Source organism: Vanacampus margaritifer, chromosome 9, assembly GCF_051991255.1.
Source record: "Vanacampus margaritifer isolate UIUO_Vmar chromosome 9, RoL_Vmar_1.0, whole genome shotgun sequence".
NCBI lineage: Eukaryota > Metazoa > Chordata > Actinopteri > Syngnathiformes > Syngnathidae > Vanacampus > Vanacampus margaritifer.
Window position 1 is genome coordinate 9,294,270 of NC_135440.1, and position 144,179 is coordinate 9,438,448.

Sequence of the window (144,179 nt, forward strand, 5' to 3'; positions counted from 1 at the left end):
CGTCAATAGTTTTTTTGGGGGGGTTCTCCCCCTTTAAATCCGAACAGTATGTCCATGGTCTAATGTAAAAATAACGACAGGTCAAAAATGTTCTTGTTTTTTTTTTTCTTAGTGCGAATAATTACCATTTTATTGCAACAAAATCTGAAAATGAGTAAAAAAATAACATAAAAAATTGCATCAGTTCCTGAGTAGCAGCCATATTTCAGAATGTCATTTAAGTGGTTGTCAGTGCACCCTACAGTGGACAAAATTAGCAACAATAGTTCATTCTAGTGCAGTTTGTGTTTTGTCCTCATGGGCCAAATTGAACCCCATGACGGGCCGGTTCTGGTCCGCGTGACGTATTTTTGACACCACTGATTTAGCGCAAACCTTCTTGCAGAACGGCACTGGCAACCATAACATCTTGTGTGTATTTTGCCATAGTTTGAGCTGCAGTTGTCAACCCGAATCATCAGAATGAGGTTCCTGGTCCTCACTCTCCTCTGCCTACTGTGCTGTAATGCAGCTCTGCTGGACAGCAGGCATCCCAGACCTTTTGCTGCCACATGGCAAAACGCGACACAACAATCTGGTATGTGCTTTCTAAACAACACAACTTTTTTTTTTTTAACCTCATGTCTTGTTTTTTTTTTTTTTTTATGATCCCAGAGAACCCATGCAAAAGCTGGCCAATGGATTTCATCTTTGTGATCGACAGCTCCCGAAGCATCCGACCTGATGACTATGACAAGGTCAAGACATTCATCCACAACCTTCTTCAGTTTTTAGAGATCGGTCCTGATGCCACACGCGTTGGCCTACTCCAGTATGGCAGTGTGGTTCAGAATGAGTTCTCCCTCAATCAATACAGCAACAAGACTGAGGTAGAGCAGGCAGTGAGGACCATGCGGCATCTGGCCACAGGTACCATGACAGGTCTGGCTATCCAGTACGCCATGGAGACAGCCTTCACCGAGGCTGAAGGCGCGCGGCGAGCTCAGCTCGGCGTCCCTAGGATCGCAATGATTGTGACTGATGGGAGGCCGCAGGACTCGGTGGAGGAGGTTGCGGCTCAAGCGAGACGGGCCGGCATCCAGATATTTGTCATCGGTATCGGAAGGGTGGACGTGAGCACCCTGAGGGCCATGGGGAGTCAGCCACACTCGGAGCATGTGCATTTGGTGGCTAACTTTAGCCAAATGGAAACCCTGCTGTCAGTGTTCCAGACCAAATTTTGTCAAGGTGATGAGAGACATTTCGATCATATATACTCAACCTCCATTTACTGTGCCATGAAAAAGTGTTTGCCCCCTTCTAAAATTCCCCCCCCCACCCCAATTTTAACTCATCCACTGCCATTGACAGCTATAGACGGCAAAAATTAATTTTAACTATTTCTATTAGTTTAAAATTGTTTCCACTTTTGTTAACAAGAGTATGAAAAAAATATTGTACATTTACACCAGATATAAAATGTGTGATTAACCATAAGTTAACTATTGAAGTCATGCGATTAATTACAATTAAACATTTTAATCGTCTGACACTCTAATTTTAATAATCTTTTATTTTTGGGAAAAAAATATTATTTTAAAAATGAAAAGAAAAGATGATCAAAAATTAGGTTTTTGAAAAAAGATTATTTTAAAAAGGGAAAGAAAATATTATTATAAATTAGGTTGTCAGGCCATTATTATTATTATTTTTTAAATTAATCACATTACTTCAATAGTTAACTCACGATTAATCACAAATTTTATATCTGTTCTAAATGTACAATATTTTTTTTACAATAACAACTTTTTTCTAGGTTTTCATACTCTTGTTAAAAGTGGAAAAAAATGTTTAACTAACAGAAATAGTTACAATTAATCTTTGACGTCTAAAGCTGTCAATGGCAGTCAATGAGTTAATGTTTAAAGGGGAAGTCAACCGCCCCCCAAAAATTATTGACAAAAATATGTTCTATGTAGCCCCACTGGTTTAAATACAGTATTCTGGTTAATATTGCGTTAGTAAGATATGAGCCCCTTATTGGAGAAAAATCCAGCTATTTTTATCCATCTCAGGTGGCGGCCATCTTTCCACTCGCTGTCGAGTGAAAATAACATCACAGTCGCTCAGGTTTCAGGTAACAACCAATGACAGCGCAGCTTCAGAAAACAGGTGAGCTGTGATTGGTCGTTGCCTGAGCCCTGAAGAACTGTGATGTCATCTTATGTCGACAGCAAGTGGCAAAATGGCCGCCCCCCGAGATAGATAAAAACAGCTGGATTTTGTTGCATTACTCACATTCTACAAATGTAATATTAATCAGAATGTCATGTTTAGACAAGTGAGGTCACATATAAAATTTGTGTCAAGAAATGTTTACTTCCCTTTAAGATAATCAAACAAATGTATATATTACACAAAGATAGTGAAAGTAAAATGCCGTTTTCAAATGGGGATTTGATAAAGCTACCCAACCCTGTGTGAAAATGTACTTGGGCCATCCTTTGTTAAATCATGAATTTAATCTGGTTAAAAACATATTTCAGTTCATTTTTACTGACCACACCCAACCCTGATTATCTCCAAACCTGTGGTGGTAGTGTGATGGTCTGGGGCTGCTAACCTACCAGGACATGGATGACATGCTGTGATTTGTGTCAACATGAATTTTGCTCTTTACCAGAAAATCCTGAAGGATCATATTTGGCCATCAGTTTGTGACCCCAACCCTAAAGCAACAACAATTGAAAACACACAGCAAGTCAACATCTGAATGTCTTCAACAAAATGAAGCTTTTGGAGTGGCCGAGTTGAAGCCCAAACTTGAATCTGATTGAAACACAGTCACATGACCTTTAAAAGGACCTCCAGTGTTGCTGAATGAAAGTAATTCTGCAAGGAAGAGTGGGCCAAAATGTCTCCACAGACTCATTGCCAGTTATCGAAAATCGAAAATTCTTAAGTTCAGTTATTCTTGCTGAGGGTGACTCATGCCAGTTGATTTTTTTTATTTTATTTTTTAAAATGGGAAACATACAATGGCGTATTAGGGCCACGTATAAATATATATTTTTTAGAGGGCGGGAGCAATATTCAGAGAAAAACACACTTCTGAAAAAAACACAATCTTGTAAATTTGCGAGTTTATAAAGTGGCAGATTTGTGAGGAAAAAAAACCCTCAGAAACTTACGATAAATACACGTAGCGTAGCTATAGTCTAATGTGAGGATTCGTTGGTGATTAATGGGACAATGTTTATAAAATGAAAAGGCAGGATGGAGACGGATTCATTCTTAATTCAAACTTTACTCGTCAAACACGGCAGCTAGAGCGACAACACTTCCTGATTTCCTATCAGCTGACTAACACTAACCAATCAGAAGCTAGCATACTTTAGGTAAATACTAATGAATGATGGAGTGCAGCTGATTCGACACATCAATTTAGATACTTGTACAAAAAAATACCAAAATGTATGAATGTGTAAATAATAATTCTGGAAACATAAATGTACAAGTAAATATTAATTTTAACAAATTAACTTAAATGCTTGATCCTCAGGGTGTGGACCGGACCATCGCAAAGCGAGGCGTCTTTGTCGCTGGCCGTACTCAACGCTTCAAAGTGCGAATGCTTAACATGATATGGTTAAAGCCATTACTGTCTCCTTTTTTGAAAACCCGACCAAAAAGTATTGGCACAAACATCCAAGTAGTACGCTAGGTTTTTGTCTCACAAATCTGCCACTTAATAAAGAGTTTTTTTCTCGGAATATTGCCCCCACCATCTAAAAATATATATATTTTTTGTGGACCCAATACACCGTCATAGAAACTTTTAAGTGTGACAAACAACAACAACAAAAAATCAGGAAGTGGGCACCAGTGTATAGTGGGGTATACATTTTCCAGACGCAAATGTAACAGTTGAATATATGGAATGTAGAGAAACTACTTTAAATAGTTTTATTCCTCCTATGAACTTTGATCCACAAAATTTAACTAAATTCAATTGCAACTGTTCAGTTGAATACACTACAAATACAAGATATTTATTGCTCAAACTGATGAATGTTATTTTGTTATTGTTGTTTTTGTCAGTCTACTCATTTGAATCTAACACCTGCAACACATTCTAAAAAAGCTGGGACAATGCAAAATAATAATAAAAAATTACGAGGAAAGTTGAATGTTCAAAAATCACCTGTTTAGAACATTCCACAGGTCAACAGGTTAATTTGAAAGTGGTGAGTGTCATGGATGGGTATAAAAGGAGCACATCTGAAAGGCTGTTGTCCCCAAGCAATTACAGTTGCACTCATAAGTTTACATACCTTTATGGTATGTAAACTTATGAGCACTATTGTGCATGTAAAAAAGCTAAATTTTGCTTCATGACTCAAAAATGCTATGAATCGTCACCAAAATGATCATGCACATCTCTACTTACTGTATGTAAAAATACAAAACAATGGCCACAGTTTTTTGGATTCTGAAGGCAGTAGGCTTTTTTTTCTCACCATACGGTTGTGCTCATAAGTTTACAATTTTGTGTGTGTGTGTGTGTGTGTGCACACAGGCACAGCAGTGTGTGACACGGTAGACCATCAGTGCCAGCATGCGTGTGTGAGCAGTCCTGCGTCTTACAGGTGTAAGTGTAGGAATGGATTTACCCTCAATGCTGATGGCAGGACATGTAAAGGTAAAGGACCTCCTTTTCCCCCGATATTATATATATATATAATTAATGATGTCAGGTTACTTGGCCCATGTGTGATATGCTAATATTTGATATATGTTGCGTGGTCAACGAAACTCACAGCGTAATCCCTCACTAGAGTGTGTTCAAATATTGCAGTTACTGTTTATTACTGTAATGATTTCTGGAATAACCGGATATTGAATCCCAGAAAGGCAGAGACACAAAGGGTGTGAATTGACAAATTTAATAGTACACAACGGAATTCTACAAAAAGCGTTGGACGAAGCCAGGAAGACACGCCCCTCTACTCAATCAGAGACTGAAAAAACCCACAACTCAATGAAATGAAAGCACAATCATAACAATTCCAGTGTTTACATGTTACATCATTCTAAATACATTTTGAACTGATGGTGAGGTCAGCGGTAATCCTAGTATCCATCCACACAGTTTAAGAGGAGTTTTGTTCAATCTAAAAAAACATTTTTGTCCAAACTACTTTTGAACAAAAATAGATAAAAAATGAAATCAATCCATATGAATGGCTAGGTGTGGACCCGTGCCAGACAGTGGACCATCGTTGTGAGCATCAATGTATCAGCGGCACTGACTCCTACATATGCAAGTGTATGGAAGGATTTATGCTGGCTGAGGATGGGCGGAGTTGCAAAAGTATGTAACCCCAATAAATGGTCTATTGGTTTTGAATGTGAAATATGATTTTGATAGTAATTTTGTGTTTCCAACAGAACCAGAATGTGGCGAAGGAGTCATGGATTTAGTGTTTGTGATTGACGGCTCCAAGAGTCTGGGCTCCGACAACTTTGAGCTTGTCAAACAATTTGTAAATGGAATAGTGGACGCTTTGGACATTTCCCAGACAGGCACACATGTCGGACTTGTTCAGTACTCCACTAAGGTGCGTACAGAATTCACATTGGGGCAGTACAGCGCAGCCCGAGATATCAAGGAAGCCGTCAGTGGGATGCGGTACATGGGGAGAGGCTCTATGACCGGCTCAGCATTGCGTCACATGTATGAGCTGAGCTTCTCAGCCAAAGAAGGCGCCAGGACCAACATTTCACATGTCGGTATTGTCTTCACCGATGGAAGGTCTCAAAATGATGTTTCCGAATGGGCTAGCAAAGCAAAGAACTCAGGTACTCTCTTTTTACCAAGTTCCTTTCAACTCAAAACATCTTTAAAAAAAAAAAAAGCTGACTGTTTTTTGTACTTTTAGGAGTCACCATTTATGCTTTAGGTGTGGGTAAAGCAGTGGAACAAGAGCTGAGAGAAATAGCAACCGGACCTTCTGAGAAATATGTTTATTACACTAAAGATTTTGAGAAAATTGAAGAAGCGACAAAGAAGCTCAAGTCCAGGATATGTAATGGTAGACTTGACTTTACCTTTCTCTTTGCCCTTTTTATGTCGTGTCATCATCTTAGGGTGGGGCTGTGAAATTAATTTTAATTCAATTACAATTTCAATTATTACACTCCACAATTACAAAATTGTCACACTCATAAACAAAAATAAAATATTATTAATACTAATTTTGAGTTGTTTAAATTTATAATAGAGTTTTTTTTGTAAAAGAACACAAATATTGTGTGTTTTTACAGTTATAGTGATTTCATGTTATTTTACATTTGACATGTAAAATCAGAGTTTATTTTATAAATTCAATTATATTTTTAAATACAGAAAGAAAAGTAAAATAAAAAGTAAAAATCTGTTATATTACAGTTTTTGTTTTGTTTTGTTTTTTTACAGTGTAGGGGGTTGAATACATGAACGAGCCTATTTTGACAACGTACAGATATCTGTTTTGAAATACTATATAGGGAATAAAAGTAAAAAGTCGTACAGTACAGTGTGTACTATTAAGTGCCATTTAGTCGTGAACTAACAGAATGCGTTAGTCCAAATAAATTCCAAATAAATTATTAGCTCACCACTATATGGCGCTAAACAATAAACACTGTCCTTTTAAAGTACAGATACCTGAAAAATCTACTTACGTGTATGTACAGTAACAAAGTTCAGTATTTTAAACTCACACACACGCTCACAGAGGGACAGCTTGCAAGGCGGGACTTCAGGTAAGACAAATGAGCAAGATTCCAATTTTCTTCATTTGTCCTCCACAGTCAAACCAGGGGACGAAAACACATGTCAGTGTGAAGACCTACTAATGTTTCAAAAGCAAGTCACTGAGAAGCTGAGGAGCCTGGGACGGAACAATATCCTTTTCTTCAACAACCACTTTGATATTAATGCAATCGTAGCAATGGTGGGTGATGCTTTTCACTTGCACCTCAGCTCCCCTCCAAATTAATACAGATGAAAAATAAAACAAATACATCCAAACTATGGCCCTGCACTGAGCCAGTAACATCGCAAGCCAGCTGACATACAGCCTACCCAAAATGTGTGATTGTGATGAGCGGCTTGCGCATTGATGAAGGAGGCAGCTAGTGGCTGTGAGAACTAATAGGAATTGCACAACACATTGACCAATCGACACTTAATATGTACGTCGTGGTAATATGCTTCAGTTTGGTGCACTGAGAAGCTCACACACGAGGGGGGCTCATTCCGATCGTGGCTTGCTGGGGTTACGTGTCCGCGCGGAAAGTAATGGTTTGAACAAAAAATAAAAAAATAAATACATTAAAAAAAAAGGGTGCAACATAAATCAACCAGAAATGCATTCTGGTAAACAATCTTTTTTTTCTTCCATACCATCATTATATACACTAAATGACAGCATCTTAACTCATTCACTGCCATTGACGGTTATAGACATCAAAATTCATTTTAACCATTTCCATTAGTTTAACATTTTTTTCCCACTCCTGTTAACAAGAGTATGAAAACCTTGAAATTTTTTTGTGTACATTTAGAACAGATATAAAATTTGTGATTAATTGTGAGTTAAGTAGTGAAATCATGCAATTAATTACGATTACAAATTTTAATTGCCTGACGCCCCTAATTTTTAAATAATCTTTTCCATTTAATTTTTTTTAAATTTATTAATTTTTATTTTTAATAATCTTTCCTATTTAAAAAAAAATACATTAATTATTTTTTCAAATTTTTAGCAATCTTTAAAAAAAAAAAATTAAATAGTCTTTTCTTTAAAAAAAATTATTGTATTAAATTATTTTTTGATTATAATATTTTTCCATTTATTTAAATTATTTTTAATAATCTTTTCTTTAAAAAAAAATTACATTTTTTTTTTAATTTTCAATAATCTTTTCTATTTAAATATCTATCCATCTATCCATATATATATATATATATATTATTTTTTTTAAAATAATCTTTTCTTAAAAAAATATTTAAATTAGGGGCGTCCGGCGATTAAACTCTTTAATCATGATGTCATCACGGATGACTTCTCTAGTTAACTCACGATTAATCACAAATTTTATATCTGTTCTAAATGTACAAACAATTTTTTTTCTAGGTTTTCATACTTATGTTAACAAAAGTGTTAAACTAAAAAATGTTAAACTTGTAGAAATAAAGTGAATTTTTGACATCTACAGCCGTCAATGGCAGTGAATGAGTTAATAGGACATTCTCATCTTCGTAAAGGCATAATAATTGGTAGTTGGCCTTTTTATTATAGTATATTAAAATTAGTGCTGTCAAAGTTAAAGCATTAACTCATTGATTAATCACAAAAAAATGATCACATGTATTAGCGCAGATTAATCACACTGTTAATTTTAACCGCAAATGATCCTTTATCTTGACAGCGGATGGCTACGTTAAAGGTAGCACAGGTTGTGTTTGAGCAATAAACATACATGCATTAAAGTAAAGTATTAAATGTTTGCGTATGACATTCAGAATATTTGTTCATGTCAAAATATTGGGATCATTTTTTTTCATTTTAAATTATGCAAGTAATTAACTGATTAGGAAAAGAGGAGTATGAGTGTGTGTGTTTGTGAGTTTTTTTAAGACGTCCTCATAACATTAAATGTCGAAAGAATTAACACATAACAGGTGTTAGTCAAATTTGGCAGGCAAAAAAAAAATTGGATAAAAAAGGCTTTATACTTAAGTGATTAATCATTGATTAATCATTGATTAATCATTGATTAATCAAAATTCTAAAATGTGAATAATCTGATTCAAAAAGCAATCATTTGATAGCTCTCATTCTAATAAATAGTTTTACATATTAGATGTTTAACATCAGTTTTTTTTTGGGTGGCATATATTTGCAGCTTTTTCTTTAACGTGCCCACTTGAAGCTATGTCCACCAGGCTGCAGCTGCTGGAGAATCAACTTGTGAAAAAATGAAAGACTTCATTTAAATGAAACATGTAGCATTCATCACTGCACATCCCGTGAACTCATCAGATGCAATGCTTTCTTTTGGAGCTACATATTTTTACGCTTTGCCGTCCCATGCCTATGATACACTATGTTTGTTGTGTAATGTAAACAGAAGTCTTTGTACAGTTAATCGACAATTAAACTCTCCACATGATGTGGTTGTGTAATTGCAGATGTGGAATATTTACAGACAATTTCACAACTTTACTAAGTGGCATCGTTTGCTCACATGCTACCATACATATTACCACAAGGTGGTGGATCCTTTCTGTAGGAAGGGGAGGAAATATGCTGGTGAGGTGGGGAATGGGACGCCCCCCCCCCCTCCATCCTCCATCCTCCAGTGTGAACAATGTGAGCGTGTGCATGAGGTAGAGACGGAAGAGTGAACAACAGATGTTCGGGAGACAGCAGGTCACGCATGATCACACAGGCACACAAGGAGTGTACAGTAGCTGTGCATGCGTTCACAGCTACCAACTCTCAATATTTGTCAAGTGGCATTACTCGATTGCCAGGTACGGCTACTTGTTGTTTTAGTTAAAAGTTTCCCCCTCCGCAAACATGGGCTGCTCTTCATCCAGTGCACAGACTGTAGATCAAGAAAAGAAACCAGGTACAAAGCCTGAAGAGAGCAATGGAGGTACATTGGGTAAGTTGTCAGTTACTTTTCATTTTAATATCAACAATAAATGTAATGTGTGGGAAATGACTTTCATTCAGTAAAGATTTGCTGAAGGGGGCGTGTCTGATATACCCACTGCTCCGGTACACTGTGTGCTTTTTGCTTGACTTGGTGGTACAGTAAATGTTAAATTCTTTATGGTTCATAAATAGACATTCTTTTGATTGCTTTTTTTTTTTGTACTGGTGGTAACAGAAATTTAACATTCGTTAATTGTTACAAATTAAATCAAAATTATCAACACTCCCAATGAATGTATGCTTGTGACCAAAACATTGGCTACCTATGCATTGTGCGCAAGCTAACAATGTAATATAAATGAACTCATTCACTGCCATTGACGACTATAAACGTCAAAAATTAATTTGAACTATTTCTATTAGTTTAGCTCCCCCCCCCCACTTTTGTTAACAAGAGTATGAAAACCTAGATTTTTTTTATTGTACATATAGGACAGATATGAAATTTGTGATGAATCGTGAGTTAACTAGTGAAGTCAATGCGATTGATTACGATTAAAAAATGTAATTGCTTGACGCCCCAAATTTTTAATAATCTTAATTTTTTACTTTTCATTCACTGCGATTGACGGCTATAAACGTCAACAATTCATTTGAACTATTTCTATTAGTTCAACATTTTTTCCCCACTTTTGTTAACAAGAGTATGAAAACCTAGAAATTTTTATTTTACATTTAGAACAGACATAAAATTTGTGATTAATCGTGAATTAACTAGTGAAGTCATGCGATTAATTACGATTAAAAAATGTAATCGCGTGTCACCCCTAATTTTTAATAATCTTTTTTTTTTTTTTTTTATGAATTTTGGGCAGTGAATGAGTTAATTGATCAAATTGTTAATTACTGTGGTTTAGAATGCCAATGTGTCAACAAAAGATGTTTTTAATTGGCATCTAGAAATTGATGTTGGCAACAAAAAAGAAAGAATGTGCACCTATGCTTGGAATAGCTTTAAATTTTATATTTGAACTTTTAAGTATGCCTGAACAAAAATCATGCAGCTTCTGCCTCAGTTTGTCAAGTTTTTCACATGCACAAGGCTATGGCCATGTAGCCTGGAAATCCAGACTGTCTTGCCCTATCAGTTGCATTTCTGAGACGGGGCATACCTGCGCTAACAGACAGTAGAATGAACAAATGAGCGAAGAGCGGACGTGACGTCAGAAAAGTGACTCATTGAAGTCTATATTTATTTTTTATTTTTTATTTTTTGCGGTGACGGAGTAAAAATCCAACATGGCTACTAGCCGAAGAGAGACAGAAGTGAGTGACTTATGTCGTAGTTGCGGGAAAAACTTGAAGATTCATGCAGGTGTCATGAGTCACTCTGTTAGCAAGCGTTAGCGAAGACGACGTCACGCAAATAGACGGATTTGATTGGCCGGCCTGTTTTCGGCCGGTGGCGAATCGCTATTGTCTATGGACGCCTGTCCAGACCCATTTTCTTTTTCAAGAAAGTGGGTGTGGCTTGCCAGGCTAGTGGCCATGCCCATCAAAAGACTCACCACAAATCATGATTGTCCATTCATGAGCCCAACCTACAGGCACATGGCTGTGTCATACTAGGCACAGCTTTGCACTCACACATGCATGCATGACAGATGAGGTGGCTTAATTGGGCATCTTGTTATTTAAATACCTACAGTATCATAATTTAACCAGGAAATTAATTAGTCCAATCGGTGTGTTTTTCAGGCACTTCTTCAGTAGATTTACACAATACAAATGAGTAATGTCAGCATTTGGCATGCTCTTTTTCCTAGTTGAGCTTGTTTCGTGTGACTTGTGCAAACACATTGTGTGCTATCCCAGTCACCAGCGGTTCCATCTACTCACCGGAATCCCTGTCTGCCCCCTCCCAACCATGTCACTGTTTTGACTACCACCTCAGTCATCATTGGCAGACAAATCGTGTTGACAGACGAGTCATCCATGTATGCAGGCACTCAGTTTCAATACATATCTACACAGTACATTCTGTAGAGTAAATTTTACTCAATTTAGAGTGGGACCAAATCGACTCAGTTTTAGAGTAGGCTTATATTTACACTTGGAAGAGAGTAAAATAAAGAATTGAAAATAAAAAAATAAAAGTCACTCAAAGGTTGAGGAACGAACTCTCAACCTTCAGCTCCGGAGACTGCCACATTATCACCTGAGCTATGCCCCTCCTGCTGTTTGTTGTGTCCAATAGGAGACAAAAAACATTGTTTTGGTCTTAGAGTTAGGAAGATTCGAGCTGACACGAGCAATATACTAACATACGCTGGGTGTCTTAGGGAGTAGATCGCCCGTCTCCCAAACTGAAGCTTGTGAGTTTGTTCCTCAACCATTGGGTTACTTTTATTTTTTTCAATTCTTTATTTTACTCTCTTCCAAGTGTAAATTTTACCCTAAAACTGAGTCTATTTGGTCCCACTATAAATAAAGTCAAATTTACTCTACAGAATTTACTGTGTAGGTTCTGTTCAGACTCTTGGGGTACCCAGCAATTTACATTAAGATCGTATATATTCAAAATAATCTAACTCATCAATGGCTTAACCTTGGTCATGGTCATGGTAGCTGTATTCCCTTACCAAAAATAAGCATATTTAAGTATGCTTGAAGTATACTCAAAATTAGGAGCGTATACTTCAAGTTTCCTTTTCTTGTACTTTTTGGAAGTATACTACACCAAGTAAATGTTAAGTATACTTGTAAGTATACTAAAACATATACTAAAAGTTTACATACTGTAGTACAGTGGTGCCCAAGTCCGGTTCTTGAGAGCCCCTATCCGGTCTGTTTTCCATGTTTCCCTCCCGCATTGCAGCTGAATCTAATGATCAGCTAATCAGAAAGCTTTGCAGAATCCTGATAACAATCCTGATCATGAATCTGGTGTGTTAATGGAGAGAAACATGGAAAACAGGCTGGATAGAACTTGGGCACACCTGCTGTACTATATACTTAGAAGGCACTCGCTAAGGAACCAAAATTATAGGTTACATTTATTTATAAAGACCCAAAGTTCATTTGGCTGGATAGCCTAGAGGTTAAGGTCGCTACCATTAGTACCAGTGTTTGCTGGTTTGATCCCTGTCAATTCAACACTGTTTTTTTTGCTGTATACTAAACTGTGGACATAAGTGAACCACAAAGTATACTTTCAAGTACTGTATACTTAATAGTGTACTTAAAAACACTATAAAGTATACTTCTTAATATACTTAAGTATACTTTTAAGTGTACTAAAATATTCCAATTTAGTCCCAAGGAGTTTACTTAAAGTTTACTTTTAGTACAAGCATAAGTACTCTCGAAAAATAAACTTAGGTATACTTAGGTTTACTCTATATTATCTACTTAAAGTATACTACTTTTTGGTAAACGTTTGTAAGTGAGCCTAGCCTCCCTTTGAGTGGCTCTTTTGGTGACTTATGCTGTTTGACTTACAATCTGGCTATGGTAGCTGGTCTGTTTCTCTATCATCATACTAAGAAGGCTATGATTGTGTCAGCTTGGATTTACTGTCGTTCAGCTTAATGGCACAGACCCGCTTGTTTCACGGGGGAAATGGATTGAATGGATTAGCCCTGCCCATACAGAGCAGGCTAGCCATTATATGTTACATCTTGCTAAACTGTTCAGACAACCCAGCCAAACATTTTATTCTCGTCTGTGAGAAAATGCCTTACACAAACCCGATGATGGAGGTTTGGTAGCCTGTGTGTTCCTCTTGCTAACAGGCAGTCCTGCTAGCTTCTCTGTAGAGATGTTTACAATGTCCACTTGCCTTATCCTGCTCAATCACAGGTAGATTTATTTTGATGTTGTTTTATTTAAGAAAAAAACAAACTAAAATCTTTTGTGGTATATTGGTTGCCGCAACCACAAACACAACACGTTTTTGTTATCATTTTAGTTCAGGTCAGGGTTATTTACTTGCATTTGAAATATGAATTATAGAAATCCAGACCACTTGAGAATGTTTTAGCTCATTTGTTTTAGTTGATTTACAGAAAAGGCACAAACCCCCCCCCACACACACACACAGACCATGCAAATTTTCACACCCAAACACAATTGGTCAGGACAGAGTTTCCAAATTTATAACACATTTATTTTCATCGGCCTAACTTTTTTTTTATGTGGGTGGTCAAAACGTCACAATGCATGGAAATATAAACATTTATGAAAACGTCTGTGTTCGAGTGAAGGTGGCCTAGTTTGAGAAACCAGGCCATCGCATTCCTTTCCACCTATCAGCTCTTGGCTCTTTACACCATTTCAGACAAATAAAACCAGGCAGATGCTGAGTCAAAACTTTTCAGCCATTCAGTGAGCAGATCCATTCTGATTTGTCCTGTTTGTGGGCAATCTGAAATAATCACACAGGCCAGGCTATTCTAAAATTTAGCTGTATGGATTTACTTTAGGTTATTGCTCATTTGGTTTGAAAAACACATGCGCTCTTGTACTGTCCTTTTACCCTGAGGCTAAGATTTTGTTGACACAATTAATGTCAGTAAATTTGAGTTGAGGTGGGGTGTGTCTGACAAAAGTTATCATCACATGTGATTTATTTCCTCTGAGTGTGCCTCGCCGAGCCTCAGGGATTCAACTGAGAATTCAATAAAACTCACTTTAAACTAAGGAAATGAAAGCTCTTTCGGACATTCTTTCTGCCTTTTTATGTTCCTGTTGTCAATTTAGCAGTTTAACTAGAATCCTGCTGTGACTGAGTTTGGATCCTTGATGTTGTCAGTTACTATTGTCTTGTCACACAAGGTTGGGCATGGCCTTCAGCATTTAAGCTTTAATTACTGAGTGACACGTCAGAAGAAGGTGTAGTTTCTTCCATGCCCTGCTATGTTAAGTCTTGCTCTCTGTTGTTACTTTTTATATTTGTGTATAAAGACATATACTTTCTCCACTTCCATGTCCTGTCTACATTCTGGGTATAAATTCTGCTCCTTACGTCACGTTCTGACCAGTCATGGACCCAGCAGACTCAGTCACCTTTCGTGGAGCACTGCTTGACAGACACGAGCACATCCTGAGGGTGGTTATGAACTCTAATCAGAAAATTTCCATCACCAAGTCAATGGCCACACGGCTGTTGGCCAGCGCTTCCCTGCAGACGTCATCACCTGCTCCAACCCACCCCCCCAACCTCCAATGAGGGATTGTCTCACCTTCGCCTTTTCACCGTGAACCCAACATTCCGTCAGCCAAACATTATTCCATGGATGTAGGAGCTTGTGGCGGATTCCTGCTGAACTGTTTCATGGTTTCGAGCATCTACCTAGTGCAAATTAGGCTTTACAAACAAAACTAAACTAAACTAAACGTCTCTGGAAGTGCAGGGAAGTGAGCCTATTCCTTGTAGAAATCAAAGTCGGACTATGCAATCAAGTTCAGAATTTTGGCCTCTGAGAGTGGATGGAATGAGGCGGCATTAAAGACAACTTTTGTTTGTGGTCTCTCCAACGAGCTTTAAGTTCCAAGGAGCTTCAATTCAAGATCAGCTGACCACTCGGGATGAGTCCAAGTCTCTCGAAGAGTTAATTTCCTGACTGATTTGCAGTAACAATCGCATAAGAGAACACCGCGAGACACCTCGACTGTTTGCCAAGCCTTCTACAAGCCCAGAAATGCCTGCTGCCACCGGGCAACTAAATTAAATAACCCATTGGTGGAAATGTGAGTTTGACTGATTGTCTACAGCAGGGTTCACTAATTCCGGTCCTCGAGGTCTGGAGTCTTGCAGGTTTTAAATGTTTCTGACTACCAACACACCTGACACTAAAGATCAGGATCCTTATCAGGCATGCTGATGAGCTGATTATATGAATCATGTGTGCTAGTGGGCGGAACCATCTAAAACCTGCAGGACTCTGGACCTCGAGGACCAGAGTTGGTGAACCTTGGTCTACAGGATGTGCCCCAATTAACTAGTCCCAGGTGAACTCTCCACCACACCACCTTGCCAGAAGTCAGTTGGGATAGACCATAGCTCACCGATGACTCAAAAAACACAGATAGTCTCACATCATTAGTAGATTCCAGGATTTAGTTTCTAGTTGCTAAATAGTTTTACACCTTTAAACCTCACATCTCCCTTCAGCAATGTTTCTATGAGATGCTGTGTGACAAATGGATTGATTTGACAAAATCACATTAGACTTGTATTATCAATTCACATCAGCCATAACTTATCATGCCTTTGCTTGTCTTTTGGCAGCTGTTCGGAACGGCATCATTGCAGAGACCATCGATGACAAAACACAATTGCCTGCAAGTGCCTTAGCTGATGATCTTCAGCAGGCAGCTGATGATGGGGCAGGAGCAGTATTAATGGTAATGGAAGCCCAGGAGGATCTTGGCTCTGGGGAAGACCTCTTGACTGATCTTGAACCACAAGCAGATCCTGTCAGCGTGGAAGAGACTGGTTCAGCTGCTGCACCAGCAGAAGCCTCCAGTGACTCTGGATTTGCTGATGTTGCTGTAGAAGCCGTGGAACCGCTGATGGCCAAAACTCTTTCAAAGGAGGAGATCCATATCATGGGAGATCTTGAAATAGAACAAGCAGAGGCCCCTTCTATGGAAAATGCAGAGACTTTTAAGACTGAGGTTTCTGTCCTGGAAGATGATGACGTGATTAAGGGTGATGTAGAAGAAATGACGGTTGAGAGACCTATTTTAGACATTGAACCTGTGCAGGCTGAGGTGCATGTAGTTGCAGAACAGGCATCTCCTGAAGCTGCCAACAATGTTGTTGAGCCTGTGGTAGCAGATACGCAGGAAGCAGTAGCTGAGGTCTCTGATGAAGAGGCACCTTTGTTAGAGACCACGACCAAAAATTCTCCACCACTTCCAGCTTTAGAAATACCTGAATCTCCTGCTTCAATTGAGGCTGCATCAAATGAAGTTGAACCAGCAGCTGGAGGTACAGCAGTTGATGGGACAGTAGAAGATTCAACCTCTGAGGTAAAAGAGGCTATCATAGACACCGGGATTGCAGTGGCGACCATTCCAGAGATGCCTCTTAAAGTGCCGGTTACAGATGAGACACAAGCTGAACAACAACCTGTTGCTGAAGAGTCCAATGAATCTGTTGTGGTGTCTTCAAAAACTGCTCAACAAGCAGAAACATCATGTCCTGCAGAATCAACCTCTCTTCAAGAGCCCTCCTTGGTAGAAAAAGAACAAGTCCTGGAGGTTGCAGTATCTTCAACATTACTTTTAGAAAACTCTTCAAAGGAAGCCTCAGAAGTTTCGTCGAGTGATTGTGCCTTGGAAGTTTCTGCAGCTGAGCCTACACAAACAGAAATTGAGGCCAATTCACCAGTCACTGTTGCTGATCAAGCCTCTGAACCCTCAACTGAAGGTACAAACTAACACAAGACCTTGCTGGCACCCTTTAATTCAATCCTGTCGACACAAAGTCAAGAAATATTGTTTAGATTACCGTTTTGTTGATTTGTTTGTTTGAGAAACCAATATTGATGAAACTGAGGGTTGGCATTGCCATTGTCATAAACCAGAAAGTAGCCTGCTAACTAATAAATGGCTATTATAGCATACATTTGATTATTTAAAGTGATTTTTGGGGGAATGGAATTATTATTGTTATATAGTATTCCCCTAGACAACAGTTTGGCCATCATTAAGTGAAGCGTGTGACAGCTGAACTAAAACTTTTAGTTGATGATAACAGCCATTGGGCTAGAGTTGTTATTTGTCAAACCTACCATGCTAACGTGGTTGTCAGGCTGTCATACCACGTATCAACCTGTTAAATAATGATTGCCTGACAAATTCTGACAGTCTTTTGGGGAAGAGGTCCAAGCAGTGCAACGCTATCATTACCTGGAATAAGTGACTAATCTACGCAAAGTTGGTCACTGGACATGTTCAAACACATTTAGAGCCAACATCTTGTTTACATCTAGATAAGATGGGAAAAGACACTTATCGAAGCATGTCAACATTGAGTAAGATTAACATTCACTATGGCAAACGTTTTGTAATTGTTACCATGCAGAAAACTAACACACAGTTGGCTAGCAACCAAAACACACAATGAATTGTTCCACTGTCTTTGAAATGAACAATCCAACAATCCATTGCGCACGCTCCTGTCTGAACTCCATTGTTTGCAGCAGACAAGACATTGTTAATGTGTGAGCACGCGCACGCACATGCGCGCAAACACACACACACTGCTTGTCTTGAGTGAGATTTCGGTGGCAGCATTTTGTCAACACAACAGACTCAGTCACGCAACTCTCACTGTGCACTATTTAGTCCCTGCTGCTTCACGTTATGTAAGACAAAAAAATGCTCAGCAAGTCTAACCAGATCCCATTCAGCCAGCCATGCGCATTATTAGACTATTAGAGTAATGGAGAAAGAAATTGTATTCAGCTGATTTTACTGCCTGGTACTTAAAGTTTTAGCGTACCAATAACTACCGTAGATAAAATAACTTTTTTCACAGCTTGGTTTGAAAGAAGAACTATTCTACTCTACGTATTAGGGCCTCGTATAAATGTATGTTGTTTTTTTTAGGGGGGGGGGGGGGGGGTTTATATTCAGAGAAAAAAAACTCACAAATTCACGAGAAATAAACTCGCAGATTTTGCAAGAAAAAAACTTGCGAGAAAAACACGTAGTATACTTGGATGTTTGTGCCAGTTCTTTTCGGTCGGGTTTTCAATTAAAGAGATAGTTTAACAGAGATTAACCATATCATATTAAGCATTCACACTTTGAAGCGCCTCGCTTTGCAAAGGTCCACACCCTGAGGATCAATCATTTAAGTTAATTAATTTGTTTCCAGAATTATTATTTACACATTCATACTTTTTTTTTTTGTACAAGTTGCTAAATTGATGTGTCGACTCTGCTGCTCTCAGTCATTCGCTAGCATTTACCAAAATTTTGCTAGGTTCTGATTGGTTGTCAGTTGATAGGGAGTCAGGAAGTGTTGTCGCTCTAGCTGCCGTGTATGGCAAGTAAAGGTTAAGAAAAAAATCTGTCTCCATCCTGCCTTTTCATTTTGTAAAGACTAAAGAGTGTTCCATTAACCACCAGCAAATCCTCACGTTTGCTCCTAGTGAACAAAAGTCAGCACCTTGTCTAGACTATAACGTTTCAGGTTTTTCTCTCCCAAATCTGCAAGTTTATTTCCCGTAAATTTACGAGTTTTTTTCTTGCCAATTTGCCACTTGATAATGTCGCAAATATACAAGTTTTTTTCTTGTAAAAAGTTTTTTTTCTCTCGGAATATTATATTTTCAGATTGGATTCAGGTTTGAATTTCCGGCCTTCTGTCTGCGGATGTGACGCCATGTGCGCAGTGTGCACGTGAGAAAGGGTGTGTGCTGTTTCATTTTTCGGCCACATGTGGGAGTAGCGATTCAAAATAAAATTTCCTGCATTGACTACAGCGACTTCAAGAGATTATAATGAAAAATATTTTTACATTTTGAAAATGAATGATGCTTTGAGACAATTTTGAGGAGAGATCATCTTTTGTGCCATACAATCCTGATAACTTCATTCAAATTTTGCAGTATTGTTTTAAATGATTATGTTCTGCTTAGGCTTCTCTTTATATCTTTGAATTTAAAACTTTTCTCAAAAGTTTAATGAAAATCTGTCATATCAGTATAGTCCAACAGTGATCTAGTTGGCATAAGCAAACTATAAATCAAATAAATGTAAAAGAAAATAAATAGTGGACATAATCAAGCGTCCACATGAACCCTTTCTATGAGTATCAAGTGGTCTGTTGCCTGGTGTGAGTGAGACCAGAGTAGACATCACACTGCTGCCTCTGTCTCCGTTGCTGGGAACATGCTGTACTCTCACATGTACACATACTCGCATACAAAAAAAAAAAGAAGAAAAAAGGTAGCAACTTCCTTTTTTGTAAATGAAAACATCAACTGACATGTGTTTGTTTGTGTGTGTATGCGTGTGTGGTAGTGTCAGCGGCAGAGTGTCACCAGGGTCCGGAGAACGACAGAGTCAAAAAGGAAGACTGAATTGGTAAGAAAAAACTAAACTGCCGAATAGTAGTAGCCATAAGTGTTCTTTAACTGTTTTTATTATCTTTCAGACAGAGGAAATCTGCTAAAACACAAAACAAAACACCCAAAGCAACAAATGCAAAGGAAACTGAAGGAAAAAGGTAGTGGCAGCAACAAAACCAACCTATCTTTGTCAGTGTTGTCTTACCAGGCATTATCTTAGGTATGTCTGATAGATTAATGCACATTGTTGCTTTATTTGTCAACATATTTTGGATTGTTTGTTTTATTGTACTTTGTAGTGGAGGCGGTGTGAAAACTAATAAGACAGTTAACATGGTCCAAATGTAGCCAAGTGACAGCTGTGACGAATACTAATGACTCTTTTACAGACAAAAACATAGTCCCATTAACATAAGATTGTCAGTTACAACAAAAACAAAGGCAATGTTATTCTAAAAATGTTTAGTTAGGTCACTTTCAGAAGTATGTTCATCATTTGGTGTGTATGCTATATTTTAGGCATCTACCTACTAATTTTATTGGTGTTTTTAATAGGATAGTGTAATTTTTTTTATTTTTTTTATTTTTAAAGAATACTGTAGAGGATTATTATTCAATGCAGTTAACAGGTTGAAATGTATTGTATATAACTGTGCTTTCATCATGCAGTATATAATAGGAAGTCGGGACCATAGCAGCAGAACACTAGGCAAGGCACTGGTGCCTATTTCAGTTGCATTACCTCAAATTCTGACTGACATATGTTAAACTCATACACATGTAACAAAACTAACTTCAAATGTGATCAATCTGCAGAAACATTCCTTATTTCCATTGTATTTTGTTATCATTTCTTTCTGTAATACAGAACATTCTTAATATGTGATTCTGCTAACAGTGTACAGAATAAAGTCTCACTCACTAATCCTATGTGTGTGTGTGTGTTTTTTAAGGTAACAGTGCAAACACAGGAGGGATATTTTTAAATCTATAAAAATAATGTAAGGCCAGGCAGCCATTAAAATCAGTTTTAATGGCTGCCTGGCCTTACATTATTTCAACCATTAGTCAACCAAAAAATTATCTTTACAATAATAAGTTCCAAGCAGCCTCACTAGTCTAAACATGGTTATTGCATTAGTGTTAAGCAGCAAAACACACCTGTTTTTATCTATCAACGGTGGCGGCCATTTTGCCACTTGCTGTCGAACGAAAATGACATCACAGTTGCTGAAGGCTCTGGTAACAACCAATCATAGCTCACTTTTTTTCTGAAGCCGAGCAGGCCTTGTTAAAAAAATAAAATAAAATCCATTGCTCAAAGTGTGTCATGGGCCAGTGCATATGGCACTGAAGGCCCTGGGCAGATTACAATGACATGGCACAAGATAGATGTTGAAATCTTTAAATATAAAAGAGGGAGTGGGGGGATAAAATCTAACATGCATACTACTGAAAGATGGGCAGCCAAGAGAATGGCTATGTAATGCAGATATCGTTGGAAATTAACGAACAGAATTTAATTATTATAGTAGTAAATGAAGGTCAGTGCTTCTGATTGTATTTAGGAAGTCAAGGCGTTGCAGGCAATTAATGCAGCCACACAAATTGTAAATCAATTTTGTGGTGTAAATGGAACAGACATCCGGTGGAAATGACAGAAATATTTTCAAATGGAATATTTCATTCAATACATCTACAAGTAAGGCTGCTCGATTATGGAAAAGATAATAATCACGATTATTTGGGCAATTATTGAAATCACGATTATTCAAACGATTATAATTTTTTTGGTACAGAACAAGAAAATGTTTAACCATTTAAAAATATTAAGACCAATTGAAAACAAATAGAAACACTATAATTATGTAAGTTAATTTTGTACCAAACAGAAGTTATAATAATATATATTTATAATTATATGTATTTTTGTATGTATTTATTGTTGGCAAAAACCTGAAGTTGTAGTGCAGCTTGTGCACTGTGCAGTAGGATGATAATGTAGTTTTTTTTGGGTGCAAAACAAGAAAATGATTACACATTTAAAAATATTGAGACCATTAAAAAAAAAATAGAAACACGATAATTATGTAAGTTCCTTTTGGACCAAACAGAATAAAATAATATATATTTATAATAATATATATTGATTTATTTATGTTGGCAAAAACTTGCAGTTGGAGTGCAGCATGCACTGTGCAGTAGGACGATTTTTTTGGGTGCAAAACAATACAAATGTTTAAACGTAAAAAAGCAATACAAAATATTAAGTCAAATAAAATTATTTGAAACACTATAATTGTGCAAGTTTTTTTTTGGATGAAACTAAATTTATTAAATTAGTTATTTTCAAATTAAAAAAAAATGCTATTTAAAAAAAAAAATGTAAACGATTATGCTGATTTTGTAATTGTGGAGTGTAATAATTGAAATTGTAATTTCATTAATTAATTGCAGAGCCCTATGTTTAAGTGTTCCCTTTTTGTGGCAGTATTTAGACATAATTTTAAATCAGTTACTATGACAGAAATCCTCCCCCAAAACAGCGGGGTTTCTATAATTTTAACTACGTAGGAGTAAAAAAAAAATTGTAAGTAGGAAAGGCTACTACTAGTTGTTGGGAAGACATTTCAGCATGGAGAAACAGCGTCCTCAAGCGGTCGACGGTGCATAGTGAGACTGCTGAAGAGATCAGCTTTTGTCATCTTTACTCACTTTGTGCATTTTCTACATTTGAATGAATTCCTAAGCATCCTCAGCTCTTCTTCTTTCATGCGCAATTTCTAACAAATTCTGACTAGATAAGATGCACAGCATTTTTAAAGCCCCTCTGGTTGGTGACGTCGCACGAGTCACGGCTAGAATCCAGTCAGCAGAAATCTTTTCGTTTCATATTCGTGAACAATTTTTGCACAAATATAAAATATCAAAGTTGCCCTAAGTGGCAAAGATGTAAAATAAAGAAATACAAATAACGCGTTTTTATACAAGATTTGCCGCGTTGAAAAAAATGTAAATATTGATCAGTGAAAGAATTTACTACGCATAATAAGGATCGCACACATAATAATTTTGTTTGATACAAGTAAACCGGTGAAGCAGCCAATGAGCCAACTTCGTCGAATGTTGCGCATTTACACTACAACTCCCATGAGCACCACATATCCGGAAGCAACTCGCACGTTGTTGGTTTCACACGCTGTCTTGCTAGCTTGAGTGGAACAAACACATTTGAAGCAGAATTTCTCTCATCCACGAAAGGTAAGTGTATCACTATTTTGTTGCGTTTTTGTTTGGCAATCACATAATGCCATAAATAATGTTGTTGGTTTGATAGAAGTGTTTGTTGTTTTAAGTTAGCCGGATGGGGACAGTCTAAAGTTTAGACGCTTTTTATGTAAAAAAAAAAGCTTAACGTTGAGTAATGTCCGAAACCTGTGGTAGTTGTCTTCAGAATTCATGTGCACATATCTACTCATGCTCACTTCAACATCTGAAAATATTAATCTTATCGCCCCATCATTTTGGATTTTATGAATGTTAAACATCTTCCTCTCCAAAGGCACTTTGTACCTTTAAAATAAGGCCAGGTATGATACCTGTACTCGCACATATCACCCTAAATTAAAACCTTTCTGCTTTTAAAGAAAATGTGTGCAGCTAAAGTCAAAATGCGACAGAAGAAACTGAGAAACCAACCCACCAGTGTGCAGTTTGCGTCCTCGTCTGTCCATGAGGAGGGCGGCCCCCATGCCAACGGTAACACTTGAACTTTTGACGTCTCTCATAGTTAACATATTATTAGTGTTGTTTGTCTGTTGTTCTTCTTATTTCCCTAAGGCTCACTACGCTTCCAGTTATTCTAGCTTCTTGTATAAGTTAACGGAATACACAGACAATCAAACCCTGTTTACAACCGACAAGCATTTTAGTTTAACATCTGATCTTCAATATCGTAGTAGCTTTTATGATGACGATAAAGACATTGCCATTCTTCTAATCTTTGCCATCTCAGGTGCAGGTGGTGATGGCCCATCTGGCAAAGATCCACCTTCAGTAAGAAAGAAACGCTCCCACCAAGAGACTGGGTGGGTCCGTGGACACCAGAAAGGTGGTACTGGTAGAGTCTATGCTGACAAGATGCCTCAGTTTCTTACCGGTAAAGAAACCTTTCCTTTTGTACTTGAGCAGACACTTGACAATTGAAGGGTTAATGATGCCTTGCAGTAAACATGAAAATAGTGTCATCAACTTACTGCTTGCGTTCTTTCAGTGTTTAATCGGAATTGTTTTGCTCATCGATTCAAAATTTGGTAACTGTATTGAACCCCCGTTTATTGCAGCTTGCACAGTTCTCCAAGTAAGAGGCTATTGCATTTTGGCCATTGATATAACAATGCTCACAAATATATATTTTCTGGGCACAATGAATATTAAAACATAAAAATGTGGTTTTATACTGTAGGAGCATCCTCTTCTTTCTCTCAATTTTGCTATATATCTTCCATAGACTTCAGTGCAACCTAGCATGTTGTGGTTCAATGCGGTAATACGCTTAAGGGTGCGCAATTCTTAATTCGGACTCTCCGCTATGCTGTAGTGTTGTCACGATACCAACAATTTGACTTCGATACTATACCTGCATAAAATACCTCAATACCGATACTGAAACGGTACCTCGGCAAAACTCTAAAACAACTTATATTTATTTATTATTAATTCAATATATTGGGATGTATGAATGTTAATTTATGTAAATACTATATATATTTATGTATATACTGTATGTGCTTTCACATTGCATGCCATATTGTTGAAGTACTGTATTTGACTGCATTTGATGTCATCCGTTTTAAATATTGGCAATACAGTGGCACTCCAATGTAATGTTGCTTGAGTGTGCGTGCATGTTTCTGCTCTTCCCCATTTCACTCCCAATTAGTCCAATGTGTAATCAAATACTACAAACTGGGAACAAAATAATTCACACTCAACTTATTTTTAAGGGAAGTGTCAAAAATGCGTCACAACCTGTGCCTGTTGCTCTGTCAGTCGTCTGAGCTTTTTCTATGCATAACTGTGATTTCCTATTGTGTGCCTGTTCATTGAACGCACCTTGAGTCCCCTGCAGGAATGATTGCTGCTTTTTCTTCTCATTCTCCACGAAAAACATTTGCTCTTGTTACAAAACGTTTCTAAAACTGATCATTGAAAACCACACGTGTGTTCTTCTTCATGTGTTTATTGAAAACATGCGTAGGCAATGCCAATGCTGTCATGTGGCTTCCACTCTGCTTGCGCGCTTTCGTGGAGCCTTAACTTGCGCTTCATGCTTCTCAACGAGTATTGCACGTCCAGCGAGCGCTTCAGTGCGTGAAGCCATCTTCCTGCGCCCTCTCGCACACACGCTGAAAGAGGCGTGTCGCTTACTTAAGGCGTTTTCCACATATCGGTAGACGGGCGTACCTGCCTTTAAAACAGAATTGGCCGGCTGTCTCGTATTTATTTTTTTTAAGTACCGGTACTAAGAAAAATTGATTCCGAGCCGTTTTTGACGCCAAATCATCAAGGTGCGGTACTGGTACTGGTATACCGTGCTACACTACAATGCTGTGAAGAAACGGTGGCGGCAAAATCCACAATATAGCTCGGCTTTGAACTGTGAACAATGAGCTACAATATAGTTGGGTTCACTGTAGACATGAGAGGCTTTTTGCATAGTTTGAGCAACAATTGCTAAAGTCCTTTTCGCCTTTGCTACACTGTATTCGTAGCTGGGTATTTTGCCAGGGCCAGGGCAGCAGAGGTAAATGCAATGCTGAAAGCTGTTACCAAGACAACAGCCAGCTGTCATGTCTTTGGAGCGCTTCCGAAGCACATGAGGAGAAGAGCGATGAGCCACAACTCTAAACGTCTTCCTTGCCGACTGAGAGAGATGGCTAACAGAATGGTATTGTTCACAAAGCATTTTTTTTTCACTTTGAAATCTTGAAAACACACGTTACGTTGCTTCCTGACTTGAGAAATATTTATTTTGCCCAACCACAGAGAGAGAAATGCCTGCAGGGCAGCGTTAAAAAAAAGGAGCAGGCCAAGAACAAGAGCCGCAAAGCTCGCCGCCGTCACGGAAACATGCTGCTGGAGTTCAACCGGCGGCAGAGAAAGAACGTGTGGCTGGAGACGCACATTTGGCACGCCAAGCGCTTCCACATGGTGAAAAAGTGGGGCTACTGCCTCGGGGACAGACCCACCTTGAAATGCTACCGCCCCAGCTACAGAGCCATGAGCACTCATTGTCTGCTGCAGGTATGGACTTTCACACGAAGCAGGAAAGGATGGTTTGCCAGTGATGGGTGATAAACTGCAATATAGAGAGGGGGAAACAAATCACATGTATAAATATATTGACACTTTTTCAAACAGTTTACTCCTTAGTTGAGCACCTGTTTGCACTGTGAAGGCTTTCATTTGCACAGATCTCCAAAGAGTAGGCAAGTCACATGTTACAGATTGTCTGTATTTTGTTCAGAAATCACTGCACGCCGACTCGTTACAGACGTAATGGTGATTGCTTTGAATATACTGTATATATATATATATATATATATAAAAAAAAACAAACATCTAGATTCCAACATTAGCTCCAGTACACATTTCATAAATTAATGCAATGAAATTAACACTGCATCATTATAAAATAAATAAACAAAACGAAATGTGCGTGCACACTGAACAGCCACCCGCTTTCCACTGTCCGCATCAGGCAAAGCTTTGGCTGGCTAGTTGACGTGGCTAAACACGATGCGGAACCGTAAGTTCACATTGTGTCCGGTGTCAACTCAACGCAGCACCAATCACTTATCATCACCTCAATGTCAGCGAATAAACTATACATCTACCTAGTATCGTTATCACGAAACAAGGACGGGGAGTAAGACAGAGAAGTCATGCTAATTGCTAAGATATCAGATGGGCATATAGAAACACCGAAGTAAGCGATTGGGTGATACAGTACACTTGTCACCTAGGTCTGACTGGATATACAGAAGAGGATAAGGGCTAGCGAAGAGAGGGGAATTTTTTGGGGGGCAGGATTCTGACTTTATTCTCAGAATTCTGACTTTAAAGTGCGAATTCTCATTTTAATCTCAGAATTCACACTTTAAAGTCAGAATTTGCACTTTAAAGTCAAAATTCTGAGATTAAAGTGAGATTTTAAGTCAGAACTAGAAAAAAGTTAAATTCTCACTTTAAAGTGGGAATTCTGGCTTTAATTCTGATAATAAAGTCAGAATCCTGCCAACCTTTTTTTTTTTTAATTCCTCTCTTCACTGGCCCTAATCCTCTTCCGCAGGATCCGAATTATAGTGGAGCGTAACAGAAAAATAACAAAATAATGCTACATGGGACAGGAAATTAATTTGTGTGCCACTACATACGTAAGCCGAGCGGATTGGCCTATAGATGGAATTCATTGACGTCACAGGATGAGATAATCTTGCTCCATATAGTGTGGCAACTTTTCAACGTACTCCCATTGTGTTTGCACCAAATGTTATGTTAATGATAATGTCATCCTCACCTTCCTCTTACGTTACTTGTGTAAATAAGGCGTATGCGTAAGGTTTAGATCAACACTTCTTCGAACGGTACATGTTGAAATGTTTGATTAATGGAATCGATTGGATTACAAACATTTGCCAGTGTCCGGACTCCATGGCGACTTTCACGTATGCTCTTTAGTAGGATGGCTTGATCCTAAAACATGGACATTCTTACGTCTTCTGTACTTTCGGTTTTTTGGTTGCGATGTGCATTTATCATTTGTGAATTAGAGGCGAAGTTTCTTGGGTTATTTTGAGACCAAGTTAGCTAGTTCCCTTTCCGCACTAGCATGTTACAACAACAGCAGCAACAACAACAACAACATTTTTTTTTTCATACACTTTGACTACAATTTCAACTTTTGGGCTGCTGGGAAAGGAAAATAGAGACCTTAAAGGTGTATTCAAGGATTCATTTTCAAAAAGTAGAAGCCAAACATTCGTTTGTCACTTAAAAAAAAAAAAAAGTGCATGTGGAAGACCATCCTACCAGCTCTCCTGCTCGTCCGGGGGAATAGCCTATCAAATGTCGGGAACGTGCGGGCTCATCTTCATCAGTCTCTGCAGCTAACTACCTAGCTTGCTACCGGCCAACCTAGCTGGCTAGCTACCTGCCTGCCTACCTAGCTAGCGAACCACCCACCTACCCCTCGTGCAGTATCGAGACGAATCCTGGCATTTTTCTTGTTAATTATATTAGCATAGATAAAGCATATCAAAAAATCACTTAGAGTGCTGAAATTTCACACAGAATGTCCAAACATGTTGAAGTTCTAAATTAGTATTGTCATTGTTATATGTGGAAGCCAAATGTTCACATAGCACAAGCGGTAATTCGCCAGGAGCTGGCGCCATTGAGTCCCTTTATAAATAATAATTGTTCATGTTTTTTTTATGCTCTCTACACCTGATGTGTTATAGTGCATTTCCCATAATTACTCAATTTATCCCTTCAATGGGTTTTCAACTAAAGCTGGAAAATAACGAATGTGTTCCCCCAAAAACTTCCTGCAACTTGTATATTTTCTTTCTTGATCTTTAATTTATTGAAGGTGCCACTTAGTTTGAAATTATGGTATATAGTGCTGTTTGAATCGGATTTCTTTTTGTGACCAAACAGGACTTGTCGTACTATTGCTGCTTAGAGCTCCAGGGAGAGGAAGACAAGCTACTGGATTGTCTGTCACAGCTGACCAGCAAGGAGGCTGGTGAGAGTGTGCTCCACCTCAAATACAAACGCAGATTTTAATTTGTCATATGGAGCCAGTTTGCATAGCATGTGCTGCTTTTCTAATTTGACAGGTCCTACATTCGCTCAAGGTTTGTGTCTGTCTGGACAAAGACAAGGCAGCGTAATGTTGTACAGGGCGGGACAGTTCCCCTCGCAGCCTTTGGGCCCGGTCACATTCCTCTGGAGACCTCGTACGTCGGGCTCTGTTCACAGGCAACTGTGGACCTGGGTTCATCCCGCTCTCAAACAAGTGAGATGTTTGGGTTGTTTAAAAAAAAAAAGAAAGTTTTTCTTTCTTTTCTTTTTTTTAAACTCAAATATTTCTTGCTTTCAGGAGATCCTGACTGAGTTCCAAAGTGTGTGCCAATGTGAGGCTGTTGTCCCACCGCCTGTGCCATTGGTTAAGCATGCAGAGGTAGTCTCCAGCACAGATTCGGAACCAAAGCCTGATAAAGAGCGTGAAATCAAGCACAGACCTGGAACGAAGAGGAAGCAAAGCCGCACGGATGCCAATGGACCTCATGCCAAGAAGATCCTGGGTGATGGAACCAGATCACCCGACACCCCTGTTACCTGGAAATCCCCCTCAACTGGAATATTGATCAAGTTTGTGTTGTTTCTAGTTGGGGTTGTTTGTAAAAATCTGCAAAAGACCACATGAAATATTTTATCTTTTGTAGTGACCTCACAATGGAGATTGTCCGATATCGCCTGATTGGACCGCAGTCCCATTCTGTGCTGACAGACGCTTTGGAAGCTGCTACAGACTGTGATGTAAGAGCTGTGAATTTTATCAGCATGGAAGCAAGAGAAGAATCTTTTGTATACCAACCAAGCCAGTGTTCTATTGTCTTTTATCAGGAAATGAGCAAATCACAGCCCTCCTGCTTCTGGTGGCCCGATCACTGCAAAGAAGAGAGCAAGATGACGCTGCATCAGCAACAAACTGATGTCTTTCACACACTGAAAGGTTGACTATTTCCATATCGGGGAATCTGCCACTTTGAACGTTTTGGTCAGCAAATTGTTGTCATTCATGCAGGCATCTACTCAACTACAGAGCTCCCCCCTGGCTCGGTGCTGGGGCTGACAGTTGATGACCCGAGGCTGACTATACCGACAAAGAGGGTTAAAGCTTTGCCCTGTGTAAAGGAGGCACAAGGTAAAATCTGTCCTACCACAAATGAGATGGCGGAAATACTGGCTGCTAATTACGACAGAGGCTAATTGTGGTTTACATGTATGTCATTTCTGTATATATTGAGTCTTGCATTGAAAATTTGAGTCCTGTTTGTAGACCTTTGCCAATCTGCCAAAAGGAGACATTATGAATTCCTGAGACCCAAGTATTTGTGTAGGATCCATTTAAAAATCAGTTTTCCATATATGTGTCCTCCTCAAATGCAAAGTCAACCTAGGGTGACCAGACGTCCTATTTTAAAGCCTTGGGTTATTTTTTTGTCCCGTTTTTCTTGCCATGTATGTCATATCGATTCATACGATAAACCCACTAAAAGGGAATTTCTTTCCTATTTACTTCCAAATTCACATTTGCGTTCTCATTCGTAGAAGGTGTGTTTTCGTTATACCGGAACTCGCACTACTTCCTGCTTCCATTTCTAAGAATCATGGGAAATGTAGTCCTTTTGTGGCAGTCGCGGGTGGTCAGAGCCAACGTTAGCTTGAGTTTTTTGGGTGGCATTTTTCCAATATGGCATCGGTGCGAGATCAACTACAAAGCCAGTTTCTAATAACTGCTGAGACCGAGCAAAAAATGTTGGATGTTTGGATAATAGTGAGTGCACTGATGGTTTAGCACTGTTGAACCGAGTTAGCATCAGCCCCCACAACCACCTTAATCCTCGGCACCCCCAGGGTCAACAAAAATAATTTGGCGCATTAACGCCCCCGAACACCGCATCCTCATCGCTGAAAATTGACTAGCGATGAGATTGATTATATTAGCAATTCTTTGCAATATTATGTTGTATGTGCACCTACTACTCTAAACATAGCATGCTGAATAATATTGCGTTTGTGGAATAACAATAAGGCAGCAAAATCCATCGTTTATTGTCCGTTTCAGGGGTGGCCATTTTGCCACTTGCTGTTGACTGAACATGACATCACAGTTGCTGAGATAACAACCAATCACAGCACACCTGTTGTCTGAGTTTGGTCATGTGACGTTCGTAAGCTGAAAGGTGATTGGTTGTCAGCTGAGCAACTGTGATGTCATTTAGTCGACAGTGACAAAATGGCCACCCCCTGGGTGGGTTTTGCTGCTTTATTTATATTCCACAAATGCAACATAAACCAGAATACAGTGTATAGACTAGTATAGAACATATTATTGTAATGTACATTTTTAGGTTGACTTCCCATTAAGTCTTTTGTTGTTAGTTTTGTTAGCCCACCTACATAAGATACAAAGAGTGTTGAGAAGAGCAGGTCCAATTAAGTCTGTTGTTGAGGCCGTTTCTCAGAGTGCACCTCTGGTCCTGTGCTCCTGGGGGGCCTCTGCTCAGCCATGCAGATGCTCCAGGTTCGAATCCTGGCAGGACCCTGTACTCCAAAAACGGCCCTCGGTGACGAATGACGGCTTATGCCCTACCTTAAAATTGTTATTTGTCGTTGCTTTGAACAGAGTGACACACTTTTCACTCCTGTAAATAATAGAAATGTTGCTCGGCAGCAAGAAGAGTGTGCCCCAGTTTTCTCCCTCGCTTTTTCACATCCCTGAAAGGGGATAAGCGGCATAAAAAATGAGCAAACAATTTAGTTTCTTATTATCTCCTTCAAATGAGGCTTATTACTCATTACGGAGGAGATGGATGCTCTTGTCTATAGGCTGAAAGCAGATATAATAAGGTTATTACAAAGTATAATGGCTTTCATTTAGAAAACTTTCTCAAAATTGTGTTGGTTCATCTCATTGAATACACTGTGTATTGTGAATATGTGATGGGTTAACACTGTCATGGATATATTAGATGAAAGTATCTTCTAAGTATTCAAGTTGCTGCTGTTTTAGATGACAACCAAGTGAAGCATCAACAAATTTGCACAGAATGTCACGATATGCAAGAAGCCGAAAGTGACGCCCCTGTCTGTTGAAGTGTAGGATTACACAGGGCCATGCTCGTGTGTGTATGTGTGTGTGATGTTTCTTCCAGAGGTGGATGACGAGAAGAGGAAGGAGCTGTCTTTGCGCGGTGTACCAGAACACTGTTGTCAGAGTTTCCTGTGGGAAGAGTCTGTGCGCAACAATGTCACAGAGAACAAAATTTCTGAACAGGTAACAGAAAATATCATTGTAACTTTTTTTTTAACTAAGAGAAAGTTGCAATTATTATTATTATTTAGGGATGTCGGACGATATTTTTTTTTTACTCGTAATTAATCGCATGACTTTAATAGTTAACTCACAATTAATCACAAATTTTATATCTGTTCTAAATTCCCCAACGTTAAGTTTTCATCCTCTTGTTAAAAGTGGAAAAAAATGTTAAACTAATAGAAATATGACATATTTTAGTCATTGATAGTCATTTCATAATAATTAATACAATAGAGTTAAAATTAAGAAGATGTACTGTATTATAAAAAAACAAGGGTGATATAGTGATTTGTGAAGTCTTTTTTTCTGCCACTAGATGGCATTGTTGCATTTGTAAGACATTAGTGACAATGTTATCAATGCATTTCCTTTTCATATTAAAAGCTATCTAATTTTTAACATCAAGTAACTTGTGAAATTCTGCACATTGTAAAAATTGTAAAATACAACGTGAACCCAGTCTCCACAAATATATGCATTATTAATAAATTTCTTACTGCAAAATTTTGATGTGGTCGTATCTGCGTTGCAACTGGAATTCCCCCAGTACAGGCTTTCCAAGTAAGGGGCGGCCATTAATCGCGCGTTAAAACATTAGTGGCTTTAAAAAAAACTAACTTAAAACTAACTAAAAATGTACGCACTTATTTTGCCACCCCTATTATTATTATTATGCTAAGACTAACTGTCTTAGTCTTTTGACTTGTGCCTTTCATTTCACAGGACTTAAACCGTATGAGGAGCGAGGTCCTTGTCCCCGGGTCCAGACTTAGTCCTGTTCCCCTGCAGGGTCGAGTTCCCATCCTGCTGGTTCACCAGCCTGGCAAGCAGCTGGGACACGAGATGAATTCCTGGGGTGCCGGATGGGACCTGTTGTTTCCTAAAGGCTGGGGCATGGCTTTTTGGATCCCGCTGGTCAGTACTGGGAACCACACTTCTCTTGGGCATGTGTGTGTGTGTGTGTGTATATGTGATTCCATTTTCCTTTTTCAGAGGGGGATAGAAAGCCACCTGCTATTTTTTTTAAGATTTTCCTTCTTTGCTTTCTTAAACCTGTTATTTTTCTTGCGAGCTTAACCTGTCTGTAACTTGATCCCCCACTTTAATAGGTTTACTGGAGTATTATTCGCTGGGCATGTCCGTATTTCAAGAGTTTTGTTAGTTTCAACATGGCCTGTTGAAATGTTCAATCTACCTTGAAATGAAAGGCAGGCTGGCACTTGAAGCCCCCGGTTTATTTTGTTTTTCAATCACAAAGCTCCAATGCTTTGCTTAGCCTGTCTCTCTTGCCTTTGTCCTTCTGCCAGGTTTACAGAGGTGTTCGCATTGGTGGACTAAAAATGAGTCGGACACACTCTCAGAATAAAGGCGTTCCTCTCTTCCCCCACGATTACCCTGACTGCCCTGCAGGAGCTCGTTTTCAGGAGGAGCAAGAGTCCGAGCTGCTTGAAAAGTTCAAAAGGTCACTTGAAGAATGAAATAGAACATTTCTTGATCTAACTTTTGTACTATTTTTTATTTTATTTTATCATAACAATAGGAAGCATAGTTTTATGTTAACTAATTCACTGCCATTGAAGGCTATAGACGTCAAAAATGAATTTGAACTATTTCTGTTAGTTTAACATTTTTTCCACTTTTGTTAAGAGTATGAAAACCTAGAAAAAAAAATTATTGTACATTTAGAACAGATATAAATGTTTTGATTAATCGTGAGTTAACTAGTGGTCATGCGATTAATTACGGAAAAAAATTAATCACTTGACACTCCTAATTCTTAATCTTTTCTTCTTTATTTTTTATTTATTAAAATTTTTCTATTTTTAATCATCTTTTTTTTTTTAAAGAAACATTCAAATTCCAGGTAAAGCTAAATAATGAAAGGGGACAGGAAGAAGTAAAACTTGTCTTCTCTGCCCCTGATTAAAAAAAAAAACACCTCACGATTAATCACAAATTTTATATCTGTTCTAAATGTACAATTCTTTTTTTCTAGGTTTTAATACTCTTGCTAACAAAAGTGGGGAAAAAATGTTAAATATAAATAGTTCAAATGATTTTTTTTTTTACGTCTATAGCCGTCAATGGCAGTGAATGAGTTAATGAACTTTTCTAAGTAAAATATTGTGTGATTTTAGATTATAGGTGGAGCAATGTGCGGTGGGTATAAAGCAGTATTTATTGTCATTCTCTGCGAGCTGCTGCCCCGTACTAAATTTGTCTTATAAATTGGGGAATTTGCGGTTTGACAAGGGTTTGACCATTTGCCCTCTATTCTAGACGTCCGCCTGCCAAAAGAACCAATTACATTAAACATGGCTGCCTGGCTCCATTCTGTTGCCCGTGGCAACAGCTGGCTGAGGAGTGGGATGTGATTGGAAGTGATAGAGAGGAGAGGAAGGGAGACATCCAGGCTAAAAGCACGACTCGGGGTGACACGGAAATGCAGTCCGAGATAACGTCACCACATGACGTCCCTGAGATGAAGCTGCAAACGCACTTCACTGTCCTGAGGTATGTTTTTTTTCTTTTCATTACCACTTTTAATGTAATTCCCGTGTCATATCAGTTAAATTCAAAACAGTTGAGTCTTTGCTGACATTTATCATTCCACACCTTTGAATCACACACCATTGCAGTGTTAATGTGTAAAAGTTCCCCAACTCTAATTTAGCCCTGAAACGAGCTTAATGGTGATTAGTGCGTCACTAGTGTGCGTGTGCGTGTGCGTGCATGTGCGTCTCTCTCTTATCTGCTGATGCAACACACAAGACATTCAGAATTTTTGACTGTTTCATAAATGGAAAAGGCTGTTTAAAAAGATGATGCAAAGTTTGCTCACAATTGTGTTGAGGTCAAAGCAAAGTCATTTCTGTGCTGTTGTGGCATCCATATACTTGATTAACTGAGTTTATCAGGCCATATTGATCAATAAATGTGTTTAGAGTCCTTTGTACTGACATTGCCTCTGGAAAGCACTTACAGTGATTAATGTTGGCCTTCGCACAGACACTTGAGGGGCTCGTCTAACTTTGCATGAAACAAGCTGTTATTTGGACGTTTACAAACTCACTATAATCTGCTGAACACGACTTGCAGCAATGTAAGACTTTAATGGTGATATTTGTTCAAGATGTTCTGCTGGTCAATGATGTAAGAGGATGTACTAAAATCTAAGAGGATTAGTTCTATCATTTGTTTGATCTATCATTGATTGTCATTCAATATATGAAAGCCTGAATTATTTGACTCCATATTGCTGCTTAACAAAAAAAAATAAAAATCATCGCTGAAACTTTTAGAGAACGTGAGAGTTTACGTTTCATGAAAAATGTTAAGGTCATGTCATCCAAAAATTCAAATTACTAAAACTTGCACCAATCTTCTGAGATTTGCAGACTTGGAATCCTTGTTGAATTCCCTTTCCAACAATACCTGCTTAGAGAAGATCGAAGGGTTCAAACAAAGGCGGCCACACCCCTTTTTGCTGAAAATGTCCAAATTTGGCTGGCCGTAGCTTCCAAACCACTGCTCTGATTGATTAAAAAGAAAAAAAAAAATTGTCTTGTGTCGTCACAATCAACAAGTACACCAAGTTTCATTAACTAATTTGCTCCCCAATACGTTATGACCTGAGGAGGTCGCTTAAAGCAATGGTAGTTATTATAAAAAATGGCCAGCAGGTGGCAGAGTATAAGTGATCAACCAGGGCCATGTTGCAACAAGCCCATTTCCCCAGTATTTTTGACAGATTTGTAAATAATGATGAAACTTAGCTATATTCTAATGTTGCTGCAAAACGGATACAAATGTACTTTTTTTCTGATTAAAGAAGAGACTCTGATCTTTCTTTTGGTAGGTTCCATGTTTTTATAGCAATAGAACACAATATTTTGCGGGCCTTGCAAAATCGGTCAAAATCCAGTAAAACAGCCTGGAGCGAAGGGGTTGCTTCAGTGAAAATGGCTGGGAGTAAATTAGTTAATAATCAAAATCTGCTTGATTCACCTTACTGGGTGATTGGCTTAGAATGACTCAGAGAGAAAAAAATAAATGTTTTACACTTATTGTTTACGCGTACAACAAATTCTACAATTTTGTTTCCTAGGAACAGGAAGTCATTGCGGCTTCTCTCTAGTTGGTGCAGACCCACTTCATCTAAAGGTCAGAGGTCTTACCGTGTCGGGGAAATGCCACCTCTAGACCATACAGCAAAGACGTCATTCCAAACAAGTCATGGGATGAGTTTGGTTTGGGTACGTCTTTCACTTTTGTCGAAGGGCAAACCAGACCTGCATGCCATGGTGTCGGTACCAACTGCAGATGACCTCAAGCTGTTGAACAAAAGTCCCGGCAGTAGTGGCCCTCAGGAGCCCCCCCACAGGGATCACTTGAAAAGCACCATCAAGCATGATAAGAAGAATAAGAAAGGGGCTTGTGATAAGACGAAAAGTAAAGACACTCCTTCGTTGGAAGACCCCCAGTTATCTTGTCCCGCTTCGGATTTAGTTTTGGGAGTGTGGCCAAATCCCCTGCCGAGCGTCACCTCTCACTGCTCCCGAGTAACACTCGGCTGGGTGACTCAGGCCGACTTCTCCTTGTCGGCAGGCTGCGGGGAGGCTCTGGGCTTTGTGAGTGTCACTGGCCTCGTTCAAACACTCATCAGTCAGCCTGTGGAACACAGAGGGATGGTGCTGCTGCGCAACCCTGTGTCTCTACACTACCGCTTTGCTAAAATTAACATAGAAGTTTGAGTGGAACGTGCAGAACCATTTTTTTGTTTTATGGGGAAATAAACACCTTCCATAATAGCTGGATGACTAAGTTGCATGATGCTTTCTTTGCACGGTGATCGAACTGAAATCATGTGCCTTCTTTCATTTGTACATGCTGTAAATTAATGGTAATAGTCAGCTGTCTGGACCATGATATAGATTACTTGACGTTTGTATGCTAATCATGTTCCATTTATCATTTTTGTTATTAAAACACATTTATGTAATACAGTATTTATTTTACATGTAGCATTCATATGCAGTCTGTCAGTATTGTTTTGATGTAAAATTTTGTTGAAAATAAAACACAACTGCATCCTTTTTTTCTTTTTATGTTTATCAGAGTCATAGAGGACTATATGGATTTATTACTACTATGTAGTGAACCCATGGAGGACCATGATTTGTAGCTGTGAGAACCTTTTTGACACTGGTTCGAATACCTTACTGTTGAGATTTGTTGTAGCAAAACAGCCACAAGACATAACGGAGCCTTCATGATGTTTTGCAGGAGATGCGACGATCTTATCCTTTGTATGCTTCTTTTTTTGCAACTGTAAACATAGAGCTGATGTGACTTGCCAGAAAGTTCCAGTTATTCAGCTTTGTGGCTTGTCAGTAAGGGGAAGCTTGGTTATGATCTCAGGATGTCTTGAATGTCTTGAGTACAATGGAGAAATCTGGTTTCAGAAAGCTTGGTCTTAGTGAGTTAATGCCTCAATTACATGTTGACGGGTGATTTGGTCACAACAGTGAACAAAAAAAGTACCATCACTTCATCCATGTTATATTTTTCTAAAAATACAATCCTGTTGCACCATAAACCAGTGCCCGAGTAATTAATTACATTCCATTACAGTCTTTCAACAAATTAGCCTACATTGTTGGCATTCACCCGTGGGAACAAAAACTTACCACAAACTACTGTATGTGACACAACACAGGCAATGTGAGAGAAGGCAGACTCCCACTTAAACATCAAATCTTGTATACACATCCCATAATGTGTGGGTGGTAAGAGGGAAGCAAGGGTTTGGTTGCTTAGCAACCCTTAACTTTAGATTCAGGTCTTTATGTGGTTTGAGGTTTATTTGAGGTGAAGTGCATGGTATGTCTTACATATGGCACAAGGTTTCATTAGAGTGGTTAGTCAACCCAAACCACGGACAGTAACCAAAACACATGCGTCAAACACAGACCACATTTGCTTTAATTTACAAACCATCACACACTGCTGAACCCTTTTGTTTCAGATCTGGACAAGTTGATATCAACTTCCACTTTTGGGAGTTAATAGCTCCACATCACATGTGAGCAGTGGACTATTTTTCTTGTCTGCAGATCAACGTAGTCCAGAGACGGTCTTCAAATGTGCTGCCTATTCTCGTTTGGCCCAGCATGAGGCACGTCTTCACAACTTCACTCACGTCCTCAGTCTGAACACATGGGATGGGTCTTAAGACTCTTCTATTTGGTCACCTCTGTTACACATGAACTTGGCTGCCAGCGATCCATATGATTGCGTTTTGGCTTCAGGCTGCACTCTGTCTGTGCGGCTCTTTCCTGCGAACACAAACAGGAGAGCTCTTTCGATGTACATGCCAGATCTGCTGCACTCAGCCATCATAGAAATTGTGGCTCACTTTTTCTACTAGTGATTGCGTCATATTGTCTAATACAAGTCAAGATATGTCAGTTTTTTGTCAACCCCGCCTCCCAAAATTTCTTGACAATATGTTCTATGCAGCCCCACTAGTCTAAATATGGTATTCTGGTTAATATTGTGTTAGTGGAATATGAGTTATGCAGCAAAATCCAGCAGTTTTTATCAATATCGCAAGGCGGCCATTTTGCCACTTGCTGTCAACATCACAGATGCTCAGGTAACAACCAATCACAGCTCAGCTTTAGAAAACAGGTTAGCTGTGATTGGTCATTGCCTGAGCAACACAGTGATGTCATCTTCAGTTAACAGCAAGTGGCAAAATGGCTGCCTTGCGATATTGATAAAATATGGCTGGATTTTGATGCATAACTCATATTCCAAAAATCTGAATGTCATGTTTAGTGAGGTCACATATAACATATTATTGTCAAGAATGTTTATGGTTGACTTCCCCTTTAAATGCATGATAGCTTACCAGGGACCATATCCATTGGTATAAAGTTGCCATCTTGTTTCTTTAATTTTGGTCTGTTTCTGGCTATCAGGAAAACTCCTAGGAACGATAGCAGACATCTACCAAATAAAAAATGTAGAAACGTTTACTCTGCGCAACAGTTGAAATCACAAGCTCAATTCTTTGAATACTCACCCAAAAAGGAACATGAAAATATTCAGTAACGCCAAGCCTTCAAATTCCTGGTAAAAGATTATCCCTGTAAAACAAGATATTCCACATCAACTCCAAGAAGAAAAAAAAGGGTAAAGTTGAAGGTGGCCAAAGAGTACACAGCAAAATTTCCTATCAGTAAATATTTATCATTAGGTGCAAGTGTACCTTCTCATTTGATTGTAGTATTTTTTTCTTTTTTCTATCTTGCAGCTAGTTTGTGTAATGCTCAACAATGAAAAATAATACAAATTCTACCACTATGCTCTGTTCCAGTAAAAATGATTCTCGCTTTCATCACTAATATTTTGCTGATTAGTAATATTCATCCTTTAAATATTTTTACTACTGCTCTTATTTGTGCACAGCATGACAGAATTAACACGTGCATAACTAAACCTCCAGTTAGTTCTTAATCTTAGTGCATAAATTGGAATTACTTTTCTCCAAGATCTATATTAATTTGGTGCATTGCTCATAAAATATGTTGATAATTTATCCATCCATTCATCTTCTACATCAATATTTCTCAACCTTTTTCAGTAATGTACCCCCTGTGAAATATTTTTTCATCCCATCTTTCCATATCGTGCTACCCCGCGCTCCCCCAAGCTACACTCAACAAACACTCTCATTATTCCCAATCATCATTGTTGCTCACTGTTTATGCTGTTAGGTAGGAGATAGCTGATGTTTTTTTTCTATCTAGGGAATGTGGCAGGCGATCAGACAGCGCCACTGAGAAGCTAGCTAGCTAGCTAGCTAGCTGTACATGAGAAATTAGCTAGCTAGCTGTATGTCCCATGCATGTGTAAATGTTAAAGCCAAGGTGCTACTGACAAGATAACTGATTGGTTGCCCATGACCAAAAAGTGTTATGCTTCTCTTTCATAAATGTGAGAATAAAATTGTCTTAAAATGTACAAAACTGGCCCTAGAATCGCAATGAGCTGCAGAGTGATTCTCTGGTGACGAACATACCTGCAACAATGGCACTTGCAGTGAAAAACACAAAGTTGATTGGAACCACCTCTGTGGCATCAAACATTTTCATTGCCTGGTTGAGAAACCTGTGAATGAGCCCAACAATTATACTGGATAGAAGTATAGGTGGACTGACATAATTGTTATGGGGGATTTATCAAAGTCGTTCTGTCCAAGAGAACAGTTATAGAGACTGTAAAGCTCAAAAAGAAAAGTAGAACTGACTTGATCTGAAAGGCACATGAGACGACCAGGATGACGAGCATAACGTAGAAGATGGGATAGATGAGCTGCAGATGACCTTTTATCGTCTCTGTGATCATTCCCGACACAGCCTTCACTGAGATGACTGTAAGAGAGGCTGCAAAAATACAAGGAACACATTACTATTATGAAGTAGCCTACTGTAATATGAGCCTCACGTTTTTAAGTATTAAAAATAATTGATCTGTTTGGTGTTAATTAACAAATTGCGTAAATGATGAGCGAGAGCAGATCCATTTTGGTAACCAGGCAACGCAAGACCCAAATTGGTTAAATTCCTGACCCGTACGCCCTCAATCAAGCAGCGTGCACTTGTCCATACCAAGCAGTGCCACCAGCAGCATCACGACGACGATGTGCTTCATATTCTTCTTCTTGTACAGAAAGAGAAGGACGCAAAAGGCGACGACCTCTATCATCTATTGGGAAAGGAGAGTGATAGGGATTCATTTATGCAGAGCCCATTTTCTCAAACTTCTCACAGAAAATGAAACTTCCATTTGCTCTCCATCTTTCCCTGACCCCCTTATCTCTATGACAAAGTGCTCTTTGCAGACAAAGAGCGGCACTCTTTAATTGAAACAAATGACCGTGGCGGAGGGGGAAAAAATGAAATAAATTGCAGTGTTTTAAATGAGAAGAGCTGTGTCCTTGCGAGGCCAATAGCTTTCAGCTGTTCAAGGACCTCCAACAAACACAGCAAGGTGGTGAAAGATGAAGAATAAGAGGGGAATACAAAAGTAGGGTGTGCAAAAAGGGCAGCCTGACCTTTAAATCAATCCAAACCACCCCTCTGCCTTTGGGTAATATGTGTGTGTGTGTCTGTATTCATTACATGATTTTATCAATGCGGTTCTAGTCTGCCATTGTGATTAGTAATCTAATTTCTGAAGCATTTCTCTTGCACATTTCTTGCACCAGTTAACCAGATCTAAGTGACGGATGTGAATTCGAATAACATGGTTGAGAAATGCTGCTATTGCTACTCAGAGCACACACACTCAGCACTGACTGAATTACTCGGAGAGCTGCTAGCTGTTCTGATCTTATTCTTGGCCTGGCTCGAAGAACTATATGTGCATGTAATAGATTCTCTCGCAGGCATAAAGGGGGAATTTGGAATATAAATGGAGATTTGGGAGGGTTGAATTTATTGGTGCGTGTTCCAGCATGAGATAGATAGTAGCTTTTGTCAAAAGCGCATTCATCCCTATGGTAACAGCTAACAGTATGTTTACAACATCCATGCTTAAGGTTAAACTAGAAAGACCACTGTGTGTGAATGGCCTTGCATGCATCCATCTATTTTCTACCGCTTGTCCTTGTCTTTAGGGTCGCAGGTAATGGACGTGTTGATCACCACGTATCAGACTAGTGTTTTTTTTTTTTTTTTTAATCCTTTAGTGTACCTTTTAGTAAGGCAGAGAGAAAAGGAGACTACTGTATAAATATGCCAGTAATACCAGGTTAGAATCTCAATCTTGTTTTTTTTTTCTTATGTAGCATGTTCAATTTAACTCATTAGCTCCCAAAAACGTATAAATGTTTTATTTCAAATGTTTTAAGTGTTCCAAAGACGTATTCAAACGGTTTCCCCCCCAAGACCATACAGAAGGCTTGGATGCAGCCTCTCAACTGCAGAGAACGGTTTAGAAAATGGTAGTTATTACAAAAACGGCCAGAAGGTGGCAGCAGAGCAAAAATAGATCAACCAGGGCCATGTTGAAAAAATCTAATTTACTCACAGTTCTATACGGATTAGTAAATAATGATGAAACATAGCTATATTCTAATGTTAATTGCTGTGAAATGGAAACACAGAAATATACTTTTTACCCTGATGAATGAAGAGACTCTAATCTTTCTTTTGGTAGGTTTTGGTAGGTTTTAGTTTTTATAGCAATAGAACACAATATTCTGTGGGCCTTGCAAAATCATTCAAAATCCAGTAAAACAGCCGGGAGCGAACAGGATTATTCCAGTGAAAATAGCTGGGAGTGAATGAGTTAAAAGTGGAAGTCAACCTTAAACATTTCTTGACAATAATATGTTATATGTGACCTCACTAGTCTAAACATGACATTCTGATTAATATTACTTTTGTGAAATATGAATTATGAAGCAGAATCCAGCTGTTTTTTTTATCCATCTCAGGGGGCGGCCATTTTGCAACTTGCTGTTGACTGACGATGACATCACAGTTGCTCAGGGCTCAGGCAACGACCAATCACAGCTCACCTGTTTACTGAAGCTGAGCTGTGATTGGTTGTCAAAAAGAACTAGAACTCCTCATAAAAATTCTTACATAATTGTATAAAACGGCATGTTTGGAAAGGGTTGCAGTACATACAAGGTACAGCAGGAAGTGCCAGCTCATGATATAGAACTGGACCAGATGGGCTGTAATTTCAGTGGATGTGTGGGGGGCAAAGGTCACCAAGACGTAGGTTCCTGTTATCGCCAGTGTGCCACCTAAAGAGAAGACAAGAGGCAAGCTGACAACTTATTCATTGGCTAAAACCCTACCCCCAACGAAATAAGGAATATGCAGTGATTGCATCAAAATTCAATAACAAATAAAATCCAGATACAAAAGCACTTGTAAATCTCCAAGTTTCTTCATTCTGACAAATTGAACTTAATAAAGTGATTTCTTCACTCATCTAACAATCTGCCAGCAGATTCATGTTCTGTTATTGTTCCTTGAGTGTTTGCTTACCGACAACGTCAGAGACGCGCACGGTCTCCTTGAGGAAAATCACAGAGATGATAGCACTTGCTAGAAAGACAAATAACATTTTGTTCCTATTAGTTTAACAGCATCTGATTCTTTGTTAGCCGCATTAGACACTAAGCTCTAATGCAGCCGTTTCACATGCTGAGTCACTGATTGTCCTTCAAAATCGCAAAGTATACACACAAAAAAAAAGGATAAATATCAACATTTTTTGATGACAGTCTATGCTTGTAAAATATTTAGCAACTTTGGGATTGACTTAGGGAAAGGATCATAGTTTAAACTTGACAGAATATAAATACAAACAATGTTTGGATGGATGAGGAAGGATGACAGCAATAAGCTTCAATTAGCAGATAGATGAATTTTCGAGCCCAAAGGATGAAAACTGTACATCGTAAACTGATAGTTTGAGTTGCCTGTAAATGCTGTCAGAATGCCGAGACGGATGGAGTTCATTAAGACTTGATAAGAACACCAACATGATATTCCATGCAGCATGTTTAATGAACTCATTCATCAATATCAGTGTCTGTCAAGAGATGTGATATTGAAAAACAATGTTTTTTTTCATGGCAAGCCTCACAAATCGTCGTCGTGTTGCCCCGAGATATGCAGCGAACCGGGACTGACGGGTACCCATTACGGTGTTGCCGTGTGGCAGAGATGGATTGTGATGCAGGACCACAGACATGCGTCAATAAGGACGCACACAGATGGATGGCCACACAAACTGCATGGGGCAGTCAAAACAAAAATAAGAGGAAAACACACAGACAGATGAATCCGTTAGCGGCAGAAAAGTGTCATGCTGGGTTTTTTCTAAATGTCATCACCCTGGTGAGTAAATCACTTTTAACTCAGTCCTGGTGGTACAATGTACTGTAATTGAAAATAATGACAAACACAAAGCAAAAGACAGCCGGGCAGACTGTCACCTTTAAAGTTGAATCAATAACAGTAAATAAACAGATCAATATGAGGCACACGCATATGTGTGATTCAATGTGGTGATAAACATGACACACAATTTCTTCACACATTGATTGCCAAGCAATAGCAGTTTATCTTGAATGTCACCACTAGAGGTGATTTGTCTGGCACTGAAAATGAAACCAAACACTTTTAACACACAAAACACGAGTTAAAGCAGTAATGTCTCAAACTACTGAAATGTTGGAATTGTCTGGAGCGGGAAACAAGGCTCGTATGTGCACAATCCTGTAAAAGGACATTAGTGGCTATTTAGAGGATACAAAACACTCTCTTAAACAGTCTGTGGTTAAATATTTCATATAGTGAGCATTCAGGGCAAACATTACACACACATTAAGAAAGATGTCTGTGCCTCTGGGAGCAGCTGGCTTTTACCAAGTCACCATAGCAACACCAAATAAATTGAGATTCACACAGCTTGATAAAAAGCGAAATGTGACAACACCAACCTCGGAGGTAAACAGTCCTGTGGTGGGAGATTTGTGTGTGTGTGTGCGTGTGTACACTGAGCATGCATCAGATTAGTACATCTCCTCTACACAACCCCTTAGTTTTTCCTGGAAAAGCCTCACTGAAGGAGAATGCACATCATACATTGTGTATTCAATCAAGGTACCACACAGTTAAAAAAAAAAAAGAGAAAAAAAAGTATATATATATGAACTCGAAAAAAAATTGGGGGGTGCTATTGTTCACTTGAGCAACCCCCCACACACACACACACACAAATGGGCTAAATACGCCACTGTATGCTACCATATTGCTCATCTTAAGTAAACAATGCTACTAGCCACTATATGCTAAAGTTAGATCCAGTAGTATTTGGACATTTTTTACATCCAGGACTGCCAGTCATTTGTTGGCAATGTATAGAGTGACCAAACGTCCTGATGTTCACTTTTTTTTTTTTACATCCTGTCCAGGCATTCACTGGATTTTAATAAATTCATGAAAATGTCCGAGGCAGATGCACCGAGTTTTTACCGCAACTGCAGACTGCTCCCAAGTCGATCGGAAGGGGTGTAGTGGGAAAAAATGCATTTTTTGTATGTGTGCTAGCCAGTGACACGCAAGTATCACATTTCGTGGGATTTTGTATAATTTAATTAGTTTATATTATATATTTATATATCTATGCAGCCGTTTATGGCACTTGGCTCTGAATCCACGGACATATTGCTCAGTTTATGAGTCGCCAGCTAGCTCCCAGTAACTTGCGGGTGTTAAAACACGATAGCATTCACGCGTAGCATTCCAAAGGGACAGAATTAACATTTGTCACCTTCAAAGACTGTGTAGTGTCCAAATATTTTTGAGTCACCCAGAAATGCAGGCGCTCAGAGGTAAAAAAAAAATGCCATCTTTTTGCGATACATCTTAATTAGCTTAGCTAGCTAACACTAACCCTATCTTAATAATCTTAAAGTCTACAATTGAATCACATCTTTATTATTTTTTTCCCCAAATTGGGTTAACTATAATTAGATTTGTGTTACTGTGATATTATAAATCACTGCCGTGTAAAGTGACCTTCAGGAGCGCATGCCAGCCTCATTCCTCCAAGTGATGTATTAACATCTATGTCAAGGTGAAACGTGGCTCCGCACAACAATATTTGGAAGGATGCTGTCATACTTAATTGTGACAAGGGGTCTCAGAGGAAAAGGAACAGCAGTAACTGGGATTAGAGTGTCATCTTATAACAGCCTCATCAATGCTCTCACTCCCCCTTGTTAGAACATTTTTCAGAGCTTATTCTTTTCCTTAGCCCCCTCTCACACACGTCTTTTATCCATCACCCACTTTCAGCACTATACTTCCTCATGTTTACTCAGCCAAGGACTCCTGCGGTGCCCCCACTCCCAAGCCAATCCTTCAATTACATCCAACACTATAGGGTAGGTGTGTGTTAGCTAGCCAAGTATAAACCTCCACACGACCTGGGTGTCAACACAGTAGACTCGGTGAGTAAGGTGCTCCTTTGGCAGTATCAAAGTGCTGAGCTGCTCTTTCAAAACTCAATTAACCTGCATATTATATCCACTCTAGAGTGCCAGACAGTCAATAGGCCTTCCAAGAAAAATGACACTAAAACGGAAATGGGCACAGCAATCGTTGACACCCGTGATTTCGTAGTGATATCATTTTACTTACAGTAATGCATTATTCAAAGCACACATTGCTATAGGAAAACTGTTTGAAGCATTTGGGTAATTGGTATCATTAATAATCATGAGCAGCCGTCACCTCCGTTGTGGTGAATGAGCAGTTGCGCGAGGTGAAAAAAAACAAAACAAAAAGAAACTGTTTAATGTTTAACGTGTGTTTGGAATGTGTGCACAGAGCAGCTGTCAGCTGCAACGAGCAGACATGCTTTGTTTTGATTGGATTGTGAGTCAGGCTTAGTTCATAACAGCTTAGTTCACACTGCAGACACTGTCAAATGAGCAAGTGTGGAAGTGGAGAAGAATTGAGGATGGAAACAATAATGTAGAAATGGAAATGAGTCCAGAACATCACCTGCAACTACAATTTTGTTGCAATCACACGGTTTTATAATACGAATGATTTATGATGGGTGTCTGGTATCAGGCAAGGAATCTTGCAAAATCCCCTCCGCATTAAGAAAGTATTTGAATTAGGGATGTTAGATACCACTTTTTTTTCCCAGACAGATACCAACCAGTACGAGTAGTCAAATCCCAAGTAGTCGCTAACACCAAGAACTAGTGATGCACCGAATATTCGGCCACCGGAAATTTTGGCAAAAATGTGCATTTGCGGCATTTGGACGAAATAAAATTCAAGCCGAAAGAATATGGCCGAAAGAGGATGTTGTGGCGAAGCAAGCAAAAAAATAAATAAAAAAATGCTGCAAGCAAGTGTCTGTTTGAATTAAACACCAAACACGGGAGTGAGCTTCATTCATACACTGGAGAAGGAGAGGGTCGCTTGATAAACAATGTCGAAAAAAGACAGCGTTGCCGAGTACTGCAGGTGAGCCACTCTTTCTCCTGCAGCACCTTCCTTTTTTTCTTTGTTGAGAGTCCCTCGAGCGCTTCCACTTTTTCACTTGCATTCTGGTGGCCGTGCTAAATACTTGAGCTAATGTTAGCACTATTGCTATCAACAGTTTTAAACAAGTAAACACTTACCACTATCTCCGGGTGACTACAGATCTGTACAGGACGCTGTGTGTGACTTTGCAGTCCGTTCCCAAAACCGATTGGCTGGTGCTAGGAAATGTATTTATTTTTAAACGTTGGCGAATATGTGAATGTGACGATTTTACTGCGCCGCACTGTGTCCCGCTCCAAATACGTCATCCGCACCGCACGCATCCGTGCCCGCAGGTGAGAAGTACTGTACATTGACTATAAAGTGCAATTGTCAGAAAATGCTCAGTTGCTCACCCCGCGTTTGGTGTTTAATGTACCATTCGCCAACATGTCTCTGATGTCTGTGGTGTGGACGCATTTCAATGTATATTGTGCTTTGTTAAAATGCCCGTGCTAAACAGGCCTAAATATTTTATAATTATACTATAATTTTAATTAATTAGAATAAATGCAATGATAATAAAAAAAATTGCATAATTTTTGTTCGGCGTTTCGGTTTTCGGCCAAGCATTTTTCATCTTCGGTTTTCGGTTTCAGCCAAAAAAATTCATTTTGGTGCATCCCTACCAAGAACCGATTCGACTAGTACTTTTGAGGACTAAAATCCCCCCCCCCCCAAAAAAAAAACCCCAATGAAAGTTAATTTTAAATAAAGTCATATATATCCTATATATATATTTTCCATAAGATTGAATGAGCTTAATGACAATTTTCTGTTCTTCTGGTTTCTAATATCTAGCCATCTCCAAGTATTAATACCTTGAAATAAAGGCCCAATATCGATACCTGGTATCGGTAGGTTAACTCATTCACTGCCATTGACGCCTATAAACGGCAAAAATTCATTTGAACTATTTCTATTAGTTTAACTTTTTTTTCCCTACTTTTGTTAGCAAGAGTATGAAAACCGAGACATTTTTTTAATAATCTTTTTTTTTAATTTAAGAAAAGATTATTAAAAATTAGGGGCATCAGGCGATTAAAATGTTAAATTGTAATTAATCAGATGACTTCAATAGTCAACTCACGATTAATTAAAAATGTTATATCTGTTCTAAATGTACTATATTTTTTTTTCTAGGTTTTCATACTCTTTTTAACAAAAGTGGAAAAAAAGTTTTGAACTGATATGAATAGTTCAGATGAATTTTTGACGTCTATAGCCGTCAACGGCAGTGAATGAGTTAAAAAGTTAAAAGTGCCGAAGGTCATACAATATGGAAATAAACCAAGTTGCAGCTAGATTCAACTTTACAAGTAGAAGGTAATAGAATGCAGGTTGCATCTAACAAAAAGAGCATAAGCAGTACAGTAATGAACGAATGAGAGCATGGAGATGAAGCTAAAAACGCATCAAAGGATTAACCATCCTTGTTTTGATTTTTTGTGTGTGTGTCTTTTCTGTGACATTTATCCTAATAGAAGCGCAAGCGTCAACAACCGGAGAAGAAAATCCCTGCGAGTACTGTGAAATGAGCCGGCTCACATTTCAAAGCAGCCACGAGTGGCCCAAGGTCATCATTTGCGTAGCTACATTGTCACTTGTTATCAAAGATGTGGCACCAATTTACATGTTCACATGTTTCTTTCAAACAGCATTATCAGTGCAGGTGAAGGTCCCCACACAAAGACGAATGTGGCGTTACCAAATAAAAATCACACTATCATCAAAACTGATCTGTAATGTTTTATGTTTCATGTCAATAGTGGCCTGTGAAAAAAAAACACCACCTGGAAAATGCGTGGGGAAGAAGGTCACAACTTACCTATGACAGCTACGCAGCCCAGTGGCGCTATGAGGGATGCCGGGGCAAAGCCGTAGGCAGCAAAATTCCCCAGTTCACCAACACCCATGAGAAGCAGACCGCACCACCACAGCACAGAGGTGTAGTAAGGCTTGGAGCCTCGCTGGGCCAGACAAACGTGGGCATATTTCTGTTAGTAGAGAGAGGGAAGAGGAGTTTGTGGCAGCTCCAGATCAACACAGTAAATGCATACAACACACTTGCGCATTGCACTGTTGGCAAGAAATCATACTGTACATTCTCAGTAATATGCCATAATAAGGGTTGTTGTGCTCGTTTTAATATAAACATAAAACGTTCAGCTGATTAGCATTTAATCAGAGAGGCGGCGTGACACCAATTAAGCAAGTCAATGAGCTGAGAAGCTCTTCAAGTCGATTAAGGACACACACCTTCACAAACAAACTCCGAAACAATGCTCGGCTGCATTTGCGCATTTAATTGAGGCCGGAATATGTCTCAACCTCAGTCGCAACTGTTGGAAAGGGTTCTTTTCAAGTCACTTTTCATCCATCTGACCTTTATTTTGGGAAGATGATAACTGACAAGGCATGCATTTTAGCCATTTAAGAAGACTTGGGTAAACAACAGCAGTGAGACAATGCCAAAAGAATAGATTTTAAACTAAAGTTGTAATATTGATAGTAATTTGAACATACATGCTTTCACAGTCCCTTTTTGTGCGTTTATCTAAAAAAACAAAACAAAAAACAGTTACTTTAAATTTTTACAGCCCGTGAGCCAACTTTCAGTACATATTTGTTGGGTCAGATAAATTCTAATTATTTGAATTAATTTCCCCTAATAGACAATAAATAAAATACTTTGTCCAGTAAATAGCAAACACAAACAAGAGATTGCTACGTCTACCTATGACAGTGTTAAACCAAAATTATTTGGAGTGTGCAAGCGGGAGCATCGAGCAAGAGTGACTAGCAAGAACTAGCTGGAGTGGCTAACGAGCAGCTAGCAAGCGCAAAATAGAGGTAGACAAGCGGCGGGAGCCCCAATCCCGGGACTCAGCGATGACCACCTGCAAGCCCCAGCTGTGGAAGTCGACTCATTGGGTCCGACACTAGCTGCAAGCACAACCAAAAGCTTAACTACGACCGCAAAGTTCTTCTCCTTCAGGTAGCCATAGCAGAAAGATGGCGGCGAAACATGTCAGCCCCCTGTAAGGTGAGGCGTGACCCATGTAATAAAAATGAGCAATTACTGGACAGACATTTATATTTAAAAAAATTATGCTGACGTGAAACAATATTATGTTTTTTTAGAGCTGTCAAATGATTAAAAATTTTTATCAGATTTTTAACACATCCTAGAATTTAGATTAATCACGATTACTCGCTTAATTAAAAAAGGCTTCTTTTTTCCCCCCGCCAAATTTGAAGAGCACTGGTTATGTGTTCATTCTTTTGACATTTAATGTTATGAGGACGTCTTTTTTTGATCCACTGCACATGCTCCTCTTTTTCTAATCAGTTAATCACTTGCATAATTTAAAATGGAAAAAAATTACCCCAATATTTTGACATAAACAAATATTCTAAATGTGATACACAAACATTTATTAAATGCTTTACTTTAATGCATGTAATTATGTTTATTGCTCAAACAACCTGTGCTACCTTCAACGTAGCCATCCGCTGTCATGCTAAAGGATAATCTATGGTCAAAATTAATAGTGCCATTAATCTGCGTTAATTTATGAATAATGCGAATTTTTTTTGTGATTAATTAATCAGTTAACGCTTTAACTTTGACAGCACTAGTTTTTTTTTTGCATATTAACTAGTTTTTTTTGCATATTACTGAAATTAATAGTGGGATTTTAAAATGAATGAATTATAAATTCACGAGATGGCACTAAATACGACACACTGTCCCTTTAAGTACCTTCCCTAGCATTTATAAACATATCAGTAGGTCACACATTTGCTTCATAAATTGGTGGAACAGGAGATTTGCACCAAAGTGTGAAAATAAATTGGATTCGAGCAGAGCATCCTACCTGTATGTTGAGGGAAATGCTGATGAGGACGTTCCCACATATAGAGATGATGATTCCTAGGAGATATGCCTGTGGAGGCAAAGAGTAAACAGCCAGGAGATGAGGTGACGCTCCACTACTCACACAGCAACTCCCACAATACTGCAAGTCTTCCTTCCAGCTGTCACTATTACCAAAGTTGCACACAGCCGTGAAGGTTCTGTTCAAAAGCACGAGTGTTTGCATTTGTGCCTCACTTGACAGTTGAGACTTTGGGAATATCAAAATCTCTGCTCCCATATGGAATAAACAGACAGGAAGCATGGACATGGAACAGCGGCATACAAAAAATTGATTATCCAATAACAATACTACGTTAGCCCGATTATTCTCTCTTTTTTATTTCCTTCTTCACCATATGCTCCGCATTCACCTCTACTCAGAACTTACTTCATGCGTTTGTTGACTTATGAAAGACATGAGACCACGCCACAAGTAAACAGGATTACGACTTAAGTGTGTGAATGGCTTTGTCTGAAAGTGGGAATATGTTTGATGATCACAGTGTATCAGTGGTATAACAGGATTTGGGAGAAGGAGGAGGTAGAACGCAGATGGGCGGACGGATAATGAGATTGCAGGGCTGATTTCTACTAAATGGTGTGCATCTATGTGCAGTGTTGGACAAACTCGGTCCTCGAGGGCTGGCGTCCTGCAGGTTTTGGAGGTTTCCCTGCTGCAACGCAGCTAATTCCAATCAACAGGATGGTTACCAAGTTTATGCAGAGCTTGCTGATGAGCTGATCATATATCAGCTGTGTTGGAGAAGGGAAACATCCAAAACCTGCAGGACTCCAGCCTTGATCTATGGAGTATAATATGATGTAAAGGACTAGTGTTAATATTTATCAGCCATTTTTTTTAAATTTAGTCTCAGTTTTAGTCCAGTTTCAATCACGTTTGTTAGTTCTTTCATAGTTAGTCAACCTCATCCTTTTTGTATTTAGTCCATTGTTAGTCGACTATAGATCAAGCATATAGTCTTTATTTTAGTCCAAGAAAACATTATTTTATTCATCTAGTTTTCGTCAACAAAAACTGTCAACGTTTTAGTCATGACAATCATTTTACCCCTGTATATTTTTTGGCAGCAGATAATGTTGAACATTTCAGATCTAAAACTATTTCACATAAAACATTTCTCTCATCTTTTTGATGAAAAACAACTTCACACACGATTACAGTATAGCAACAAGTGTCTACTATGGCTCCATGCTATGAGCTAGTAAGTTAGCCAGCATTAGTTAGCGGTCGGATTCACTTTATTGTTGGAACGTTATAGCCGTTGGATTAATGTTACATTATGATGATAATTTACTTTTCACATGACAGTGTCACAGTGACAAATTAGCAGAGAAAAGGTTTTACAAAATCATATCATTTTTCGTCTCGTTTTTGTTCATCAACTAAAATGTCCATAGATTTTCGTCTCGTCTTTATTAATCGACGAAAATGCATACTGTTTTTAGAACTGCTTTTAATTTGTAATTATTGTCCTGTGCCTTGTTTCGTCTGTTTTTCCTATATCACGTATTGTTTAGACAAATCTCTTTAGTGTTAATTTTTTTTAGAAGTCTTAACTCTGAAAAACATGCAATTGTTCTTTTTGACTCTGTAGTTTGATTCTTGTTAAGTGTGTTTGAGTTTGTGGATGGTTGGACATTTTTGTTGACGCCCTGCAGGAATACGTCATCTGCTGTGCAGTAAAGCACTGAACAGCAATACATACTAATCACCATTAACCTGATTTTACGGATATATTAATGCGGCTTGACTTATCAAACCTGGCTGTGGTGTGCCGCACTTACTGTATTTTCATACACGTGACTGTCAAAGCATTAGAACGACTGAAGCCAGCTGAAGTGTGAGACAGAATGATATTGTTATGATGTTCGCTGGCATTGTGGGTAGCTTGGGACAAAGGAGGCTGGGACCATTATCCAGCTCTTCAGGATTCTTACAGTAGATCCATTCTCTGACGCCCACCCGCGAGTCATTACTCACTATTTGTGCCTCTCTTGCCTCCTCTGTTACTCTCTCCTCTCTGCCACCCCAAAATGTCACACACAAGACGAGACAGAGGAGCACACAATTAAAGGAGAAGACGAGCATGAGGAGAATGTGAACATTAGAGTGGGAGGACAGAGGACTGACAAAACAATGACATACATGCACCAACTGTTACAGGCTTTATCATATACAAACTTTCTGTATTAGGACAGTGAGTCATGGAGTCCAGGGCTTTCTACACAATAATGTAGTCGTGTTCACTTTAGAAAATAGTGACAGGGGTCAGCATTAATATATCACTGTATTGGCTGGCTCCCAATACTCATTACACAAAAAGCTTTAGAGACAAAACTGTGCAGTTTGGAGAGATGAGCATAATTTCTTTTGTGGGCATAAGTGGTCCATATGGCTTGCGGCGAGGCTTAGGGGGAAAAAAAAGTTCAATGAAACTTTACTTTCACCTTTATCAAAAGCCTAATTTGAAAGGGAGGTCATTAGATCCATGATACAACTTCACAAGTTCACAACTATCATCAATTTACACCCATTATAGGTAGTGGCTATTAAAAAAAATAATGGCCTATACACCTGTTAAAAGGGCAACTGTTTATTTTTTGCTGAAATTTTTTCAGACCAAGATGAATCATTCCAAAATTTGTTTCATCCCATCATTTGGAGGAGAGAATAAAAGCAAGAACACAAAGACAAAACATCCCAGCCTGACTAAATTGAGCAAAAACAAGCATAAGTCTCCCAAAAGCATGAAGGAAAATGCTGTGCTGTCCGATGAAACCATGGCTGAACACATTGGCAATAATTTACAATAAAATACGTTTAGGGTCAATTTATCAGTGCATGTCAGCATCATATCCACATTGAAGCATGGTTATAGCAGGAGCCTATCTTGTTTTGGGCTATTATTTCCCCACCTGGAATTTCAAATGTCAGTCAATTTTGTCACAAAACCCTTCAAGACATTGTGATCCTTTTCTAAACAATAGCCAATGTACAATATAGAGTCAAGTTTACCTGAAATGGATTTTCCATGACTTCAGCCCGGTGAGCCAGGGCGATAGTCACATTAAGAGTGTCCCAGGGGACACTTAAATTCGCCATCATATTGCACTACAGTGTCGATATTTTTGTCTTGTACGGCTTCCCGCTTCACATTTTTGGCCACCGCTTGTCAGCCCTTTCCATCCCGTGCATGTCGCGTGTACATCGTAGCAGGACATTCTCAGGGAAAACTTCTTCAAACTTCACTTTTCTATGACACGCCTGAGTGCTTTGCGGTCGTAGGAAATATGGACGCATACACTAACCGGTGCCAATTACCAGCAATAACGCACTTAAGGCGGAGAATAAAATGAAACTAATACAGTAAAACACCTGATGAGAAAACGTTCTCTGAATGGCTACAAATCCGACGTTTCTAGGGAAACGAGGCGTTTATGAAAAGGGGATTTTGAACAAATACGTGTGTCATTGAACGCACCATAAACAATGTTTCAAGCCATTGATGTATTTAAGTTCATCCTGGAAAACAGTACTGGTGAATTCTCTTATTTTATTGACATATGGAAAACTATATCGATTATCTTAGTTCAAAGCACTTATTATTCTGTAGATAGCAAAATAACCTTAAACTGCGATTTTAAAATCTGTTTATATGTAGTTGGATGTACGTTGAGACCATGTGTGAGGGACCATTTGTCATCTTTACAAAAGTAGACAGTGAACTACGTATATGCAAATATACAGTTGTTTCACTTATTCACTTAGTGCTTTGTCAAAATAACCTGGACGGGTCAGCACAACACTATCACGTGATCACGTGCAAAAGTTCATATCTCTCCCAATTTTTACTTCTTTTTTTTACGAATACGAAATTTTAAATTTGACGTCACACATACTGTAATCATATTGCCGAGGAACTATTTTTATTCACACTCATAAGGTAAGTACTATGCATTACAGTTGATAACATTAAAAGAAAACCTATAAAGCATTCTGTACATGTACAAAATATAAGCACAAAAAATAACAACTTGAACCTTTGAAAATATTTTTTGTACACATCTCACATGTTCATATAAAAAGTAAATGAGGGAATGCTTAAACATCAGTTTAATTGCGATGCATTTTCAGTGCTTCTTACAATAAGACTACAAACAGCCAGTTGATATCTTCAAATGGGCTTCTCATGTTCTCACCTACAGTCAACAGGTGTTTCAGTGTCTGAATCCCTTTTGGGAAGCTCATCTGCAGCTGAAAGGGGGAAAGAGAAAGGCTCGTTTAAACAAGTGTCGCACATGAAGCCAAAACGTGGCTCCTCTGTATGGGTCCAGCTGCAGGTCCGCTCTCTGTTCAAAGAGATAAAATTTGAAAATACGGAGCACCCTTTCATATGAACTCACTGAGTGATGCTGCTGCTTTATTTATGAGGAACACTGGTTTTCTGGTGTTTGCTATGCCATCACCTCTGGCAGATTTATGCTTTGATGTCAACAATAACAGCTCCCTATGGCCTGCAACCGGAACACACATTATGTATTATGGGCAGATCATAAGCCTACCTATAGTTGAATATCATATTTTGTTCCCATAAGGTGTACTTGTAGTTGTAATCCTTTGTTGCACTTGCTAACCTTTGAAGTCAATGTGAATCTAATATTTTTTTGGTATTCATTGTGCTGTTTTTAGTCTGCCAGCTCCCTTTGCTGTAATAATCAACAGCTACCTGATGGGACTGCTGTGGCGTGAAAGGGAAGAGGAACAATAAAGGAAAACATAGTTCATTTGAATTGTCAAACTTTACATGACTAAACACATTATGCTTTTTTAGTTAACGTTTCTAATAATCTCTCAAGACACTGCAGGGTTATCAACCGGAAGGTGAGCTTTGAGTGACAGATTTTATCATGCATTTGGGCATTATATTATCATATATTATAATATTCAAATAAGGTCAAATAAGAGTTTGAAATATTGTTGTTCCCTGACCTTCCTGACTGAACAATGTTGAAGGGTAAACATGAGGAAGAGACGAGAGTGGAACAATCGATAAAACAGCGATTAAAAGATAGTGATAACAGAGGCTGACTATTGTGCTAGTTGAAAAAAGCAAGCAAGGTAAGCAGTGAGGAATTTAGTTGAGAAAAGCCGGAGCAGCAAATGTAGTCGCCACAAAAAGACTCCTACGCACTCTTTGTCGAGCCTACGCCTCTAATTTTGAAGGAGAGGAAAACTTCATTTTCTCTCCCCCTCTATCTGACATCTTTATCTCCTCCTAATCTTTCTCTGCACCATCCTCTGATACGAAACCACTCCTGCGTGTTCAGGACACTGTGAAAGGCACACAGTACATGCATTATTATTTCTCTTCACTATTGTGTTGAATGAGGTAATAATAATAATTAATTTAAATAACCAACCGGCAAATCACACATATACTGCATAAAGTAGTACTTTACAACACATTTTACTTTACACACTTTACAAGATTAAAAGAATAGAATGAAGATAAAATATAGCAAAGCAGTTGGAAACATAAAAGCAGAGAGGGAGCATCTGGACTCAGACCTACAATAAATCATCATTGATTCAAGATAGATTTAGCAAGTGCACTGAAAACTAAAATTCAGTTGCATTTTTAGAATGCGCTATAGCCTGGTCAGACACAAAATCATGTAAAAGTATAATGCTTTGTAATAATGACGTACTTTTTATGATGTACCTGTGCTCATCACACAAGCCCCCACAAGTGAGGAATACGGTGAGAGTGTGATGTCATGAGGAATGGTGATGTAACAATCATGAAGCAAGTCTTTTTGATTAAGTGCCTTTGGCGACTAATAAAATCTACATTGGACGATAAAATAAGGCATTTTTAACCTTACTTTGGTCTTTGAGCCATATGGCAGAAAAATAACAATGGATTTTATTGATGGAAGCATAGGCGTCTATCGACCCATCATGGTATGTTGCTTAGTTTGTACTGGACTCTAGACATGTTTCTCTGTTATTCATATGGCACTTTTCCAGGTGGTGGCAACAGACTGAAAGTATGCCAGGTTTAACCTGGTTATTCCCTCTTGAAGGGTTCTCCTGGAATTTAGTGAGGTTACAGGGAGAAGAGACCAAGAAGGTGGAGGAGTTGAAGTATTTAGGGTCAACAGTCCAGAGCAATGGAGAGTGTGGAAAAGAGGTGAAGAAGCGTGTGCAGGCAGCCTGGAATGGGTGGAGAAAAGTGTCAGGTGTGATAGAAGAGTTTCAGCTAAAATGAAAGGGAAGGTTTATAAAACTGGTGAGACCAGCGATGTTGTTTGGTCTGGAGACAGAGCTGGAGGTGGCAGATGCTGAGGTTGTCTTTGTGAGTGACCAGGATGGATAGAATCAGGAAGGAGTACATCAGAGGGACAGCACATGTTAGAGGCTTTGGAGATAAAGTCAGAGAGGCCAGACTGAGATGGTTTGGACATGTCCAGAGGAGAGATAGTGAGTATATTGGCAGAAGGATGCTGAGTTTCCAAATGCCAGGCAGAAGGTCTAGAGAAAGACCAAAGAGGAGGTTTAAGGATGTAGTTAAAGAGGACATGAAGGTAGTTGGTGTGAGAGGTTGCAGAGGACAAGGTTAGATGGAGGCAACTGATTCGCTGTGGCAACCCCTGAAGGGAAAAGCTGAAAGAAAAATAAGAAGGGTTCTCCTGGAATTTCTAGGCCGAGGGCAATTTTTAGGGAAATTTCAGACAAGCAAGCAAACTGTCATCCCACCTACTTCAGGGATTGTTGTAGGTCATGCTCAGAAAGACCACACGTCCACAAGTTCTCCAACCTTGTCCCTCACCAGTTCCTGGGTGCATCTTGAAATTGTCCATTACTGTCTGAAACATAATCAGATGTTTAAAAAACAAAAACACACGCAATGTTTTGCTCTCATTGTGAGTGTGTTAGGATCAAGTAATTCCAAGCAGCAGTTCCCCTCACCTTCTACTAACTACCCCATGTCCACATCACAAACTTATATAAGAATGGACTAACTGCTTCCTCCCTGTAACGAGAAGTGAAGCCACTGATGGCCATCTTTGTTCGCTAAGCTTGCCTAGCTTGAATACATTGAGTTCTCTGAGATGTTTTCACGTTATTTACTGTCTCTACGGCAAAATTGCCACAATATGTGGCATATGGTTTGTACCAGTAAGTCTGGGAGAAGTGCTACATGTAGGAGAGACCAGTGCTAGTTGTATCACTTTTTATACTTTTATCTATTTCTTGAAATCAATACATCATATATAAACAAAATGTATACCAGATGAAAAGACCAAAGTCTTTTTTTTGTATTCATGTCATTTTCATACTTTGTGTCAGTGCAGAGTTATATGCCATTAAATAGAGGGAGTGAACATGTGACATGTTGCCCCACCAATGGGTAAGTTGTCTCACTATATGGGGTAAGATGTTACACTGGATTTTGCAACTAATAAAACAAGGACAAAATTATCATTTTTCTCCAGTTTATTTTGTTATTTTTGTTTTGTTTTTACAGTCAGAGAAATTGTTTATCATTGATCTTGAAAACGTACCATAGTCATTGAGCAAACTTTAACATAAAATGTTATGAAATAGATTAAACTCCTCAGGAACTGCTGGCATGTATGTCATGGCTCTCAGCCTCAAATGCCTGTTTTGCTTCCCTTAAACTGGAAATGTTAGAATAAATTGAATTTAAAAAAAATAAGGCACTTGAGTTAATGGATGGTTCATCATGAAACTTAAACCATTTCTGAAGTGGGCATACTGTAGTTCCAACAACGACTGGAAAATCAATTTTTAAACAATGAAACATAACGAATTTCCTCACTCTTCAGACTCATTATCTGAAGGGCAATTCTGGTATATGTAAACCGAGTTGCCAAAGGTGCATTTTTCATTGGCCTATTCTTTGCATATGTGACAACAAACCCCAAAATGACTGAGGCAAGTTGCCCCAAACTACCATGTTGGCCAATACTTGCTCTAGTCTAAAGTTAGCTTAAAACAGAGCAGTGACTGAAACATGACACGATGCCTGAATCTCTCCTCTAACGAGTCCACATGATTTGCTGCTAGAATTTGTCTATGTACGACGCCTATTTCAAAACATGTGATGCTGAATTTTTTTACTTTGGGTTGTGCAAAACAGATAACTGGCACTCATCTCAGCTCACAATGTGATATTCTCTTCTTAGACAGTACACAACCCCTGACCATTTTTATGAAGAAAACTAGTATTCCACTTTTTGATTGCATCCTCTGGTGGAGAAGAAAATTGCAATGTGACAACTTACTCGTGATACAACTAGCCCCGGTTTCCCTACGTTTTATCACTAAGAATGATTATTAATGTTCTCTTACAAGGTATATCTCTTGAGTGCTACTCAAAGATTGATCTTCATCTTGTTGTCAGAGCCATCAACAATGAAATGAAAGCAAAACATGACTGTGAAATGTTAATCTGACATATGTGAATCACAATTCACGATACTGAGTGCCTGTGCCGACATGAAACACAAGTAAATGTATTCAAAACATATAAAAATCCAAACTGAACTGAACCTGTTTGCCTCTGTCCACTGCCATTTGACATTAAACCCCACACACATGCATTTTTACATGCAGGTTAAAATTAATTTAATAATGAAACAAAACATGATATCTTTTTAATCTTACTTTATAGATGTTTTTTGACACTCCCGCATATAGAAATGCTGTAAAAACTTGCTGGAACTTCCACTCTTACATGATTCAGGTAAGACCCAATTCTAATATTACATACAATTGAGTTACAAGTCATCTTTAATACTTCAGATGACTGTTTTTCTTTATGAGATTGGATTATTGGCAGAACTTTTGAGACTACAGCAGGATAACTTCATCCCATTTGAGGTAACTACTGAAGCAATGACTGAACTTCTGGTGGAAGAGACCAACAAATCTCTCAGAATAAAGTAAGTCACTGGAAACACAAGTTTCATGGTACATAAACTCGATCAGATTATTTTCAAACATTTTGCTTGCATTTGCAGGCTCTGGGAGTTTGAAGTGGAAGAATGTTTTGAGGCTTATGCCAAACTGGTAAGATTATTATCTTGAAAACGTTGGGAGTCAGTAACATAACGTTTGGTTAATTTTGCAATTTGTTCTTATGTCAGGCATTTGAAGTGAATACCAGCATGAAAATGAGAGACATTGAGTTTGAAGCCAGGAGACTCCTCGACTCTCCTGAAACGGTCCCTTCCCAGTTAAAGTGAGTGTCTCTTGATTCACATTCATTACACCGGGGCACACTTTTTTTTTATTGAGTTGTGCTGGCTCTATAAAAATGGTCAAATATTGACATACATCGAATTATGAACGAAAAAGGCATGCCTGCAATGTTTATCTAACACTATTATGTTTTTACAAAATATATGGCTACTACTGTACCTTTATTCCTACTATGCCAACTTTCTGTTTGTAGATCTTGATAGTACTGACCTACTGGGAGCTGCACACACTTCTCTCACTGCACTAAAATGTGACCACACAAACAAGTTGCCGCATAGCAGTAGATGAGTCCAATCGTATAATCAGTTCTTCTTACTACAGTCTTTTTACAGCTCATCTTACTACAGTCTTACTACAGCAAATGGAATGATGCTTATCCAGATGGTAAGCTGTGGTAAAAAAAAAAAAAATTCTGACATGCTAAAAAAAAAACATACAAGCTGCCACATAGCTGTAGAGGAGTCCAATCGTATAATCAGCACTTCTTACTACAGTCTTTTTACAGCTCATCTTACTACAGTCTTACTACAGCATATGGATTCATGCTTATCTGGAGGGTAAGTTGTAACTTGACATGCTAGAAAAACTGACTGTAATTTTGGAATCAGCGTGCCAATTTTATTAAACCATCATAAAAATCCAACTCAACATATATATTTTTTTCAAATTGTTCCCCAATATTATTAGCTCAAGTAGATTATTTGTGATGTCTATGTTGCAGCATTTAGCAAACATAATAATATATAATTTGATGACGATCACTTGCAGACATCCTGGGATCATCAGCAAAGCTCAGCGGTTTGCTGGGAACTTGAAGCAGCATGAGGCTACCGACACCAAGCTCCTCACCTTGTATGAGATAGTGGTAGAGGTGCTTCCAAAAGTCCTGCAGGGCTTCTGGTTCTCTCCTCCCAAAACCCCATTTAGCATGCCATCCCTGTACCTCAGCAAAATGGCCGTCGGGGTGACACAGGCTGTCCTGGATTTTATCTCCCTACCATATTGCATGCAGATCCATATCAACTTCTCCAACTTGATGAGAGACAATTTGGTCCTGTCTATCAAGGATAAAGTGAGACAGGCTTTCCCGTTGGATGACCTAGCAAATAACTTTCCTAGCTTTCAACCAGAACTGCTTAAGACCATCACGCATGTCGCAGTGGAAGAAATCTGCCCACTTTCGCCGTTCTTTACTCCTTTCTTACCTAGCCCGTCTTTACCATTTCCTGACCATTCCCCGAGCACTGTTTTACCACTGTATGATGAAGACCTGAGAGAGGTGCTCACTGAAGAAACAAATTCCATTCTTTCAACGTTAGCTCTTCTCCCGTCAAGCGAAGAAAATTACATTGAGCATGATGTCACAACCGACGTGACAATCAATGAAATTTGTAAATGGTTGAGGAAAAAAATATGCTGCTGTTGCTAACTATCAGTTCCATGTATTTCAATTTATGACATTCAGTAATAATGACATTACAGAATGTGTATGTGAGAGTTGGATTCACGTTTTTACTCTGTCCATCTACTGTTCAACTGTCAGGGGTAGTAATGGGCATAGTAACATAGCATGAATCAATTGATTGATGAAAATCGATGATTATGTCTTTTAACAATTGAGTGCTGTACTTGGCTGCAACCAGATTGTATTTCAGTCATCAAATAGTTTTCGGCCTGAAGAAGAACCACACATCAGCAAGGCATGTTACACTTTGGGTTTACAAAGTTCAGATAATTTAGGGATACATTTTTTAATCCCATTAAAAATAATAATAACAACTAATACATTCATTTTGTTCATTTTTAAATTAAAATTTTCTCTTTGATTACGGGAACTTTAATTGCCAATAGCCATCCGGACGTTAAAGTCACACATCCCAAAACTGGCGTTTGCGCTGCCATTTTGGCAGCATAGAAAACGGTCTGCCACTTTGAGTAAACGGCAAACACCACACTTTAGCAAGGGTTGACAGTGGTTGTGAACCAGCTGCCCCAACAAGAAGAGGCAAAAAAGGATTGAGCATTCTCCAGGCTACCAAAAGAGGAACCAATGCGTAATAATAATAGCAGCATCGCCGGGTTGAAAAAAAGAAGAAGAAGCACTTCTGACACTTCATTGGCAATCCAACCTGTCCACCTGACACATGTATATCATGTCCTTTTCATCAGAGTGACTCCCAATGCTCTTGGGCGGAAAGTTGACGGATAAACGCAAATTTTATCCCTCGTCATTGTAGTCTATTAACGCGGCGCCGCTACTTTCTTGCCATGGGGTCGTGTTCAGAGAAATAATCACGTAGAGTCTGTTTCAATCTTAGGCCTCACTAAAGTTGTATAGCCTATTATGCTTTTGATTGTATTTTTATTGGTGACGATGACTGAAAACCTGCTAAGACATTTCATTCACACACTTGAATCGATATAGATTCTGGCAGAATGAATGATTTCAAAATTGGCACTTAATTTGGTGGATAAGAGAATTTTCGATACAGCAATCTGTACATGTTTGAGGCAATAGTATAGAGTCCATTTTCCTCTGTGTGCTGTCAGAACTTGCAGTCAGAGGAAAAACACAATTTAAATAATCTCATCTTTCATTTAAGAATTAAATCATAACTGCAACAGTAAAGATGTGTTGGGGCCTGCAAGGGATTAGGCTGCATGCATGCACAGCGATGGGCTATACAGTACACAACGATAATCAGCATCATACAGAACCTGAGGTAAACACTTTGAGAGGATGATGATCCCCGAGCACTCAATAAGAAACATTCCCACACAACCACAGATGAATCCCATGACTGAAGAGGATTAATAGAGAAAATCTGCTATGCTCCAACATTGGGGTTGTGTGTGGTTTCAAGGCTGTTGTCGAGCTGGCAAATACCTCCAAACTGTCATTGAGAGGATTCTCAAGAGGCTCGCAATAGCATAATAGCATCATGTTGTTTCTTGAGTCACATCCATCCATGTTCTATACCACCGCTATACATTCTTAGAAATGACTGGAGCCAATCCCATCTGATTTTGAAAGGCCTGAGGCTGAATTCAAACCTGTGACCTTCCCTGGTAATATTGTATAAAATGGTCTACAGATGAGACCATTCATGTTATTAATTTAATATATTTTCATATTTGGCAAGACAGGAAATAAAGAGAAGTGGACAAAAAGGATTAGCAACACATATTAGCATGTGTGTGTTTTGTATTTGCAAGACAATTTAATGTCTTCCTTCTGACTTTACGACCATGCCTAGTTTCTGTTGAAGCTGAATTATGTTTGTGACCTGACCAGCATTTCCCAAAGCTTTCCTTGAGGGCAGATTCGTCTGCTACTTCCATCATTTCCTTCAATCATGTTGAGACATGAGGAACATACCCATCTGTGTCTTATCAATAATGGCTCTTTTACAAGGTCACAGCTTTGTCACAGGTCATATATTTTACCTGATGACATTGATGCTGGTATCATCCCTGAAGTGATAAAAAAACAGATGGTGTCTTGCTGTGTTTAAAGAGTCCTACAGGTCGAATGTGGAAATTCTGTATGAAAAGGGTTGATCACAGGGTTGTCACGGTAGGTATTCATAATATCACCATATCACAGTAATAATAAATAGGGACTGGTATTGTCTTGTCTCAGTATGACATAATGGACCATTGGGTTTAAAATTTAGTCTTGGGTCAGCTATATGTGGGCCAGTCGTTTAGTAGGGCTTCTATATAGCGCTCTTCCTGGTTACAGCATACGTGCCCCCGATTGTCTACGTAACACATGTGACAATATGCCCAAAGAAAAAGACTAACAAGGATTCCCATTTTTATTTATTACTTGGCTGCTCCTATATCTGTATTGCCTTTGGTCATTGTTCATCAGTATTATGAAACACCGCCCAATCAATTTGGCAGAATTTTGCTGGATTTGGACAGTCTGTCTCTGAACACCTCTGAATTCATCTCCGGCTGCTTCTGTGATCACCCAGTGCCACTGGCAGCCATGCATGCCCAAGCCATCACTGCCTCTGCCAACTTTTAATGATGGTGTGGTAAGCTTTTGATCATGTACCATGCCTCCTTCATACTTTTTTCTTGCCATCATTTGATAGAGGTTGAGCTTGGTTTCATCTCTAGAACTATATGCTTGCCCCCCCCCCATTTGTATATTATTATTATTATTAATAGTAATACTTCTTCTTATTATTAATATTATTACTATTATTAATATTATTAGAATTATAATTAATATATTATTGTTATAATTAATTGGCTGGCAACCAGTTCAGGGTATACTGCCCGAAGCCAGCTGAGATAGGCTTCAGCATCCCCGCTAGTCATTAGTCACAAGTCCAATTTAGCCTCTTTGTTCTTGAGAGGTATGAATCTTTGCATCGTGCATTGAATCTTCTGTATTTACTCCCTGTAACCTTCTCTTTATGGTAGACTTTATGGAATGACACGTTGACGACTTGTTTTTAACTCGGCTAGCTGTTGTGAAGGGGTTTCCCTTCACTATGGAAAGGATTCTGCGATCATCTACCATTAATGTAATTAACCCATGTATATCTAGGTCTATTTGCATTCACCAGAGCTTTCTGTTGTTTGATGGTTTTTTTCCTTCTGTTTGTACATCTTAATGATGGTTTGTTTCATTTGCATGGCAAGCTCATTGTCTTCACAACCAAATCTTCCAAACACAAAAATCACACCTCAAAGCAAGTCCAGGCCTTTTGTATGCTTAACATACTGTAACAAATAAATTGCTCGAACCTGCCCATGAAATGGTCTTCGAGTCAATTGTCCAATTACTTTTGGTCCCTTTTAAAAACACGGCGGCACATGTTAAGTAGCTTAAATTAAACCCTTGATCCAAATTGTATTTTTTCATGTGGTCACCCTCAAATGACTGTTGAGACTCTGCCCTTTATGTCCATGTCCATTATTCAACTATATGTAATGTTTCATTAAACATGTAAAAACCCAAACATGTGTCAGTGTACAAATATATTTTAACCTAACTGCGTATTTTGGGTCCCCTGCAAAGACTTAAGTTATCTGACAGCGAGGGCACCGTGGGTGCGTAAAGCATATTATAGAATAGTTATGCGACCCAATATTATGTACTTTTAAATGACTCAACATCTTATCCACACTTGTTATTAGCAGTGACACACCACTGAGCGAAGTTCAGAATGCTTGCTGTGACGCTTCTACACAGTGACCTTTAATACAATATATTTTTATACTCTATGGAATTCCCATAAGACATTCTGGTGTTTGTGTTTCATGAGACTATAACTCTAATTACATCTATGAAAGAGTTTTTGTTATCACTGACATGGTAATGTGTGCTTGTTTGTTTGTATGCACAACATTCCTTGTTTGTCATGCGTTTTAACCTACAATTTCTTTATCCATCCATCAACCTGATCTGGCAAGCTTCTCACCCTCCTCCTGTGGAGGAAGCCATTTTTGGTCAATTGTATCAGTCATTTTTTTTTCCCTTTCAAGACCCCATGATAAAAACACCTCAACTTTGTGTAGGTTCTCTACCCTAATCTGGAGAGAGCACTCCCTTTTCGAACTGAGGACCATTGCCTCAGGTTCGGCTCTACACCCAGCTGTGAACCTCCCCAACAAAAGTTGAAGATCGCAGCTCGATGAGGCCATCACGAGCACATCATCTGCAAAAAGCCGAGGCGCAATACTGAGGTCACCAAACCAGACAGCATCAGAAAATCTATCAAGAAAGATTTTAAAGTGAATTGGTGACAAAGTTCAACCCTCACTGGAAATGAATAAAACTTAGAGTCAGCAATGCAGTCCAAACTCTGATTCGGTCGTACAGGTCATAATCCAGGAGTACTACCCTCCACATGACAGACAAAGTGACACGGTGGAACAACTTCGCCAAGTCCATAAATCACATGTAGACCGTTTGGGCTAAGGTCACATGATACATTTGGCGTTTTTTCTGCTGGATGACAATCTTGGTGCACCTCACCCACAACTGTAGCTGGGAAACGGCAAATACCTGTGTAAAGGGTCTGGTTGAGGACCCAACTGGATGCTAGCCTCCGCCCTAAACCAGGATTTGAACCCCAGTTCCCTGTGTCTGAAGTCAGCGGTGCCGCCCACTGATCCATCCAACTGTTTAGTTGAACTCCTATCCACCCTCTAAAACGCTGCGTATAACTGGTCCAGTGTTCCATGGCCAGGACAAAAAAAAACACATTGCAACCTTTTTTTTCTCCCCATTTACACAAATAGCATATTTCTCTCAAATATTGTAAATAAATGTCAAAATCTGTGTAGGTGAGCACTTCTGCTTGGCCTACATTAACTAAATGCCTCACAGGTGTGGCATATCAAGATTAATGGTCGAATTAAAGCCCTATGTCTGTATTTGTTGTCAGAAATGCCATTTACGGCTCTCAGGCTACAGGTTTCCCACCTTGATCTTTTGACTCGGACCATTGCATGTGACAGATAAGGTGGTCTGCTCTCTCTGCTTGCTTTTATTGTTTCATGATAATGCCCGTTTGTACTACCTGGTCAATGGTGAGTCCTCCTAAAAAAGCCATTGTCCACTCATCATCGTGATGTTGAAATCAGCTGAGGGAGGTGGGCGGTGCAGTGGGAGAGCTACGTGTTGCTGCGCAGCAACAGATAGAAGAGAGATGTTGGAGAGAGAGAGAGGGAGAGGGCGAGAGAAAGAGAGCGAGAGGAGAGATGTTGGAGAGAGAGAGAGGGAAAAGAGAGAAAGAGACAAGAGAGAGGGGGAGGAATAGAGTGAGCCAGAAAGAGGAATCCCCCTGTTCAAACAAAAGCAGTTGTCAGGGCGTGTGTCTGCCTCTCTGCGCTCATAGCCCAGACTCAATCGTGGCTGTGATGCTGCAAACACAGCGGACTATATTCTTGTATATTTGAGAGAGGAGTATCAGTTATTTTTGTATGGCTGCATCTCCACATTTGGCATCACTCCCTTTGGAGGAGTTCATCCCAATCAACGTCACTGAGACGCGCTTGCAGTCTTCCAGGAGATACACGCCAATTTGTGCATTCTAGGGGAGACAACTTGGCCACAAATTGCCAGGATGCCATCAATGGAATCATCGGCGGGGATTTGGTGACCCAGTTGCAGTAAGTTCTTTGTTTGCATGTTTGTTTCTAATTCATGTGAGGGGAACATGTGATTGTACCGTAAAGCAGTAGTTCACTTAAATCAGTGTTTCTATTGAGGCTTTTTTTCTTTCATTTGTCTTTGTGTGTGTGCTCAGATATGACGGGTCAGGCCCTTAGGGAACCTGGCGGCAGGGTTCCCGCCGAGGACAATGCCGCTATCCGCATCAACGTGGGTGGCTTCAAGAAGCGTCTCCACACAGACACGCTGTCTCGGTTTCCGGAGACACGGCTGGCGCGTCTTCTCCAGTGCCGGTCCAAGGAGTCCATACTGGAGCTGTGCGACGACTACGACGACGCAGAAAAAGAGTTTTACTTTGACAGGAATCCCACACTTTTCCCCTACGTGTTGAATTTTTACAACACGGGCCGGCTGCACGTCATGGCCGAGCTGTGCATCTTCTCCTTCAGCCAGGAGATCGAGTACTGGGGCATTAACGAGTTCTTTCTCGACTCCTGCTGCAGCGGCGCCTACCACTGTAGGAAAATGGACCAGGACCGGGAGGAGTGGGAGGACAGGAGCGACGAAGGAAGCACCACGTCGTCATTTGACGAACTGTTGGAGTTTTACAATGACGCCACTAAATTTGACAAGCAGCCGCTCGGGAGCAGCCGCAGGCGCGTTTGGTTGATGCTGGACAACCCGGGCTACTCGGTGGCCAGCCGCGTCATCAGCGTCTTCTCCATCCTGGTGGTGCTCGGCTCCATCGCCACTATGTGCATGAACAGCATGAGCGAGTTCAGCCTCGTGGATGCCGAGGGGCAGCCCACGGAGGACCCCCGCTTTGAGATCGTGGAACATTTAGGCATCGCCTGGTTCACGCTGGAACTGGTGGCCAGGTTCGCCGTTGCCCCGGACCTTGTGCACTTCTTCGAGCACCCGTTGAACCTGATCGACTTGGTGTCCATACTTCCCTTCTACTTGACGCTGGTCATCAACCTGGTGGTGGAGAGCAGCCCGGCGCTGGCCAACCTGGGCCGCGTCGCTCAAGTGTTGAGGCTGATGAGGATTTTCCGTATCCTGAAGCTGGCGCGCCACTCGACCGGGCTGCGCTCTCTTGGGGCCACCTTGAGAAACAGCTACAAGGAGGTTGGCCTACTGCTTCTCTATCTCGCCGTTGGCGTCTCTTTCTTCTCCGTCATGGCCTACACGGTTGAGAATGAAGACAGTGAGGACTTGTCCACCATCCCGGCGTGTTGGTGGTGGGCCACGGTCAGCATGACCACTGTGGGTTACGGGGATGTGGTGCCCTTGTCTATCGCGGGCAAGCTGACAGCCTCGGCCTGCATCCTAGCGGGGATCTTAGTAGTAGTGCTTCCGATTACGCTCATTTTTAACAAATTCTCCCTGTTTTACAAGAGACAAAAACAGCTGGAGATCGCAATGCGAAGCTGCGACTTCGACGAAGGCATCAAAGAGGTGCCCTCGGTCAACCTGAGGAACTATTATGCGCACAAAGTCAAGTCTCTTATGGCCAGCTTGTCAAACATGAGCCGGAGTTCACCCAGTGAGCACAGTCTGAATGAGTCAATACACTGAAGGTGGTTCTTTGGGTGCCTGCGTGAGGAGGCATCTGGCGTCAAAGGCCTATTAACCTCTATCATGTGGGGCACAGGGATGTGGGGAAATACACTTTCCATGGGATGTTGGATGCGTTTTGCAACTGTAATCAGAAGTAATAGGAATGAACTGGAAATTTGAGGTAATTCAAAAATAAGGAATTTTAAAAGTAACCCCGACTGTGATGACATGTTTGCTCTATATATTTGGTTGTTACTAGCATAACTATGAGATTCATTAAAAAAAAATCCTTTCCAGTTTATAACATTTTGTAGAAACTTTATTTGGATGTACGCCGCCATTGTTATTTACGTCGCAACGCATTCAGTGCGTAGAATGGCGGCTGTCTCTCTGCCGAGCAATGGAAAACGCAAGGTAAGTCGAAAGAAATAACATGTGATCGGGAGAGTCACCCTCCCTACGCCGTGCTCTCATCATTCCCCAGACACATTTAAGAATTTTGAACGTCCCTTAAGAAACACTTCGGAGGTTTACCTTGCTTTCTTTATAGATGTTTTACATTGCTCGGAAGAGAGCCAGCCACCATTCTTACGTCACTACGCAATGAAGGCCTTGCGAAATAAAGTTTCTACTAAATGTATTAAACTGGAAATGATTTTTTGAAAAAATGAATCTCATAGTTTTGTTAGTAACAACCAAATAAATAATATAGAGCAAACTTGTCATTACATTCGGGGTTCCTTTTAAGCAATTTTGTTTTAGATGTTTTATTTATCAGCCCATTATGGGAAATTGCTTTGTTCCTGCAGCCCAAATGTAAAAAAATAATAAAAAATAAAATTTAAATAAAAAGAGTGATACGAAATGAAGGCAGGATGGTGATCAAGGGGCAGTAAGCACATCTGCCCTAGAAGGTTCTGGGTTTGAATCTCTGCTTCAGTTTGTGTGTGTGGAGTTTGCATGCTCTCCGTGCGCTTGTGTGGCTTTTATCCGGGTACTCTGGCTTCCACATTCCAAAAACATGGAGGGCAGTTTAGATTAAATTAAAATTTTAATGTGATTCATAGGTGTGAATACAAGTGTCAATCATTTGTCTATACATTATGTGCCTTGTCATTGGCTAGTCTGTAGCCAGCTGGAATCAGCTCAAGCTCACCAGTAACCTTATGAGGAAAAAACAACATATTAAATAACTGCATTGCAAACAATCATTTTGTACACTTCGTTTGATGTTTTTAATTATTTATGAACTTATTTTTATTTTATTTTATTTATTTTTTTAGAAATAGCTTTGTTGCATCAGACACCCAAAGTGTAAAGTAAATTCTTTTTATTTTTATTTATTTATAAAATGATGTAAATAGGACTAAAAACATCTAACATTGTGTAACATTGGATTATACTTTTATAAGTAGATGCATTGTCACCTTTCTAAAACAAGTCTACTTTTTCCCCACCAAGTACTAAATGTTATATTTTTGAATAATTTCATTTCAGGGGTAGAACTATGTGATCTGCTTAAATGAGGTTGTTTAAAGGTTTGCCAGCAACTTGATTGGATGATTTAGGTAACATCCCATGACTAAAGATATTATTTTAGGAAGGTGATGACATCAATACATTTACTTATTGTATGCATAATAAATATAGGTATGCTGTTTTCTCATAAGCATGAATAGAAAAATATACCTTTATAGGTGGTTTTAATATATTAAAATTACATTATGTGTATTTATAAAAACAACAAATACATTCATTTGAAGTAAATTAAACAGATACCCTAATTTCCAGTTTATTCTAGTGATCTGTTCAAAATGCAGATATATTTCCATGGAAAGTATTCAACTTTGAATTTAGCAACCCTACCTATGCCTCTCTGTAGCTGCGTGCAATAATCCTTGTGTCAGTTCTCAGTGGAAATAACAATAATAGCAAATGTAGTGGAGTCTGAGTATAACATCCCACCGTGTATACAAGCAGTATTTGACAAAAAACATTACATGAAAAAGACAGAGAATATCTGTGGTCGTTTTTGGTCTTATGCAGTATATGTATTCCAGCCTCCACCTACTTGTTAATTAAATCTGAAGTAAACTGTAAAAGATGTCATTTTAGGAAGAGTCAAATGTGAAATTGTGGTTTTGCAACATTGTTACTTCAAGATGTGTGTATGTCATGCAAAGTGAATTAAACAAGAAGTGCATTAAAGAGTTTTCATTTTTCTTCACGAAGAATCATGTTTGACCCTTTCACTTTCACGCTGATTCATGTCATACATAATGGGAAGACGGACGGACATTTGTAATGCGTGTCATTATACCTAAAACACTTTTGACAAGAAACGGCAGCAATTTACAACTGACATTTCATCAATGAGGCAAATGGTTTATTTTCCGCTGAGATGTGTAATTCTGACACTTTGTAAAAACGTTCTGATGAAAAGCATTTATTAATATGCAGTCATCTTTGAAATGCACAATTGAAATAGGAGCTATTAAATATGCCTTGGGTATAATATAATCATCATCACTGTTTCGTCACGATTGAATAACAATAATAATAACAATAATAATAATAATAATAATAATAATAATAATAATAATAATAATAATAATAATAATAATAATAATAATACCCAGTTTTGAGTAACACTGCTAGATTTTCGCTATGTTAACAATACATTTGTGTGCAACTGCACTGTATCCTATTGGGATATGTTTCTTGTCCCTTTTGTGTAGTCACATTAGGTAACACCTAATAATAACACTTCTTAGACTGTGAAAGCAGAACTAACAGTTGTGGTTATAATCAATTTAATTTTAATTTATTTTCTTTATTTAACCTTTATTTAACCAGAAAGCGCCCCATGAGTTACAAGAACTCTTTTCACAGTGAGTCCTGGCCAAAACAAGTGGCAGGCAGATAGTTGCATAACAAATAAGAGATAAGATTCAATAAGTAGTTTCAAGCTTTGCTGTAGTCAAACTCCCCTATGGCCAGACATCACAATTAACATGAATGAAGTGAGGATAGGAATGTAGGCAAGAAGATTAGCGCCACATGTAAAATGTTTGAACAGATCTAACAATAAGATGAGCATCTAAAGTAGATTCACTGCATTTGATTGCACATACGTGTATACTGTATGTTCATTTAGCTGAATGAGCAAAATGTTATGGACTATGATCTTAGTTCAGACACTGTATGACAATTTATAGTTTGAATCATGTTAGCTTCAAAGTCAGTTGAAACAGGCAGAAAGTATACTCTATAGCTTCTCAATAGAAATAATGAGAGCCTAATGGATAACATCTTGAGGATGATATTAAAGGTAGTTGCATAAAATAATCTGTTGATTGGTAAAGAGGATCATTTGTATCTTATAATAATAACTTTCTTGCAGCTAGCACAGACTCCATTCCCCATTATTGGTTCAGGAAAAGGACAGGATCTACCCAATGTCATCCAAATATAAGAGTATGTAGGTCACTGGGACTCCTGAGGACGGAGATGGAAATGTCTCGCCCTTCCCTTCTCTCCTTTGGTTTGTCTGCACGATTATCCTCTGACTGTGGCCACAGTTAAGGGGAGAGCTTCCCTCTTGCTTGACAGTTGACACACAGCTAAAACAGGGCACATTCATATCGGGTTATAAAGACTGATTCCCTACTTCTGATCAAAGTCAGCAAAGGCCCATTTATCAGACGTTTATCAAAGATTATCGTGACCAATTGTCCCGTGGCATTACAAATCATTGTGCATGTGGTCGATATCAACAACAAACATCTAACAACGGCTAGTTAGGCATTGTCCTGAAGCTTGCACTGTTGCCACACACAAATAGAAACTAGTTATGTTGACTGTTTACATATCATGTGTCACCTCAGTCATTCAGCACAAGAAAAATTAAAAGAGAGGAGATTTCAAATGCAATGTAGATAACAACATTAACAGCTAGTCTAATTTGTTCTACAGTGGTGCCTTGAGGTATGATTTTTTTTTTAAACTCAAGACACTCGTACCTTAAACCAGCTTTTCCCATCAAAATGAATGCACATGCCACTAATCATTTCCATGCCTCCCACCACTCAAATAAAATCTCTTTTTTTATTATGTGACAAAAAGTACTCTTAAATATTGTCCTATGCAAAAACATACAGTAATTATATAATTAAATATAATAAAAAAAAAAGTACAGTTCACTCCTTGTAGTGTGGCCAACCTCAGCTGCTGGGTCGCTGCTTAGTCATTCTTTGCAGAGGATAAAGACCATATGACAGTGAGTACTGTTAATAATATTGTCTGTTTACACGTGTTGCTGTGTTGTTTGTCTTTAAGTAAATATCCGCTGCTTGAAGGGTTGTAGCACCGCAACATAGATTTTAACACGAGTATTATTAAGTCAATGGGGTTTTCCATTATTCATTAGAATTATGGTATTAATCGGTCTAAAGGCTTAAACGTTGTGAAGGTTGTTTTTCATGCACAAGATTTACTGTAATTCTCTTTGTTTTATGTTTAATTTGACAGTAATCTTAAACTGGGAGCGACAATAAACAGCTTTTGAAGATTTTTTTTTTTGACTAGTTGTATTACCCACACTGCCGGAAACTAGTTCAACAATAAATACTTTTTCTAAAGAGTTTGGATTATTTGTTTTTTGCTATGTAGTGACGTCATCAACAGGCACTACCGCTACCGACGGTAGAGTCAAAATCTCTAGCTTCGGCAAAATTTATACCCTATATTGAATATACCGTTTATATCGCGTTTTTGCTAGCTTTGGTAGCTGTTAAGATAATAAAAATAACTTTCATAATGATATGTCATCAGTATATTTTTCTAGAGTAATGGGTTGCATTGGTTTGAGTGACATCATTACAGCTGAAAACATGAAAAACAGAATAAATGACTTATGCCAGGTCTACCCATGACAAGAGAAATTTGCTTGACAATGTCATTTCTGCTGAGTCGCTGAATGTCTTTTATTCTCTTTCTCTAGTTGGCTGAAAAGGTTTGAGTAACAGGGTTGTTTGTATGTTGAGACACAATTTTAGAGCATGCTACAATGGTTCTGTGATAAAACATTTTGTTTGAAAAATTACGTAGATTTTTAACTCATTTTATTTGATATGTAAGTTGTACATCAAGATCAAGAGAGGGACAAAAGGGGAACAACATTTTAGATGTTTAAGAACTATTTGGTATTTTGAATAACATTCAAATATCCAAATATGTCTAACTTTTTGGGAGTAACGTATTCAGAATAGGTTTTGTTAACCAGGAAAATTACACCTATGACTATGATCCATTTTGTAATATAAAGGGTATTGAAGTTGAGGTAAGGACACGGGTCTATATGTTGCAGTATCTAATTAATGCAGCACTAGCAGTGTGAAAGCACAACACAAACATAGAGTAAATCCAAATGAGAGCCTATTGAATAGAACAACAAGAGTATCTACCCTCTTGTGGGGTGGGCTGGTGCTATTAAACGCTGCTGTTGTTTCTTCTTAGGAGGCGTTAGTGTTGCTTCACATCACCATCTGGTACTATACCCTTTCTTTTAACAGGGTGGAGAGATTGACTCTTTTCTGCATGTGACTTTGAGTGCATGAGATAACTGAAAGCACATATTATATTACATCTTTGAATTAGATTCATTTCACCAGATCTGGCACAGAACATTTCATACAGTAAATGTTCAAAAGGCATCATAGGGGACGGGAAGGACTGAGTTGGAGTGTTTATGTTTTTATGTAATTTTGTCTGCCTCAATGGTGATGCTACAGTACAGTATTATGTTATTGCAAGATATTGCGACCCTAAAACTATAAAATATGTAGTACCAATAGATACAAATTTTGCTTTGAACAAACATAAGGGTTTTGTTGAAGAAAATATTATTTTTCTTCCGCGTGTTTGTTTTCTTTCGGGTAGTGTGAATGTTGGTTATCCGAATGCAGGCTGGAGATCGGTGAATAGTTCTTTCGAAGGTTTTATTTCTACAGAATATTCCGGGCACAAGCGAGCTCCCAGCAATGGTGGCAGCCTTTCGCAAGTGCGAAGTTACAGCGGACTCACAACATTCTTATACTATCTTGAAGGGGCGGTACCACAACGCCCCCTCCAAACAGCCCAACTGGAGTTCACCGGACATGAAATAAGACTTTAAACACATCATTGATTACAGACACTTCAACCACAGACAATGGCCCATTGTTGTGGAAATAGATTAGGTCCCAGTCATGACGATAAGACTTTAAAAACATCATTGATTACAGACACTTGGCAGAAATTGCGACATCACTCGCAAAGACACATCCACAGATAAAAGTTCTACTGAGGAAATAAATAAATTAAAACAGTTATGACTAAATCTGGGCAGAGGACCCTCTTCAGTCTCCATACATGCACTTGGTACGTGGACATGCTAGGCTGCAGTTTGACGATTGATTTCTGGTCGTGTCACTGAACTTATGGCTGCATGTCATGGACACTCAGGTGAAGAGAAAGGCGCACCTGTCAACTGATCACCACCTCGTGTGTTGGCCTTGATGGTGCGGGTTGACCTGGCAGATCCAAGTGTTTTGTGAGGGCAGAACTTCACCCATCTCCATCTCCATCGTCGAAGCAGCCAACCGGAGATGGTCGCTACCTTTCGAGGAGGCAATGTTCCAATCCCATTGGAGGACACTAGCAGTAAGGGATGCCTTCAAGGTAAAGAAGGAGCACTATAGGACATTTTTGGTCTGTGGGACTTCAGAGGCAGCTGATGCGTACTGGTTGCCTAAGCCGAATGGAGCTTTGGCTGTCACGGAGTGTGGGAAGACTTTGATGAGGCCATGGAAAACAACTTTAAGATGACTTTGGGGAAATTCTGGTCCACCATCCGTCATCTCAAGAGGAGGTGCACCATTAACACTGTGAAGATGGAGCGCTGCTAACCTCGACTGGGGATGTAGTGAGTTGGTCAGCGGAAGACTCTGAAGACCTCCTTAATTCCACTGGCAACCTTTCTTTTGAGGGAGCACAATCGTAGGACTCTGAAGTGGGCTCTTCTCTCTTTGGTGTTGAAGTCACCGAGGTAGTTATAAAGCTCCTCGATGGCGGTGGTTGAGATCTGGCCAGAGGCTTTGGATGTTGTGGAGCTCTCTCTGAATTGAAATAGGGCAGGGTTCACCAATTTCGGTCCTTGAGGTCCGGAGTCCTTTAGGTTTTAGAGCTTTCCGCCCATTAGCACACCTGATTCATGCAATCAGCTCATCAGCATGCCTGATAATGATCCTGATCTTTAGTATCAGGTGTGTTGGTAGGCGGAAACATCTAAAACCTGCAGGACTCTGGACCTCGAGGACTGTAATTGGTGAACCCTGAGATAGGAAGGGAGGGACTCAGAGTCGAGTTGCTCCTCTTCAGCATTGAGAGGAACCAGAAGAGGTGGCTGAGGCATCTGATTAGGATGGACGCCTCTTTAGTGAGGTGGTACGGGCATGCCCCATTGGGAGGAGGCCACGGGGATGACCCAGGACACACCAGAGAGACTGTCTCCCATCTGGACTGGGAACGCCTTGGGATTCCCCTTGGAAGAGCTGGATAAAGTGGCTGTGGAGAGCAAAGTCTGGGATTTCCTGCTAAAGAAGAAGTCTTCGCGACCTGACTATGTATAAGCAGAAGAAAATTGATGGATGGATGGAAATGACTAAAACCGAGGGTGACAGAAAGAACAAGTGAGAGACAAACGATTCAAATGTAAGTGAATAGAAATGGGCTCTGTGATCAGCTGGGAAACATGTTATCATGAGTTTTCAAAGTTATAATTATGTTATAATTACGGTGGAAAGCGCGTCTGTCAACTGGATATGCAGCGAGCCGCGCAGTGATACGAACAGAAAAATAGTGTCCGGTGGTAATGGTGTCTGAGTTTTTTTTTATGTGCAGTTTGTGATGCAAATTTATCACTTTTTTGAACACAAATTGTTTTTAGAAGAAAAAGCTTTACTTCTGTGACCCCAGCCAACTTGCCGGACTACTTTCGTCTCGACCAAAACCGGACCGGGTCTCAGGTCACAGGACGCTGTCAGCGGTAAGTCAGTTCTGATTGTACACCACTTTAGGTGAAGATGCCATACAGATTCATGTCCAAAAACCCGAACTATCCCTTTAACATGCTTGCCAGTTGGGAAGAATACCTGCTAATATGACAGTGGAAGAGAGCTGTGCATCATTATTATTTTTTTCGATGGAGGGGTTGGAAACACTGCAAAATATTATTGTTATATGGATGTATTGAATGACAAAATTATTATGAATTATTGCATCCCTATGAAGTCCTGCTGTCCCCATTTTCAAATGCAAGAACATTTGAAGTCATGGCTTCCCCGTCACTTTCCCTCAAATAGAAAAAGGGAGGAATAGGCAAAGCCAGTGACAGAGGCAAAAGGGTGATAGACTGTCTTATACTTGACATTCCTAGTCTGAGCAGCCTGTCAGTTCCAACTCCATACAAGCAGAAGGCTCAAAATAACACTCCTGGTGTGGTGTGTCATTGCATACAGAATATGCCCTAGTATGTGTGATTAAGGCTTTGGATTTTGACCTTTACGGTGCCATCTAATAAATAAATGACTAGATAAATAAATAAATAAATAAATGACTAAAAGTGAAAATAAAAACGGATATAAAAAAATAGAATTCGAAAATTAAATCCCCAAAAATAAATATAAATGAATATGTGAAAATAAAAATGAATATAAAAAAAATTAATTTGAAAATTAAATAAAAAACAATAAATATAAATGGAAATATCCTGCAGTGAATGAGGTTGAACGCCAACCTGACCTATTAGGTGACCCTAGAGAAAATAATGCCAGACAACTTTGTTGAAAAGAGGACAGCAGAAATTCAACTGAGAAGCATGTGAGATGAGGCAATGTCAGCAATACAATAATAAAAAAAAAGCAATGGAATGGTGTTTATATACATATATATATATATATATATATATATATATATATATATATATATATATATATATATATATATATATATTTTTTTTTTTCATTTATATTTAGTTTTTTGGATTACGTTTTCGAATTATATTTTTTTATATCCGTTTTTTTTTTGCATTATCGAATTATGTTTTTTTATATCAGTTTTTATTGTCACCTTTAGGCATTTATTTATTTATTTAGTCATTTATTTATTTTGAATTTTGGCAGTTTTGGCCATCCGTAGCCATCGGCAACCCACCAGCCGCGAGATTCCCCTGATGCTCTCACCGATCCTCACTGAACGACTGCGAATCATTTTTGTGAAATGTCACAACAATATTCCTTGCGTAAAAGCCTTAGTTTTCCCTCGTTATCTCTTTAATCATGCGAGACAACTAAATCATTGAAAGCACCTCATTACTAAATTAAACACACCTTTTCACACACACACACACATTTGCTCCGAAGGTCACAATTAATTAAGATTCTCACATTTGCAGAGATAGTGATGAATGTGTGGTATTTCCTCAGATAGCCCACTCTGTTTCGAATGCCAGGGCAAGCCTTTATTCTATCAATCAGAAGAATGAGGTTTCTTTTATCCGGAAGCATGAATCTATTTGTTCCTGTCTGGTGGTGCCACTGGGCTCAAGACGCACCAGAGAGAATAGCGTCTGAGTGGGTGCGGACTAGATGATATTTTGTCACTGCTGGTCTTATAAACACTCCTCCAAGGATGCTCACTCTTTCGTTCAGACAAAACAATGGCAGAGGACAAATAAATATAAATCGTAAATGTTGGACTTGCCAACAAAGTATTGCTCCTTTTGTAGCACACACCAAACACTAAAATCCAATTAGCCTACAGCTCCTAATGTCATCAGTCAGTGCTGTAAAGTTATACAAAAAAAAAAATGCTGCCATTTTGTGCAAGATTCTAAAATGAGCTAAACTAGATGGCCACATTCTGAGCCACCAGTTTTGGTAAAGGTCAAAGAGAAATATCATGACTCATCAATCTTTGGTAGCTGGACTGATCTGCTTTGATGGTCAGTCACAGTATCTAATATATAATTTACTGGTGTTCTTTTTTGTGGCCTTAGGTAACCTCCTCAGGTAGAATCAGATATTTATGGCCCCATGTTCATAATTACAATACTGTTATCCCGGATACTGGTAATCATAGCCATGATAAAATGTAAGAAACAGAAACATAGTAAATTACATTTCCAGAGCTGCAATATGTATATGTCAACAAAGTTCATTACTGTAAGCAGTTCTCATCTGTCAAATTTGTAATGGATTGCAAACCACTTACACACTTTTCACGCAGAAGAAATTACCCCTTTGAGAGCTTCAAATGGCAAGCCAAAAAGGTGAATGCCAGTGACATGACATAAATGTGCTCGGTAGATGTTAATTCCAATTGTATTTTGCCACGTGTCAAGTGAAACACTCTGTGAACTTTAATTAAAATATATCAATAATGTCAACGTCGTTTGCTATTTACAGGGTCATGTTGCCTTCATTAAGTGAATTCTTGTCAGGAAAATGTTGCTTCAGTTGTTTGAAGAAGAAAAAAGGTTATTATTTAGGCTGCAATTGGTTATTGTGGCACCTTGTCAAAGAATCCATGCTGTATCCTTTTCTTTCTTTCTTTTCTACTTTTACTAGGAAATAACGTGTTATAAACAAATACAGGAATTTCAAATCTTTAGAAATATGTCCGATGAATAGAATAACATTTTTATTCCTCATAATAATAAGTCTCAGAAGAGCAGTACTAAAATGTTCATCTATCCATTCTGTATACTGAATGTCCTCATTAGGAATCCCAGGTGAGCTGGAGCGTTAGTGTGAGCCATTGTTCGCATTAACATTCACACCTCTGGACAATTTAGACTCTTGAATTATTAACTCAACACACATGCTTTTGAAATGTGGGAGGAAGCCGGACTACTCTTAGGAACCCTAGGGAGGCAGGTAGAAGGTAAGAGTGCATGGGTGAAGGTGGGAAGGGGGCAAGGGGGGCTCATACTTTAGGTACTGCTTAGCCATATTAAAAAAAAACACTCCTGACAAAAAGTTCAAGTCTAAAAACAAAGAAACTAAGAACACATAATACTACAGCTAGGCTCCTGTCATTTCTAGCTTAGAATTTGTGTATGTTGAAAATGATTGTTAAAGGGTCCATATCATACAAAATTCAACTCTTTTGAGCATTTAGCCATATTAAAAATGCTAATTCCTCACCAAAAACACCCCCAAGCTCTAAGAATTCCTGCTCTTAAGCACCAGCCCTACAGTGACCAGACTTCCCGTTTTGGACGGGACAGTCCGGATTTCATCAACTTCATATTTTGTCCCGCTATTACGCTGCCCCGTCCATGCGTCCTTTTGCCACGTTGTGTATGCCAATCACACAGTCGTCATAAACCAATTAAAAGGGAATTTATCAGTTAAATTCCTTCCTATTTACTTCCAAATTCATATTTGCGTTCTCATTCGCATCCGCATCTAATCGGTATCAGGACGGACTTAAGTAGCAGGCAGTGACTGGAACTACAACTACTTCCTGCTTTCGCATGGAAGAATCATGGCAAATGTAGTCCTGTGCACTGTGGTCGTCAGTCACTGGTCAGACAACCCAAAGGTCTGACCGGCAATAATGGGGAATCCACTGCATTCACTTGTTTAGCGCTTTTGAAGAGCCAAGATAGCATTTAGCATTAGCGATTGATGAGCATGCCAGTATCAAAGCGGATTGGCTGGGAGATTAAATCTTAAAACTGGCGCAATTCTCACAATCAAACCTAACAGAGAGGCCAGAACTCTGAGTAAATCAAACTCAGGCTTAATATTAACATTAAACACTAACGCTAAATTCGTTGTCAAGCACGATATGTCAGACACATTTTGTTGAATAAAAACTTACTTGTTTTGCATTACCATGAACTAGGCAACCATAATAACTCAGATTTCATTTATATATATATAAAAAAAGATCGCCATCTAACCTGATGTTACTTTCACAACTCATTTAACTCATTCACTCCCAGCCATTTTCACTGAAGCAATCCCCTTTGCTCCCGGCTGTTTTACTGGATTTTGACTGATTTTGAAAGGCCCACAGAGTATTGTGTTCTATTGCTATAAAAACATGGTACCTACCAAAAGAAAGATTAGAGTCTCTTCTTTCATCAGGAAAAAAATTGTATATTTCTATATGTTTCCATTTTGCAGCAATTAGCATTAGAATATAGCTAAGTTTCATCATTATTCACAAAAAGTTATGGGGAAATCAACTTGTTTTCAACATGGTCCTGGTTGATATCGTCTCCTTTGCTGCCACCTGCTGGCCGTTTTCGTAATAATTACCATTGCTTCAACCGTTTTGTGCAGTTGACAGGCTGCATAAAAGCCTTCTATATGCTCTAGCATAAAAAAACATAAAAACGCATACATACCCATTTGGGACACTTACAACATTTAAAATAGAACGTATTTATAAGTTTTTTTTGGGAGCAAATGAAGTTAATAACCATCCTGATAAAGCTACATCGATTTTGGCTGATATGGAAAAAATTATTGTGGGTAGGATTTCTTTTGTCTTTACGTAAAAGTGGTCAAAAACAAAACAAAAAAGATTGGGAGCACTACTCTAGTGTACTGCACCAAATTGTATTTATTCCCATCCCTTTTTGAACATTTAAGTGAAATTATTTTTCTCTTTTTCTTTGTCTTGATTGTCCATTTTGTACCAACATTATTTTTACTTGTCTATACATAAGATGTATATCCTTTGTGTGTTCAGAATCAAATAAAAACAAAATCACCTGGTCAAGTGGGCACAAACTGTAAGTTTTAAAGTTCATCCAGGAAAGTCGGTTGGTCGAGAGAGAGAGAAAAAAAAAGAGGACAAAGCAACAATCTGGTGCTCTGTTGTGTCATTGTCTGTGTTTTGCTGATTTGGTTTTGTTGTGGATTTTAGTTGTCATGTTATGCTTGTGTCAGGTTTCATTAATGTCTCTTGCGCTTGTCAACCCGGTTCCTTGGTGTCATCCAATCAGCACGCTCAGCCACCTGTGTCTTGTCCAGGTGTCTCTCGTTGTCTCGTCAGTTTGCTTGTATTTAATTCCTTGCTTTTGTTCAGTCTTTGTTGGTCATATTTCCTGTGTGTTTGTGTGCTCTTCGGGTTCTAGTGTTTGGTTAGTTACTTTCAACCCTGTTATTTTGGGCTTTAGCGAGTTAAGCAGTTTTGATTATTCCAAGTACCTTGTTTGCCTTTTTATTTTTGTAATTAAACTGTAACTAAACTTTTTTTTTTTTGCGCAAACCTGCCCCACATCCCCGCTTGACATGACCAAAATCGTTATGTGCACAATTACCTTGAAATGTCAAATGATATTCTGTTTCAGTAGTTATTAGTGAAATCGGCGATTTCTGATCCAATGTAAAGGGTGGATAATGGAGCACGACAAGGTTCGGAACGTGAAGAAAATTCCAAATGTCCATTACTTGTTTGTATGCCTGACTCCTCTGATAAAACACTACTAGAACTTGAAATAAACAACAGTCAAAGTCCACCCACCCCCAGCACACAGAGGCTCATTAAGGAAGAACCGTAGCACAGTTGTCTACAGAGCTTCCAGGCTGTTGTAGACAAGAATTATTGACTTCAAAATGGCACAGTCTGTCACTGTTGCGCTATGTCTATCGACATGCAATCTAGCAAGAGGGAGATATCTGCCTATACTAACTTTAATGGACAGCTCACATTTTCACAGAAAAGCCTTTCGGAGATTGATAGGTGGCTTGCAATCGAAGCTGTTTTCCAGCCAACCATTTTCAGAATGAGCCCCAATTGAAGTCAAGGTATCTTGTCATTTATAACTTTTCTACAATCTACAATCTTTAAAAAAAAAAAAAAAAAAAAAACATGCTCAAGCAATCACTACTCTACACACAAGATTTCTCTCTCTCTCTCTTTTTTTTTTTTTTTTAGCTTTGTGTAGGGATGTTCAATCCAAGGTTTTAGTTTTTGAATCCCGTAATATAACCAGCCACATTTCACCTCTCACCATTTCTCCTCATGCCAAAAGGAAACCATGGGAGTGAGAGACAACAGCATCTTGATTGTTTTTAATCAAGACAATAGGATCTCTCCAGGACTCGATGCCTGCAGCAACCCAGCCGTTAAATTGAGAAGAATTATATAGCCAGGTAGAAAGACCTCTTTCCATGCATGCTTGGGGAGCACGGAGTATAAGCATGGAAAGACAATTTTTATGCACAAATGATGGCGCCTACTTATGGGCTTTTCTTGGAAGATAATTGCTTTTTTTTGTGAGCATGGGGAGCGACAAACTTGATGTGCAGAGACTGGCTATCTCTACATGAGCATGGATTTAAGTCCCCACCACACACACACAGGTAAAATGCTTTCAAAAGTTTAGAACGACCACCAACAATCACCAAAGAAAGCTTTATTTCATGCCAGAAAACCAGTAAAAAGATGTTAAAAATGTTAATACTATACTATTTCTAGGACTATAAAACGTAACTGACTATGATAAAGTACCTTAAACTATATGGCACAAAAATTGCTAGTGTAGATTTAGCAGTGGCTATGACTACTTGCACAGTATAATGATGTTTTTTTAATTTAATTTATTTTTTTTTTTTTACAAGAGCCGTATCAAATATTCTGCCTTCATAAAGATAATAATGTTCTGTTTTAATGTCAGAAATAATTTTTTTTAAATGTCTATAAAAACTCAAATTCTAATATGTTTATTATTGTGCCTCTACATCGTAAAGGTGAAGAACTGCACTGCATCATTCTATGAGCACCCACTAATATTCTTTCATTCTCATGAAAAATACATCTATTTCGCAGTGTCTAATGGGCAGAATATTTAATTGATGTGTCTGATTTATTTTGTAATTTCTTAAAAATAGATATTGGCAAGAAATGAAAGTATGGATTATACTCATGGACTATTGGGGAAACAAACTGGAAAAAAAAAAGAGTGACTCATTGTTCTCAGATAAAAGATAGGTCGCTACTGGTAGATATGTGGTGTTTCATTCAGTATGATAAAATAAATGCATTTAATCGCAAACAACCCCCATAAAGGAGTCACTTAACCATCTCTGGTTTACAAACAATTATGAATGGAAGTAAAAACAAGACTGAGTTTAATCAAGCCTGAAATGTCAATATGCTATTAAATCCTGGCTTTGCTCTCCTCTGCCCAACGGTCCCTTCTGGCTGACCTACAATACGTTATGTTAACTAAAGACTGCAAGACTGTACAGCACTATTGGCTCACAACAAGAGGATTTGAGTTGAAATGTGTTTGGCTTGGGATGCTGTAGAGTTTCTTCCTAGGTCACTGATTAACTGTTTGCTGTGTGCCTTTTGTCAGAAAGGCTCGGTGCAGAGTTGAAAGCTGTAGGATAATACATGGAGGTCTTATCTGACTCTGGCAGAACTCCACCAACATGATTGCTTGCCTTGCCTCTCCCTTCTTGAGTCTGTCTGTAACAGTAGCATAAAAGCAAATAAATAAATAAATAAATAGCAGAGTCATTCTATTTTATCCCACTCTGACATGGCAAAAATATGTGCGCCTAAATATACAGTATATAGTATTTTTTTTTAAACAATTTATTGTAACTCTATGTCCTGTTTTTTCTTAGTTGTATGCCATGTGATTGAGTCAGGCAACTCCCTGTCACTTGCCCCACCTCTTGCCCAAATGACGTACGTTTGCAACATATTTATTTTTTTCTCCTTAATGCCATGGGGTATGCGCACACGCAAGTCAATAACCCTTGCCAACATGTGAAAAGTTTTTAGCATTTACCCTACAAGTACATTTGAATGTACTTGTAAATATGTTTAAATGTATTTGCAAATCAACGTATTTTCCAGTCAAAATTTTTTACTTCAGATTGGCAGCTCCACCCTTCTGTATAATGGCCTAACTTGGAATATATCACTGTCCTGTGAAAAACTTATGTCCATTAAAAAATTTTTTTTTTAATGAAAAATTAATTTATTTATTTTTTACGTTTTTTGGGGATGTCTGCATTCAGTTTCACGCCATAAGCATAAAATTGTAAAATAAATAAATAAATAAAAAATACCAAAATTGACAAACCGGTAAGTGTTTTTAACAGGACAACTATAGGTAAAAAATAAAATAAAGTTCAGTACAGAGAAAACAAGCTGTGCGGGAGACCAACTTGCTGAGTATTATAAAGGAGCTCAGAAATAACAAATTGTGGCAGCCACAGGAGATTTAGAATGTCACATCAATTGCCCTATTTTTATCTGTGATTATACAGAGGCAGTAGCAGCATTTATCTGTGGCAGTCCCTTGAGGATATTAATTTTAGAGACAATTCCATTCCATCAAAACCAGAAATTCTTTTGAATAAAAGGCCATCAAAGCAATTGCGTGCCTTGCCAACATGTAAGATGAGATACCACTGCGATGCTCATGGTTCCCAAGAAAACAGCTTCCACTCCCCAGATTTATAAACTTAAAAAAAAATAAACAAACTCTTTTCTTATATAAGGGAAAGGAAGTTCATTTTAATCCGATTATGCAACGGAAGCTAGTAAGTGAGCCATGATCAACATAAACGAGACAGACAGAAAATTAGGCTTTCAATGCATCAGACTACATCAAAATAATAAAAATCACATTCCTATGGATCCTTTTGTTAAACTCTCAGCCTTTCATGGTGTGATGCTTTTCTGTTGCTGTTTGTAAACACAACAGTCAAAACTGACGCTTGAGGATATCAAGGACAGCAGCCAACTAAGCAGGAACAAGCGTGAAACCAGTCTACCAATCAGAAGCACAGCCGAATTTGCATATGCAGACCAGAAACAAGAATCAAGCTCCAAACACATCCGCGGAAACAACCTAAAAATCAGAAGCGGGGGTTTGCACAGCAAAATTTGCATATGCCAATGATAGTAGCTTGAAACATCCCGGACAGGCCAAAACAAATCCTTTGGGCTATATACCTTTTAGATGGCTGGTATAAATGAAAAAAAAAAAAAAACTTGCAGTAGGACGAATGAGTGTAATTAAATTCTCATTCTAGTTACTTTTTTCTTCATGGCTGATGGCATAATGGTAATAATAATAATTTGTTCAATGAATTTATTTCAGAGGGCTTGTCCCATGCTAGAATGACCTCCACCACACATGTCAGCGGACCTCAGAATATTTCTGTCTGTGCCTCAATCAAATCCATCAAAAATAATTGTGTTTCACCACCTGTGCCGCAACTTAGATCTGCGTTTAGCTGGTCTAAATTCTTTACTTTTGTATCACCAAATTGTCAGGTGCACAGTGGTTGTGTAAAAAAAAACAAAAAAACGCCCTGGGTTTGCTGGAAGGCCCAGTGAGGCACAACGCATTCTTCCAAATTCCCCCAAACGGAAAAGAAGACTTGCCTGGTAAGACAATGATCTGCCAATTTTTACGCTGAGCGCCTGGTTAGCAGCCCTGTGAGTCCACTGGGAGAAACGGCTACTTCCTTTTGTTCTACTGCTTATTATAAAATAAATGAAAGAGTCTATTCTTTTATATGTTAAATTTGATGCATATATAATTTAACACAATATCTTGTGGGTCTTGAAAAAATCTAAATGCTCTCAAATGGCAGGCAGTGAATGAGATAAGACCTCCAACGCATCTGCTACAGCAACTCCTAAACATCAATAATGGATGACAAGCCAAGACAAGCTATTGAGCCCATCTATGGTGCTTACATAAACATGCCAAAATGGTCAGTTAAAAACAGCCATTTCAGCAAAGCCTGTTTTGATTTGTTTGTATTTATCTGTATCTTATTCATATCTCTCTTTAACTATATGACACCGAACACATTGTTAGCAAATCCGCCTCACAGCTCTCAGGTTTGGCTGTGACCTTCCTGTTTGGAGTTTACATCTCCATCTTCGTTAGGCCTCTTTTTTCTCCAAGTGCTGTATAGTAGACATTTACTTACATTTTATTGGGCCAAACCCAGCTTTCGTTCCAGCGTTTCGTGAATCTCATGCGCCGCCTCGCTCAGGGGCAGATGTTCCCGGCAGCTGGTTGCTTGCTTCTATTAGTTGAAGTAGTGCAAGAGTGTGTGAAAAAAAGTGAGGGCAGCTGATGTAAAATTGGCTTAGAAATGTAGATGGATTGAAGATTTTATATACCAGTTAGATTTGTAGAGTTGAAGTCTTTCCATCACTGTGGATGTTCGTGCCAAAAGAGTATTTCATTCCACGTAAAAAACATCATTATCTTTTTCTTCTTCTTTTTTTTCTGGAGAGCTCAGTATTGTTCATTCGGTAATTTTACTGATTTGACATGTCATCATCATTGCTTTCTCTTTTTTAATTTTTTTTAATTTTTTATTTTGTATATGGGTGAGTATGTGTATGTGCATGTGCGTGTGTATGTGTGCGTGCGTGTGTATTCATTAATTCACCTAAAACCTATTAAAAAATCCCATACCGCTCACCTAAGCCGAACACTTCCAGCCAGAGTCGTAAGGCCGTCAGGAGACCCGAGGAAGGACCAAAGAAAAGAAAGGAAAGTGAAATCCAGCACCGACCAGACACCACCCACCACCCACCGGGCCACCAACCAAAGTCCTTCACCAACCCCAGAAACATCTAAATTCCAGCAAATCAGGGAGACCTCAAGAGACCAAAAAGAAAGAAAAAGAAAAACATCATTATCACACATAAACATGAGATTTGAATTAATCTGCATTTGGCCCATCAGAGTATTTGCACATATTGGAGCAGGGGGCTGCTATTGTGAGCGCCTCGGGAGCATGTCAGGAGGGTGTAAATTGCTCAAGGACACCCGTGTGTCTCATGGGTAAAGTCTTGAAACTGTGTCCCCACAGTAGCAGGTTGAGCATGGCTGCTCGTAAAACTCCCATTAGTGAACTCACTTTTATTTTTCCTTATATAAAGAAGGAAGGAAAGATATATTATCATAACAGTAATGACAATGCATTATATTAATTTCCCCTTTTGCCTCTAGTGTCAATTGGAAACACGCCACAGTGTCTTGAAATCACAAATAAAATGGCCCTTTTGTCACATGCCGCGCATGCAAGCCGTCTTGTGTTGCTGACATTTTCTTTGTCAATTTGAGCTCATTTCTTGCAAGTCCTTCTGCACGGCTCAGCCCTATTCTGCTTCTTATTGCCAACACTCTTTTTCACAAATTGATTCCCGCAGGTGCTTCTCTGCCAATTTCCCCTCGAAGCTTGTTTTTCCTCCATGGCTTCGCTCATGGAGATGAGATGATAGTGCTGGTAATTATCTGTGAGATGTGCAAGAGGTTCAACAAGGCCTTCAAGAGTAAGAGAGCGTACTTGACAGCCGACCAAAGATAATGAACAGATCTGAGGTAAGAACCCTTAGCAAGCAAGTCTTCTCACTGCTGCCACTGTGGAGAGGACACCTTTGACTTTGAACAGCCACTTTATTGTTCGCATTTATTTCAAACTTGATTTTCCATTATAGCAATATAGCAATAGCAATATAACTCATAACACGTTAAATCTAAATACACTTCTGTTGTTCGGGTCAAAAATGTTAAATTCTCTCAACACAAAGCTTATTTTGTCCTCTAATCACACATAATTTGTTGGTGATTTGATACTATTTTTAAGACAAATGACCTCTGAAAATTTCATGTAGCCACTTGTAAGCCACATGGACATTTTTGGATTAACCTACTCAGGACTTCATTACGCCGTCACAGTATTGTCTCTATTGCCACTGTGACTCACTATGTTTTAAACCAGGGCTCTGCAACCTTTCCTTGAGCAATTTGAGGCCAAACAAATAACCAAAAATCTGTTTGGAGCTGCAAAACACTTGAACATTGCAATAAGGGAAACAATGTGTTAGTGTTAGTCTAATGTACTGAGGGCCCAAAAGATAATTAGAGCTGCACCATAACAGAAAAATATAATTTTCCATGCTTCATTTTTCATATATTTTTAGACTTTTCTGCCATTTTTTTAAACATTCTATGGCTATTTTTTTCAGCATTTTTTGCTATCAATTTTCTGACATTTTGCGGACATTTTAATGATAATTTTCATGAATTCTTCTTTTGGTTTTGGACATTTTATGGTAACTTTTGGAATGTTTTTTTGCCTTTTTTAAAATTAAATTCTCAGATATTTTGGGGCAATTTCATGGACATTTCATGTTTTTTTCTCTTCCTTTTTGGACATTTTAAATTTACTTTTTTTTAACTCTCTCTTTCTGACAACTTAAAAAATGGATTCTGACATTTTTTTCAATCTTTATTAATTTTTTATTGACTCATTAACTTATTGAAATAATATTTTGTTAATGTTAAAAATAAAATTTTATTGTTAATTATTATTCACTCTCTCGTAGGATGCTCTTCTCTGAGAGAGAGAGAGAGAGAGAGAGAGAGAGAGAGAGAGAGAGAGAGAGAGAGAGAGAGAGAGAGAGAGAGAGAGAGAGAGAGAGAGAGAGAGAGAAAGAGAGAGAGACACACACACATGTGGCTCCAGAGCCGCAGGTGCCAAACTCTAATACTTAAGGGCTACTACCCTACATATTTTAGATGTTTCCCTCCTCCAATACACCTGATTCAAATGATCAGGTTCGTTCTCACGCTCCAGAACTTGCCGATGAGCTGTGGGATGCAAAGATGATAAAGAATTGACAAGACTTAAATAAACAGTACACACATCTCAGCAATTGTGCCTCTCTTGCACACATATTTTATTGAAAACTAACCGGTTAATGAATAATAAAATACAGGAGGACACCTGATTCCTTACACTATTGTAGGCTACTCACTAAAGTCACTATACATTATGCAATGCTTATGAAAGGTGAACTCTGGTTTGCAGACTGTTGTAAGAAAAAGAGGGGCTGCCTCACAGTGTTGAAAATGGCCTTGTCCCAACTTTTTTGACATTTGTTGACACCATGGAATTCAAATCAACATAGTTTTGACCTGTTATCTATGTTCTATTCTAAATAAAATATTTTAAAAAATTGGCACTTCCTCATAATTGCATTTAGCTTTTATTCACAATTTGTATAGTGTCCCAACTTTTGGGGAATTGGCTTTGTATATTCAATTTGAAGCCAATGGCAAAGTCTCAGCAGCATGTGGATGCCCCAGTCCTGTCTCTTTGACACCAATCTGTCTCAGCCCTCTGTATTTCTCTCTCAACACTATACCCCTCTTTGATTCGCCCGAGTCATGTTCCCGAGCTCTAGACATTGAGGTAAATCTCTAGTGATTGCTGTATTGTGTTGTCTCTTGGTGGGTAAGGAGTTGCCAGGGGCTGTAGATCAGCTTTCTTCAAAAGCTGTTTGTTCTGCAGGCCACTAAATTGCGCCGTCAGAAACGTTGACATAATTTATTTCCATGGCCATTTAGCACAGGCTCCTCTGACAATGACTCACACAGGAGCAGAGGCACTATGCTGCTAATGATGCTTAGCACAAATCAACATACAGCTGTATTAAAAATACACATTCCAAAGAAAAACGAGCAGTACAACAGAAAGACTTACATCCACACATGCAGGGATGCAAATCCGCATTATTTTAAATATACTTTAAATATACATGGGCAGTTGGGGGCTACCTTGTGCCCGCCCTGGTCTAGAGTATAACACATCCCAGAAAGCTTATGAGAGTGGCAGAAATTCTCCCCGTACATAACGCACCCCATAACCAAAAGGCTCTATCATTCCATCCAGGAGGAACCCTAACAAAGGCAGACTGTAATTTAAATACCGTATGCCGAGCAGATGTACCTGCCTTAAGTGACAAAGGAATAGAATGAGTTTTCTGTGATGCTCCTTATGAATAATGCATCAGGGCGCTGTGGTTAGACAATCAAGGCATCTGGGGCGACAGTCCTAAATAATATTTGAATTTAATGTAGATGTAGTTTTTATACTGGACTAGCTAACATTGTGGTTGATTTATTCCATTTATTCAACTAGTTGAAAAATATAACCAAAACCCAGCATACTATACTATATGTGTATTGAATTGCTTTTTCAATATGAATATATGAATATGGATATGTGTGTTTAAGAAGACCAACAGAAGCACAGCAGAAGGTGTTAATTGAAGTACTGTTTTAATTGGCAATTGGAGGTTGAATTATGTTGTTATTGAAAATTGGCCTGTGGCTGGCTAAGTGTTGCACTCTACCCAAATTGAATAATGAGCTTTAATGATGTGAATTTAGCTCCAAGCAAATGTAATATTGTATTACATGGATGTTAATGAGATGATCAGTAAGATCAAAAACTGGTCGTGTCTATGTATAAATTTAAATTGGTTCATTAGTGATCACTTCACTGTGTACAGCTTTGGGACAGCGAGTTTTGACATGTGTGTTTGAGATTGTATTGCTTATTGTGGTCCCAGTGTCTGCACCATCTTTTTAGAACGCTGGTTTTCCACGACTGTAGGGTCGAAAGGTCCTTGCTCACTTCACTTCAAATCCAGGCAAAATCATAAGAAAGATTACTGTCCAAAGAATGTATGGACAGATGAGAGTGGCAATAGTGGAGGCTGTGGCCAGTATTTTGTTCTACTGCACTTTTCTACTCATTTACAAAAATGTTTTTCTTCTATTCACATTCAGCCATATTGAACTTCATGTATTGCATCACAGCTATAATCGAGTTGGAAACTGTGCTCTTCGGTGAAGGGGACAAGACTGTGAAATGGGGTAAAATGGGGCCCACATTTCTTAAAAGAAAGAAATTATTAATAAAAAAAGACTATCTATCCAAAGACTCAGCTTTCAGTGTGTCTAATTAGAAACTTATATTTGGTACATTATACTAAACCAAAAGAAATGAACACCCCACCCTTTAAAATCTTAAACAAAAAAAAGCAATGAATGTTGGTTTTCCTCATCAAACTGCTTGACATTAAGCAAGATGACAAATTAACTGTCAATTTATATGAGCATTTTATCATTGTTTGGTGCATTGCTCTATTTCTTACATTAAAAAACAAAAACTAATTACATTACTTTCATAATAAGGATGAAAAAAAACCTTAACAGTGTTATCGACTTTGAAATTTCCCCCAATGCTTTTCTTGGTACATCCTTTATTTTATTTTTTTATTTTTTTTGCTACAGTATTATACTGACTGTTTAAGACCAAATAGACGACAAATGCCCATCTATGTATGTTCATGGTTTTAATTGTATGTTTATCTAACTAGTGTCAATATCATTTCCATATGTGACTCACCGACGCCAAATGATGCCAGAACAATGCAAAGAGTGAGATCATTTATTGCTAATTGAGAATTGCAGGCAAGTAGCTAGAAATGGTCAAAAGTAAAAATCATGTGGTGCAACAGCTACATCTGCTGGTAATTAGTTGAATTGCATCCTTGGAAGCTCGCCCGTGAAATGTGTTTTCAAAGGATTACAAGACGGCCTACGCACACTTCCGATTTCCTCTGACAAAATATCTCAACGTCCAAAAGCAACATTGCGTCCCCCCCCAAAAAAAGATGACTTCTACAGATTTGAAGCAGCTATTTAAACTCACTCAATCACAACACCAACGGGCTGTGGAAAGGCAGGAGAAACCTTTCCATGCCTTTTGAATGGCTTTTGAATGTCTTGAACCCTGACCCCTGAGGTGGGATGTTCCGAAACAATTTCAAAATATTTGCTTCTCTGCTGACTTCTGTCTTGCAGTTTTGCAATGTCTTGCAATTAATTTATGCCAATGACACATTCTCTCTTTCTTTCTTTTAAATAAAAAAATGTTTTGCGTTAGTTTTCTTGTCTTAGTTTACACGTGTTTGGGAAAGGGTGGAATCAAACTTTTTATTTTATTTTTTTACTTATTGTGTTTGGGTCTGGAATGCATCACCTGTGATAAATAGAGTTGGACTGTTTTACACATATGAATTCAAAATTAATCAATTGATCATTTAGTATAGTCCATCCATCTTTTGGACAGGTCCAAACAGCAAAAAAACATTGAATAAAAACAACCTACATTGTGAGGACCAAAATACATCTTTAACCAACAGATTGAGGATATTTTTGTGAAGCGAAGACATTTTGGCCGATCCTCACAACTCAAGACCTTTTTTTGAGGGTCAAGACTTGGTTTTAGAGTTTAGGTTTGAATTTGGTTATGGTTGAGGTTAAAGTAAGGATTGGGGGTAGGCAATCATTTTTCATGATTGGGGTTAGGGGAAGGGATTAGGAAATGCATTATGTCAATGAGATGGCCCCACGATGATACGATGTGTGTGTGTGAGAGAGGTTATTGTGGGTATACAAGTTGGAAGTTTTCCAAAAGTGTAATAGGAGAGATGGAAGTACAAACTGGCCAGTTGTCAGTTTGAAAAAAGAAACAAACCTTGCTTTAACAAAGGAGTACTGTAGTTCGGATTTAGGGAGTAAAAGTAAAAAGTTGTCAGAAAAATAATAAATTTGCTTACCAACAAAAAAAATACTTTAAAAAAATCAAGAATTTGTGCTTCATTGCCGTACTAGATTTGACATTATTTCTATTTTAGGTTATTTCCAAACACTTGTGTTAAATAAACTAAAGGTGAAGAATGTCAAAGTGACCCTGCATTTGTTATACATACCACACAAGGTCACCACAAAAACGAATATGGTCACCATTGGATTAACAAATATCAATTCCTCCAATACTGTCAGCTTTAATCACATTTTACCTCTTTCAGAGCTACTCTCCACTGCCATTTTCTTTTCTTCCTTGTTTCTCACACACAGTCTTACGGCCAACCACATCTAATGAAAGACTGGCTACATCAACACCTGCGCTACAAGAAGCCCCCCTGCGGTCTCGCTCTAGAACATTCTCTCCCCGCCTGGGGCAATCGGATTTTCACTCACGAAGAAGATTCTGCCGACAGCTGTTTGGCGTTGCTCTTCAAGCAAAGCCTACTGCTGCTGTCTTTTGGAAAAAACATTTAAAGGACATTAGGCGGTTTGGATCTGACATCAAATGGAAAGTCATTGGGGGTGCGAAAGGGTCTGACTGTGCAGCAGCTCCAACAATTTGCTGTCGTTGTCTGGTTCTATTTAAGAGGGACAGACAGTGAAAGGCTGTTAAGAAACAGGGATCCCTCCTGTAAACACAATATGTGCTTGAGGCTGAGTTGGCTGTTTGATATTCAAGTGTCAAATGTGACAAATATGTGGGATTAAATCTGGCGTTGAATATATGAACAGAGAGTTTGAGGGGGGCATATTTTCTCACAAGTGAAATTGTTTTGGTCTGAGCTGACTAATATGTGAGGCGGTAATCTCCGAGGGGATGGGACGAACCGGTCCAGCAAAACCCGGAGTGGTTAATAACAGAGTTGTGTGCGGCCGGGTTAGTAAGATTCATAGAGTCCATTTTTTTCCCCCTCCTCTTCAGGGAGGAGAGTGCTGACCCGATGATGTCATCATCAGGATAACATGAACCACAAGTTAGTTACAGGAAGCTTGAGCAATCCATCACAACTACAAAAGTCATCATGATCATTCTTTAGGGGATGACACTGTAAGTCGACACTGAGCGTTCGTTCATCCCTCATTAAAAAAGAGAAGGTCACTCCACAGGCTAGTGATGAAGACGTGTGCGCAGAGGACCCAAAGTGAAATCGTGCATGCATCACTGTGCATGTCATGACTGTGTGCTTAAGTGTAAGAGAGATGGAGGGGGAGATTGGCCTCATTGCATTTGCTACCAATCGGACTCCCCTTGTGTTGGGCTGCTGCAGGCCAGTGGTTCTTACCGGAATGCTGTCTGAACAGAAGCCTGAAATGTTATTAAGAAACTGTGGAAGGAAGAGAAATGTGTGCCATATTTCTTTCCTCACAAGCTCACATTAGGCATCAGTAATTAGCTTTAATTCTTTGCAGATTTCTCGTGAATTGAAGCCACAGCAAAGTGATGGAACTCCGATGGCTTTGGCCTGACATTGTAATGGTTTCTCATCACTGCTCTCTGTGGGTTCTAATTTCAACTGACCTTCATAATTGCTGGAATTATTACCTTTAGAGTCAGGCAGTCATTGACCGCAAAGGATTTTAATATAAGTATTAAAACATATGGTTGTATTAATAGTTTTGTATTTAAGGAGTAAGTATGTCTGCCTCACAGTCATAGAGTCTCTGGTCAGTCTTATGGTGTGCGCCGTACAGCTTTCGTTAGCTTTATTGTTAAAGTTTCTCTGTTATTTGAACTTCAAACCATTATACAATATATTTTAAAGAGAGATGACACATATGTAAAAAAAAAAATGTGGCTAGCGCAGGGGTGTCAAACACATTTTAATTCAGGGGTCACTTTCAGCCAAGTTTGATCCCAAGGGGGGGGCGGACCATAGTAGAGTTTACTAGAAATTCGCATGGAAACTCATTGTCTTAAACAGTTTTAGTTTTTACACATGGTAAAACTCAACATATTAAGTAGTAATTCTTAATTACTTACACAATTTTCTGCTGTACTGTATTTGTCATTTCTTAAAATCATTTGTATGTTGAAGCCAATATAGTATTTTTTTTGTATTTCATACTAATACAAATGATCATGTAAACTAATCATATTCAGCTGTGCTGTAAGTAAGAAAGAATGTAAGTTTTACCATGTGTAAAAACTAAAGCAGTTTAAGGCAACGCAAATGTCTAGTAAACAACTCATTTGTGTTTACAGTGTGTACTGTAAGTAATTAAGAATGTAAATGTTTACTTCTTAACATGTTAAGTTTTCTTTGTGTAAAAACTAAAGTGGTTTAAGGCAAACAGTTTCCACGTGAATTTTTAGTGAACACTGCTATTCTGGGTTTTGAATGTATGTCCATGGCCTAATTAGCTATAAATAACAACAGGTCAAAAAAAAATAATCCTGTCTTTTGGTGTACATTCGGCAAATATTCCCATTTATAATTGTATTTTAATCTGAAATTTCTTAACATAACAAGCAAAACATTTTTGCATCAAAGCCTGAGGAACAGCTAAATTTCAGAATGTCATTTAAATTGTCATCAGTGCGCCCTCCAGTGGACACAATTAGCAACGGCAGTTAATTTTACTGATAAACTGCAGTTTTGTATTCTGTCCTCAACAGATTGGACCCCCTGATGTGCCCCTTCTGGCTTGCAGGCCAGAGGTTTAACACCCCTGGGGTAGAGGAATGTTGTCTTCTTAGCCCTGATTGAAAATGGTGGACCCAGTCACCACCTTTGATTTGTTTTGAGAGCTGTTTCATTCCTTCGTTTGAATTTTCTTGCTAACTGTAGTTAAATAATCGTCCCCCAGCCAGAGAGCGACTATTTTATTAATCAATTAATTAATTATTTTATTTATTTATTAACTTAGGACAACTTTAAACTGCTACTTTTTCGTTAATAATTTATTAAGTTATTTGTCTGTAGTGACCTTTGTTTAGTAATTACAATTAACTCATTCACTGCCATTGATGGCAATAGACGTCAAAAATTCATTTGAACTATTTCTATTAGTTTCACATTTTTTTGAGTGTGACAACCTAGAATTTTTTAATTGTAAATTTAGAACGGATAAAAAATGTGTGATTAATCGTGAGTTTACTTTTGAAGTAATGCGATTAATTACAATTAAAAAATTTAATCGTCTGAAGCCCCTAATTTTTTTAGTAATCTTTCCTTTTCTTTTTCTTTTTTTATTAGGGGCATCAGGCGATTTTTTAAAATGTATTTTGATTTATCACATGACTTCAATAGTTAACTCACGATTAATCACAAATTGTATATCTGTTCTAAATGTACAATACATTTTTTTCTAGGTTTTCATACTCTTGTTAACAAAAGTGGAAAAAAATGTGAAACTAATATAAATAGTTCCAATGAATTATTGACGTCTATAGCCGTCAATGGCAGTGAATGAGTTAAAAAAGAAAAAAGAAATAATTGCTAACCAGTAACCACCATTGAAAAACCAAAACAGAACAACATTAAGTTCACATGTAATTACATTATTTTTCGGTGCTAATGATTGAGTCCATTTGTGCACATTGTTTGCCACTGGTAACAACTTTCATCTGATTCCCCTTACAGCAAGTAACAATGTAGAGACCCCACACCATCTTCTGCAAACGTTTTCTTTTGTACTGGTTTACTGCTTGTGTTTGAATGTATCTTTAGATATCATTCCCTCTTATGCAGTCTTGAATAGTTCTTTAAAATGACATAATAGAAGAAATCTTCTTTGTTGAGGAGAAAGACAGAATAAACTTGATGTGTGGTCATTAAAGATTTGTTCAAACACGCAATCCTCTGCCAGTGGCTGGGGGGAAACAGTAATCAATTATGCTCACATGGTTCTGCAGGAATTATGTACTCCAATTTAGTTCTGGATGGTAGGGAAAAGGGGGGAGTGAGGGTATGAGAACCATTTCATGCTTCTCCTAACCACTTCCACCCATGTATCTCTCAGATCATATCTCATTATAGCACCGGCGCACAGATTCAAGTTGGCATTGAGGAAACTAGGTCCATATTACATCCTAATTGGTCATTTCCAGGGGAAGCCTTCGTTTGCAAACCCTACTTCCAGGACGGGGATTTCTTAAACAAGCATGGGCTTAAGACGGGGGGCTACATCTGGGTGGCAGGTTGGCTGACAGGCAGGCAGTGATTGGGTCCGTCCCAGCAGTTAAGTGGGCTGATTACAGAGCAGGCAACATCTTACATCAGCTTTTGGTTTCCTATTTACCTTATGTCACGGGAAAAATTCTGTACATGTACTGTATGCGCGTCAATGTGAACGGTGACTGTGTCAGGAGACTACAATGTAAATGTGAAACTACACTATTCGCTGATGCTACTGATTATGCTGCACGGGCCTCCTAATGTAATGTCTGGATTGAATATCTCAACATTGTGGGCTGCTATGTGGTCATGGAGAAAAACAGAGAAAAACTCTTGGCTCAGCATCTTTTTTGTTGTGTGTGTGTCCGTACTGATTGCTGGTATTTACAACAAAATGTATGCCCAATTCACATTCATCATGTACAATGGAGACACCTGGTATTACTTTATTCACAGATTATTCAGTGGTGCGGAGCTGCACTGTATTATGAGAACTGTATGTTTACTGCAGATTGCTACATAAGACGAACCAAATATTAGAAATATGATGCAGTGCATTTCTACAACCACAACAATAAACATATTATTAAATTAATATTTCCTCAAAAGTGAGTATTGTGATGTTTGTAAAGACTGTTTTTTTATTGCTACTTTATTGGATCTCATTTGATACTTTAATTGGATCATAATTTTTGGCTAGTCGGTTTATAGTCTCTGTAAATAATGCCCCATAAGTAGGGTAGGGCGAGTATCGATACCTTCATTTTTAGCCTTGGAGTGTCAGGGCTCAGACCAGCCCACTTTAGTTCATATTTTAATGAACATACACAATTGACAGTTCGTGCATCAATGTAAAATAGATGATTAAATAGAAAATATGAAATAGATTCCCTCCAATGATATTCATATAGCATTTGATCACAAATGTCATTTACACTAGAATGCTCTTACAAGAGCACGGTCTTTGTTTATTTGAATAAGTATGTGAACATAAAATGGGGGGTGGGGGTGAGTAGACACCAAAAGCAAATGTACATTAAATGGGATAAGACATTTTATACTTCACAAGACACACTTACCAAATGAAGTTAAACCAGCAAGATTAAGGCAGCTAACACTGTACTTCCTGTTAGTACTCATATTTTGAAATGTGTTCTCACCACTTCTGGTGTACACTACTGAGCTGACGGACGCTAACTTGAAGAGAGCAACGGTAATTGTAGGAGGCTTTCCCATCATGCTTTGTTGCTGTTACTATAAATCACTTGTGCTTGTGTTTTGCCTCAATTCTTTTGTTTATTGTTTCTATTCATCGATTAAAGATTTGCTACGTTTGATATTACATTATTGTAACTTGGTGACACAACAAACAAAGGCAGACACTCAGTGCTATATATAATATAATGGCCTGTAAAGATTATTGGAGTTACTGTTGATTGACAATGAGACAGTCAACAGAAAAATTATCATGGTTTCTTTTTCTTTTTTTTAAGGGCTGATTTCAAAACGAATGTGTGGGCTGCATAATTTTTAAACGTTGTGTGGTCTCCTGCTTGCCAATTTGCGGCCCACTGGGAATTGTCCTGCAACTCTTGATGGCCCAGTGCAGGCATGGGTATCGTTATCGGGCTGATAGCAGTCCTTATTTCGCGACAGTGTCTTGTGTGTAAAAATTAGTAGGGGTGTCCTTATATGGAGGACCAAAACTGCCAAAATTCTAACTAAATAAATGACTAAATAAATAAAATGACTAAATAAATAAATGACTAAAAGTGAAAATAAAAACGGAGATAAAAAATAAAGTTCGAAAATTAAAATAAATAAATATATATATATATATATATATATATATATATATAAATGGATATAACAATAGCAATATAAACACATACATAAATAAATACATTTGTATTTAATTTTCGAATAATTTTTTTAATATTCATTTTTATTTACACTTTTAGTCATTTATGTATTTATTTTGTGATTTATTTATGTATTTATTTATTTAATCTTTTATTTATTTTTGAATTTTGGCAGTTTTGGGTCCATACTGCCATGTCGAAATGTTATTCAAATGAAGGGGCGGTCCTAAGCGTGTCTTGAGTTGGACTATCTTGTCCACTGTCAGCTCGACTTGTTGTTGAGCAACTCAAGTTGTGGTGACAGTGGACCAGATAGTCGTCCATTGCTGGAGCTCTCCATGCAAGCCAGCGAGACTTGCTTGTTCGTCGGAGTCCAACCCAAGACACACTTAGGACCGCCTCCTCATTTGAATAACATTTCGTCCTGGCAGTATGGACCAAAACTGCCCAAACACAAATGTATTTATGTATATATATATATATATATATATATATATATATATATATATATATATATACACACACACGCACACACACACACAAAAGAGAGAGCAATGATGATGACATGTTGAATTGGTAAGAGTACCGAATGAACAATACTGAGCTTTTTCTCAAAAAAAAGAAGAAAAAAAAAGAAAAGAAAAAAAAGAGAAGTATGTACTGCACTTAAATAAGTGGGCTCTGCATGTGAAATTGCTAATATCGGAGTTTTTGGATGTAGGCTGATATAATCCTATAATGTTTTTGGGCTGATCTCGGACCGATATCAATATTGAATTGGGGCATGCAGAGATGTTCAATACCACTTGTTTTTCAGATTGATACCAGTACGAGTACTCAACTCCTGAGTAGTCACCGATACCAATACCTAGTACCGTTAATTACTTTTGATACATAAAATTAACCCCCAAAAACAATGACAGATTTTAAAGAAATGCCTGTATATACCAACATCACATTTTCCCTTTAAATTGCATGAAATTAATAGGTAGTTTGTTTTCTTCTCATTTTTAATCGCTAGTTCCTTACCAGCCACAAGAGGTCAAAACCAGTATCAGCCCCCGTCACGAGTAACAATGCCTACCTTGAAATAAGGTAAAGTATTGGATCATACCAATACCTCGTATTGGTACTCAACCATTCCTATAATTTAGAAATGAGAAGAATATAAATTTTGTTTTAGGCAATTTTAAGGAAACATGCTATATTGCGATATATTGATCTTCAAAATGATCTGTTATCAAAAGGATGAGTAGCATCAGTACTTGGTATTAGTATCGGTGACTACTCAAGATTTGACACTAAGAGCTAGACTAGACTGAGAGAACTTCTGTATATTAGCGGCTATTGGGGTTCTAGCTGCAGGTTACTGTTGATGAGCAGATCTTTATCTAGATGATGTTAATACGTAATTTATGTGTGACCACTGACTAGGAATATTCATGTGTGTCTTGGTTTGAATTAGCATTTACCTCCGCTTTGGGTTATTAAAAAGCTCAAGGACTTGTAAGTGTTTGGGAGTGTCACTCGCCATTTTAGTGGTCATGCTTGTCGAATATTCCGGGCAGCAGTGAGCGTTAGGTCCATGATTGAATTTTCCTGCTTTCCCCAGTTCGAGGACGTGTTGAGCGCTGGGGGGCAGTGTACCGTCGGGTTGAGCACCCTCCACATGGTTGAGCACATCTAACAATAGACTGGCTGTTGTACAGTGTTGGGGTCAGCCCTCCACTCACCTCTACCCATGGAAATCACTCACAGAATTTCTACCACTGGCAGAGTGCTGAGTGATCACGAAAATCAATCCACCGCACACAGTTAAACCACTTTACGCTGAATTAGAAGGTCAACCAAATCAGTGTGAGCATGAACAGCCTTTTTGTAAAAGTCCAAATATTGAAGTACATTATGAGCACACAACACGGTCCTTGCAGGTATGTTATGTGTGATTTAGAAGAAACACCAGGCAGAAAAAACTTTCTCAATGTGTGTGTGAGTGTTTTCGTCTGGGTGCTGCACTACTGTAATAACATTGGCAGGTGGCCCACCCCACCCCAGCCCTTTGGCTCCCCCCCCCCAGTCCTCTCCACCGCAATGGAAAGCAGGTGTCCGACCCTGGTCTGGGGACAGAATTGAATTAATGTGCAAAAACAAATGACTCCATCAGCAATGTCTAGAGGGGCCGCAGTGACAGGCCTACGTTTAGAACCCAGAGCTGAGCGCGCCGTCACCCGACACTGGGCCGACCGGGCTAATATCCACACCTATTACACAAGGAGTCATGGGAAAACAACGGCAAGGCCAAAGGTGAGGATGAGAGAGGAGGGAGACGTGCAGAGCTGGGAAAAGTATGGAGATTCGAGAGGACAAAGTTGTATTCTTGGAATCATCCAATTTAGCCAGTAACGGCCTTTTTGTCTGAGGTGAAAATGCACAAAGGAATGTGTTAGTCCTTTCAATCTGGAAGGCTTTGAGGAAATGTTTTGTCTAATTGGAAGAGACGGTAGTCCCTTGAACGACGTGCCCAAGTCTAATACTGTCTCCAATTTCAGGATTACCCCGATAATAACTGAGCCGGTCATTTCCAGCATACACGCAATACATACAAGCAGTTCTGGCAATGACATTGTAGCAGGGCACAGAGACTATATGTCTGAAACTATTAACTGCATTGAGGCCTTCTTGGCAGGGAGCGCATGAGAACCATCTAGAGAAGCTGTAAAAATGACAAAGTCAATATCAGAGATGACCACAATTACAGGCGCTTGGGGGAGTTGGTTGGCCTTTCTGGGAAATGTATAGGCCTCTATGTACGCTATTGTTATCTCTCGGTGGCATGCTTCTTAAAAATATATTTACAGTTTTTGTCATTGACTATGTTTAAATGCAGTCAATAAAACGTAATATCAGCAATATTCAGGTTTTGAAAGGCTACGCAAACACGTGCAAACCCTCAAATATGCTCATATTTGAATTTTTAAAGAGTCCTGGGTTACCCCTTTTCTAATCTGAATATTTTCCTCACATAAAGACGATCAGGTTACCTCCTTGGAACGGGGCATTGGTTTGTTTTCTTCGCATGCTCTATTCCCAAGGAATCTTGGTCTTTTGAGAACAGGAACTGTATTTGTATGTGCGGCGGCCATGTTTTACGTCGCTAAGCCAGCCTAACTTGAATTTATTGATTTCTTCACGGCATTTTCACGTTATTTTCCAAAAGGCCACAGTGTGTGTATATATTAGCGGTGTCGAGATTAAGTGCGTTAATTTTGAGTTAATTTAAAGTTCCATGAACGCCACTATTTTTTACTTTAATTGGAAAGCCTGTACTGGGGGGAATTCCAGTCGCAACGCAGCAGACACGTCCACGTCGAAATTTAGCAGTAAGAAATGTAATAACAATGCATATATTTGAGGAGAATGGGGTTAAGTTGTATTTCACAATTTTTAATTTTAAAATGCTGAATTTCAAAAGTTACTTCATATTAAAGATTAGATAGCTCTTAATATAAAAAGAAAAATGCACTCAGCTGTCACCAATGTCTTACAAATGCAATTATGCCATCTTGTGGCAGAAAAATGACATCAAAACAAATCTATATCACTTTTGTTTTTGTTTGTTTTTTACAAATCTTTTCGATTTTAACTCTATTTCATGAATTATTATAAAATTAGGCAGCACGGTGGCTGACTGGTTAGCACGTCCGCCTCCCAGTGCAGAGGACCTGAGATCGAGTCCGGGCTTCGGCCTTCCTGGGTGGAGTTTGCATGTTCTCCCCGTGCTTGCGTGGGTTTCCTCCGGGTACTCCGGTTTCCTCCCACATTCCAAAGACATGCAAGGCAGGTTAATTGAACACTCCAAATTGTCCATAGGTGTGATTGTGAGTATGGTTGTTTGTCTCTGTGTGCCCTGTGATTGGCTGGCAACCAGTTCAGAGTGTACCCCGCCTACTGCCTGAAGCCAGCTGGGATAGGCTCCAGCACCCCACGCGACCCTTGTGAGGAAAAGCGGCCAAGAAAATGGATGGATGGATTATAAAATTACTGTATCAATGACTAAAAGATGCAGCCATTTTCTATGAGTTTAACATTTTGGTCCACTTTTATGTCAACGAGAGTATAAAAACTTTGGAAAAAAATATTTTGTTGTACATTTTATTGTATATTTAGAACAGATATGAAATGTGCAATTAATCGTGCGTTAACTATTAAAGTCAGGCTATTAATTGCGATTAAAAAATGTAATTGCCAGACACCCCTAGTATATATCCATACATCTACAGTAAGTCTGTGCGTCTGCTGAACAATCCACCGGAAATACACAAGCAGAGGTAATCAAACATGGCGACGCAACACAGAACCACACTTTGGAGGGAGGAGGAAATCAACCAAAATGAAGTGTATTTGCATTATGACGTTAATATTGACTGCATGAAAACATTTTGTCTCCTGCTTTTCTTCATTATCAATTTAGAGTCCGCACAAATACCGTTTACATAAATAGGTTGCTGTCAGGCATGCAAGCGGCTATATTTACAACTGCTCGACACTAGTTTCCAGGCAACCCAGGGGATACCCCTAGTATGTACCCCTAGCTTCCATATACACCCCCTCCAAACATTCTTGCGCAGCCACCAATCCGTGGTAATCTTATCATCTCCCAGCATTATACCCTTCTCCCCACAACACAAAAGCCACCAGCCAGAACTATCACTCCTGACCCTCCCTTGCCCTTAACTTGCTCTCCTCAATCATGCAGTGATTTGTAACGACCCCTCTCCTCCCCTCCTCCCCGCAATAGCTGCCCTATCCCATAATACTCAAGCCATCAGCTACACTTTGATATTAAGGATTAAGCTCCCTTCTGACGAGACGTAATTTCAGTCCCCCAATTTGTGAAAAAATGTATGGAATGACATCAGCAGCTATGAAAACACCAAAGAGTGGGCAGGGGGCGGGGAGGGAAAACGCGGCTTGTTTTGGGGATTCTCGCCGCCCCGTCGGTGGCAGATTGAGTCGGATTGCGGTGGTGATGAGCTTTGATGCTGTGGTCTATCTACTGTATGCTGCACTCAAGATGTGCAGACAGACACAAGGGCTAAAGGATAGCAGCGTGGCTCTCTCTCCTCGTCCAAGTCGACTCTTGAAAAGCGGTGGCTCGGCATGTGGGGGGATGCCAGCGGGGTGAAGTCAGCGGGGAGGGGGTCAGGGGCAGTTATCAGCTCTGATTGCATTATCTGGGAGCAAACAGGGATCGCGCTGAGTTGTGATGTATATGGGCTGGAAAGATTGAACCGTGGTGTGCAGCAGGCCGGCCCGGCCACTGTGTTACGTACGGATCCCGTCTGCATTTTCAGACTCTCACACGAGCTAAAGAAGTCACGCACGCTCATATACAACAAGCCGTCAAGTCATTCATAGAATGTGCTTGGCCCAGTGGGTTCATCTGTTCAGTTCAGTAATAGACCCATCTGTTCCCAAGGACAGGAAAGCAAAAATCTAATAAGGTTTGAAGGTGCCCTTGCACAAACTTCATGAGCCAGTAAGACATGCCAAATGCATACTGGATATCTTGCTATTATTACTGAAATTGCTTGATAAAATATCAAGCTAAAATTGCCACCACTTTGCAATAAGGATATCATTACAGAGGGTTTATACTGTTCATATAGTTTTAATTGGTTTCTGAGGACTGCCCCCTTAAGTATTAAACCACAATGACCTCCTGCTTGGCAAATAGTCAATCCACATTTAGCACTTTTGCTTTTCCCGTGTTAATGATAGAGTTGGAATTATTTTGTGGCAAGTAGTACAGAGAAAATTTGTGTGGAAATGCCAATGTGGAGTAAACATTTTTGAGTGGCAATTATGTTTAAACGTATTTGCAAGTATGTTCAAACATATTTACAAGTACATTCAAACGTATTTGCAAGTACGTTCAAACTACTTGTAGTAGCTACATGCTAAAAACTTAGCTTTTTCCCCATAAAGCCATGGGTTATTGATGTGTGCATGCGCATACCCCGTGGCATTATGGGGGAAAATGGGAATCATGCATGGCAAACATAATAAATCTGAAAAATTACACTTAAACAATGTATTGGTATAATGTAGGCTAAATGCTAAAGTAATAGCATTTTTTAAAATATGCGCATGCACAAGTCAATACCTCGTACAACTAAGGGGGGAAAAAAGGAAAAAAGTGTTTAGCATTTAATTCACAAGTATGCGCAAAGGTACTTAAACATGTGTTTGTAAGTACATTTGAACATAGTGCAGTACCCGGCCTTTTTTCAAGGTAACAGAACTTGTGAAGGCGGCCAACACCAGTATCGGACACGAGCCATCGTTTGCCCTCTTCTGGCCGTTTTATGATCGGGAACTAAAGGCATACATGGCTGACAGATGCCCGTTAAGATGCAAATTATGTAAGTATATGCATAGAAATATAATTTTTGGGGGAAAATTGCCATTAATTTCATGCAATTTTAAGAAAAAAAATACTGTATTGGGATTTAGTTTAAAATGATCTCTTTTTTAAATTTTATTTATCAAAAGTACTATTGGTATCTGTTCTTGATATCGGTATTGGTGACTACCCTAGAGTACTCGTACTGTTGTCGGTTTGAAAAAAGTGGCATCAAACATTTCTAAAATAAATGCGAGACTGTGTAATGTGAACTCGATACCACTTTTTTTCAGAACAATGCCAGCACAAGTACTCAATTCTTCACTTATACCAATACCAATTAGTACCAATACCACTAGTAGTTTTGATACATAATTGATACATTTGATGCATAATTTCCCAGACAGATCATTTTAAACGAATACATACTGTATATATGCAATATAGCATTTTCCCTTAAAACAAACAAAAAAAAACTCTTTAAAAAATGAAATTTCTAATTTCTAGTTCCTGATTGGAAAGGGGCCGCTAGAGATACCAGTATCAGCCGATACCGTTGCACTACCGAAACCTTGAAATCAGGCCGGGTATTAGCTTCATACTGATACCTGGTATCGTTACTTGCCCATCCTTTCCAAATACTATTGTTACTCTACCAAGTAATTTATTTCTTTTAATAATTATTTATAGTTAAAATCTATTTAGACACCCATTGCAATGGTGTCCTTATTGTAAAGTTATTACCCCAAATTAAATGCAGTAAAACATAGAGCGTTGCGTGTGATGAATTCTTTATTTGTCAGTGAGAAGCCGTTGATATTTATATTAACTTTTGGAAGGATTTACCAGCTCTACAATTTATACAGCATTTGATGAATGACCCGGCTGCAATCTCTTCATTTCATCTCTATCTGCGTGTCACTCGCACTATTACTCATCACGAAATTTATAACCTCCAGCGAGGTCATCAAAAGACTTACACATTCCCAACAGTAAAGAAGTGCATGGAATGAGAGGGGGGTGGTCCTTTCGAAAAGGAAAGCAGTGAGTTGTAGTGAAGGATGTAGTGAGGGGAGTGAGGACGAATGTGGAGCAGGAGCAAGAAGAGAGATAAGGAGAGGGAGAGAAGTGCTGATGGCTGTAGGTCAAATGCCTCAAAGCACCAGTCAATAAAATTGAGGCCCACCCGAGAAATGTGATAAGATGTTTCTCTAAGTGTGCACGATATATCAAAACAATAAACATGTTGAATATGGCATGTTGATATCACTGGGGGAAAAAAGTGGTGCTTTTGATTGTGCAAAATTACGTACATCTGGTCCGGGTTTTGATTCATTGTCTTTTTATTTTATTTATTTTACTAAATCATGACATTGTGGATCATTATGGCTACTCCAGGAAACCAAAAACTAAAAAGCCTTGTTGCATGAACTCTGTTTTTGTAATAAATGGAATTGTATTTGCTATACAGGCCCAATGTCAGGATGGGGGAGCTTGAGGACCCAAATGCAGGAAGACAGGGCGAGGAGGGAGAGGTTCAATCAAAAGAGGGATTTAATTAAACCAAAAACAAAAGGTAAACGAAAACTAGAACCAAAACATGAACCAAAACATGGGGGGAACAACAAGGCAAAAACCGAGCAGCATGAGATGGGGAAAAGACAAGGGGAAAAGACAAGGGGAAAAGACAAGGGGAAAAGACAAGGGGGAAAGACAAGGGGGAAAGACAAGGGGGAAAGACAAGGGGGAAAGACAAGGGGGAAAGACAAGGGGGAAAGACAAGGGGGAAAGACAAGGGGGAAAGACAAGGGGGAAAGACAAGGGGGAAAGACAAGGGGGAAAGACAAGGGGGAAAGACAAGGGGGAAACCGGGCAGCATGACACGAGGAAAAACAATGAACCGACACAGACAGAGCGGAGACAGCAGACTAAATACACAGACACTAACGACACAACAAGACACACCTGGGCAAGACACAAGTGGCTGAGGGCACTGATTGGATCGCACGAGGAAGGGCAGGATCACACTTGACAAGACAAGGAAGACACACAAGGAAAACAGATCCAAACATGACACCCAACATATAAGATTTTGGCAAAATCAATCAAAATTAAATCTAATCGCTGGTTTAAAGGGGAAGTCGACCTTAAACATTTCTTGACAATAATATTATTTATGTGGCCTCAGTAGTCTAAACATGACATTCTGGTTAACATTACATTTGTGGAATACGAGTTATGAAGCAAAATTCAGCCGTTTTTATCCATCTCCGGGGGCGGCCATTTTGCCACTTGCTGTCGACTGAAGATGACATCACAGTTGCTCAGGGCTCAGGCAACGGCCAATTACAGCTCACCTGTTTTCTGAAACTGAGCTGTGACCAATCCCAGCTCGCTTGTTTTCTGAAGCTGAGCTGTGATTGGTTGTCACCTGAGACCTGTACAACTGTGATGTCATTTTCACTCGACAGCAAGTGGCAAAATGGCCGTCTTCTGATATTGATTAAAACTGCTGGATTTTGCTGCTCATATTCCACTAATGCAATATTAACTAGAATACCGTATTTAGACTAGAAGGGCTACATAGAGCATATTGTTGTCAATATGACAAATGACTTCCGCTTTAAATCAGCTCCAACTACGCTTGAATTACTGCACTAAACACAATGTAAAAAAAACAACTGTTTTAAGTCAAGCCTGACTGCTTCCACATATTTTTATTTTTTATTTTCCAACTATTTTCCTGAAGTTTAGAGAAGTAGGTCAACATAGCTCTGTATTCCAACATAACACATTGCTTTTTTAATGTAATATGTAACATAATACATCATTGTGCGTATCCACCAATCTGTTAAAAAAGTGTTCTTGTGGAATAACACTGACACTGGGGTATTCAAGGCAACAGGTTATCAATAAATGTGATTAATGATGCAATCAACAGGCCCTAAAGTGAAAGAATTTATTACTGTCGTCTCACTCAACCACTCGACCCTCAGCGGAATCATCCACACACTTTCAGGCCTCCCTCACACATGCATGTGCAAAAGACAAATTACAACTCTTACTTACTCTCATGCATACATTAACATTCACTGCCATTGACGGCCATAGACGTAAAAAAATTAATTTGCACTATTTCTACTAGTTTAACTTTTTTTCCCACTTTTGTTAACAAGAGTATGAAAACCTAGAGAAAAAAAATTGTACATTTAGAACAGATATAAAAATGTGTATTAATCGTGAGTTAACTATTAAAGTCATACAATTAATTACAATTAAAAATTGTAATCGCCTGATGCAATTTAAAAAAATAAAAGATTATTAAAAATTAGGGGCGTCAGGCGATTACATTTTTTAATCGTAATTAATCGCATGATTTCACTAGTTAACTCACGATTAATTGCAAATTTTATATCTGTTCTAAATGTACAATGAAACAATTCTAGGTTTTCATACTCTTGTTAACAAAAGTGGAAAAAAATGTTAAACTAATAGAAATAGTTCAAATGAATTTTTGACGTCTACAGCCGTCAATGGCAGTGAATGAGTTAACACCACCGTATGAACACACACACAGCCTTTAAAAAGCCAAACACATTTTTTTTTCACCGAGCGTCTTGAGCATCCTAGGAGAGTTTGTGGAAATTCTGAAAAAAGTGTGTCAAAAAGTTTGAAAAAAAATAGAGAGGCAGACAATGACACATAGAAAGAAATAGGGCCAAAAAACATGTAGAAAAATATTAACCATTGGTGTCTGATGTACTGTGCAAATAAACACTTCCCAAATTCATCTCTTAGTTGCTATCATGCTGTAAATCTGGTGAACACATTAACTGTAGAGGGCTAGGATGTGTGAATGTTTAAACGTGTATGTGTGTGTCTGTGAGTGCGTGTGTGGTGCTGTCTAATATTTCCACCAAGACTGAGGTCCAGGAAACTGCTCCATCTGCTCCCAATGTAGCCACTTTCATTAAATTTCCTCTCACAGAAGGGCATCACACAGAGCCCATCACTTCTTCGTCTTTATCTTCGGCCACCTTAAAGACTCTTTACAGGCTGTAATGGCCGACATGTACTTCAGTCCATCTGATAAAAGACAGTTTATTCTTTGGGTAAACACCACTACGTCCTTAGTGCTGTTGGAAGGCACACTTTCTCGACAGACACACTAGAACACACAAGTACAAGTACAGAAGTGTGGATTTGACAACATTTTTGATTGTCAAATACGTTGAGAGATATTTGCAAGTACGATCAATCATATTCGCACGTTTACGTTTGAGCACAATTGAAAATACGTTAGAACGTTCTTGTAGCCAGGCTAAATGCTAATAACTGTATTGACTTGTGCATTGCCAAGTAAAAAATAAAGATTAATTTTTTTAAAGCCTACTTTATACCAATATGTTGATTAAAAAAAAAACACATTGTTTATTTGTAATTTGTATAATTTATTATTAGATTTGCAGTGCATGATTTTGGTTCAGCATTTTTTCCCCATAATGCCATGGGGTATGCAAATGTGCAAGACAATACCCTGTGGAATTTTTATTCATTTATTTTTCTACTACAATTAATTATTTGCCATTTTCACATAATTTATCTTTCAATTTACTTCATAAGCATTCAGCTATCCAGAATTCCCACACATTACATTTTAAAATCAGATTAATCACATCTTAGAATTGTAATTAATCACGATTAATCGCTTAATTAAAAAGGGTTTTTTTTATCAAAAAAAAATTCACACCAAATTTGAAGAGCACCCGTTATGTGTTAATTCTTTACTGTTATGAGGATGTCTTAAAAAATATATTTTTTTGATCCACTGCACATGCTCATCCTTGTCTTTTTCAAATCAGTTAATTACTTGCATAGTTTAAAATGAAAACATAAATGACCCCAGTCAACCATCCACTAGGAAGCTAAAGAATCATTTGCAGTCAAAATCAATAGTGTGATAATGCGATAATTTTTTGTGATTAATGAATGAGTTAATGCTTTAACTTTGACTGCACTAATTTTAATATACTACAATATTGCAAGTGTCCCAGAGTGAATTATCAGAACAAAATAATGTGTTCCAAAATTTGCATTATTTTCTTATGATGGTGATTCATGTCACGGATGTGCCTCATGTATCTCACCTTATAACAATCAAAAGAAGTCAACCATTGGAAACCATAACATAGGCTACTCCATGTTAAAGTGAGTTGCTGGCCTCAGTCCTCAATGTGATTCTGCTCCCTTCATGTAATTTCCAGCACATATTCTTTTGTCATTTTTCTTCACTAAACATATCTTGCTGATGCTAGTCTTTATGTGTGTCACAAAAACCCACAAAATAAAAAAAAAAGCAAACACACACAAACGTGATATTAGTGAGACTACAGGTCTCACATGATTTTGGTTGTCTGTGTGGTTTATAAAATTGCAATTGCGAAAGAAATTGCCATTTTAACTCATTCACTGCCATTGACGGCTATAGACGTCAAAAATTCATTTGAACTATTTCTATTAGTTTAACATTTCTTTCCACTTTTGTTAACAAGAGTATGAACCCCCCCAAAAAATTATTGTACATTTAGAACAGATTTGTCATGCAATTAATTACAATAAAAAAAAAATAATTGCCTGACTGATTTTTTTTATTGTCCAGGGAACAGATATAAAAAAATGTGATTAATCGTGCGTTAACTAGTGAAGTCATGCGATTAATTACGATTACAAATTTTTAATACTCTTTTCTTTTTTAAATTGTCAGGCGATTAATTTTTTTAATCGTAATTAATTGCATGACAAATTTGTTTTAAATGTACAATATATTTTTTTCTAGATTTTCATACTTTTGTTAACAAAAGTGGAAAAAAAATGTTAAACTAATAGAAATTGTTCAAATGAATTTTTGACGTCTATGGCCGTCAATGGCAGTGAATGAGTTAAAAAGTACATCACCGTCATTTTGTGTGCTCTGTTTTAAAAGAGTTTATGTTACACCCAAGCACATGACCTGTTTCTCACTCTGATTCGAAAATGTTTGATTCCGCACTGTTGGACAGTCTGACAAATAAACATAGGCTGACATCACAGAACCAGACTCGAGGGCTAAAAAGGCACACTCCTCCTCTGTGACCTTCTAACATTTATTCACCTCCCCAGTGGAAAGAAAAACAGAGTGAGGGTGAGGTCCACTTGGTGTAGGTGGATGTAGAAGGGCTAAGCCCCATAGTGGCTGTCAGGCACTGACACCACCTCCTCACATCTGTGCAATGTTAAAATCCAAAGGGAGTGTGAAGGAAACAAGAAGACAGGAAGGACAGACAGACAGACAAAGTGACCTTATGCTGCTGTACTGTATATTAGTTTAATTACTGATGTGTGTATGACAATTGGCAGTGGGCGACTGGGCAAAAGGGAAAATTGTGATCATGGCATCCAACCTTTCAGTTGCATGTTACGTGCAGATGAACTTGAACTCCCTTTAGTAGCAGTCGTCTTACTGCAGCTCAGACACCTCTGAGGAATGCCACCCGTGTGGGAGGGCGGGTGAGGGCCTTGATGGATGGCTGAGCGGCGGGGACCAAAATAGTACGAGGCTTCTACACGAGTTAACTAATCAGTGCTCATTATAGATGATGTCTCGCCAGAACACAAACAGAGGCTCAACAAAGGCTCAGCGTCAACTGACACCGTGACAATTGAGCAACTGAGGTTGTTGGCTAAGATGGGAACTTGCTCCAACCAGAGTTATAACAGTTTTGCGTTTTCCATTATAGTTAGTTTTAACTTTGTTTGGACTTTTGAGTTTAATTAGCTTTTAGAGCGAGTTTGTTTTTGGGGGGAAATGCTTAGTTTTGGTTTAGTTTTTAATAGTTTTAGTGTTAGTTTTTAGGTTTGTTTGTTTTTTAATACATGGAGTATTTGTGCAAGATTGTGCAAGTGCAAGATTTAAGACAGTTTTTTTTGTTTAGTGTTATAGAGAAGATTTCAATTATTAAAAAAAAAATCACTATTACGTAAAATAAAAGTAAAGTGCAATTCTCAAATGACTTTTTTTCTGTACAGCCTAATACTGATGCCGAAATAAATACATTTAAAAAGAGCCCCAAAAGTTTGGTTTAGTTAGTTTCATAAACGTAAAATAAAGTTTTGATTATTTTTAATTTTTTTAAAAGCATTTTTGTTTTTATTTTATTTTGTTAAGGAAAATGTTTTTTTCAATAATTGTTTTAGTTTTTTTTCCCTTAAATATAATAACCAGGGCTACAACCAACAAAAAAGAGTGACATTCTTTTTTCATGTCCATGACACCAGGGGCTGTATATGTACCACTTTAACAATAAAAGAAAAAAAAAGAAAAAAACTTATAGCTTTAAGATAAATGATTGGATGCAAACCCAACAAAGTGGTGATTTTAGTATATTCTATCAATGGCATTTATTAGCAAAGTGACAAGTGCAAGCATATTGGTGGATATTTTTCACCAATATGTCAGCCAAGAGGAGGTTTTTCAATTATTAGACAAAAAGAAAGGTTTGAGGAGATACAGCATGTTAAGAAATGATGAATTTATACTGTTTTACTCTAATTTGAAGGCATTTTGGCCTCAATTATAGGCAATATCACACAATAGCGGTCCCCAAAAAGACCATCTGAGATTAATATTTTTTTGTTTCAATTTGTATGTGGTTTTGTCTCATGTTGTGTTTTGCGTCTTTTGCTGCTCGTTCGGTCTTTGGTGTCCACCTATTCTCGCCAGCCTGGTCCTTTGGGTCTACCAGTCAGCTCCCTCAGCCACTCATGTCTTGTAAAGGTGTTTCTCGTTGTCTCATCAGGTTGCTTGTATTTAGTCCCAGTTTCAATGTATCCTCACAAGTTTCTCACCGCTTAGGCCGTTCGTCCACACCATTGCGCCGTTTCGGAGCTTGAAACCGTTCACTTTTGAAACCAGGCTCCAGAGTGGAACGATTTCAATACGCACCCCGTACGTGTCCTTCTGGACACCTTATGCAGGAAACTCCTCCAGCGATGACGTAATGGTCGCAGCTCGATGACGACGCATTGTCGCAAATTGATGACATATGCGCCAATTCTTGCGCGATTGCGCGCGAACCGCCTGTCTGTCAACAACAATGGCGGCTAACCATGTTGCAGCCGCCTTAGCTTGCTTATGCTTGTGCAGCAAAATATTTTGCTTCTTTATTCCCAAGTTCAACAAGCGGTGTTGTACTTGAATCACCCGCCATCGTCACTTCTACTGTGTTTGTCTTTTTATGTTGTTTCGATACATGCAAAGTCATGTTTGTTCTGTAGATTGCAATAAAGTTAGGGGGGGAAAAAAGTGTTTGTCTTCTTCACTGATTCTTCCTCTACGCTTTCCGTTAACTCCCTGTGGCTGCGCTACAGCGCCACTCCAGACTTGGCATATACATTACAGCCGTTAAACGTCCTCAGCGTCTTCTTTTGGACACACGCAAGTCTTGATATGCTTCTGTGTGTACGAGATTTGTTTGAGGAACGAAGCCGGCTTTGCTTCCGTCTGGACGGGGCCTTAGTTCCATGATTTCGGTCTTTGTCAAATCATTGATTTTGCTTGCTGATGTTGCTGTCTCATAATTCTTTCCATGTCATGTTTATTCCCTGAGTTTCTTTGTTGCGTTGAACCTACCTCGCTTTACAGTATGGACTTTAATTTGGTATTTTCATAATCCCACACACCTTTATTGCCATTTTGTTCTTTTGCGAATATTTTTTTTTCTCTATTCCTTTTGCTCCCTGTACTTGCCAACCATCTTACCCAAACTTGGGTCCTCAACTATACAAAACTGCCAAAAGGCCTTTTTTCCCCCGACAAAAAAACCAAAATTTCTTCCAAATCCATTGTCCAATTTTGAAATTTCTTGATGCCTTGTACTCAGCATTTTGACAGACAGTCATTTTTTTTTCTTCATGATATTAAATCACATTGCCTGTTTTACTGGCATTCCTTGACGGTGTTTTTGTGTGGCTTGGACAGTCCATTTCTACGGTCCCAATAAAGTATATACGTAGCCGAGATTTCAACTCCGAACCAAAGAACTGTGAGGAAGATGCTAAACACTGGTCTTACATGCTGCCCCCGTTACAAAGACTAAACATGATGATAGTATTAATAAAGTAGAGTACAGTGGCAGTGAAACTTGCGTTTCATGCTTGTTATGTTTAGCTACACTATATGAAGGTGTCAAAAATATTAGCATCGCTGTATGATACAAACATAGTTCCACACTACTGTAACCAACGACCCCAATAATAAACCTATATGAAATGAATACCTCTATGACATTTACTAATGAAACCCATGTTTCTTATGGTTGTCTTTTTCATTATTATCTTTATTTTTAAAGGCCGTGTTGTGTACAAAGTTATGAAAATGTTTAGTTCTATGCCATTTTGAACGTTAGCTGCCCACGTCACACATTTAGCATGATGGCAAAGATAAACGTTGTCATAGCTGCAGCAACAAGGCTACTAACAGGGTGGAAAATAACACTGAAACCTAAAGATCATTTGCATGTTTTGGGCTGTGTTGAATACCCTTTGAGCTTGAAGGCATTATAATGCTTATCTTTCCAAGATGACATGACATTTCCATGCACATTTGGTTGCTGGTTATCAGAGCATTAAAAATAGGCCAAGTAATACTCACTAGTCTTTAGGTTGCTGCCCAGAGCTTCTAACTAGAAGATGGAAAATGGCACCAATAAACACTTTACCTTTGTACTGGGCTATTAAAGTGAGTATCAGTGGTGACAATAGCAAATATGATTGAAGGATAAGCACAGAGGGCAAGCTAACAATATTTAAAAAATAAAATAAAATAAAAAGTGAATAGAGTATGGTGAGTTTAAAAAATATATAATTTTCATTTTGTTTAATAAAATGTAAAGTATTTAAATAGCACACGTGAGGAAGATATCATTTTGCAAAGGATGAGGGCGGGGCTGTTTATTGACAACACAAGCCATCCTTATCACATCACAATCAATATTATATAGCTTCATCAACATCCCTGAGTAGTTAAGTGCACTTTATATTCTGAACTACACTTTACTGGCCGGCAGGCCTCATTGCTCTAATGGGCCTGTTTGCTGCTCTGTCATCAGCTCAGGGTGCCGGCGGCTATGTGATCCCACGGTCAACACATCGATGCGGACGCCTGATAACCGTCGTATCATTATCTTATCACAGGCATCTGCTACAAGTGAGGAACTGCTGCCCTGCTATGCTCGCAATCAGCTCCTTTTTATGCTCCCAAACGGTGCCGCTTGAAAGGTCGTAATGGCAGCCATGAGAGTTTGTAACTCGTTCTCTCTTTCACGCGCGCAAATGTATCTGCTAAAATGCATATGTGCATTTGGAAATGCTGCTGTACAAACACATACACGTACGTATGTTTGGCGAGAGTACAGACTTATGGGATAGGAAGTCAACAGGACTGCAGACTAGAAAGACAAATGACCGGCTCCAGACAGACCGTTGTCCGTTGCAACATAAAATCATACAAATAGAGGGACTTTTTTCACAGGTGTTTTGTGTGCATCATTCAAAGTAGTGCATGATTGAAATCATAAAATCGCAATGTGGATCAAATAGAAAAAAAAGAGTATAAGAACTATTCTAGTTACGGTATAGTATAGAAATGTATTACTGTATGTAAACAATAGTCATCACTTTGTATGTAATAATAATAATAATAATAATAATTATTATTATTATTATTAAACTATAGTAATAATGACAATAATAAAAATAATAATAATTATTATTATCATTGATATTATTATTTATTAAAAATGTTTGATACCATTTTTTCCCAGACCTATACCAGTACGAGAACTCATTCACTCTTGAGTAGTCACCGATACTGATACCAAGTACCGATACCACTCGCACTTTTGATACATAAAATTTCCCAAATAAATACAATGACAGATAACTTTAAAAAAAATAAAATAAAAACCTATATATTACAATATACCAATTTTGCTTAAATCTGCATGAAATAAATGGAAATTTTCTATTGTTCTTAATTATAATTTCTAGTTCCTGATTGGTTAAACGGCCACGACTGGGCAGCTGATACTGTTATCGGTCACCGTTGTGAGTACCAATACATTGAAATAAGGCCTGGCACCAGCCCGATGCTAATAATAATAATAACAATAATAATAATCTACTTCCACCCACATTCTACGAAACATGTTTCTTACATAAGACTCAAAATTGTCCACAGGTGTGACTGTGACTGTAAATGTTTACCAGTATGAGTACTCAATTCCTGAAGTCACCGATACCAATACCAAGTACTGATACCACTTGTGCTTTTAATACATAAAATTAGAAAAAAATAATGAGAGATAATGTTAAAGAAAGACTTATGTATCCAAATAGAGCATTTTTCCTTAAAATTGCATGAAATTCATTTTCTATTATCTTTTTTCCATTTATTTTGTATATAAAAAACAAAAAATAAATTTAAATAAATAAATAAATACAATCTTAATGGTCAGCTGTCACACATGTGAGCTTTATGTTCTTGATCGTAAATTACCAACAAGAGAGTGGCCACTGTCGCAAGTACCGATACCTTGAAATAAAGTTGGGTATTGGCCTGATACTGATATGGTATCAGTACTTGCCCATATAAATTTATTTTGTTTAGGTTACCATATACGATTCATTGCCTAAGGAATGGCTCAAATGTGAAATCTGTATTGGCAGGTATTGTAATATGACATTGATATAGAATCATTCATATAACTAGACAAATTGATACTATCCGATGAGTTTTTTGTTTTTTGTTTTTGTGTCATGTCTAGTCATTTGAGGCATTAACCTTTAATCAAAAGCCGACCATGCAGCCAGATTTTATTTAGCAGATATGTGCAAGTGCAGGACTTCTTAATCAGGGAATTGGTGTGAAGGTTCAAAGTCACTCCAGTTAAGAAATCAATCGACAGTAGCCCTGATAAGAAGGCACTACTTTTTGCTTTTTAGTTTTTGGTTGATTTGCCATTAGGTGGCACTACTGCTGTTGTTACATCTCCAAAGTCAAGTCAGTACATTCCAAACGCAGGACTCTTTTATTCACTCGATGGACAATACACCTTCCTCCTTCCAATTCCTTCTGTTTGAAAAAGCAAAATGCCATTTTCTTGACATGTTTGAGTACATCAATGCCACCTTTTCACCTAATATTGCTTCTGTACTTTCACATTATCTGGCTGAACCCTGGCTGAGGACAGTAAAAAAAGATGCATAATAAAACTGTAAGATATGATTAGAAACTACTGTGCTGACTGTGCTGCCTACACTGAAGTCGTTCCGGATTGAAATTTTATTATATTTGCTCCCAGCTGAAAGACATCTTGATCAAATGCCACTCTCATTATCTTGTGCAGTGCATCTGCTTCAGGGAGTTCCAAAGTGCTGGTGCAGCCGCAAGAAGTCGAGGGTTGCTTGAGGTTAGCAAAAATATCATTGGAGACAAATCTGTGCATATTGTAACAATCGGAAAAGCGCAGATGGTGTTCTTTTTTATGAAACAAGATTTTCCACTCATGACGATGACTGGCAAGGAGGCCATTTGTGGTCCAACTATGACAGGTTGTAATGCGTTGGGCCTTTTTCGCCGTGCCATTTCATGTCTCTGATTGTATAATGAGACACTAACATGTGTCTTTTATGAATCTTAAAAAACGTCTTCCTTTTAGTGAGGTTTCGATGATGATGCACTCTGTCCTTCTCTCACTATGTTGATACTGAGCGTCATAACAAATCCTCACACAACAGAAAACTGTCAGGCCTTGTCAAAATTGAAAATCTTGCACTATTAACCTAAAACACATTTTCAATATTGGAGCGACTTGCTGATGCAGGCTAAGAACATAACCTTTCCGCCCTATCAAGAGATGAGCTTCAAATAAAACAATCTGCTCCCTGCTCAGAACACATCTTCGTCTTTATTGTGAGCAAAGGTCAGCAGCAGCTGGCACAGAGAGGTCCCGAGCTGAAATAATCTTATCTCCCATCAGCTATAAATATTTGAAAGAGACGAGGGGACGAGCCATGAGGAGAAAAAGAGGATGAAGTGAAGGGTCAGATGCTCAGTCTAAAGGGCTTCAAAACATAAAAAAATGCGGCTTGGCCAATTATAGTTTCATTGATCACAATCTCAGAAACAGTCATTTCAAGTCATTTCCTTCCCACTATATGTTTCTCATCACTATCACAAGTTCATTCTTCTGGTTGGAAACACAGGTGGATCCACAAATAAACAAAATAAAACAGTCTGGACAGCGTTTCTGTTTGTGCAGCACTCCCATAACATTCCTAATCAAAGGAAACAACCCCCAAAACACATTACAGGTGGTCTCTGTTAATGTGTTTGTGTGGGTGGATGATGAGGGTGGGGGTTTGGGGGATACTATTCTATTCTTACATCCAACTACGTCAGATTTGTTTTAATTTATCCCATATTACCTACTGACTTGTTCGCTTCCCCCTTTTTTCCAGAGTGCGGTCCAAGCCTCACGCAAAAGCAGAAGATTATATGAAGGGTGGAAAAACAAAACTAATTACTGGAGGTATTTCAACAAGCCAGTGCTGCTTAAAATGTAATTACATGGGTTTAGTGCACTGGCTCAGGCTAGGGTGACTGCAAATCTCACAATGGCTGACCAGTTCCCGCTGTACTTTTTGACTGACGCGCAAGATGACAGCAAGGCAGACACCACAGGTTATACACGTGATTATTATGTTTGTAAATAAACGAAATAATAATCATAATCATCAATAATAAATCAATCCTGTTGAATAAAGAAGTATTCAAAGAAAATATTACAAGAAATATAACCAGAATACATGCAGAAATATTTTTGAAAAATAAAGTTGTAATGCTGCAAGAAAAAATTGTATATATATATGATTAAAAATTTTTATCAGATTAATCACATCTTACAATTTTGATTAATCACGATTAATCGCTTAATTTAAAAGGCTTTCTTGTCAACATTTTTTGATCGCCAAAAAGCACCTGTTTTGTGTTAATTATTTTGACATTTCATGTTATGTGGATGTCTTCAAAAAAATTTGACCCACTGCACACTCTCATCCTACTCTTTTTCTAATCAGTTAATTACTTGCATAATTTAAAATGGGAAAAAATGACCGCAGTAGTTTGATATGAACAAAATATTCTGAATGTCATACGCAAACATTTAATAAAATGCTTTACTTTTTTGCATGTAGTTAGGTTTATTGCTCAAACACAATATATATATATATATATATGTATGTATAGTCTATCTTTTTGTCCATAGTCCATCCATGAATCACACTCTGAAGATGTCCACCAAACCATATCAGTTTAAAGGTTTTTTTATTTTCATTGCAAAATGAGCCAATAAATCAACTTAAAACAAACATTTATTTTTAAAACCCAATGAAATCTTCTACATCCTAAAATAAAACTCTTTTAAAAGACTACAACACAGGTAGCGACGTTTTACAAGGACATCTTGTCGTTTAATCACCAATTAACTACTGTAAACTGTTATCTTTGGATGGATGCACCTTTGAACGCTATCACAGGTGAAGAGTCACACACAAAGGGTGGTAAAGTCATAAAATTAGGGTAGCTATTTGACTTGGGGCAGATAGCTATTTGAGAGGTGAAGGCTGTGCACTAAGCGAGCTGATAAGAGGAGCTCATCTTTCTCAGACCAATGACAGTTGCTGATGCTTTGTAAAGTTGACGTGGATATTGGGAGCAACAACGTTTTTTCTATCCTTAATGAAGTCAATGCAAAGGAGGTGTAATATAACTAAGGAAAAACAGATACAGAAAGTCATATAATATTTTTACAAGCAGTAAAAAGCCATGCAATAAATGTGAAGGTATTTGGGGAAGTGGAGTGAACAAATCTTGTAAAACAAATTGTCTTTGATAGCACATAAAATATAATTTAAAAGGGGAAAGTGTGGATTAATCTATGCAGATAAGCACCTAAGTCTTAATGTTGCAAGAAATCATTATCATTAAAAAACATCATTGGAACATCTGCTTCAAATGTTGATTTAAAAAAAAAAGGAGAAGAAAAAAAGCCCCGCCTCCTTATGCAACATGACAGTAACACGCCACCCATAAACTACTGTCTGTTTATTCCATGGCTGTAAAAAAAGGTGTGTTTTCTCTGCCTGGTTTACAGCAGCTCCTCTGTAGTCCCTCTATTTCTTTCTCTGTCTTTCTAGGGCTGCCTGTGGGAAAATGAAAATGAATTGAAAATGATAACACAATTTCTCTTCATAATACTGATGTTTGAAGATATTTTTTACAAGAAAAAAAATCCTCCATTTTCTGTTCTGTGTCTAGGTCCAAGTTGTGAACATACAGTATATCATGAATGATATCCAACAAACTGCTTCAAAAATGGTCAGTTTGTGACAGATTGCACCCGAAAATCCTGAACTATTTGTCTTATAGAAAATGGTTCAAGTCACTCTAAAAATTATTCATGGGGTTTATAATAAAATTTTAAAATCAAGGGCTTTTTATGTATAAAAAAAATGTTACATGTACTCATTTAAATCAGATGAGTTGGTCAATTCTGTGAAGAGAATGAAAGAGGTGGCTATAGAAGGTGCTGGTCTACGTGCTGCCACAATGGGTTTGTGACTTTCAATCAGTCTGACCAGTGTGATTGTCAAATTGTTACCGGAAAAGTCTTTTTGAGGCAGTTGTAGGGTTGTATGTCTTTTATTTTATGGAGGCCGCAGTTTTTTGTGTTATTGAAATGTCAATGTGCAGTCATTCCTGGCATGGTGTTCTAAGTTTAAAACTGGAATTTCAATGTGTAATTTATCCTGACGTGCAGAAATACATTACCACGGGGTGGCATGGCTCAGTGGTAGAGTGCTTGTCTCCAACGCAGAGATTGTGGGTTTGATCAATTGCCCTTGTGACTGCGTCGAAGTGTCCTTGCGCAAGATATGGAACCTCCACTTCAAGATTCTACGTCATCAGTGGGTGAATGAGGAGTTGATTTGGGCAGAATTAAAATGAAATAACAGGTTACTGTGGCTATATGGATATGTTTTTGCATAATTAAAATTACGTTGGTTCAATTTAATTAAGCCTTTAGAGTAAAAAACAAATCAAGTCGTTTATACTAAATTAATATTGTAGAATTTACACAATGATGGCTGAGTTGAAATAACTTAAAAAGATTTACAAAATTGCCACCTCAATTTTAAATTAATTAGTATAGCAATTAAAAGAAAACTCTGTAATAATGAGGGTCATTGACATATAAGTTTGTCCATTGATGCCCATTTTTTGAATTATATTGTAGTGTGACCAAAAAAAAAAAATCAATTAAGAACTTTTATTTTGGAATACATTTAAAGACAAAAACTTGTATCATCCGTAAGACAAACAAGAAGGAGCAGCTATCAGCTATTTGTACCGTCTCACAACTTGTGTGTAAAAAAAAAAAAAAAAAAGTTACTTTTTTAGCAAATGTATGTAGCGGTCATATTTGGACATTGTGGTATGACCTGAAAAAATATCAAATTAATTTTGTCCAACAAACATATACTGCATTTTCATTATAATTTTACCCTACTTGTGTGGTTAGCTAGCTTATTTTGTTTGGATGGCTAATTGTTAGCTTCATAACTTTTATTTAAGCTGAAAATATTATGTGGTGGGACCATTGTGAAAGTTTTCCATTATAGATGTCTGTCCCTTATACAGCAATATGCAATCACTTGATTGACTGATTTTGGTATGCTTGATAAATTAAAGGAAAAAAAACAAAATTCAAAGTGGACCTGTTTGTGGCCCTCGGAGGAAAAAGCTTAAAAGTTGGTTTCTCTTGAGATCTGGGTGTAAATCCTACATCCACAACATAAAACACCTCCAATAAAACTAGACTTCACAACTTTAACGTCCCCCTGACACTACAATTTGAATGGAGACCATCTTTCATCAAATATTCTGCTCCATTTCCACATCTCCAACTTGGCAACATGTGCTTTGGCTTTGATTATACGAAGGAGAGAAAGTGAGTCACCAGTTATTGGACGTGACAAAAACGCAGCCCACTGGCTTTTTACTCAGCTCCCGTCTCAGAGGGGAAACATCTCCGAGAGCAACATAAATGTGCATATATTACAGCATTAACACAACATTACAGTGCCACAAGCCTATTGGTGTTGTATTAAAAGCCTGTGTAAATATCCCTCGATAGCCCCAGAAGTGCAGAACATGACTTCCTCCTTGAGAAATGAAGCTTTGGAGAATGTAGAGCACGCAGGCGGCGTGATTATACAACAACAAAGTACAGACATGGCAGTCTCTTGGATCACGCTTCAAAGAGCAGCGTGTTAAACACTTGCAGGGAGAATTTTTTTGGATTCATGGTCATTTGGAATAGGGGGAAAAGGAGGAATTAGGGAGGAAGTGGAGGAGGAGTATGAATGCAGAGAAGATGAACAAGAAGCCCAATATTCCAACCAAAGGTTTATTGTTTCATTTCAAATTGAAAACGCTCCGGTGTGAATGGCCCCTTGGTCTGATAACATAACCTGAATTTGAGTTTTGCCCCGTCATCCTGGTTTCTTCCTGTCCCCAAAAGAAGTCCACATATACATTCGCTGTTGCCATTTAAAATCAAAATAATCCAATCTAAAGTCTCTGGTGTCGTGTGGCTCTGAATGACCCAATACATGAGATACATGTGCTGACTTAGCTGCTAAAAAGGTCCATCCTCTGCCAGAACTCCACTCTGTGTCTCATCAGGTGGCTCAGTCCACTTACTGAACCTCTGGCAGTATGTTTCAGTCCTGCTGGATTAATGGTACTGGCACTGACATCTAAGGGCCAGCGTACAATATAATACGAAATAATAAACTTCCCCCAGGAAAGTGAGAGCCAACCATGTGGGTTAGGGCGGCTTTTGTCATGAAATTAATGACAGATTGGGACACACCAACTTCATTAAAGATATGTGCTGTTCTGAACCAGTGTTATTATAGTTTTGGAATTTTCATTAGTTAGTTTTTGGAGTTTTTATTTTATTTAATTTTTATAGTTTTAATTAGTTTTCAGGGCTGCCTTGTTAGTTTTAAAGAGTTTTTTGTTGAGATTTAGTATTAGTTTTTGTTAGTGTTTGTTTTGTTCATTTTAAGTAGTAAAAAATCAACAAAAATAGAATTTTGTAAACATAAAATATAGTTTCAGTTAGTTTTCATTAAAAAAAAATATTTTTTCATTTGTATTTTGTTTCGTTAGTAAAAATGTTTTTTACATTTTGGTTTTAAATATTTTGTTTACTAGAATAGCCTTTCTGAACTGTGTGCAGTTTGCTGCATTTTCTCTCCTTGTATCATGATTAATTAATATTGAGGGAAAAAAAGATAATAGAGTTATTTTAATAATGGTGTTTTGTTTTCTGTATTGTATCCTCGAGATAACTCCGGAATTTACATGAACACAAAAGCTTGATAACACGATGAAATACTGGTTAGCAAATCTCAGTTTTGGTTTGAATCTCAAGTAAAGTCTTCCACAAAAAATTTAATAAAAATCCTTTCACTGTATTTAATTCAAACATGTACATTGTTTGCTCATGATCAAAATGTGGTAAACTCACATATTGTATTTGATTGTTTTTGAGGAGAAGAGTGGAAAATGACATCAGTTGACCACATTTTAATCATGTGCAACCGATGCACATGATCAAATCAAGGACTTTTTTTTTCTTTGAGTTTGCTTGTTGTCCTTGGGCTTGTATTGGATTTCTCTGGGCACTCTGGCTTCCTCATTCCAAAAACATGCATGTTAGGTTAATCAAAGACTCCAAATGTGAACATAAGTGTTAATGGTTATTTGACTATCAGTGCCCTTGACTTATCTGTTGCAGTTAGTTGGGATGAATTTGAAAATGGATTTTATGTTAAGAGTTTGGACAACTATAATAAAGTAGATTTTTTATTATAATTATGTTAAGTACATTCAACAAAATAAACTAGAATGTGTGTTTGATCAACAAACATGCAGATAAATGTTTAAATCACCGGGTTAAATGGCTAGTGATTGTTAGTGGGCTGTTAACCGTCCGTAACTATCATTTGACCTTTAACTCACATTAGCATTTCTAACACAATAGCAAAAGATGGTTCCATATTATTGATAGATATTGTTAATGCTTGATGACATGGTGAATTTAGCTATGAAATTATGCATATTGGTTGGATTTTGCTGTTTAATTAATATTTCACAAAAGCAATATTAATTAAAAGACTAGTGGGGGCGCATACAGCTGATTATTGAAAATAATTTCTGGGGAGGTTGCTTTCTCTTTAAAGTTTGTTATACGTCAACTTTTATTGACTTCATCTTGTGATTTACTCTTGTTGAATAAGTGGAACTGTCATCAATGAATGCAAGTGCCAGTACAAAAAGCAGAACAAAACAAAAAAACATAGCACAATATGTAGTTTATGTGGATGATCATTTACGGGGTTGTGGGTTCAAAACCCAGCTCTGGGCTTAATGTATTGAGTTTGTATGTTCTTCAATTGTGTTTTAATAGCAAGTTTCACCAATGTAAACTAATGTAATTGGATTTCATTCGACCAGTACAAATGTGAAATGAATGCAAGTAAATGAATGAAAATGTTATGATCATGCTACACCTACAGTATACTTCTTTTTTTTTGTCAGATAACATGAAAACAACAGACTGAATTTACTTTTTTGTTTTGTTTTATAAGATAAAATCATGTTCATGTAATGAATTATCCTTGTGATTTTGCTTTGCTTTCACGTTTCAGTTTATCAGCTTTTATTCCTCCATGTTGCATGCATACTGACAGATCAAATAAAGAAACGCGAAGAATCAAGCGAGGCATGTTTCGCATTCCCTCCTGCTGGTTACAAGTGGATGCCTACCCTTATTACAAGTTAACTGAAACCTTGTTTAGAAATGCCAAGTTCAACCTTTCCAGTCATGTTATCCTAATTAGCCTTGCAATGAATCCCTTTAAATATGGGGTTTGGAGTAGCTGACCCAAAGAGCTACTTGAATTCCCCGTGGGACACCCACATTCAGCCTGGGAATGACGGAATGAAACTACAAGGGGGTCATGCTGCTGAAGATGGGAAGCGGTGAACTATTCTCATCTGTTATTTGGCCATCATTTCAAAGTGTCACCACGGTAATAGTAAATAATAAAATATGTCTCACAACCAGTCCCAATTTCTATATTTTGTTCTAGGCAGCTCTTGGACGTGTGACACCAACAATGGTAAAATTTTTCCCTCTTTATTTATCCATTCATCCATTTTCTATATTTCATTGAGTTGGAGCCTACCCCAAGTGACTTTTCGGCAAGCAGTATGAACAACAATAATGACAGAATGGTACCAATGATGGAATGAAATGCAGTGACTGCGAAGTGAAACAAACAAAAAAAAGGTCAGATTAGCAAGAACTAATCAAAATGAGGCACAAGTTTGAGACACAAAGAGAGACCTGACTGGTTGGATATGGGGTGGGTCAAACTAATAATCAGACAGATCAATTCAATTTGTGCTTAATTCTATTGGAATTTGTGGAGAAACACACTCACACACACACACCTGTACCGAGAGAGAGAGAGAGAGAGAGAGAGAGAGAGAAAGAGAGAGAGAGAGAGAGAGAGAGAGAGAGAGAGAGAGAGAGAGAGAGCACAAAGATGGCTGATTAGAATTATCAGATCAAGATGCTGCATCTGGAATGGAGTTATGCAGTAATTTCTTCTTTTTTTCTAAATAGAAAAATAAAGCCAATTGTATTGGACATATTCATTTGATTATAGTCCAAGCAGGAGATGCTATTTGATTTCTCCTTACAGTGATAAACCGTTGTTGTTAAGAAAAAAGAAAATGGAAAATAATTCGACGATACAAAGGAAGAAATAAGTTCAAAAGAAATTGAATCTATGACAGAGAAAACTCTGAAGTTAAACTGCTGTACTGTTAAAAATTAGGATACATTTTTTGGGGGGGAAATACACAGTTCTGTAGACCTATGTCTTTAGCTGCGTAAATCTCTGCTCACATTGAATTCAACCAAAGTCAGCATTTCACAAGAGACCAAAGAACAACAAACCTCAAATGATTAATATCACGTGTTTTGCCTTTTTTTTTTTGCCTTTTGTGGCTGTTTTGGTCATGCCTTTAAAAAAAAAAAAAGTTCTGCTTCAAGATCTGTAGTGTCGTTCCACCCGCATGACGCCTTCGTCATTAGATCAAGTGAAGACTGTCTTCTTGTTTTCATGTTTCGGTATGAGTGATCACTGATGATTAACTTATTACATTTTCAAAAGAACAAAAAATGTCAGGTAATTTATGTTGATGTTACAATTACTATTATATTGTACTTTTTCCATGGAGTGAAACCAGAAGCTTCTAGAGAAGAGTATATTTAAAGACTATGCCGTATGAAGGCTGCCTCAATGGAGGGAGCAAATTCCAGCAGCAATCCTGATCTCTCTGATGTGAATTATAACATGGAGTTACGTTGGAGTAGTTATGGCAATTTCCCTACTGTGGTTTCACAGCTTCCAAAAACACAAGCAGACAGTGTCATTACCACACTTTAAGACAGCCTTGTTGAACACCACAGCTTCCCTTTTCACTGCATTTCCACTACAAATACACAGATCACTGCACAAGGTTAAGAAAGCAGGGCCTGTGTATTTTGGCAGTTGGAAAATATTCTGAAGCAGCAACAAATCTGCTATATTTAGGCTTTGATAGCTGGGGGAGCAGCAGGAACCAAGGCCGATGTCAGTAGGAAGGAAGGACAAAGTAGCTCCAGCTTGCAAAGGTGATGCAAGGGATGCAAACCATATGCTTGTAGTAACACGCTTGTGAATGAATTACAATGTTCCACCAACTGGAGCTTGGTGTCAGAAAGCCATATTTTTATAAAGAATGAACATGGTAAAATTCATCATTCATATTCCAGCTGAAGGAGCTTTGCCCTTTTGCCAAAAAGTGACAGTAACGTCTCACTTTCCACAACATCTACGCTGCACGGCTTGTCCAGCAGATTTACGGCCCGGCGCTGAAGCAGCAGCTGGCCGTGCAACACGGGAGGGAAGCTAATCTTGTTTACATTCAATCTGCTATTTCCTTCCTTTTGAAGCCTTGAAAGAGCAAAGTCATGTAATACTTTATTGAAATTGTTGTAGAAATGGGCCTACTGGCAGCATGCAGCGAAAAGGGTTTTGTGGCCCGGCCAAGACTGCCTGTAGCGAAACGCAGTCGATGCACCCGATATTCCGAACATGCCGTCTTCTCAAATAACAATAACTCTGAACCGCAAACTCCAGGAGAAACGAAGGAAGCTTACTTTCTCTGTCCATCTTGATTCAAGCATGTGTTGAATATGATGAAATGTAACATTTATTTGTGTGTGCCTGTCAATGTCTTCGTTTTAATCGAGATTCAAGGTAAAGTAAATAGACGAGCGTAATCTTTTGCCCAGTTAGGGTTGAACATTTAGCAAATCCATCACATCTATACCTCAGAGTAACAACATGTTATTTTGGTGTCTTGACCATTTGTTACAATTGATGCTGGGAAGCAAGATGGCCACAATCTGACTTGGTTAGTCATTGAAAATGATACTTTCAGTCCAAAAAAAGCATCTTCATCTCTGTAATGCTGGGAATAGCCTCGGGCCTTGAATGTGTTAACGCAAAATGTTTGCTAGGCTTGCTGATGGACGTGCTTTTTCCGGTATATAGAAGAAGAAAAAAGTGCAGCTAAACAATGACACTTACAAAAAAGGTTGTCAAAATGAAGCAAGGAACAGCCGAAGGCCATATGCTGTTTTTTGGATTGGATCAATGGTAAGTTCCTTAAAATGTAAGCAGCGGTAAGATTACCATGTAAAACAACAATGTAAAGACTTAATGGGTAACAGCACCGTATAACAACTAAACAAATCAAGGGAAGTATGACAAGTGAGAAAAATAGAGTCTTTTGACTTAAAGCTGGTTCATTCTTCAAAAAACAATGTGTCCATGTTCATGAAATCATCCCTTTTGTTCTTTTGTCAAAGCTTTGGATATTTTCACGGCACCCTGCAAAACTTCAAATGCGTCTATGTTGATCCCGGGGCTTTTTTCGTTCTGGTTGTCAACGCCAACAGCCAAGTTGCCAAGCTGCACAAGACATTTTGAAATGTTACGTAATCATTTAGAAAAAGGAAGCAAGTGGCTGCCATATTAAACATTGAATCCCACAATAGCATTTCTGCGAAAGCCTCGATCATAAAATGATACACGTGGCTTGCATCATAGCTGAATGTGTGATGTTTGTAACAAGCCAATCCAGGTAAAAAATGCTAAAGAATTCAATGAGTTATAATGAACTTTTTGGAGTAAAACACACAACTGGCTCTATAGCTAATATAGCTATGGTCTCTGCAGCCGCCACTATAGCTACTGTACCATATAGCATGCAGGCTAACCTATCCAGCATTCAGGATGTTTGCTGCGAGGACTATAGTATTTGCTACTATTGTACAGCACTGGCCCAGATTTCTACCGTTGGCCACAATGCGATGCAAGATTCTACTTCAAGTAAGCCATTTGAAACATAGAAGAACAACTATTCCATAGTTAGAACAACGTGGCAGCAATGCTGATTACAATAATAAGTTTTCAAATAATTGAATGTTGGGCTTTATAAAACGCATTGGACACCGTATTTTGGTCAAATTGTATTTATTTTCACAAAATTCATCTTTTCTTACTCACCGGAAATATGTCTTATTAACTCATTCACTGCCATTGACGGCTATAGACGTCAAAAATTAATTTAAACTATTTCTATTGGTTTAACATTTTTTCCCACTTTTGTTAACAAGATTATGAAAACCTAGAATTTTTGTAAATTGTACATTAAGAACAGATGTAAAATTTGTTATTAATTGTGAGTTAACTAGTGAAGTCATGCAATTAATTACAATTAAAAACTTTAATTGCCTGACGCCCCTAATTTTTAATAATATTTTCCTTTTTTTCTAATTGCATCAGGTGATTAACATTTTCAATTGTAATTAATCGCATCACTTTAATAGTTCTAGGTTAACAAAAGTGGAAAAAATGTTAAACTAATAGAAATGGTTCAAATGAATTTCTGAGGTCTATAAGTTACGAATCCAACCAGTATTTGTTCAATGACGAATTGTGATTAAAGCCAGTATACTATACATAACCAGTCAATAGTTGGGTAGATCTACATCCCTATGATTTTGCCTTTAAAGTAATTTCTCTGACGTGTCTGACTGTGTGGCAAGTCAAGTCAAGTTTATTTATATATATCCTTTAACCAGAAAAGAGTCTCAGAGGGCTTCACAGGCCCACAATTCACAAAAATCTGTTTGTGTCTTGCATTTGATCTTCTTCTTGTGTTGCTGAAGTAGAGCTCTCTTGCTCCAAAAAATACTTTTATACTGAAGCCATTTTATCATAACTTAAGTTGACAATTTGTTTTATTTGTGCACATGGACACACACAGGTACAGTGATTTTTTTTTCTCCACAAGTAAACCTGACACTTGTTTCAGATGAATATATGTCCGTTTTGTCATGTGCATGTAAAATAATTTGCTGCTCATGTAAGTGCTTGATACCCCACCCAACTTTTTCCATGTACAAACCAACACTGGATGTAATGATCTCCTTTCATCAGGGACATGCAATAACACACAAATACACAAGGCAAAACATTGAACAGACCTCGTTTGAGGGTCATCACAGTGCCCTCATTTAAAACAACCCGGTCCAGGTCAACAATACCTAACAACCCCATCCCACACCTATCGACATGAAATAGAAACAAACAGGTTCGAAAATTTGGTACGTAACCTGAACTATTTAAAACTCTCATGATGACAAATGTGTTTTTTCCATTCAACAAATCGGTAATTGGAGGTTCCATGTTGGAAAAAAATGTCAATGTGTTTTAACTTCCAAGTATTCCACCTAACCAAAAATATATGACTTATTTTACATGGCAAGAATATGTCATCATCCTAAAGATTGAAGCATTAGCAGCACCAGAACAAGCTGCCCTTCCTGGCCACCTGACCCAAGTACGTCACTTGCACTTATACGTCGCCCTTGTGAACTCATACTTGGCAACGTTTGCTGTTAAGAGGTACCACAACCAGCCAAGTGCCTGAGCAAATCCTGGATACGCTACAAAAGTGACAAGCATGTACTTGAATGGAGCGACATGCCATTCCCCCAAAACGTGGTCAGAGACTTTATTGTAGGAAGGAAGCCGTTGCCTCAGTCATACTGAGAGAAAAACACAAAGGCCACTGCCGTATTCACCTCACATCCAGTTCCGAACCAGCTGTGGCTAGCCATAAATGAAAACTATGGTTATGAGAACACCTCCCTCAGGTGCCATATGGTCTTTGATTTTCCCAAGACTTTTTACTTTTTCCCAAAATCGCATAATTCCATCTCACTATTCATGGAAGTTTATGTCTTGTACTTCAGCTGCACTGATGCAATGATGACAGAGCAACGATGCCAACTGCAGCCACAAGATTTACCACTTTTAAATGTGATGAAAAAGTAAGATGGTAAAGAGTTCAGATCTTAGCGACAGTCCTGAGTCAGTACCGTAAAAAAATGGAGATTTTAGTAACAAATGAGAGCAAAATACAACAGAAGAGTGTGTTCTTTCTACGGAAACTAACTTCCAAACCAAAGTCGTGCAATCACCACATTAAAGGGCTCCCATTCTTTAGACAACCACTGGTATGCAGTGTGAATGCCAGAGTAATGTTTTTCATTAGATTTCTCAGTTGTTTTTTTTATGTTGATCTGGCAAATTAACTTACAACAGGCTGAACACAAGATGCAACTTGGAAAAGAGCATTGCAGCAAATTGATTTGATCAAAAACACTCACTGAAGCTGTTTACTTTGGGTGATCTAATAAAAAAAAAGCTCATGCTGAGAGTGTTTCGGTGAGTTCATGTGGATAAAAGACAACAGAAAAGCTCAATACAAGTGCCTAAACCACATAAAGAGGGTACACATTTAATCGCCATCACGGCTATTTGTTTATCACTTATTGCTTATATCTTTGCAAGAACGTTTTGCCAATGCAAAGAATTGTGTTGTGATTGCTCATTATCATTGTTGCAATCTTCAAGGATAATGAAGTGCATAAAACTTGGAAATCTTATCCTCTGTGACTATGTGGTGAATGCGCCTTTCAAAGCCAAGCACAATATGTTTGTTGTAGTTATACAGCACACGATTTGGGTTAGGAAGAAAAAATGTGTAGGCAACCAGAAAATAAGCACTTGTAGAATGAGCTGATAAATAATTTCAATCATACATCCTTAGTATGCCTGCCTTCACACTCAACATGAAAGGGAGTCATTTTGATGAATATGATGGATTATCATTTTTTTGCACATTAAAGTGGAAGTCAACAATAAACATTTCTTGACAATAATATGTTATATATGACCTTGCTAGTCTAAACATGACATTCTGATAAGTTATGAAACCAAATCCAGACTTTTTTTTTCATCTCGGGGGGGTCATTTTGCCACTTGCTGTTGACTGAAGATGACATCAATGTTGCGCAGGGCTCAGGCAACAGCCAATCAGAGCTCACCTGCTTTCAGACGCTGCGCTGTGATTGGTTGTTACCTGAGACCTGTGTAACATTGACGTAATTTTCAGTTGACAGCAGGTGGCAAAATGGCCGTCCACTAAGATGGATAAAAACGGCTGAATTTTACTGCTTAACTTACATTCCACTTTTTGTGGGGTAGACTTCCCCTTTAAATCCATCATATGGAATCATTTGGCACAACTGACTGTCATAAGTCATGGAAAAAATAAATATATTGTCTCCATTTTTGAGATTCTGTGAGGCTGTGCTAAGACGGGTGTTGGATGGGGTATTGAACTATATACAGTACATTCCATGTCTTAAAGCCCTTATACCATTCGAGTGGTTCGCTCACTCCAGCTCAGTCTTAGCCAACTCGAGTTCTAGCAGGTCACATTCTTTATGGATTTCTCTAAATCACCAGGTTTTTTGCAAAAATCGATTAAGTTTCCAAAAAGTAAAGGGGTGTGGCCAAGTGAGTAATGGGTCGTTTATGCTCTGTAGACCTCGGTACAACCCAGTCAGCGAAACCAGCGGCATGCCCAGTAAGTTTGGAAGTATTTGGCTCTTTGATTTTAAGTGACTTTTTTTTCTCCAACTCATTTTACCAAAGATATCATTACAGTATGCGGCCTCCCAAGGGTATTTTGTCTTTATGACTTTCTCAGTGGAGAGGTTAAAGGTCAAAATCAGCCATTGAGTGGTCAAACACGGTCATGGTCGCAGTGACCTTAGCATGAGAGGAAGCTTTACAGTCAGTTAATCTTTTGGGCGCTTGGGAAGTAAAGTGTAGGTGTAAAGTGAATTTTCCACCTTTAGCATATTTCACTCATTTCTTATAGCCCGGCCTGATGAAAGAGAACCGCTCCTCAGTTGAAAACAGTTGGCTACTCTGGTCCAAGGGGAACCGAAGTATCTTTTTGGCCCCCTGCAGAGGAAAATAGTCATTAGACAAGAGCAGCACCGATAAAACCTTTAGAGGGTAAGTAAATTGTTCTCAGTGACTACTAGTGATCACCCTTTCACAAATCTAGTAGAAACTTAAAAAAAAAAAATACGGATGACCTCTTTTGTTAACTACATTTTCATAGTTTTGGCACTATTAAGGCTCACGACATGCTTGACTGCATTGTTTGGAAGCATTGTTTTAAAAGGTTAATTCAGTCATAATAAAACCACTAAAGACAAAAATGATCATTTGTCATAATCCTCAAGAGAGACCTTTTTATTTTTTATTATGTTGACATTTCAATAGCCGAAGGCCCAGAGGAGTCAAACTTACCGTCAAATGGCCAGCCAGACCAGATTTAGCCTGTTTCGCATGACCTCCCTTGTCACAAAGTATATTCCCAGCTTCCATCTCCCTGGTGATTTTACTCATAAATGCAGATAGCACAGACTCCTCAAGGTTAATTTGAGGATGAAGGCTGTCTCACCCTCTTTGTACAGTAGGCTCAAAACATTCAATTCTCATTTTTGATACACCGTTACATCAGCGGAAGCACCAGTTGCACACGTTTTTACGGTTGTTTAATATTCCTGGCTCTGACATAATGTCATCCACCAAGGAAAATGCAAAAGTGTATTTCTGCAGTCTTATGGAGCATGTGGCGTATGTTTAAATCAGTTGTTCTGAATGTGAGGTTCGGCAGAGCTCAACACACACACCCGACTCAAAGGATTCGTGATGATACGTCCCGCTTGGCCATCATTGGCTGCAGGGAATTTGGTGTGCTCAGTAGTCAACTTGTGGCTGTTATCATGGTAAGCCATGTGATTTCTTTATTATTGTACTGTAATCCCTTCATACTAACTATGCCGACAGTGTGTGAGGTAGACAATGACGCATGAAAGACGGGATATTCCCATTAAAGGATGAGCAAGGTATCAAGCTAGCCAAGCGCTCCAATGGGAATGTGCACTTCATTAGTGGGGAAAAGACTGGGGACAACCATGTTGGGCCAAGTACTTTGAGGCTCTGGAACAGCTCATAAAAGTCCAAGCCAAGAGCCATACAAGTACACTTGAACTAGCACCAGTGAGTGAGTAAGACAACAGAGTTCTCATCAGAAAAATGACTAGAGGTATTTAAAGGCTGAAATAACATTTCAATACTCAGATTTATTTTTCTTCTGTGTATGTAGAATTATGTATGTCAAAATAAAAGTTGAATGTGTTTTGTGCTTTGGGTGGAGTGGGAGTTGGGGGTAGCATTCAGGGCAGGCGATGGATTGCGATGCTGGTGAACGTTTTTAAACGCCTCCCAGCATAATAATGAATTTTCTACAAAAACGTCCTCAGGGCTCAAGAAGTCTCTCGAGTCCACAATATCTGAATATCCAGATCCCAGCCTTTGCAGCTGGGCTGGAACTGCCCTGGTTGACTTACACTGCAACACTGCAGGGTGGGATCTAAAGGGCAGCAGGTCAACACAACTTCAGCAGCCACCCAGCTGTTTCAGCTAGGGGATTGAAACATGAAACAATCTCTATACTGATATACAATATATACAGTATGCTAGCTTACTGACCTACAGTAAGTAAAGTGAATTTCAATTGCCATACCACTGACACTGAAAATAATTTTAAGAAGAAGAAATGACAGCATGTGCAAATAATGTGGTTCTGTACCAACAGTAAAAAAAAAAAAAGAAAAAATAAGTGATTAATTTTTGACAATAAAATAATATGCAAAATAACTTTTGGAAAATTGACCCTAACACCTTCTGAAGGCAAATCCATCTCTATATATACTTCCTCTAACCCTAATTTATGCACTCTAATAAGTACAAAGGAATGTAGCCACAGAGAACAGTATTTTTCTATCTATTTTCAACATTTACAACTTTCCTACCTGTCCATCCAATAGAACCTTTTTTAACTCATGTAATGCTGTCTGACTTCTTACTGGTGTGAGCAGCAGCTTGCATTAGTTCACAGCCCAATTAAACCTACTTGCAGCATGCAAGACTGCATTGTTAGTTCAAGCACTCATGGAGAAGCAGGGAGTTCTTTCAAGATAAATAACTTTACAATGTCGGAGGGTCTCGTAACAACGGCACTGCGTTAAATAATGAGCGCAGCCGTTTTTATGCTTTCTATGACCATGTTTCCTGGGTTCATGCTGTTTATTTTAGGTTTGGCTGACTTTATACATGATGAGAATGAATTCTCCTACATCAAAATGTAAAGTAGTGTATTTGAATACACATCTATAAAATACTATATATATATAATCTGGTTTGACAGTCAATTCAGGGCACTAAAAAGTCATTTTGTAAGTATGAATTTTGAATGTGAGGGAAAACCAGTTAAGCCTCATTTTCTGCAAGTTTTGCTGTAGATTTCAGTTGTACTATCAAATTTCCAACATTTTTTTCTGTTCGTATGAACAATGTCAGTGGAGTGGACCGTGGCAAAATAACACTCAAATTAAACCACTGCATGCAGTGCTACACTCAATGCCAAAGACAACTTTTGGAATGTCAAATCATACTATTGCTTGACAGAGTAATAAATAAGAATTGTTTATATAACAATAATCACTTTCGTTGAGTCAGCATGAAACAACGGCTGCAATTTTGGTGGCCTTGTGCAGTATCACATCTTGAAGTCAATATATTCTGTCTTGTGTAAAATAGTTGCAACAATGTAAGCCTTTTAAGTTGCAGAGATGAAATGAAAGAGTCCAGATGGTAAAAATGACAAAGATCAACAGATATCCAGCCTCACAATCATAAATAAAAAGCCGGTCCCTTTGGGTTGCAAGGCTGCGGTCGGTGGACTAATAAGGAGCATTTGTATCAGCTTCCTCCTTGCAATACAGTACTTTTTTCGACAGCACTGCCTTGTTGTACCCAAACACCATCAACTGAAAATCCCCAGAAGAAAACAGCAACATAAAAACAAAAGAAAAGTGTGAGGACCCTAGAACTTCTGAATACTGGTTGACTCTTGTTTTTGTGTACTAATTCCACATACACGTGTACATGTACATGTACAAAACGTTGTAACCACTGGTTCCACATAGAGTAGCCATGCAGACCATCCACATTACCAAATAACTATGCAATGTTTATCAGAACTTTTTACAACCAATAGGAGCTGTTAACAACATTCATTACAAATATTATCTGTAATGTTTTTGGGGAAAACAAGTGTCTTGCTCTTGTGTTAAGCTGTCATTGCCCTTTTCTGCTGTATTTATTATTTAAAAAGTGCTTCTGGATACCAGAATCTTCTATAAGTGTCAATAATGTACACTTAACCTAACCTGATGTAGCCATATGTGGTATGATGACACTTTGAGATACAAATATATTTTTTTCTGTGACCATGCTCATAACTCAACACTAATATCTCAAATCATCTTTCCACATTGAAATGAATAGGAATACCATTAATTTGTTCCAACCACCCCACCTCCCAAAAAAGACAAACAAACAAACGTTTTTAGTGTGTTTTTTTTAAATAAGAAAAACAGCACATATAATATTTTACTATGTAAAAACATTCAGCACTAATGACAAAATATATACTGTATATCGCTGATATCGGGCCGAAACCTTGTACTTCTATCTTTCAGGAGCCCCCAAAAATGTATGTATGTATGTATGTGTATGTATATATATATATATATATATATATATATATATATATATATATATATATATATATATATATATATATATATATATATATATATACACATATATACATATATACATACATACATACACACACAGTATATACAGGCTTTACACAATTTAAAACTTAAATTAAAAAAACTTTTAAAAATTCCAACTCCAATTTAATCAATTCAAAATGTAAACAACTTGTATATTTACTATGCAGTCTCACCCCTGCCATATCGAAAATCCACGTGTAATTGATGCCAATTGAAATGTAGCTAGGGAAAAATACGCTCTCAAGATTAAAAAGAAAAAAAAATATGATAAACGTTAAATATAACATGCAATGCTTGTATGTTTACAACATCCCCTTCCCTTGACATTGATGAAAACAATGCTTGAACATCACCAGTCTTTCAGATTTAGCTAAAACTAAAACAACATATTATTGCTATCTTGGTTCAATTGTCCACTTTTTATCTGCACAGGACGCTGCATGAAGCCACTCCAGCAAACATTCCTCCTATCTACGCAAACTTTATTGAAATTGTAATCGCATCGCGAGAATAACTCAACTCAACGTTCGATATGACCTTAGTCTCGTATCCTCATTTGGCAAAGGTTTTGTGTGTCGGTATTTCCGTGTTCGTTCATCAAACCAACATTCCTTTCTGCTAGTTGCATCTGTGATTGGCTGAATGTGCGTGGCCGGAAATTAACGTTACTTACGCAGAGTGATGAAAGCTAGTTGGAATTAAAGGTGCGTTGTGCCGTTTAAAAAGCCACCAATGCCTAAATGAGTACGAAGAGCCCTGACTGTTTTACTCTGACTGCACTTATCAGCTTTTATCTTCCCTTTACATTATATTATATTCCCTTTAGAGTGTGCGGACACTCACACTCCACAGTTTCTTTGGGGACTTGAGGGGTGAAGTTTTTCTTACCTCATTTGAAGCCTGACACAGATGCTGCAGTTACACTTTGGACCAGAGGTGGCAGTCACGAGTAAAAAAAAAAAGTGACAAACTGCACAAAGATCCTTTAAAGAGATGTTAACATTAGATACATATTGTAGCTAGTTTTTTATTTGACATAAATAAAATGGTTTTCTGATTCCTTTTTTTTTACCAATTACAAAAATAAATAAATAAATAAATAAAGGCTATTACTTTGTGACTGGAAGTTCGAAGCGCGGCGGCGGAACTTCCGCCACCCAGCCCAAAGGATTTCCTTAGCCGTTCCCACGTCGTACAACAAGGCTAAAAATAGGTTTGGGGTTCACATGTACACTATCACAGAATGACTCCCGAGTGAACGAGGGTTGTTCTTGCTGTGATGTCTAACTTTGTAACATTTAACAATCGATCAATGACGTCATTGATCGATTGTTGTAAATTATGACAGGCGATCACGATCATGCATAAAATGTCAATTATCATCCGATCATGATTAAGAGGATCACTTTGGCGTATAGCAGGGGTGGGCAAACTCAGTCCTTGAGGGCCGGAGTCCTGTAAGTTTTCGAGGTTTTCCTCTTCCAACACAAGCTGATTCCAATCAACAGGATCATTATCCAGCTTATGCAGATGTTGCAGATGAGCTGATTATATACCAGCTGTGTTAGAGAAGGGAAATATCCAAAACCTGCAGGACTCCGGCCCCCGAGGACCAAGTTTGAACAACACTGGTGTAAAGTCAATTACAAAGGATAATATTGTTATATTATTGTCCCCATGTGTTGCTCCACCTATGTTGTTCAAATAGTCACAGTTTAAATGGTTATCAAGATAGACTGTCATGCGGCAAAGGGTTGTTTTACTCACAAGTCAAAGCAAAAATTGTCTAAAAAATGGCTATAAGTTGGCTCACTCGTATCTCAAGGCACCAATTAGACCATCATGAACAGGCTGGTACACTATCAATGAATCAAAAAGTCATAATAATAGGTGGAAAAATTTGACTTTTATAGTATTCTTAAGAGGTTCAAGAGCAGTGGAAACAGTCCATGGGCCCCTGGAGTGTCTAGTATGAACATCCCAAACACTGAATCACCATCCTCCACTTAATGTCCTAATACTCTTCCAACACATGTGAAATTAATGTTACATCATTTATACTGAATTCTCACATGTGCTGTCAAATCTGAAGCAGATTTCCAAAAGTATTTATTTTTTAGTACTCTCATAATAGAGATAAAACCTGCACAGTGTCTGAAAAGAAACCAAAATATTGGAAAGATAGTGCAAGGAAATGATATGACACACATTTGCACATAAGAATTATCTTTCTAAATGGACCATTTTGATTGATGTAGTTCCCACTTCTCCTTCGTAGTAAACTGATTCCTGACAAGTATTATAATTTGATATCCAAATGGCAGGCGCATAGGCCTAAAATCAGGAAATGTTTCATTGGGTATGCAGGGGCCTCTACCAACTTTAGACCCTCTTTTAGGTGTTTAATAATATAGTAATAGTGTTCATCTAGCACTCACACTTTGTCTTAGATTATGTGCTTTGCAGATCAACCCAAGGGTCTCTTAAATACTCATAGAACATAACCCTGGAACACACTTACACAATCCATGTGACGCACACCATTCATGCATAGAAAGCTTTTTGTCACCGTGACAGGTAAGTTTGAGGCTTTCTGAAATATCAATTCCCCATTAAAAAAAAAACCCTGCATATTCCATGCGAATGATTTATATTTTCACTTCATCTGTCTCAGTCAAGACAGAGGAGAGTTGTGGAAACCGGCACAAGAAAGATCGCAAACTTGGTGTGCAGTTTTCAAAAACCGTCATACTCTTCCATGTAAAACGAAAGGAAAGAAGTTCAAGAAAAACTCTATAAGAATCTAAAGACCGAGGTAAGGTCTATGTAAATACAAAGTAACCTGTATTTTGATGTATTTCAACTCTCGGCAGACACAGCAGCCCACAGCACTTGCACAATTTTACCACAGGGGGACCTTTTCCACCCACTTCAAACAAATACTCAAGTTGTGACTCCACTTCCCCCTAGTTTTATGACAAAGTGCCTGTGTTAGTGTAAAACAGGTCATTTGGACCTCCCCAGGACCCGTTTGGTGGAGCTGTGCAACCTGCCAATACGTACAGCTGCCCAGAAGTCCCCGAGGGACCAATAACTCCACTCTCACCTATATGTCGTAAACAGCTTAAGACCCTGTTAAAAAGCACAAATACATTTCAGAAACAAGTAGACTTTTATAAAAACAATATTTCCTGTCTGTGTGTAGACTGTATTGACTGTGTGACGGTATAGATGCAGAAGCCTAATATTTTCCTGGTGGTAGCCAAACTTTCCCCTGACTATAAGTGGTGAGCATGTATTCTATAAATGCATTAGTGAAAAATGGTGATTTAGTGGGCTGGAGGGGAAGTGATTACGAGTGACTGATGAGAGGGAAACACAACCTCCCTAAAGACTGCACCTGTACATTAACATTTATTTCGTGTGTGAGTGACTTTGTGTCTTAGTATGTTGATCCCCCCCCCCTCTTATGTGTTTCCAATTCAACCATACAGACATACACTAATAATTCAAACAAGAGTGGATCAGTAATCCATCAGCAACAGATGCTGTTAAAAAATGTCTTCAGTTCAAAGTGGCGGAGAATAATAAGAGGAAGAAGTTCTACAATGCTCAAGGGATATTTTTAGCGCTTAGAGGAACAATTGCCTTTTTGGTATTTATGAAATTAATTTATCAGTGACTGATGTGCACAGCAGTAACATATGGAACAAATATTGCGGGTGACTCTAATTGTTACTTCTATGCTTGTATGAAAACATAAGAAAGGGCTACTTGCCTGTAGAGTGGTTTTCCCACAGGTCATTCACAGCCATAGGTCCTTATTGAAACAGTGTCAGGATCTGCATACACTTTTTTTTTTTTTAGATGGAAAACCATTTCCTGACGCTCTTTGTAATGGACTTACATCTGGCACATCACAAAGAGAAAATAAGGCAAGGGAAGAAGACGAAATTATATGAACTCAGACTGGGGGAAACAGAGCTATTGCAATATTCAGTCCACATCCAACTTAATCACCAAATGTTTTCAAGGTTTTCAAAGGGGACTGATTACACAAAATCATGACAAGCAGTCTGGATCGTGATTCCTTCATCTCTCCATTCCTCACTTTAGCCCCTTTCCAGCTCACACTGTATCTCTCCATATTTCCACCTCTTTCGCAAACATCTTTCCTTCCTTCCATTCTACAGTTCTTCCATTTCTTCATCTGGTTCTCCATCCAGCTCCAGCTTTCCTATCCACCCACGATCTGTTAAAGCTTTCCATCCTTGCTTTCATCTCTCCATCCCGGCTGTATTTCCATCCACCCAGGTAAATATTAAATACAGCGGGCACTGGGACCTTTTAAAAATGTCATTTCTGACAGACTCGATGAGACACGCTTGCTCTCTGTTGATTTATTCCTCCAAGTGTGCTGCAGAAACTTTGTTAATGTCTTCTCATCATGGCTGTAACAACACTTGAGCGTGGCCAGGAAACAGGTGCAAGAGTTTTACTGTCCATCACTTTAGCAGCGACATGGAGGATAGTTGTGCCTGAAGTTTCAATACCTTGGGTCAGCAAAGTCACAATAGCAAAATATACCATTTAAGATACAGTCTAGGGCTAGTGTACTGGACAATGATTTTAATAATAGAGAGACTTGTGGATTATTTAGTGCCAAGGAGTGGTGAACTATAGTTCAAAATTGTTACATTCTATTGTATGCACACAGAGAGGCTAACACCAATTCCTAGCAACTATTATTTGGAGTGAGTGAGTGAGTGAGTGAGTGAGTGAGTGAGTGAGTGAGTGAGTGAGTGAGTGAGTGAGTGAGTGAGTGAGTGAGCGAGCGAGCGAGAGTGGCTAGCAAGAACTCGCTGGAGCGGCTAATGAGTACGGCTAGCGAGAGCAAAGCATACGCGCACCACGGTGCCTCAGAGAAACCACACTTCACGAGGCTAACTCCAATTGCTAGCAATTATTATTTGGAGTGAGTGAGTGAGTGGCTAGCAAGAACTCGCTGGAGCGGCTAACGAGCACGGCTAGCAAGAGCAAAGCAGAGGAAGACAAGCGGCGGACTCAGTGACGACCACCTACAGGCCCCAGCTGTGGAAGGTAAGCACGGTGGTCGATCATTGTGTCCGTCACTAGCTGCAAGCACCACCAGAAGCTAACTATATTCCTGAAGTTCTTCTCCTTTGAGTATCCGTAGCGGAACGATGGCGGAGGAACATGTCAGCTTCCTGTAAGGCACGGCACGACCTATGGAATATAAATATCGATTACAAGGCCTGTGATTATATATGAAAATTTACATTTATGTGATAGAAAATATTTTTCTAATTGCATATTATTTAATTGAATGGGGGCGGCATAGTGGCTGACTGGTTAGCACGTCCGCGTCCCGGTGCTGAAGACGTGAGATCGAGTCTGGGCTTCGACGTTCCTGGGTGGAGTTTGCATGTTCTCCCCGTGCCCGCGTGGGTTTTCTCCGGGTATTCCGGTTTCCTCCCACATTCCAAAGACATGCATGTTTTCAAAATAAATCAATCACTAGTTCACCACTAGATGGCGCTAAATAATACACACTGTCCCTTTAATTTGCTTGTAATGGTGACTGAGTTGTAATATTTTGGGAAGTAACCTTACTAGATACAAGGCAACTTGTTTTATGAAAAAAATGTGACTGGAATGAATGTAATGTCACCAAGGTACTATTTTCATTCTAACTTTTTACACAATGTGGATCTTCCAACACCACTGCACACACTTCAGGACCTTTTGCATACATCTCTTTTGATCATCATGAATCATGATCAGCAGTGACGATCATGTACATATCCCTTTACTTCATCTGTTTACTGCATATTTACTGCATTTACCGCCAGATGTACCAGAAAGCAAACAATAAATAAAATATGTCATATTAATGGAAGGCAGCGCTACAGAAGCGTCTGGCCAGAACAAACAGCCCGAGGGAAGCTATTTGCTGACAAATGGGATTCAGTGCTGAGCTTCAACAGCATTAACTGGCGGGGTTTATTGGTTGAATGAGCACGATATCATGGGTTTCTTCGCTATGCCTCTCTGGCAGCACGGATGACATGGCAAGGAGTAAAAAAGGCATTTGGTCACGCAAAGACGTTGGGTGCTGTTTAACAGATGGCAGGAGACCAGTGAAGAAAGTGGCAATGGACAGCAGATGGAGAAGAGATCAACAAGAGACCAAAGGAATGATCTGCACACTCGACATGCTGCCAGTCAAAACTACTGGAAACACCAACCACATATTGCTAAATAAATTCCTCCTTGTTAGTGTCATTAAAAACTCAGCATTATTGTCTTATTTTTTATTTTATTTTTTTTTTTACTTCTGATGTTTTTCACATCTCTTGCATTGTATCTCACTCGATTCTGCAAATTATCACATATTGTGGATGGTCAGTGTAGATTGCATTGAAATTGTGGAGTTGTAGTTTTATTATTAACCAACAGGAGGCAATCTTGTATAATACTGTACAGTAAACAACGCTGTGACAAGACAACAAGTGCAAACGTGACCACTTTGTTTGCACCAGCTTGAAATATTTTACAGACGGATTTCGTGAATTTTACAGCCACGTCAGCAGGAGAAGTTCCTGAACTCAATGTGACAATTAATTTGCTGTTGTGGTGATAGTGTGTGTATTTTAGAATCTGGAACATGTAACAAACGTAAGCAGTTTTTCCATTAGTATTTAAATTTTTATATTTAGTCTTAT

General features: G+C 38.5%; 6 protein-coding genes across 7 annotated transcripts; 5 read left to right on the forward strand and 1 right to left on the reverse strand.

Annotated features, from left to right (window-relative positions):
- Positions 1-462: 462 nt before the first annotated feature.
- On the forward strand, positions 463-9,011 carry LOC144057966 (matrilin-1-like). The gene is made up of 8 exons (XM_077576015.1): positions 463-577; positions 655-1,221; positions 4,559-4,681; positions 5,231-5,353; positions 5,431-5,841; positions 5,922-6,074; positions 6,835-6,927; positions 8,956-9,011. The coding sequence occupies exons 1-8, from the start codon at positions 463-465 to the stop codon at positions 9,009-9,011; spliced, it is 1,641 nt and encodes a 546-aa protein (XP_077432141.1).
- Positions 9,012-9,402: 391 nt separating this feature from the next.
- LOC144057958 (uncharacterized) lies at positions 9,403-20,709 on the forward strand. The gene is made up of 4 exons (XM_077576001.1): positions 9,403-9,699; positions 15,985-17,130; positions 19,737-19,799; positions 19,870-20,709. Exons 1-3 carry the CDS (start codon positions 9,612-9,614, stop codon positions 19,793-19,795), a joined length of 1,293 nt encoding a protein of 430 aa, XP_077432127.1. The 5' UTR covers positions 9,403-9,611; the 3' UTR covers positions 19,796-19,799; positions 19,870-20,709.
- A 2,239-nt stretch (positions 20,710-22,948) lies between these two features.
- Positions 22,949-37,054, forward strand: pop1 (POP1 homolog, ribonuclease P/MRP subunit). The gene is made up of 16 exons (XM_077576000.1): positions 22,949-23,044; positions 23,431-23,542; positions 23,799-23,942; positions 25,558-25,733; positions 25,832-26,089; positions 28,508-28,595; positions 28,690-28,868; positions 28,953-29,224; positions 29,299-29,392; positions 29,480-29,588; positions 29,661-29,780; positions 31,795-31,916; positions 32,682-32,873; positions 33,266-33,420; positions 34,239-34,472; positions 36,067-37,054. Exons 2-16 carry the CDS (start codon positions 23,434-23,436, stop codon positions 36,710-36,712), a joined length of 2,898 nt encoding a protein of 965 aa, XP_077432126.1. The 5' UTR covers positions 22,949-23,044; positions 23,431-23,433; the 3' UTR covers positions 36,713-37,054.
- An 866-nt stretch (positions 37,055-37,920) lies between these two features.
- nipal2 (NIPA like domain containing 2) lies at positions 37,921-54,290 on the reverse strand. Of its 2 annotated transcripts, none has more exons than XM_077576003.1 (11): positions 54,064-54,290; positions 50,986-51,054; positions 48,933-49,101; positions 43,034-43,093; positions 42,665-42,786; positions 40,637-40,733; positions 40,276-40,411; positions 40,048-40,136; positions 39,049-39,112; positions 38,875-38,952; positions 37,921-38,296 (listed from the first exon to the last, which is right to left on the reverse strand). In XM_077576003.1, exons 1-11 carry the CDS (start codon positions 54,151-54,153, stop codon positions 38,266-38,268), a joined length of 1,005 nt encoding a protein of 334 aa, XP_077432129.1. In that variant the 5' UTR covers positions 54,154-54,290; the 3' UTR covers positions 37,921-38,265. The 2 variants fall into 2 exon arrangements, with proteins under 2 accessions (XP_077432129.1, XP_077432128.1); XM_077576002.1 differs by having other exon boundaries at positions 38,875-38,972.
- A 5,504-nt stretch (positions 54,291-59,794) lies between these two features.
- Positions 59,795-63,474, forward strand: LOC144058079 (uncharacterized). Its single transcript, XM_077576304.1, has 5 exons — positions 59,795-59,821; positions 59,918-60,020; positions 60,099-60,147; positions 60,225-60,319; positions 61,108-63,474. Exons 2-5 carry the CDS (start codon positions 59,974-59,976, stop codon positions 61,766-61,768), a joined length of 852 nt encoding a protein of 283 aa, XP_077432430.1. The 5' UTR covers positions 59,795-59,821; positions 59,918-59,973; the 3' UTR covers positions 61,769-63,474.
- Positions 63,475-66,694: 3,220 nt separating this feature from the next.
- Positions 66,695-71,248, forward strand: kcns2 (potassium voltage-gated channel modifier subfamily S member 2). Its single transcript, XM_077576993.1, has 2 exons — positions 66,695-67,479; positions 67,617-71,248. Exon 2 carries the CDS (start codon positions 67,619-67,621, stop codon positions 69,056-69,058), a length of 1,440 nt encoding a protein of 479 aa, XP_077433119.1. The 5' UTR covers positions 66,695-67,479; positions 67,617-67,618; the 3' UTR covers positions 69,059-71,248.
- The last annotated feature ends 72,931 nt before the right edge of the window (positions 71,249-144,179 follow it).

Coding starts and splice junctions, on each gene's coding strand:
- nipal2 (XM_077576002.1), bottom strand. CDS start 54,153: ATGATGGCGAATTTAAGTGTCCCCTGGGACACTCTTAATGTGACTATC. Junction 43,094..48,932: donor GGGCTGCGTAGCTGTCATAG/GTAAGTTGTGAC, acceptor TTGTCTTTCTAG/CAAGTGCTATCATCTCTGTG. Junction 40,137..40,275: donor TCATGTGCCTTTCAGATCAA/GTCAGTTCTACT, acceptor GCTCATTCACAG/GTTTCTCAACCAGGCAATGA.
- kcns2 (XM_077576993.1), top strand. CDS start 67,619: ATGACGGGTCAGGCCCTTAGGGAACCTGGCGGCAGGGTTCCCGCCGAG.
- pop1 (XM_077576000.1), top strand. CDS start 23,434: ATGTGTGCAGCTAAAGTCAAAATGCGACAGAAGAAACTGAGAAACCAA. Junction 29,781..31,794: donor CTGTGTAAAGGAGGCACAAG/GTAAAATCTGTC, acceptor TGTTTCTTCCAG/AGGTGGATGACGAGAAGAGG. Junction 31,917..32,681: donor AGAACAAAATTTCTGAACAG/GTAACAGAAAAT, acceptor TTCATTTCACAG/GACTTAAACCGTATGAGGAG.
- LOC144057966 (XM_077576015.1), top strand. CDS start 463: ATGAGGTTCCTGGTCCTCACTCTCCTCTGCCTACTGTGCTGTAATGCA. Junction 578..654: donor AAACGCGACACAACAATCTG/GTATGTGCTTTC, acceptor TTATGATCCCAG/AGAACCCATGCAAAAGCTGG. Junction 6,075..6,834: donor CAAGTCCAGGATATGTAATG/GTAGACTTGACT, acceptor TGTCCTCCACAG/TCAAACCAGGGGACGAAAAC.
- LOC144058079 (XM_077576304.1), top strand. CDS start 59,974: ATGACTGAACTTCTGGTGGAAGAGACCAACAAATCTCTCAGAATAAA. Junction 60,021..60,098: donor AACAAATCTCTCAGAATAAA/GTAAGTCACTGG, acceptor TTGCATTTGCAG/GCTCTGGGAGTTTGAAGTGG. Junction 60,320..61,107: donor ACGGTCCCTTCCCAGTTAAA/GTGAGTGTCTCT, acceptor GATCACTTGCAG/ACATCCTGGGATCATCAGCA.
- LOC144057958 (XM_077576001.1), top strand. CDS start 9,612: ATGGGCTGCTCTTCATCCAGTGCACAGACTGTAGATCAAGAAAAGAAA. Junction 9,700..15,984: donor GAGCAATGGAGGTACATTGG/GTAAGTTGTCAG, acceptor GTCTTTTGGCAG/CTGTTCGGAACGGCATCATT. Junction 17,131..19,736: donor CTCTGAACCCTCAACTGAAG/GTACAAACTAAC, acceptor CGTGTGTGGTAG/TGTCAGCGGCAGAGTGTCAC.